The sequence below is a fragment of the Hydra viridissima genome, unplaced genomic scaffold, assembly GCF_058129835.1.
Source record: "Hydra viridissima isolate aposymbiotic clone 2 unplaced genomic scaffold, HvirCarnegie_v1 scaffold_12, whole genome shotgun sequence".
NCBI lineage: Eukaryota > Metazoa > Cnidaria > Hydrozoa > Anthoathecata > Hydridae > Hydra > Hydra viridissima.
In genome coordinates, this window is record NW_028324311.1 from 5,472,267 (window position 1) to 5,615,069 (window position 142,803).

General features: G+C 29.2%; 15 protein-coding genes, 1 long non-coding RNA gene and 1 pseudogene across 35 annotated transcripts in view; 11 read left to right on the plus strand and 6 right to left on the minus strand.

The window, feature by feature from the left end:
* Nucleotides 1-3,078, plus strand: part of LOC145193679 (uncharacterized) — a 6,525-nt gene extending 3,447 nt beyond the window's left edge. For 3 of the 5 annotated variants that reach the window (XM_080071161.2, XM_090068533.1, XM_090068534.1), the window contains exons 2-4: nt 702-767; nt 1,621-1,995; nt 2,164-3,078. In XM_080071161.2, the coding sequence (XP_079927287.2) occupies nt 705-767; nt 1,621-1,995; nt 2,164-2,520 (795 nt within the window). In that variant the 5' untranslated portion in view covers nt 702-704 and the 3' untranslated portion in view covers nt 2,521-3,078. Of the gene's footprint in view, nt 768-1,002; nt 1,334-1,620; nt 1,996-2,163 lie in introns of those variants that run through there. The other 2 variants (XM_080071162.2, XM_080071160.2) reach the window with 2 other exon arrangements.
* Nucleotides 3,079-8,485: 5,407 nt separating this feature from the next.
* LOC145193976 (conserved oligomeric Golgi complex subunit 4-like) lies at nt 8,486-26,275 on the plus strand. The gene is made up of 29 exons (XM_090068137.1): nt 8,486-8,600; nt 8,822-8,904; nt 9,489-9,603; nt 11,064-11,114; nt 11,360-11,410; nt 11,542-11,617; nt 12,904-13,021; nt 16,442-16,517; nt 16,741-16,795; nt 16,881-16,982; nt 17,185-17,222; nt 17,410-17,478; nt 17,779-17,834; nt 17,982-18,078; nt 20,203-20,239; nt 20,361-20,473; nt 20,697-20,782; nt 21,459-21,515; nt 21,602-21,673; nt 22,023-22,101; nt 22,312-22,374; nt 22,521-22,574; nt 22,923-22,976; nt 23,342-23,434; nt 23,615-23,698; nt 24,130-24,231; nt 24,329-24,457; nt 25,689-25,780; nt 25,939-26,275. Exons 1-29 carry the CDS (start codon nt 8,511-8,513, stop codon nt 25,979-25,981), a joined length of 2,235 nt encoding a protein of 744 aa, XP_089924263.1. The 5' UTR covers nt 8,486-8,510; the 3' UTR covers nt 25,982-26,275.
* On the minus strand, nt 26,180-30,297 carry LOC145193975 (transmembrane prolyl 4-hydroxylase-like). The gene is made up of 11 exons (XM_090068138.1): nt 29,884-30,297; nt 29,505-29,583; nt 28,698-28,835; nt 28,257-28,336; nt 28,085-28,146; nt 27,943-27,977; nt 27,672-27,837; nt 27,500-27,557; nt 27,239-27,372; nt 26,935-27,025; nt 26,180-26,751 (listed from the first exon to the last, which is right to left on the minus strand). The coding sequence occupies exons 1-11, from the start codon at nt 30,103-30,105 to the stop codon at nt 26,449-26,451; spliced, it is 1,368 nt and encodes a 455-aa protein (XP_089924264.1). The 5' UTR covers nt 30,106-30,297; the 3' UTR covers nt 26,180-26,448.
* A 6,003-nt stretch (nt 30,298-36,300) lies between these two features.
* LOC149880948 (triple QxxK/R motif-containing protein-like) lies at nt 36,301-39,645 on the minus strand. The gene is made up of 3 exons (XM_090069805.1): nt 39,457-39,645; nt 38,226-38,314; nt 36,301-36,736 (listed from the first exon to the last, which is right to left on the minus strand). Exons 1-3 carry the CDS (start codon nt 39,515-39,517, stop codon nt 36,656-36,658), a joined length of 231 nt encoding a protein of 76 aa, XP_089925931.1. The 5' UTR covers nt 39,518-39,645; the 3' UTR covers nt 36,301-36,655.
* Nucleotides 39,646-39,782: 137 nt separating this feature from the next.
* Nucleotides 39,783-42,995, minus strand: LOC149880949 (E3 SUMO-protein ligase ZBED1-like). 2 transcript variants are annotated; one of them, XM_090069696.1, is made up of 2 exons: nt 41,318-42,698; nt 39,783-41,203 (listed from the first exon to the last, which is right to left on the minus strand). In XM_090069696.1, exons 1-2 carry the CDS (start codon nt 42,100-42,102, stop codon nt 40,054-40,056), a joined length of 1,935 nt encoding a protein of 644 aa, XP_089925822.1. In that variant the 5' UTR covers nt 42,103-42,698; the 3' UTR covers nt 39,783-40,053. The 2 variants fall into 2 exon arrangements, with proteins under 2 accessions (XP_089925822.1, XP_089925823.1); XM_090069697.1 differs by adding an exon at nt 42,762-42,995 and having other exon boundaries at nt 41,077-42,102.
* A 3,662-nt stretch (nt 42,996-46,657) lies between these two features.
* On the plus strand, nt 46,658-56,573 carry LOC149880950 (uncharacterized). Of its 2 annotated transcripts, none has more exons than XR_016445681.1 (5): nt 46,658-46,866; nt 50,976-51,058; nt 52,430-52,493; nt 53,745-54,204; nt 54,747-55,189. XR_016445681.1 is itself a non-coding variant. In XM_090068965.1 (5 exons), exons 1-5 carry the CDS (start codon nt 46,743-46,745, stop codon nt 56,411-56,413), a joined length of 501 nt encoding a protein of 166 aa, XP_089925091.1. In that variant the 5' UTR covers nt 46,665-46,742; the 3' UTR covers nt 56,414-56,573. The 2 variants fall into 2 exon arrangements, 1 of the variants encoding a protein (XP_089925091.1); XM_090068965.1 differs by lacking the exon at nt 54,747-55,189 and adding an exon at nt 56,316-56,573 and having other exon boundaries at nt 46,665-46,866; nt 53,745-53,876.
* Nucleotides 56,574-57,146: 573 nt separating this feature from the next.
* On the plus strand, nt 57,147-61,389 carry LOC145194178 (hydroxylysine kinase-like). The gene is made up of 3 exons (XM_090068964.1): nt 57,147-57,378; nt 59,718-60,100; nt 60,530-61,389. Exons 1-3 carry the CDS (start codon nt 57,207-57,209, stop codon nt 61,127-61,129), a joined length of 1,155 nt encoding a protein of 384 aa, XP_089925090.1. The 5' UTR covers nt 57,147-57,206; the 3' UTR covers nt 61,130-61,389.
* A 6,679-nt stretch (nt 61,390-68,068) lies between these two features.
* LOC145194181 (beta-1,3-galactosyltransferase 5-like) lies at nt 68,069-69,648 on the minus strand. Its single transcript, XM_080071802.2, has 2 exons — nt 68,556-69,648; nt 68,069-68,440 (listed from the first exon to the last, which is right to left on the minus strand). The coding sequence occupies exons 1-2, from the start codon at nt 69,445-69,447 to the stop codon at nt 68,235-68,237; spliced, it is 1,098 nt and encodes a 365-aa protein (XP_079927928.2). The 5' UTR covers nt 69,448-69,648; the 3' UTR covers nt 68,069-68,234.
* Nucleotides 69,649-72,363: 2,715 nt separating this feature from the next.
* On the plus strand, nt 72,364-76,971 carry LOC149880951 (uncharacterized; annotated as a pseudogene). Its single transcript, XR_016445721.1, has 7 exons — nt 72,364-72,558; nt 73,703-73,822; nt 73,959-74,165; nt 75,456-75,667; nt 75,939-76,079; nt 76,212-76,325; nt 76,878-76,971. The product of XR_016445721.1 is annotated as an uncharacterized LOC149880951 (transcript).
* LOC149880952 (uncharacterized) lies at nt 74,205-75,386 on the plus strand. Its single transcript, XM_090069084.1, has 2 exons — nt 74,205-74,520; nt 74,636-75,386. The coding sequence occupies exons 1-2, from the start codon at nt 74,205-74,207 to the stop codon at nt 75,256-75,258; spliced, it is 939 nt and encodes a 312-aa protein (XP_089925210.1). The 3' UTR covers nt 75,259-75,386.
* Nucleotides 76,972-77,918: 947 nt separating the features above from the next.
* On the plus strand, nt 77,919-80,680 carry LOC149880953 (uncharacterized). Its single transcript, XM_090069074.1, has 3 exons — nt 77,919-78,872; nt 78,955-79,932; nt 80,091-80,680. The coding sequence occupies exons 1-3, from the start codon at nt 78,617-78,619 to the stop codon at nt 80,624-80,626; spliced, it is 1,770 nt and encodes a 589-aa protein (XP_089925200.1). The 5' UTR covers nt 77,919-78,616; the 3' UTR covers nt 80,627-80,680.
* Nucleotides 80,681-83,906: 3,226 nt separating this feature from the next.
* LOC149880954 (uncharacterized) lies at nt 83,907-85,770 on the plus strand. 3 transcript variants are annotated; one of them, XR_016446057.1, is made up of 3 exons: nt 83,907-84,014; nt 84,525-85,133; nt 85,473-85,769. It is a non-coding gene; the product is annotated as an uncharacterized LOC149880954 (long non-coding RNA). The 3 variants fall into 3 exon arrangements; XR_016446059.1 differs by having other exon boundaries at nt 84,001-84,019; nt 85,473-85,770; XR_016446058.1 differs by lacking the exon at nt 83,907-84,014 and having other exon boundaries at nt 84,091-84,708; nt 84,944-85,133; nt 85,473-85,755.
* Nucleotides 85,771-89,440: 3,670 nt separating this feature from the next.
* Nucleotides 89,441-91,432, minus strand: LOC145194457 (beta-1,3-galactosyltransferase 5-like). Of its 2 annotated transcripts, XM_090068940.1 has the most exons (3): nt 91,015-91,426; nt 90,233-90,919; nt 89,441-90,143 (listed from the first exon to the last, which is right to left on the minus strand). In XM_090068940.1, exons 2-3 carry the CDS (start codon nt 90,663-90,665, stop codon nt 89,914-89,916), a joined length of 663 nt encoding a protein of 220 aa, XP_089925066.1. In that variant the 5' UTR covers nt 90,666-90,919; nt 91,015-91,426; the 3' UTR covers nt 89,441-89,913. The 2 variants fall into 2 exon arrangements, with proteins under 2 accessions (XP_089925066.1, XP_079928236.2); XM_080072110.2 differs by having other exon boundaries at nt 90,233-91,432.
* A 6,471-nt stretch (nt 91,433-97,903) lies between these two features.
* On the plus strand, nt 97,904-100,121 carry LOC149880955 (uncharacterized). The gene has a single exon (XM_090068935.1). It carries the CDS (start codon nt 98,633-98,635, stop codon nt 100,028-100,030), a length of 1,398 nt encoding a protein of 465 aa, XP_089925061.1. The 5' UTR covers nt 97,904-98,632; the 3' UTR covers nt 100,031-100,121.
* Nucleotides 100,122-100,491: 370 nt separating this feature from the next.
* On the plus strand, nt 100,492-104,133 carry LOC149880956 (uncharacterized). 3 transcript variants are annotated; one of them, XM_090068937.1, is made up of 7 exons: nt 100,492-100,740; nt 100,918-101,037; nt 102,216-102,251; nt 102,449-102,856; nt 103,059-103,273; nt 103,396-103,561; nt 103,720-104,133. In XM_090068937.1, the coding sequence occupies exons 1-7, from the start codon at nt 100,554-100,556 to the stop codon at nt 104,025-104,027; spliced, it is 1,440 nt and encodes a 479-aa protein (XP_089925063.1). In that variant the 5' UTR covers nt 100,492-100,553; the 3' UTR covers nt 104,028-104,133. The 3 variants fall into 3 exon arrangements, with proteins under 3 accessions (XP_089925063.1, XP_089925065.1, XP_089925062.1); XM_090068936.1 differs by having other exon boundaries at nt 100,494-100,740; nt 102,449-102,883; nt 103,720-104,130; XM_090068939.1 differs by lacking the exon at nt 102,216-102,251 and having other exon boundaries at nt 100,493-100,740; nt 102,449-102,883; nt 103,720-104,132.
* A 5,632-nt stretch (nt 104,134-109,765) lies between these two features.
* LOC149880957 (uncharacterized) lies at nt 109,766-133,136 on the minus strand. Of its 6 annotated transcripts, none has more exons than XM_090069607.1 (15): nt 133,076-133,136; nt 132,740-132,966; nt 119,329-119,528; nt 119,037-119,101; nt 118,210-118,531; nt 117,969-118,091; nt 117,565-117,774; nt 116,684-117,199; nt 116,455-116,601; nt 116,025-116,153; nt 115,534-115,665; nt 114,853-115,456; nt 113,377-113,657; nt 110,382-110,587; nt 109,766-110,181 (listed from the first exon to the last, which is right to left on the minus strand). In XM_090069607.1, the coding sequence occupies exons 2-15, from the start codon at nt 132,918-132,920 to the stop codon at nt 109,983-109,985; spliced, it is 3,315 nt and encodes a 1,104-aa protein (XP_089925733.1). In that variant the 5' UTR covers nt 132,921-132,966; nt 133,076-133,136; the 3' UTR covers nt 109,766-109,982. The 6 variants fall into 6 exon arrangements, with proteins under 6 accessions (XP_089925733.1, XP_089925734.1, XP_089925735.1 ...); XM_090069608.1 differs by having other exon boundaries at nt 132,740-132,963; nt 133,076-133,105; XM_090069609.1 differs by lacking the exons at nt 119,329-119,528; nt 133,076-133,136 and having other exon boundaries at nt 109,767-110,181; nt 132,740-132,922.
* Nucleotides 133,137-136,397: 3,261 nt separating this feature from the next.
* LOC149880958 (uncharacterized) overlaps nt 136,398-142,803 on the plus strand; it is a 15,827-nt gene continuing 9,421 nt past the window's right edge. For 2 of the 3 annotated variants that reach the window (XM_090068608.1, XM_090068609.1), the window contains exons 1-8: nt 136,398-136,821; nt 137,191-137,390; nt 137,620-137,684; nt 140,432-140,753; nt 140,873-140,995; nt 141,190-141,399; nt 141,823-142,338; nt 142,431-142,577. In XM_090068608.1, the coding sequence (XP_089924734.1) occupies nt 136,641-136,821; nt 137,191-137,390; nt 137,620-137,684; nt 140,432-140,753; nt 140,873-140,995; nt 141,190-141,399; nt 141,823-142,338; nt 142,431-142,577 (1,764 nt within the window). In that variant the 5' untranslated portion in view covers nt 136,398-136,640. Of the gene's footprint in view, nt 136,822-137,190; nt 137,391-137,619; nt 137,685-140,431; nt 140,813-140,872; nt 140,996-141,189; nt 141,400-141,822; nt 142,339-142,430; nt 142,578-142,803 lie in introns of all 3 variants that reach the window. The other variant, XM_090068610.1, reaches the window with a different exon arrangement.

Consider the following 142,803-nt stretch of genomic DNA (forward strand, 5'->3'; position numbering starts at 1 on the left):
CGTACTTTTGTTCCCAACTAAGAATCACTTAGTCATCAATTTCAATATTAAATTTTGTGAAAATTTCAATTTTCAATTTTGTGAAAATTAGAGTTATAAATGCAACATCGTACCTCAGGTTACCTGATTGCATATGTGACTCATGAGGCTTAATGTTCAAATATCTATATGTTTTTTTTAAGGTACGAACGTCTTGTGTATGTTTGATATATATTTTCTGAGTAATTTGTCTCGTTATTGCTTAAAAAAAAATTTTTTTTTTTGCCAGTTTCATAATAATTTAATAGAATAATTGGAATAATTAGAATAGTAAAAAATAAAAGTGAAAATGCATAAAGTCGTTATCATATAAAGATATAATTATTATAAAATAAGTAAAGTTCAATTTTTTATTTTATTTCTCCCGTGAGAACAAAAATGTTTTAAACTTGTTGAAGAGTTGTTTCTAAAAACAGCCATGCAGTGGCAGATGGCTGGCAGCATGGTTTTATGAATACCTTTTCAAGGTATGAGTCTCAAGCGGTCTCATTAATTATTCATAGTCTATTGATGATCTAACTGTTAGCAAACAGGTTCGAAAACGAAGAAGGAAGATCAATCAAACTCATAGACATGTAATGTGAAGTCTACTATAGCTAATAGACCAAATTGTTATGTGTTTGTTTTATAGTAATTAATTGTTTTATATTTTTGGCTTGTAGGATATGAGGTTATTGCCACAGGCACTTGTAGTGGCCGTGGTAGTGGTGCTCTACACTGACCATGCAGTAAGTTAAACGTATATATTTTTTAATCAAACATAGGGTTTAACATTTAGTTTCTGTTTCGTTACATATTTTCAATGAACGATCCATTTTAAACTTTCAGTGTCAGTTGCTAACATAGTTTATAATTTTGCTTAATGGAACGCCATTTCCATATCAACCAAACAAACGTTTTGTTCGCACTGGTCCAACTCCAGCCTCTAAGTACTTTATAACTACACGCATTTATGCGTAAACTATTCAAGCGTGTTTATGCGCAAGTTCGAGAGAGAAAAAAATATTCGCAACTACATGCGCCCGGAGAAAAATTTCTATCAAAATAGTTCGGATTTTTTAAATCACTCTATAAAATATAAACAATGAACTTTTAGAGATAATGGCGAGATGACGTGAACTTGAAATAAAGTGGAGAGTTTTTGTTATTTTTTTGGAACGATAGAAAATATTTCGTGCGCTTAATTTTCCTTCGATGTACTATGCCGGATGCATTGCTATCTAATGGTAGATTTTATTGGAGCAGCCAAATGATTTTTTGCGCCTTAATACTTCTGCTTTTGAGTACTTATTCGGTAATAATATTGCGAGAATCTTTTTTTTCCAAACGAATATCCTTTATGCTGCACTACCACTTTGATCATAATGCAGAATACAGACTTATTTTTGTTATCATAAAACCAGTATTCACATAATGTAAATAAAAATATATATTGTAATTGCTCAACGATAGTTAATCGAAATAAGCGCTGTAATTAATCTGTTCTCTTATCATTAATCAAAATAATTGCCGTAATATGTCTTTGTTTCTTTTATTTTTTGGCTAAGTTTGTAATATTTGTTCTTGTATATTTTATTATAGCAATCTCTGCCCGTTTCTCCGGTACCACCGCTTCTTAATAAACTGTTAAAAGACCAAAATGTTACACTTGGGTTCATATTAAAGGGACTTCAAGGTCCACCTGGTAGAGATGGTTTACCAGGTGCCGCCGGTTTTCCAGGTCCCCCAGGTCCACCTGGATGGAAAGGTGACCCAGGTTTACCCGGACCTCCGGGAATAAACGGTTTTCTAGGGGGCCCAGGTCCTCAAGGTCCACCAGGAAATGACGGTCTCCCAGGACCACCAGGTCTTCCTGGTTCTCCAGGATGGCCAGGTGGTAGTGGTATGCCCGGTCTTCCAGGTCCACCCGGTTTACCCGGTCCAGCTGGTGGTTCAGGTCCTACACCAATTAGATATGTAAGTAAAGAAATTTTTAAAATCTTTCTCATGGCTATATTTCGATTTCTTTTTTTTTCTTTTTTTTTTCATTAGAATTTTCCATAAGCTTACCGCTTTTATTTAAAGAAAAAAGAAAACAAAGTAAAAGTAAATATCAAAGTTGTTGAATTTCATTAATGTTTTTAGAATGGAACTGTTAAATGCGAAGAAGATACAGCCTGGTTGAGATGCAATGAATATAAGCACATTTCCATTATGTCCGCATTTTGGGGAAGAAGAAACTTCGGTTTATGTACGGAACATACAGGTAACCTAGTGACGAACAAATATTGTCCAACGACTCCGTTATTCTTAACAAAAGTTAAAGATGCGTGCGAAGGAACCACCATGTGTGAAATTCGATGCACTAAATTCTTCTTTCACGACCAAACCTGTTTGGATGTTTACAAATATCTGGAGGTTTATTACAAATGTATCGAAGTCATCAACGGTCACGAAGTGGTCAACGAGGACAATCTACTAAATGCCAATTTTCTGGGCTAAAAATAGCATATAGCAACCCCCCGAAAGCACATTTTTTTAATAATCTAACACCACACAACGAAATATTGAGCCATTGTACACTAAAAGTGAACCAACTGAGATAAAAATGTTAAATGAATCGATTATTTTTTTATCGAAATTTAGCTCTATGAGATTATTCAGTTTACTAAGAGAGGATTTTATATCAAAGTATCAAATATATACTTCATGCAAACAATAAATATGTATATATGGACAAGGCAGCTCTTCAATTTTTTCATGCCTTATATCAACACGCCAACATTAAACTGTCAAGGTAACTTGTTACTATTGGACTTAACGAGTTTTTAACTTCACGTCTAAAAAGTTGATATGTCTTCACATGGTTGGCACGTTGAAATAGGCATTAGAATTCTAAGCCGTCTGTTCTATATCGATATTTATAATTCGTATTTGTAGTATATTGTTTGTGGTATAGTCTCGAATGCATTATTTTCGCTATGAAGAAATTTGTATCTATTTGAAAAAGAAATTTTGTTTTGTATGTATTTTAGCTAAAATGATTGTCCTTTATACAAACACATCTTATGAAATTCTTAAAAAGCAATATTCAAGAGTTAAAGCGATGTATTTGAAACTTGAACTACAATTTAAAAACTGTTACGGATCCCAATTCTCACCGCTGCCTCGTATATGCACCCCTAACTTTGACCGTATGTAAATGTACCTTGAATATTGTTAATACGTTAATGTCCCTATAAATAATCTCTCCTCTTTCATTTGAACACGTTTGTATTATTATTATTATCCGTGTAGTTATATGAACTAGTGAAAATATTTTTGCTGTATGTTTTAGCATTTGTAACTTCGTTTTTTGTAATATAAGTCTGCAATAAAAAAAGGCAGAGTTTTTCAATCGGGATATCACAATGACAATTATCTATATTTAGACAAATAGCTCTGACCGTTACCTAGACAACTCACTGTTAGACAGACTTATAGACTTGGAACAAGTTACACCTGTTACACCTGTTGCCTAACATATTGATATTTTATGAGTATTAATAAACAGCGCGTACAAATTTTTTTTTAAAGGCGCTCTCTAAATAGTGTTAGAAGATTACCGTGTGAGTTATTGTTACATGAATCCATAAAGTGTGACAATACCTATATTAAAAAATAAATCTAATGTGTTTATTGGTTTGGGCGTAAAGAAGTAAATGTTTCTTTAAGTCCGTACCATCCTTTCTAGACTTTTTAAGTTTTTACAAGAGCGATTTGGAAAGAAAAGTAAAGAAGCTATTTATTCACAAATCTCAATACTGCGAAATTTTTGGAGAGCTCGTTTGAGAAAATTAGAAATGCAACCATAGATGATTTGAGCATATCTTTTCATACGCACTACTCTTTTGACTACGAAAAGTAATCGAGCGTAACGCTTAATTGTGAAATTCGTAAGCAAGTTCGTGAATTCGCGGTACTTTGTCTTATTTTGTCTCAATTTATATTCTGCTGAAAATAAACCCAAAATAGTGATATTAGATAGTTTCGAAAAGTAATACACTATGGTTATGCATGATTTCAGCTTCGCTAATCTAAATTTATCGTAAATGCATGAAGTGAAGTAAATAACTGAAATAATTAAGATTTTGTTTCTGAAGATGGTAGAATGGATTGGGAGGGAAAATGGGAAGGGTGATAATATGATAAATCATTTTTAAGATTTTTAAAAAAAATATTAATTTTTACACATCCTGTAAAATATTTGGTGAAAAATTCATCTCAAGTTTACTTGATTACTAGCACACTTGAGTAAGATCAATAACGCTAATATTCTAGAATTATTAGATGTTTCTTCATATTGGTCCCGATAATTTAATTTACTAGCTGTGAGTTGTTCCTATAATTTGATGCAAAACTTAAAAAAAAAAGGTTAAATGCTTTTGTTATTTAGAATTAAATAGGAAATTATTTAGTAACTATTAATTATTTTTATATTATATTTTTATGTTAGCTATTTCGTTTTTAATTAAGAGCTTTACAAAACATAATTGTGAAAATAGAGCGTAGGTATGTGATGCAGAAGACTACTAGCCAACAGTAGTACTCTACTTCAGAAGATGATAGCTTGATTAGCATGATTTACTTGCAATCCGCAGTTTAGAGAAACTTAGTAAACAACGTTTTACAGTTTCATCAATATCTTAACAAGACAGTCTCATAAGTACTTAAGTTCATATAGCAAAAGTAGAATTTCACAAAAAATGATATAGTAACACTCATAAAACAGGCTTAAAAGAAATAAAATATAAGTAAAGTAATTCATAAAATCTATTCATATACTTACATGTACATATACCCATATAAAAAGTTAGAGGATATACATATACACAAAGAAAATGGTTACAGAGATTAAGAATGAATTTATTATAGTAGATTTTATTATAGTAGAATTTATTATAGTACAGAATTTAACATAGTAATTATTTAGGTAAAATCAATGGAGTGACTTAAAGAACAAATTTTTGGACCTAAGGATAAATATAATCTATCTTTAGGGTGTTTGGCAATAAAACTTGGAATTAATCCCATGTTTAGTTGTTTGTTTTAGTGGAGTGTTAAGTTGTTTATAAGTGGGTGATCTTAGGTTCTGTCCACTCATTATCCTATTTTTAAAAGTGTAGTTTTCTTGCAAGCAGCACAACATTACAATTTTAAAAATCTTACTTTTTACTCATTTAAAAAACTACAAAAATTTCGCGTTCAACTTATACTTTACAAATCACCTCAAATATCCTTATAAAAAAAACCGCTCATACTGTATTTATATTTTCTCAAGGAAACTGCGTCAGTCAAATCCGCCGAACAGAATTTCTCCTACGCAATTTAATTATACTCCTCCTCGATCCTCAGGGATCACAATCAAGAGCAACAACCTTCAGGGTATCTAAGGGGTATCCGTCGTTCTCGATTGCTCCTCCGCATGGGCACTTCGGTTTCGCGGACCTCGTCGCCAACTTGTGAGTTTTCAGAAACATTCATCGACAGCTCGGCCTTTTCGTCCAATCCTTTAAATCTTTCGGCATAGGCCTGCAGTTTACTCATCGGACTTGCTCCCTCTTTGTCGATAGCCTCCGATATGGAAATATTTAATCGCTCTAACACTCTCTTGACAGTTCGGTGGTTTCTTTCAATGGTGCCATTCCCCGTAGGACAATAAGCGGCTCTAAGCTTCAAACACACACACCCCCCCCCCCCAACTTTTCTAGTCTCTTCTAAATGCAGTATCATTGTACGTCAATATTTCTTCTGGTGCTCCCCTTTTGCAAAATATGGACTGCAACTGCCGAATTACTGCGATGCTTCCCTGCGAGTTTGGCAGCTGACGCCACAGTGCGAATATTGAAGGCCCACAGTCGATCAAGGTCAAGTAACTTTCCCCTCTGTAATGAGTGATATCCATGCTTAATCTTTTCCTATTTTCGTTGACTTCTAATTTACCGTGCGTCCACGTAACGGGTGCTGGATCTATCGATTGGCATGGTTCGCACTCCCAAATCACTTTTTGTACATCTTCTTTTGTTGCAGTCGGGAACTTCTTCCGAACGAAGTGCATCAACCCATACTTTACCTTCATCACCACGCACTTCCCATTCTCAACGAGCAGGGTCATTTTCTTCCACCCTCTTCAATTCTTCTTCCAGCACACAGCTCACCCCCATGTCATGGATCTCATCATCCCACCCATTTGTCAAAGAAACCACCTTTCTTGAGAAGAAAGGAATTATTCGTTTTGCTCTATGCTTAAGTGAAAGGATTTTAGAAAGTCAATTTTTGTGTTTTAAATAAATGTTTTTGACAACTTATTCTAAAGTTCAAGTATTTTGTAAGATTCTTGTTCGTTTTATTAGAAAGGTTTGTATGTTTCATCTTAAGTATTTACCATTTCTTTTATTTTTAGTACTTTAATAATATTTTTATTGCTCGAAGCCATTGAAGAAGACTGGCCCAATCTAGATTAATATATTTATTTAGTTTTTTTTGAGAGAGATTGTCATTAATTGAAGATTAGTATGATCAGCAAAATGATACCGTATTTGAATGTTTGATAGAAAGATTAAGATCGATATCGATAATAAAGAGAAGTGAACCTAACATGGATCCCTAAGGAATACCAATGCAAACGCTTTTAATATCTGACTAAGTGCCATATAAAGCTACATACTGTTGACGATTGAAAAGTTGAAGCTTTAAACTACTGCAAGGATATACGGGTACACCATAATAGTTCAGCTTTGATATGAGACTTGATGGTCTAAGATGTCAAAGGCTTTTTGTAAATCAATCAAAACTCCACTAACAATATTTCCATTATCAAGAGCGATATACGTAACATCAATATAAATAATATACATAACATCAATATATATAACATCAATAAAAAATATATATTACCGCTCCGAAAAAAATATTGTTTAGCCGAGGTGTAAAAAGTTCCATTATTTTTGTTTGTTTTCTTTTCAAGTTGACTCGAGCGGTTTCAGTTGCACTAAATGGTGCAAGGAGACGGCCGCAGTTGTTAAAATCTTAAACAACTTCAGCCTACAGTGGCTCTGGCATCGGGTTGACTGTAATATGATTTATATTACCCCTTGTATGTTTTTGTCAATTGAAATCTTTCATTCAGTAGAAACAAAGTTAAGTGCTCTTTCTTAAAGCATTGACAAGTAACATAATAAATAAGTAACAACATAAATAAGCAACAAATAATATAAGTGAAAAAAACCGAACGCTGCATTAATGATCAATAAATACATGTTTAAATATTAGGGCTTCTCTTGAGAATTCATCCCCTTTTTTTTTGTAAGGTAAATGGACAGAAAATTAGAGGAGGAGGGGGGGGGGCAGAACTAGGTCCGTCATAAATAAGGTTTCGAATATTTCCCTTATATATATGTACATATATATATATATATATATATATATATATATATATATATGGCGCTACTCGACTTTCTCCCCCCCCTAATTTTATGATTGATTCTGATAGAGAATTTTATGCTGATTAAGAATCGTATAAAAACATGGGTCTCAAAATCAATGGAAAGTGCTCTAATTCGAAGTCAAAGTTGTAAAAAATCCCACTAAAAACCCTAATATTCGCCATTTTGAAAATACTAAGTTAATGATCTTTTAGCTGACAAAAGCAAAACATTAATAGCATGGTTTTTACGTTAAGAAAGTCGTTAAAGTATGTTTATCTTGCGCAATTTTTTGTGGCAATGAAAATAGCCGTTTTTTGATTTATTAGAGAATAAACTATATTGCAAGTAATGTACTTTTGTAATAAATTTAAAAAAAAAATTCAACAGTTTTGTTTCCTAAAAGAAGAACTTATGAAACTTAGTACATAGTTGTTCTATCACATGTAAAATTTAAAAAATGTAACCTTCAAACCGTTTTTTTAATAAAAAAAACCAGCGTAGGATACAATAATAATTATTCATCAATTTTTCTACATTCTCACATTCTACGTTCAACCTTTATTTGAAATCTTCCATTAATTTCATTTCGTTATAACACTTTCGTTACAATACTTTAAAATAATAATGTTAATAAAAACCAGGTCTGTTTATTGCGCAATGTAACGGTAATTAATTTTCGTTAAAAATGAAAGTGTTTTGAAAAAAAATGGCGAATATTAGGGTTTTTAGTGGGATTTTTTACAACTTTGACTTCGAATTAGAGCACTTTCCATTGATTTTGAGACCCATGTTTTTATACGATTCTTAATCAGCATAAAATTCTCTATCAGAATCAATCATAAAATTAGGGGGGGGAGAAAGTCGAGTAGCGCCTATATATATATATATATATATATATATATATATATATATATATATATATATATATATATATATATATATATATATATATATATATATATATATATATATATATATATATATATATATATATATATATATATATATATATATATTATCTAAGAAATGAAAGATTTAAATTCAATTAACAATATTAACAATTTGCAAGATTATGAAAGTCTTAAAAAGGTTTATGATGAACTCCAATATCAAGAGGTTTGCTTTTTTCTTTTCAACAATAAACTGTAAGCTTAACATCTAGCTATTCCAGAATTCTTTGTTAAAATCACTGATTCCCATACATTTGCATCTGCCCTTTAATGTTTGAAACAAACTCTAAGTTTAAAGAACCATTACCAAAACACCTACTATTATTAAAAATCTTGTTTAAATCCCCAGTGTTATCATTATGAAATAATTCATCTTTTTCTTTCCAGAATGAAGTTGAGAAAGAATTAGAAGATATTATAAAGAAAAATGATCAACTTTTAACACAGTTGGAATCTGTGCCTAAACTTGTGTAAGCTTAATAAAGGTTTTATGTAAACATTTGAACTCTCACTGACAATTTTGGGATGTACAAATTTTTCAGTACAAAATTATAATGGTTTGAATCACTCTTTGGGATGTGATTTTGATTTTGAATTAAATCATTTTAGTGAAGAAATAAAAAATAATTATAAAAATTAAAAAGTAAAAAAAAAAAAAGAAATACAAAAGATATTGTAAATCAAAATTAAATCACTTTTTTTTTCACCTGCTCAATACATCATTAACACTTACTAAGTATTTATCCTTATTAGAGTAATTATCATGAAACATTTTATCGAGAAATTTTCAGAAGCATTGGTTGTGCTCAAGCTGTTAGCAAATGCATGTTTACCAGTTTTTTTAGATTATGTAGCATAGGTTAAATAATTTGTATAATTCTAAAAAGAGCAATGCATTTACAGTATTGGCACAGATTGAACTATGAGAAAATAGTTTATAGAAAAGTCAAAACAAACCTTAAAATAAAAAAAAAGAAGATAAAAACCTCTGTTTATCAGATATCTTTTGGTATTTTGATCTGTGCTAGTACACTTGCATTATGTCTTTTTTTAGTTCTACATTGGATATTTTAACTTTGGATGGAAATCAACTAAGCAACATCATCTCGAAAACATCTTTGTTGGCAGAAAATGTTAGTAGTAAAGTTAGGTTACTAGACTTTGCAAAGGTAATTTTTGCCTTTAAATTTTTCACATTCTTTAACAGAATTTTTTTACCCTAATATTAATTAAACAAGTTTACTAAAAGTAAGTAGAGCACTTGTATCTCTTGTGTGAAATGCAGAGGTACAAGTGCTTTGCATATATTAGTTGTTACCATATCTCTTAAATTATCTTGACAATTTTTTTTTAGATATATTAGAAGTAAAAATAGTAACAAGTAAACTGAACAATATTAATTGATAATAACTTTACTATATACAAAAACACATCACTTACTTGGAAGAATAATTTTTGCTAAATGTAATACTTTAGAGTTGTCTAATCGTTTCCTCAACAAGTTAAGATTGCAAAAGTTTATCAGGAAGTTGAACAAGTGCAAATTTTTAAACTTCAAACCAGCTTAAATGTATAGAAAAACTGTATTAAGAAAATGAAAAGAAATGTCCACCACACATTTTTACACCAGTACACGACCATATGTCTCTCCTCAACTATAAACTTAATACAATTATATCTTCTATTTTCTTGTTTTTACAAAATGTTTGAATGACCCAAAAATTAGTATCTTTTTTGCATGAAAAAAAAATTAGAAATAAATTATTTTGCATTAGTATTTTTCTAATAAAGTTTGATCCAGTGAATTTATGATTAGTTTTTAAATACAAAATTTTTTTTAAAAATGTTTTTTAATAGTTTCATCCCAAATCTAATAATGTACCAATTTTCAGTTTTCTATTGCACACTGAAAAGAAACCTGGGGCAAAACAATTTTCAAATAAAAGGGATTTTCATCAAGAGAAGCAGATTAATGACAAAATAAAAATATTCATGTTTGAACCACTTACAGTTAAAGCCTGAACTTTTGGGAAAAATTTATAGGAATCTTCCAGCATTTCAAAAATCAACAATCTTGTAAGTCCTGGCTTCTTCACATGGCTTTACCCTTCTTTGATTGTGCAATGTGCTTGCATAACCCAACAATCAGTTGTTTTTTTTACATTCAAATAAAAATTTGCTACTCCCAATTCCAAATTAAAAAGTAAATATTTACCCATTTTCCCAAATGCCATCATCCTGCTCCATGCTATTGAGTTCATTTTCTTTATGTATAATATTTATCTACGATAGGAATAAATCTTTATTAAAATGATATATTTATCAAGATATTATCTTCAGTTTATTTATCTAATTGATTAAGCATGCTAAGGCCAAAGCAGTATATTCAGTACTCTATTGCCACTAATGTTTAATTTGAAGATATTTTAATCTTTTATTAAAAAAGTGCTTTTGTACATAAATTTTCCCAAAACTGTAAATTAAAGTTGTTTAAAGTCCATGATATAGAATCTTTTTTGTTTATTGTTTGTTTTTGGATATTTTGTCAGCAGATAAATTCCTATGTTTAAGTTATTTACAAGTTAAGTTATATAAAAGTTAAGTCAGTATATGAGTTCCTATGTTTTAGGGTTGTGTTCAAGATGCAATTAAAAGAGTTGATGATATACTTGATTTAAAGGTAACTTCTTTTTGTGAGACAGACCAAATCAAAAAAGGAGACTAAGTCTTTTTTGTTCTCCTTTATTGATTTATTTCGTTTCATTCCTATTTCTACCTTATGAATTTCTGTCACTTTTTATTCTATTTTATTTTTAAAAAATGAGGTAATTTTTTTCTTAAATGACTTTTTTAGTTGAATGAATTTTTGAAAAAATAAGTCAAAAAAGAGAAAGTTTTCAAATTTTTTATTTTTTACTTGTTTAGTCATGTGTTGAAGGCGTTGAACGATCTTTCAAAAATGAAGAATATGAGCAGGTTTACATTTCATTAGAAATATCAATTAATATCTTTAATTATTATAAATATTTTGTTTTTATATTGTAAAATTACTAAAATATGTTTCGTAGTGGTTCTCATCCATTCCATTATATTTTTTTGTGTGTCAGGCTGCTGCATTTATTCACAGGTACTTAAGTTTGGATGAGCGAGCTCTTCGTGAAATACTGCCTGCTGACACAGAAGGTATGAATTTGTAAATTAACTTACAGACCTTTGTTTGAATGCATGGAGGCTTTTTCAGGGAAAAATTCCATTTTACTTACATTTTATGAAAATGTTTTTTTTTGATGGTCATGTTTGTTTAAAAAAAAAAATAATTCTGATTAATTGTTTTAAATAATGCCATCAATTAATTTTGTTGATTGCAGTGAATGGTGAAAACCATTTTACTCAAAAATGACTTCATTTATTTAATAAAAACTTATCCTAAGTTTCTCTTAAATAGATAAAGTTATTAAGTATTGAATAATTAGAACTAAAATATTATCATTAGCCTTTATTATATTTATTATGTTAGGGGAGACCAGGACTAGTTGGCTACAGGGGTAAGTTGACACACTGAGTTAAACTTTGGAATTTTCCACCAGAAATTTCCCAAATTCACATGGAATCTTCTCACTTGACTAATTAATCTTTCAGTGTAGTATCAGGGCTATAACCGCATGCTCATAGAAGTTATAGCAGTTTTTGTGTTTTTTTTACTAATTTTGTAACTATATTACTTTTTCAAAATAAAAAAGCAATAGCATTAGTTACAAGTAAACTCGAATAGATGTAGGTCACATGTGTTTCTCAATATTTCACATTTTTGGGGATTTATTAGACATTTTGTGAGCAAAAACCTTTTGGGGTTAGTTGGCACAATGACTGCGGGGCTAATTGGCAACATGTGCTAACTTACAACTTTTTGCATTAGCTGTAAATTTACTTAAGTTATATAGCACTACAGATCTACAGACATGCAAAATTATAAAAAAAAAAGTAGACAGGCCTGTAAACTCTAAAAATGTTACAAAAAATGCTGCTGATGCTATTTTTGTAGAAGAAAAGTCTATTCGATCAAACTTAAGGGCAATAAAAGTTAATGTCAAAAAATATTGTTGAATAAAAATTATCAAGAGTTTTCATAAAAAAGATGCACTTGAAATAGATGCTTAATGTTGCTAAACTTGTCTCTTTTTATATGGTTTGCCAACTTACCCAGAGAATATAGGCAACTTACCTTTTTCTTTTTTGGGGTCCCTTTTTGGGCCACCAATTATTTTTTTTAATGTTTGACACTTGAACATGCTTTCCAAATTCATATTCTTTTGAACTGCAATTTGATATCCTCAAAAAAGTTCTTCCAGTAATGCACAGAGCTCAAAAACTAAAACTGTAGACAACTAGCCCCAGTCTCCCTTATGTTTATTTTATTAAATTAAGTTTGATTTAAAATCTATTGTCTGCATAATACATTCAATTTTTAGAAAATGACTTAAGTGCTTCATTTTCCTACCTACACGAAGCAAAAGCATCTCTTCAGGAAGATGTCCGCAAAAAGTTTGAAGAGGCTGTTATAGCAAGAAGCAGGCAACAAGTTGAGAGGCTTGTAGTTTTTTTTTTTTTTTCCCAAATTTAAGGATTTACTTTTAAAAATGAATGCTTTTAATACTATTATAGGCACTTATGAGTTTTTCATTTAGAACATCAAAAAGCACTTAGTGGTATTTGACTCCATTCTCATCAAAACTATACATATATATATATATATATATATATATATATATATATATATATATATATATATATATATATATATATATATATATATATATATATATATATATATATACACTGTGTGACAAAAGTTATTGTACGCTAAGAAGAAAAAAAAAAATTCAATATAGACACAATTTTTCTGCTATATTTAATGAAAATTATTTATAATTTTTTTTTAATAGTATTTATTTTGTTAATTTATGAATTTTTTGGAATTTATATTGAAATAACATTAAAATTAGGCTCAAAATTTGAAAAAAGTACATTAAAGATTTTGGAGTTAAATAAATATTAGTGTACACTTGGCGTACACTAATATTTATTTAACTCCAAACCGTTATGTCCACCATTTTTCATACATTTTTGAAAATAAAGTAAACTATAAACACTTTAAGATTATTTTCAATTGTTTTAAATGAATTTTTTGGTTAAAAAAAAGTAAAATGAGCTCGAAACGGTTTAAGACCACTGTAGAAATTCGTAAGCTAATAATTAAGCATTGGAATGAAGGAAAATCGTTAAATTGTATTGCAAAAATTGTTGATTCTAAAAAATCCACAGTTTCTTCAATTATTAACAAGTTCAAAAAAACAGGAAAATTAGCTGATTTGCCCCGAAGTGGTCGTCCAAAAAAACTGAATAAGCGTGCTGAACGAAGCTTAGCTTCCACAATCAAGAAAAATTGTTTTGTAAGTGCCAAAACTTTAGCTTGCAAAATAGAAAACGATTTGGGGGTTAAAATTAGTCCAAAAACAGTCATTCGAAGTCTTAAAAGACAAGGAATAGTGAGTCGCGTTCCAAGAAAGGTTCCTTGTATTAGTGATAAAAATTGTAAGCTTCGATTAAACTATGCTAAAACGTACATTGATATGCCAGGCTCATTCTGGAATAAAGTCTTATGGACAGATGAGTCTAAATTTAATGTAAAAAGATCTGATGGTAGAATTTGTGTATGGCGTTCATAAAAAAATTGCTTAGAAAATGGAACTACAGTCCGAACATTTAAACACGGAAATAGATCAGTAATGGTTTGGGGATGTATGTCGGCAGCAGGTGTTGGTTGTAATCTTGCTGCTGTTGTAAAAGCTAAAGGACAAAATACACGATACTAAAATATAAGTTTAGTTCCCATAATATTTATCAAAGTGTACTATTTTGAAAGCGTAAGATAACTTTTGTCACCTTCTTTTTGTTACTTTTCTTGCTTTTTCATCAAGATATTAAAATAAAATTTTTTTCTTGTTCTGTTTTTTCAATTTTTGTTTAAATAATTATAAATCAAATAGTTTTTATTCAGTTTTTAACTTGTTCCTTGCATTTCTTTTATTCTAAATTAAGAGTTAGTAATTTTTTTAAAGTGTACGATAACTTTTGTCACACAGTGTATATATATATATATATATATATATATATATATATATATATATATATATATATATATATATGTATATATGTATTTGTATATGTATACATATATAAAAACTGAGAAGTGACAACTTTTTAGTACTTTTTAACTGATAGTTTTGTTTCTCATCAAAACTATATTTATATATACACTTAACCGCAAAAATAACGCAACACTTATAAATTCTACTTATTTTGTAAAACATTATGTGTTTCCTAGATTTATAAATTACAAAGATGATAATAATGTTTATTGTTACACCTTTTGTAGGTTTTGTTCCATTTCCCTTATTTAATTTCGAAATTATAGCAGCTTTCCATAAGTAGCATGTTTTGCTGTAATTAAACCTCACTTCTAAAAGAAAAGTATGTATTGTTTTTAAATTGTTTTAACAGTAGAATAGATAACTGTCATTTGAGCAACACATCTATTTGCAGTTCAGCATTCTAAATGAAATTTAAGTCTTGATGAATGTGTTGCAATTGTTACTTTGTCCAATGAAGGATTAACAAATCGCAAACTTGGTAGAAGATTTGAAGTGTCTCATACAACAGTCAGTAGTGTTCAACAAAGGTTTGTAGAAACAATGATCATGCTAGACGACTTGGCCTAGATGCTAGACACAGACCACGAGCTACCAATGACATGGAGTACTGATTTTTAATGTTTCAAAAATTGAGAGAACAGTTAACTACTGCACGAAGTCTCCAAATACAACTTGCTGAGGTACATGGAGCTGCTGATAGTCACGATACCATAAGAAGAAAACTTTGTGCTTTAAATTTATAAACACGGGCAGCAGCTACTGGTCCCAGATTGTCTTTAGACCACATATGAATTGGGAAATGCATGATTGGGGAAAGGTCTTATATACCAATGAGTCAAGGTTTTGCCTTGTAAGTTCTGATTGCTGCCCAAGAGTTTAAAGAAGACCAAATGAAAGATATTTTGCTTGAAACATTTGAGAAACCACTTTATATGGAGGTGGCTTGTTGATGGTATGGGATGGAATATTTTTAACAGCTCGCACAGAGTTTTTTATTGTTGATAGTGGATGTCTGACTTCTCAATGATACATAGCAGACATTTTAGAACCTTTTGTGGTCAAATATGATTTGATAAGTCAAAAATGTTTCAATTTAAGATGTATTAGTGTGCATTACAATAGTAATCATTTTACTTTATTTTGTTAAACGAAGATGTATATGTATATAAGTGTGTGTGCATTTATTTATATATGTGTATATATATATATATATATATGATGATGATGATGATGATGATGATGATGATGATGATGATGATGATGATGATGATGATGATGATGATGATGATGATGATGATGATGATGATGATGATGATGATGATGATGATGATGATGATGATGATGATGATGATGATGATGATGATGATGATGATGATGATGATGATGATGATGATGATGATGATGATGATGATGATGATGATGATGATGATGATGATGATGATGATGATGATGATGATGATGATGATGATGATGATGATGATGATGATGATGATGATGATGATGATGATGATGATGATGATGATGATGATGATGATGATGATGATGATGATGATGATGATGATGATGATGATGATGATGATGATGATGATGATGATGAGAAAAAAAACTATCAGTTAATAAATACTAAAAAGTTGTCACTTCCCAGTTTATTGGATATAATTGCTCTAATCAATAAACAATTAAGCAGTCATATCATCATAGTATTCTAACACCATTTAATATGATCTTTTGCTCAACTTTTACTCAAGGTTTACTTTGAATAGTTAAATCTAAAAAAACATAAATCTTCTCTTAGATTTTTCAAGTTGTTTCCATTGGTTGGATTGCAGGAGGAGGGGTTGTTAAAGTTTTCTAAATATCTTCGAGCTCAGGTACACTATTATTTTTTTAATTTAAGCTTTTTAGAATAATTTTACTTGGTATTAAGAAAGGTTTTTTTGTAAAGTTTAAAATTTAATTTTTAAGTTAATAATTCTGTAATTGTTAAATGCAGAAATACTACTTTTAAAGTTAAATTTCAAACTCTACATTTCAACTTAAAAGAAACAACTTTATATAAAATTATTATTCTCTGAAGACTGGTGTTGTGTTTAGATAGCTGAGCAATCTGAATTAAATCTTGACTCAGCACTTCGTGCTGATCCTAAAGGTAAAAAGTCTTTTTTTAGATCTGATGAATCATAAAGTTTTTTTCTCACTTCATGAGGAATGATTAATGCTGTCTTTCATTTTAGAGCGTTTGTCATCTGTTATTTTTGCTGGAACACTTACAAAATTATTTGAAAGTATTGCAAAAGTGGTTGATGATCAGCAGCCACTTGTTGACACATTTTATGGTAATAGATTATGAAATAATTGTTGAAAAAAAAACAATTTTTATATTGCTTTCTTGTAATTTTTTTTTGTGTTTAATTTTTCTCATTTTTTCAAAATGTTCAGGCTATCTTTTTTCTTAAGAGTTATATAAAAAACAAACTTAGAGAGTTAAAGTGTTTTTTTTGTTAAAAACTTTATTAAGAAATCTTTTATTATTTTTAGGCCCTGGTATGATGCTAACAGTTTTAAAAGAGTTACAGGCATTGATTTGTTTTTTAGTAAATAAATAAAAAATGAACTTAAGACACCGCAACAAAACTTCTTTATTACAAAAACTACTATTTTTATATTTCTTTTTTGTGTGTGACAAAAAATCTAATAATTAATGAAATAGATTTTATTGTGAAGTAAGTTGCTAGACAATGACATTTATGAATTATTTGGCAGGTGGAATGTGATATTCAAGCAAAATATATTTTTGAACAATTTTTCATATCAAGGGGTTTTCAAAAAGTGGTATGTAAAGTTGAATGCAAACTTTGTTATTTATAATTGTAATAGCATAGAAATTTCTTTTGGTACATCATTCTCATAAATATAAAATGTATCAGCAAAGCTTATACATCCAAGTGCAAAGGTTATACGTGTTAGTAATTTTTACTGTGATTAAAGCGATAATTTAACACAATGATTCTAATTATTAATAATTAATAATAATTAGTTTTATGTATGATGATTTTGTTGTAATAATTTTCCAAAGGATAATAGCAAATAATCTGCTATTTAAGTTTGTGATTTTCTCTTACATTTTCATAGTGTGAAAGTCTTGGTAAAAGTTCTGATAAACAAAAAGGATCTGAAAATAAAGACAGGTTTGTTAAAGATACCCATGGTTTTCAATGCTGATCCATGGTTTTTTACCCAAATTTAATTAATTTATTATAAACCTTTTTATGAATGCATTTATCAACTTTCTAATAAGATTGAAATCAATCTAAGTATTTTTTTTTTATTTGTAGAGTGGACCCAAAAGATTTGGACCTACTTTTAGGGGAAATAGTTCTTTTAAGTGCCAGAGCAGAAGTCTACCATGCATTCTTAAACACAAGAATCCAAGTAACAAAGTTTTATTTAAATCTTTATTTACTTTATTTAGTAGCTAAGATCAAAAATACTTTAAAAGCTTAAAAGAGCAGAACATATTTTATAATCTGTTTTAAGGAGTTTTTTTAAAAGAAAATATTTATAAATTGCAGTTGAAGCAGAATGTATTTCTGCATCTGGCCTTTTCTCCATAAAGCTCAAGTCGATTCTTTCTAAAAATTGATTAAATGGGGTTCAGTTAACAACTAAGTTGTGTATCCAGAGTCGTCATTATATGATAAAACTTATTTGATCAAGGTTATTTGCATCATGTTTGATGGCAATGTTGTCAATTATTACAATCTCAGAAACTGGTGCTTGGGATGAAGTTGAAACCTGAAAAACCCTTCTTGGGATATGATAATATACACCTCCAAGATTCTAAAAATGCAACAGCTGAAATTTGGTTGCAACATCAGAGAAAGAAGTTTTGATATTAAATTTTCACTTTTTTTAATTTGGTAATCTTGAATTAATTATCTTCAATTAATTCTATAATTCTTATAAATATTATAACTACAACGCTTAAAGAAATTTAGAATGAGGTATATACTAACAAAAAAGTATAGCTAATTAAACTTGAAAATTTTTTGAGGACAATTTTTAAAATTGTTTGCTATTAAAGTATACATAGATGATGAATGGCTTCATTTGCTTGCTCACTACACAGCCCCAATGACTTTAACATGTGATTCAAACTTATCATCAAGAGTGTTGCCCAAGCAGGACTCAACAACAAAGTTAAATTTTCATAACAAGTCATTGAGACCAATTGTTTTGAAAGAAACATTTTTCTCAGCATGCTGATGAAAAAAATCAACATTCTTAGGATTTTGTAACAGTCTGGTCCAGCAAAGTGATCACCATGGTATGGCTGCATGTAAATGTTTGAGGGCCAGCCGATGTGGAGTCACTTCACAATGTGGTTCACAACTCCGAGAGGAAGGAGAAATTCCAGTGGTGGAATCAAATCTAAAAGAAGGGATTTGGATCTGAAGTGTGAGAAGTGTCTGATCAAAAATAATTTTTTTTTCTCATTAAATTTATTTTAATGCAACAAAGCCAAGAGTTTGTTTAAGAGATTCAAAATGACAATTGTTAAAACTTTTAAAATTTATAAATTTTTTTTCTGAATGATTTTTTAATATTTTTTAGTTATGTGTTGTATAATTGGAGAAATATCAAATTACTGTCTGCAGTTTTAGAAAACAAAATATTTTTAAATATCTTTTTACCCTGTTTACATTTTTTAATATAAAATCAAAATTTTCTCAGATGCTTAAATTTTAACTTATACGACTTATGCCTCCATTGATCCAGCATTAATTCAACGTTCTGTTGTTCTTTTTATGGCATGACTGGCAGGTTTGACACTTAATTAAAAACACAATAATTTTATCGTTTGACGAGATAAGGCTGTAATAACACCCTTAGGAGAATCAAGAGTTCTTTTCTGCTACGTCCATTAAGTTACAGTACATTCAACAATACCAATTTTATTTAGATTTGAATTACACTTTAAATTTTAGCTATTGCATATTTGGAAACCCTAGAGGTGCATATTATCATACCCTATGAGGGTTTTGTTGAGTATTGACTTTATCCCAAGTCTCTGACACGAATGGCTATATTTTAACTTAAACAGGTTGTTATTCTGATTTAAAAAAGTCTCTAGAAAAAAATATTAATATTTTTTTGTTAATTTTTTGGTTTACTTCAAAAAGTAAAAGTTTAGGATTTGTAATTTGAAATTTTTTTCAATTCATAATCTACCTATGGTTTATCACAACTGCTAAAAAGAGTGTTTCTGTGGATACTAATTTATCCATCATGTAATAATGCACTATGTTGTCCACAAATACCTGGGAAAAATTTTTCTCCAAAATGTTTCAACCATTCCTTAGTGAAAATGTTTCAACCATTCCTTAGTGAAAATGTCAGAGTATTATAGAAAAAAAAGTTACAGCTTAAAATGTTTTAAATGTCCAATTTAAATAAAAATAAAACAAAAAAAAAAGAAAACCCCTGGGTTTTCTGACACTGCTTTCTATAGGTTGGTTAACTATTCAATTAAATATCAAAGATTGTTTGGTTTAGAATGATCTTGATGTAATGTACAATGGAAAACCTACTGGTATGTTTTAACTTATTTTTTAAACTTCTGCTGCTTTCTTTTTTTTTTAATCAAGTTGAATGAAATATCTTAATATGAATTCTCTCAAAATTTTTTATTATGATGTAGTATTTTAATTTAGATAATGAATTCTCTGAAATTTATTTAAAAAGCGGCTTGTGTCGCCATGTAGAAACATTGATGAGTGATTATATAGTTATGGAAAGCTATTTCATGAAACAGATGATGGTTAAGGTGAAGTGAATGAAATAAGTTGAATATTCTCTGATTTAAGTTCAAATTTTTTTAAATACCTGTTTCATTAAGTTTTATTTATTTTGTTGCATTTGTAGCTAAGTATAGAACCATATTGAGGATGCTACATTAATAATTTTATTCTGTAGTGTATTTTGAAAGGAATTCAATACTTTTTCACATTTATCTATCATATATTAACTATAACTTTTACTCATTTCAGGCAATCACAATGGATATGAGTGACAGAGATTCCATAACTTCAAGTGCTGTAGATGATATATTCTTTGTATTGCAAAAGTCTCTAAGGTTTATTATTTTAATCTTTGTTATTGGATTTCTTTTTTTGTTGATGCTATTTTAAAATATCATGGAAAAACTATTAGTCTATATATATATGTGTGTGTGTATGCATGTGTGTTTGTGTGTGTGTGTATAAACATTAGGTTTTCAAAAACAAAATTTCTAGAAAAAGAGGCCGAGTTGGTTAATAAGTTACAAATATAAGGAATGATTTTATTCATCAATGTATGCACCCATATTAGCTGTATACTTTTACCATTAAAATGACAATTTGTTCAGGCCAGTGGCTGTCTTCTTGATTTCAATATTTTGGTCAAAAGGTGTTTTGTGACCCTTAATATTGTAGACGGTGCTCATAGACATCCTAACAGTCTCCATAATACATCTAATTTTGACTCTGACAACAAGCAAGTCTGCTATTTGTTGTCTTTTAGTTTCCTGACTAAAAATGGTTGATGCTATCATTAAAACTACTTTTGAAACTAGTTTTTCAATCTTTCGCTCTAAAAAAGTTATATATGTATATATATATATATATATATATATATATATATATATATATATATATATATATATATATATATATATATATATATATATATATATATTGTTATTTAGTTTTTATTGTATAATATGGTCTTACAAATTGTATGAAAACTACATTTGATATTTTGGTTTATAGAAGAACTATCTCTGCAAAGAATATGAATATTGCTTGTGCAATAATTAACAATGCAAGGTAGTTTAAAATTTTTATCTACAAGGGAATCTGAATGAATACTTTTAATATTAAATATATCACTTATCTTTATGCTTTTTATATAGTGCTATACTAACCAGTGAGTATATGGATTTCCTTAAATCAAGAATGAAATCTGTTGGATTCCTTTCAAGCAGGTATGCCAAATACTTCTGTTTTTTCTTTGGAAAACATGGTTGTCTTGTTTTTATAGATAGTCTTTGCACAATAAATGTAAAACTAATGTAATTTACTAATTATATACTAATTAGCATTTCTGATATTTACAATGATTTTTAACTTTTAAAATCTATTTAGATGATTAAAGAGAAAGTACTTCCTTAACTTTAGAAAAAATGAGAAATTGCAATTTATATTTAAATTGTGTAGCATTTTAAAACATTAAAAAAAATTTAAAAAATCAAATTTTCCAATAATAAATCCCCTCAGTTACTTTGAAGTCATTTAAGTGGGGTTTAAGTAAAATAAAATAAATATATTTTTTAGTCTTGATATATCGGGTATGTTTCAAGGGAAGACTCAAACTAATAATACTGATTTGTTGACAACTAAGCGAGACTTCTTGGTATGAGACTTTATGATTGCTTTTTAAAGTCTATAGACTCGTGGTGTTTTCAAGCCAGTACTTTATAACTGATTTGAAAATGCCATGAATGTATAGAAATTAAGTTTATTGATTTTTTACTATATTTTCAATATTTTAATTTTTGTTGAATGAAATTTTGCAATTTTTTAAATGTGTTCAGTTATTGCCACAACTTTTCTATATTTTGAGGTTGTTCTTAACAATATTGACACGAGTTGTGAGTATTTGTCAAAACTTGTTGCAGACATCAGTGTGAGTATTTTTGAAGGGTGTTTTTATTTTTTTTATTTTGAATTTTCAAAAATTTTCAAACATTTTTTACATAAGTTTTATTTGAAAATTTTTTTAAATCCAAAAAAATGTATGTATAAAGTTTGCTCCATTTTTTCTACCTTCAGGAAGAGTTTGTTCAAAAAGTAAACAAGTTGGAAGTGGAACAATTGAAGCTTCAGGTTCATAATCTTTAGATCACACCAATCTTTATACAATCTGATTTCTTGTACAATCTGATTTAGCAATATTTGTATAATCTTTAGTTGCACTTTTTTGAGTTTATAAAAAGTGTTTGTTGAATTATGTGTGTTGAAAAATGTTTTTTGAACAAATCATTGATAATATTTTAACGCAAATTAGCACGTGATTAGAGCACGTGAATTTAGCACGTGATTATTTTTTACTATCAAAATGTTTAACTGTTATTGCTTTTTTTTTTCTTTCATTTTTCTGTTATAAGCATCAATAATTGCTCATTATGACATAGATACTATCATTCATATTCATAATATTTTTAAAATTTTTAGAGTTGTTTAAATGATTTAGCTTCTTGTTCCCAAGAATTCAAAAACATCCTTCAAGTAGGGTTTCTTAAATATTTTCGGTTGTCTGTTTATTTTAATTGTAATGTATTTGATAATATTTGATTGTTTATTTTCATTTTTTATTGTTTTTTATTGTTTATTGCTATTTGTTTGGTTTTTGGTTTTTTTATTCATGATGTTACTATTAGTTATAATTTTCCTAGTTTATTTGCTTTATTTGTTTATATTTTTTGATTAAAGTTTCTTTTTTGTCATTTATGATAACGTAATTTTTATACCGAAGAAATTTCATTTGACAGTCAGTAAAACTTAAAATTGTTCAATAAAAAAGGATTTTTTTTTCAAAGAAAACCAAAAAATATTTGCAATATAAATAAAGATTTTAAATACTTAAATTTTAGGCTGGTATGCTGCAACTATGTTCAAATGCTCTTCTACCCAAGATTTATTCTTTAATCGATGCTTATTTGAATGTTAAGCATGTTTTAACTGAGGTTAGTTGGTTAGGCTTAAGTATTTATATAATTTCAGAGATTAAATCATTTGTTTTGAATTAATTGAATACTGCCTTAACCAATAGAATTTAACGGCTAATTTCAATAAATTCTTACACAAGTATATTATTTCACTAGTTAAATAATCAAACAAATGACAGTTTGTGGTTTTTGCTTTAGGAAGACTTTTCTTACTACGAAGTAAATGATCCTTTTGTTCAGAATTTAATAGCAGCATTGGATAATAAACTCATTTCCCTAAAGGTATATAAGTTGTTGGTGTGCTTCGTCATTAAAGTAAATCTTGTACCTACACTGGATCTAAAATAATAATTAAAGAAATTGTCAATATGCATTTCTACTTAAAAACAAAAGTTTGTAGTTTTTAATTTTTAAATTCTTTAAAGAAGTTGAAAACTTGTCATGTGTAACATAGCTTTAAAAAACTTTTAGCAATGATAATGTATCTATAGCAATGCTTACCCCTCCCCTTCATTTAATGCTCCACAATATTTTTATATCTTTGTAGCATTTATCTTTATCAAAAAGTCTCCATACAAAATAAATGTTGTTTTTTATTTCTTATTATTCCTTTCATGAAAAGGCTTTTATGCAAGGAAAAATAAGAAATAAAAAAGAACATTTAACAAACTGTTTATCTGAGTTTGTTAATCAAAATTTACTTTTTTTTTTAGGATTGTTTGACAGCATCAAATTATGGTTTTGTGGTTGGCATGTTGTGCCATGAAATATCTACAAGATTGGAGAAAGTCATTATAAAGTGCAGTTTCAATAGGGTGATAAAAAAAACTTAATTTTACTTAAAAACATTTTTAGTATAAATATGTTATAATATTTTATCTCAATTTAAATAATTTTCTGTTTAATGTTTAGCTTGGAGGTTTGCAATTAGACAAAGATATCCGCTCATTAATTCAGTACTTGACAAATGCCAGCGAATGGACAATTCGTGATAAGTTTGCTCGAATTACACAAATTTCTACCATACTAAATCTTGATAAGGTATTATATAATAAGAAACAGAAAATTAAATACCTATAAAGTACTTTACAGCTGGAAAAGTATTTTATAGGTATTTAATTTTCATTTTAACAACATATTTTCACCTCGAAGTAGTTGGAAATAAGTTAGTTTGAGAGTAATATTTCCACAAGTTACAATGAGCGTTTTATTCAAGATTTAGGTAAATTTTGCCTAGCTACATTTTTTAAGTCCATTACCACCATTTTCAAGAGTTTTTCAACTTCATTTAAACCAGATCACTCGATGTTACCTTTTTTTTTTTTTTGTCAGACTTGCTCAGTAGCGCAAGTGTTGAAGAAATTGATGAAGATGTTGGACCAAAAAAAAAAGCAACCAGAGCTTACAAATTTTACACATTTGATCTTTTTAAAAAAGAAATACTTTTGCTTCTTTTTAAAAAAGAAATACTTTTGCTTCTTTTTAAAAAAGAAATACTTTTGCTCAAGAAATTGAGTTAGGGACAGTTACCAGACATATAATTAGAGGAACTTACTTACCTGCTTATAAGAAAATGAAGTTTTTCAAAAATGCTTGTTTATTTAAAACAGAATTTTCAGAAAAGAACTCCACTTAATTATGTATTAGTTAGAAATGCAAAAAAGTCAAATCTGTTTAACACCAAAGACAAATTTTTCTACACCAAATGAAATTGTAGATTGAGAGGCAGATAATGCTAAATTCTAGTTTGAAAATTTTATTTCCAAAATAATAAGTATTCATTGTAATCCACAATAAATTGAGCCACTAAAGTAGGAAACGAGATGCTTGCTGTAATACTATTTGGTTTGGATTTGTGCCCCTCACATCTTGCATTAAATGTATCACGTTATACCACAGAGTTTTAACATTCTTGAATTAACAAAGATTTACATGTAATCTTGTTTATGTACAACTACCCACTTAATATAAAAATACTATTTACACGCAGAATTTTTTTGGTTTAGTCAGTTCAGGTCACTCAAAATTGGTATCTGGAAGTACCAATTTTGAATGACCTTCCTGACTCATTTTTTAAATTACTCCAGCTTAAAATCTAGTCTTCAAAATGCTTATCTTAATCCAGCTTAGATCTAGTCTGCAAAATGCTTATCTTGTTATTGTAATTAATCCAGCTTAGATCTAGTCTGCAAAATACTTATCTTCTTTTTGTAATTAATCCTAACTTTGCGACTTTTGTATTGCTATTTTATGCTATTTATATCATTTTTAGGTAAATGAGTTATTAGATTATTGGGGGGAAAATTCAGGTCCGCTGACTTGGAGACTTACTCCCGGTGAAGTTCGTGCTGTTCTTGCTTTAAGGTAATAAACGTATTGTCTAAACATATTAGCCATATAATTATGAATCTTGTAACCAGATGTTAGTTTTAGAAAATTAATCGCTTGAGCATGCGCAGTGATTAATTTTCAAAATGAAATGGCAAACTGCGCATGCTCACGTGATAAATTTCTTTTTTCAGAAATGACTTTCGTAATGAAGATATTCAAAGATTAAAACTGTGATTGGACCGATTAAATATTCAAGGTGAACGAGTCATCAGTTACTTGGTTTTATTATCAAGTTTTTCAAGAATGAGTCGGTGAAAGTGATAACATTGAATGATTGCTTCTTTGAGGGAAGCGCCATAAAATGACGGAAACATTGTTTTTCAACCTCATCTGAAGGGATGTAAGTTAAAAAACGAAGAAAGGAAACCAATCTTTAAATTCCCATTTATTTATTGCAACACATAAATATGAAGTAAATTTGAAACTGAATATAAAATGTTATGAAATAATAACAACGAATATCTGTAATCAATTAGTTTTTTTTATTATTATTATTTTTTTATCAAACTTAAAAAAATATTCGAAGTCACTAAAATCTATCATTAATGTAAATACCTAGGTGAGCTATTTAAAATAGTGAACTATTTAAATTATTTGTGCAAAAAACAACGTAAAAAATGGCTAAAAAGCAGCTAATTACGTCATTCTTTACTGTGAGCGTTTGACATGGCATACTCCATAGAATACATGCTCAATTTGTCGACGGCATTTTTATACGGCGCGGTTATCCAAATATTCATTATCCATTTCTCTCCTTTTTTTACTTCGCACCCACCATGAAGACTGCGTTCTTCTAATGCACCTAGCCATCCTTTATAATCAACGTAGTGGTTGTACCATATTACTGCTGTTCCTCTCTGAGGTTTTATTACGAGATTAGCGTTATGGCAATGCTCCGAAAGATTGAATAAATCAATGGCTTCAGTGCCTCTCCTTCGAAATGACTAAGTAAAAATAATATATTCATCTTTAACAGACATTTTAAGTTTGTATTTTAATACTAAGAAATTCGAGTAGGTTTTTAATTGAAAATTTTCAAGTGTTATAAATATTTTTTTTCTCTTTGTGTATCTAAAAAATAATGATATTTTAATAGTTTAATATTTGAACTAAATGTTAAAACCTACCGAATCCGAGTAGGTTATGTTATCTGCGGCTGGGAATGCTGTCTCCCCTCCCTCCTCTGGATTGTTCAAGTAAATCATAACTGTGATGAACCTGAAACACGACACCATAAGAAATGGTTTCAATTTCATTAAACTAATTAAGTATAGAGAATAAATCAAATAAACAGAATAATTTAATACACAGAATAACTATAATCAAAAAAATTGTTCTGTTAGGTGTAAGTTTTTGTAATTCACAATTCTTTTTAACATAAGCTTTTTAAGTGCAAAATTTATTTCACTGCAGAGATGTTAATGAACCTACCTACAAAGTCTGCATTTATTAAACTGCATGACGGTTTTTGTATTTGTATGATGACAGCAAGGCTTATCAGTTGCCTTCTCAGTTTCGCTATCGTGATGAGCATGGTAATGACCAAGTGGTAGATAACGAACAACCTAACGAGGTATGCAAAAAACTAATTGAAACTTTTTCGAGCTTTTAAAAGAAAGAAAAGAGCAAGTTCATCACCTTTCGTGAACCTCGATTTAGTATAAATCAGTATAAGAAACTCCAATAGCAAACCTGTAAATGTTCGGACCCTAACAAAATTTTTTCGGGGATTTTCAGAAGCTCACCAAATCTAAAAAAGTATTTCATTTCTCAAAATAGACAAGAGAGTTAAAGTAAATTTTTCTCGTTACCGTAATATTTTTTCTTTTCAAATTTCAATATAACCAGTAAACCTGTGTATTACCTGTATCTGATCTTTGAAAGGACTTGATCATATTCCTTCGCCATAGGAAGCCAAACTTGATCGCTGAAGCGTTGTCTAAATTTAGGATGGTCACGCATTACTTGATTAAGATAATCTTCTACTCCGAGCGTATTCATCCCCTTGAATTCCTCCATTGTAACTTCACCTTGTTGTTGAAATTAGAAACTTCATATATACATACGCATATAGCACATATAGAGAGGTTAAAAAACATGCATAAAGTTTTGTAAAAATAATTATCATTACATACCATCTTCAAATTCTTTTAGTTGAAGGGTATCAATCCTAAAAATAACATACAAAATGAGATACAAAATGAGAAAGATAGCTTATTAGAAGGAAAATAATAGTTCCTAATTATTAATTAAAAAAAAGGACATTTATTCGCGTACATTGTTTTAACATCGGCTTCTTTGAAATATAAGAAATTGTAATTTCGACAGAACATGGCTACCTAAATAAAAATGATTTTTTTTTCCCTAATTAAGTTAAATGGTAATCAGTATTAAAAACAAAATTGGCGAAGTAATTACGCAAAGCAAATTCGACTTTTGCAAGAAATACCTCCTCCAAATCAATTTTTTGATCGTCGTTGAAATCCCAATTTTCAAACAGTGAAGCTGGTCCATTGCCTTTTCCCGCTTCTAAAATCGAATAAATTACACACTTTTTTTTAAAACCTAAAACATAGTTGAATGAGTAAAGTTTTTATCACTTTTGGTTCCAAATTTTATCAACTTTAAAATTGTTCAAAAAAATATTTTGTAATTTCCTTGTTTACATGAAAATAAGAATTAAGTAAAGTTCACTTTGGTTCTCGACATATTTAAGTATAGATTTTAATTGACACCTGTATCGAAAATAAAAAATAATCTGTTTGATTTAAGTTGGTTTAGATTAAGATGATTTACGTTTTAAAAAATGGTAAGTTTAGTAAATATAAACTTATAAACTTACAATATATATATATTAATGCTGGTGTAATTTATTGTAAAATGTATTCACCTTTGGACGGTTTAAACGTGTCTTCAGGTGTAAGGCCTCCACGAGCTTGACTGGTAAATAAACCACCGCTGTAGTTTGGGTTTTTCGCTTTTTCAAGGACGTGTTCAATCTCCTCGTCGCTCAGCGCGTTCGGTATTTCTAAAAAAAAAGAAATATAAAAATTTCTAATACTTGGAATCGTTACGTAAATATTTCGAATAATTACCAGTAAAACTTACATACAATAAAATATCGAGTCATTCGATATTTTTTTATATTTAACGCAATCATTCGATATTTTTTAGTATGTAACGCAATCATTCGATATCTTTTTGTATTTAACGCAATCATTCGATATTTTTTTATATTTAACGCAATCATTCGATATCTTTTTGTATGTAACGCAGTTACTTTAAATCTTATTGTGAATATTAATGAAATAAAATAAGTCTTTCAGTTTTCCTTTAATAATTTTTTATGATTTTTTAGTAGAAATAAAAACTATGGGCAAGACTTTTACTAATGTGACTTATATTTATGTGCAGGAAAGGTATGTGCAGAAAGGGTATGTGCAGAAAGGGTATGTGCAGAAAGGGTATGTGCAGAAAGGGTATGTGCAAAAAGGGTATGTGCAGGAAAGGTATGTGCAAAAAGGGTATGTGCAGAAAGGGTATGTGCAGAAAGGGTATGTGCAGAAAGGGTATGTGCAGAAAGGGTATGTGCAGAAAGGGTATGTGCAGAAAGGGTATGTGCAGAAAGGGTATGTGCAGAAAGGGTATGTGCAGAAAGGGTATGTGCAGAAAGGGTATGTGCAGTATCATTTTTTACCAAATAACAACGGTTTCAATGCTCTTGTGATCAGTTTCATTTCTTGCCCCCCGATGTTGTACACGTGTTCACTGCCGACCTAAACGTTGAAAAAAATTTTTTCTTTTTTACTAAAAAATGTTTTTTTATTTACCTTTTTTTTTTTAAAGATTTAAAAAGAAGAATTTTTTTACAAAAGAAAGAAAAAAAAAGGTAGTTTCATTTTTTTGAAAAATAAATTTAAAAACGCACAGTATTATGTAAAGTTCAAAATTTATTTGAAGACTTTTAAAGAAACAGGGCTGATTCAATCATAATAAGCAAAAAAATGGGGGTTGAAAACAAGTTTCTCATTTTATAACAATTGGTACAAACTATAATAATTTTAACAAATGAATACCTTTCCCGGATTCAATCTTGATAGAGTTTCGAAATGGGGGTAAGTGTTCTCTTTTTTCGGCGTCTTTTCTTCAAGAAAACAAGGCTCGTCCTCGTTCTCGCACTGCTCTTCATTTACTTTGTTTTTGCATGATCCTTTTTCATCACGATCGCAATAATCCTGATCGTTATTTCCATTACACAACAGGAAAAAGCTCAACAAAATGCCCAAGCTTATTCGCATCCCTTTAGACGACTATGGCTTAAATGATTTTAAAAAAAAAGTATTTAAAGTAATATGAAATAAGAGTTACAAAGTGTAAAAAACGAAATAAATTAATTGTAAATGAATTATAAATTTTCTGAGCAGTAACTCTAAAATTCCTTTAGAAGACAGAAGGCAGTTGATGGGTTGATTTAAGTAATAGACTCACTTGATGTTTCAGGTGATAAATCTTGGGTAAACCGATTGTTGATCTTTTAACCCAAACCGCACATTCGCTGAAAAAATTCACAAAAGAAAAGGTATACGCTTCAAAATTTAGTGCGTGCTTGTCTGCACGACTTTGATTTATCGCACAAAGATGGTTTAAAAAACGAAAAAGTCTAATGTCGCATCGTTGGTCAAATGCAACGAGTTGGCCAAATCGTTTATCAGCATAAAAAACACAATCGTGAAAGATGTTTTGATTAGCAGTTATATTTTTTAAAAAGTCAACTTAAATGATGCTTTATCTTCTTGCTGTTAACGATCTCCATTAAAGGTGGATTTTTAATTCCGATTTTTACGCATAAGGAAAAAAAGTTTCACACGAAATAGTTACTGAACTGCGTACAAGAAGCTTGATATATAACTATTTTTCGCTGAGCAAAAAATAGTTGTTGAAATGTTTCAAAATTTGTTTCTCAGTAATGAAGAGGAGGGGAGGGGGAGGGGAGCTCCAACTTAATTTTAGTTAATTCTTCCGATCACTTGACATTGATCACAATTTTTTCCAGCTGTTGGCCAAACAGAAAGTATTCTTCTATGGCATATTCTATAACTATTAATGGCTTTTTGAGATTCTTTTTAAAAAAATTTTAAGGCTAAAGAATATACAAGGAATTACCTGACAAATACTCAAAGAAAAAATTTGCCAATTCCTCTTCAAAGAATTTGGGCCCAGGTATTCAACACTTTTATTCTGGAAGACTTTTTTTTTATTTAAAAAAAAAAAATATTTGAGAAACTTTTTTTGCAAAAATTTGTATATTTAAATAATATAAAAAAAAAAATGTTAATAATAACATTATTCTTCTTTAATATTATTTCCATTTTTTTTTTTTTTTTAAAACATTACTTTTTTCCAAATTTTTTTTTTAAGATCATTTCCAGTATTTTTTAACATAATAATCTTTAAAAAAAAAAAAAAGCCAAATAACCATTTAAACTTAAAAAAAAATCAGTAATAGTAGGAATTCGTTCTTCGTAAAATGACTGTAAAATTCTGTCGGAATTTTTGTCGGAAAAGTTCACAATTTTACTGTTAAAGAATTTTTTGCATATCAAATGAGATTATCTATAATGTTAAAGAAACTTAACACAGTAATAGTGTTTTTATATATTTTATTCAAATCAAGACGTTTAGTTTATGCTTTTCTTTCGTGTAAAGTGTAAATTTGTTGCAAATTTAAAAAAAAAAGAGCCACAGAAGACTAAACGTCTGCGTATAGTTTCATTTCAGTATCGTTATCATTCCGATATGATATTGGAAAAAAAAAAGTCATCGGAATGATTACGACAAAATATCGGTAAAAAATTTTTAACCGGTATTGTAGTTAGTTTAAATCTCGGTATATACCGGAGCTCACGTCATTCCGATGACACTTTTTTTCCAATATCATATCGGAATGATAACGATACGGAAATGAAACGATACTCAGACGCTCACAGAAACGAGAGAAGATCTCAGCACCCAGCAACAATATCGTTCTTTTGACGTTTTTAAACGTCGTTCTTTTATATAATTTTTAACATCGCTCTCTTAAATCTGATAATTTCATTTGTAAGCTAAAATTCAAAATAGGAGAAAAAAAAAGAATTTGATTGTAAAAGTTATAACAATTTAGCATTAATTACCAATTTTATGAACAAGCTACCAGAAATTGTACTCACTGCTCAATTTTCTTTATTGATTGATTTTTTTTTTGGATGAGGAACATTCCAAATTTTCACATGTTTTGAAATAAGATTTTAAACTTTTGAAACATTTCAACAACTAATTTTCAACAACTACTTTTCGTTCTTGAGATGGTAGGTTCTTTTTCTAAATGGCAGGGCATCACTACGTGAAGTAGAGGTAGCTGTTTATAACAAGACTCTTGTGCTTCAACTTTAAGGTGGGAAACTTCTCTGAAACGATTCTGTAAAAAAAACTACGTCAAAAACAACGTCAAAAACTACATCAAAAGGGATATTTATTAGGATTTAATTAGAAGTTCATCACAAAAAAATGATGTACTCCTTTCTCTGATTAAAACTCGGAAAGAAAAAAATTTCAGTTGACAAAAATTTAAAAACAAATCCAAAAGATTTATAATATTCGATTGGTCAACACCCAAATTTTTTCTACGACACTTCAATGGTTAATTTTGCTAAACTATTTAGACGTAGTTTTAACTCATGGAATTGTGAAAAAAAATCATCTTCAAATTCCATGAGTTAGAGGTGTACTATAGGCGTTCAACAAGTTGCAGTGCCGAGTTTTTTTCTTTCCTATCGATGAATATATTTAGACAAGTCCATAGAATTGAATTTGCTCGTCATTTTTCAAATCAAATTTTAAATAGATTTAACTATATTTTAGTTAAAATTGGCTATAGTTCGTCTTATTATTTTTCCTATTTTCTCTTATCTTCACTCACACTTATATAAAGCCTTTTGCAAAATTCCATTTCTAGGAAAAAAAAAAATTTGATTGCTAATTTTTTTTTCAGGCCCTGTTTACACGATTACCAATACGACTTATCGACCTAAGTCATGGGCCCGCAGGGCGTCACTGAACATATTGTCGCTCAAATGCTTAGATGTAGCCTAAAATCTTACTGGGATGAGAGGAGCTTTGCACAAGACAGACTGGGAGAAGTGTTCACTTGCACAGTTGAAAATTTAGCTAAAGAGGCTAAATACGACCGTAGTAGGTTTACACGAAGCAAAGTAGGTTTTACACGACCGAATTTCAGAGAGTTTTTTTCACTGATTTTAACCTCAAAAAAAAAAAAAAAAAAAAAAAAGATCTAAGAGGATTCCTTGGAGTTCTTAAACACAAAAGAATTCAAAACATCAATTTCTCTTTTGTTTGATATTTACTCATAGTTTTCGTTAGAATTGTTACATATAATTTTTTTATACGAATTTATATCGGAGTTATTTTAACGTGAAGCAAGTTTGTAAGAATTTTATAGTCAATCATAGTTATGAAGTCCTTAGTTTTTAATAACACGAAGAAAAAACCTAACCACGCAAAAGCGCTTGGAAATAGTTAGAAACCCACGTAAATTGCGAACGAAAGATTATCACAAGTAAAATTAACATGCAGCATTGAAAATCTGAATGTTTAGGACGCATAAGAGAGAAAAACAAGGCTAAATTTTATAAAGGAACAATTCGTAAAAACCATTGAATAAGATTTTTACTGAAGGTTTTTGTTTAAGAAGAAACTTTCTCCGCTTTCTCCTTTTATTTAGGATTATTTTAAAGAATAGTCTTTTTTTTTTTTTAAATAATAATAACTTTTAAATTAGATATGAAACCGGCTGAAACAGTTGCTTTAAAGATGTTTCGTTTCAGCGATTGCTTTTAAAATTCTTACGTCTAAAATCCTATTTAAAGTGAATCACCTTCAGCAAGCCAGGTCGGCTTAAACATTTTATTCAATGGGTTGATTTTTATAGATGCACAGTGGAACAGTGTGCCAAAATACCAAAAATCCATTGTCAATCTTACATACTGAAAATTTGTCATAATGATCAACACATGTTCATTAGTAGATATATCTATTAAAATAAACAGTAAATATCAAATTTAATCATTTCATTTGGTTTTTGACACAGAAATTTGATGAGTGTTCAATAAGACTTTTTTTGATTATTTAGTAATTAACTTTCTTATGCTAACATTGCTTTAAGTTAACTTTACTGAGTACCATTTCAATTTAAAAGCTTTTATTAATACAGTATTTTTTTTTTAATATCTTAAAAACAGCTCAAGTGTAATTCTTAGATTTTATGTACTAGGAACAGTTTTTTGAAAATTTTTAAGCTAACACTGTTTTGCTAATGTGAACCTGCTGTTCAAAGTATGTAAATAAATATGCAACGTAGATTTTAAGTTTTTGCTTTAAATAAATTTATAACAAAGAATTTATGTTCGGTTAATAGTCGGTAATACGAGAATATTCATGTTCGGTTAATAGTCGGTAATACGAGAAGGATTTTTTAAATGAGTTGTTTACAGACGAATATTTCCGAACAACTTATTAACTACTAATCTTTTTTTTGAATTGTGTAAATATAAATATATTCATTATTTTTTGACAAATACCTGAGGAACAAATATTCTTTTTTTAAATCACGGACACTATCAAACAAAAAATATTGATAGATTCCATGATTTAAAAAAGGAAAAATCGTTTTCTCTTAATGCCATGTTCCGCTTTTAGATTACAACTTATGTTAGAGAAACTCTAACGGCTATTTGGTAGAACCCGAAACCTTCATCTTCTTTATATTGTCGAGCTTTAAAATTTAGATTTAAAAAAGAATCAACTAATTTAATACTTTAAAAGATTACTTTAAGACTTGTAATATTGTAGAGACTTGTGTTGAGTTATCTAATGACAAGTCCATTTCAGTCAAAATTGCCATTCAAGTTACTATGATAATTGGCAAAGCCAATACTGACTTATCAAATCTAACAAGTTGCCAATCAGAAGTTGGCAAGCAAGAGGAATCGCAGAGAAAGCTCTTAAACATCAAAAAAATATTATACAAAAAGCATTCCAACAAAAAATAAGACTTATTGTTGACCAAAAATGAGGATAATCAGGAATATTAAATCATGTAACACTGCTCATCGAGTTTTTCTAAATAAAGATGCATTCACATGAAATTACAGGAATAAATAAAAAATTAATTGTAATTTTGTACATAACTCTAATTTGTACACAATGTGGATTTGAAATTAGTATCAGCTATCAGTTTCATTTACTTTGTCTGGACACCACAAAGCTCTACTCCCACTTGTAAGATAAGTTGTAAAAAACCTGTTTCATCAGTTCAAAAAATTTTTTTTTTACGTAACGTTGAAACAGTTGTTGAATTTTTTTATTTGCAAGAACGAAGATAAAACCTATTTTTTATTTAAGGTATTTTTTTTATAGTTTTACTTTTTATATATATTTTACGGTTTACATAAGTATGCGTAAACCTGGCCATGCATCAACTATAACTGCAAAACAGAATATTTAATGCTGTGCATCTAATGGGATCAGCTCCGGCCAGACAAAATCATCACTGGGAACGTCACTAACAACAATTGATGCAGTTGAGCTGAGCGATGAGGCTAAAATGCCCCAATATGCCAAAAGACACGACAAAGTGATTTTTCAACATGATAACGCTTGGCCACATGTTTCAAAATTCATCAACGGCACTTTGAACGCGTTTCAATGGGATAGTGTCGGAATCCCACCGGTTATATTTACCAAATATTCCTCCTTACAACTACCACTTGATCCGATTAATATCTCATAGCCTGGCCGAGTACTCACTGCACTGCTTACGAAGAAGCCAAAATCGAGGTCGATTCTCGGATCGCCTCAAAAGACGAGAAATTATTTCAACGCGAAATCCATAAGCTGTCTGAAAGATGGTGAAAAGTCGTAGCAAATGTTGGACAATATTTTGAATAAAATATATTGTACTTATTTCTCCGAATAAAGTTTCAAATTTTCTAGAAAAACCCTTAAAACTTATTTGTACCCCTAATATAAAAACTTAGTTTTCATAGCACTACGAATTTCACGAAAACGTAAACATCTACGAAAACATTTTCATGATTAAAAAAAACTACGAAACATTTTCGTGATAAAAAAAAATCATTTATTCTTAGTTATGCACACCTTTAGTTTTTAAAAATAACAAATTTGCTTAACAACTTTAGCGTTGATGTTGTTAAACAAATACGTAGGTAACTGTTTTATAACATCGACCCCTTTATAAACGGTAAATGGCCATTTTCCAGTGAGCGCAGACTTCGAGACAAAAATTTTAGTTAGATTAAAACAAAGCAGATTAAAACAAAGCAACTTAAAACTGGCGAACTAGAAATCTGAGAGCCAACAAATCTACTTGGAAATCAAGTTCACATTTGATTCAATAACAAAAAACAAAACAAATAGAAAATTAGGGATTTTTTAAAATTTCTGTTTACAAGATTTACAAATCTGGTGAAAGATTCCCAGTGAAATTCATCTATTAAATTACCGACTTGCAGTATATTTCACACTTTTCAATATATCTAAAAACTTTTACAGTGGAGCTTTAAATACAAACCTGTAACACATTTATAAAAATTATACAAAGGATAATTTTGTGATATTTTTGTCAACACCCAAGCATCCAGATATAAAAATTTCCTAATTAAAAAGAGAGTACTCAACGCAGAAAGGAAACAAGTTTTTAACTTTTCAAAAAGCTTACAGTAAGTTAAAAAATTAATAATTGTGTATTGTAATAATAAATTTAAAAATAGATTATTTAGTGAATCCAAAATAAAAAAAGAAATACACTGCTGTTAACAAACCGACCAAGATACCTAAAGTCACAATTCCAGTCTAAAAAAAAAAAAGAAATGATTTAAGGTCTTAACTCTTAAATTCAAATCATTCAAAAATGTTCATTTTTCATGAGAACTTACTATTACTGAAATGGGTCATTACATAATATATATTGTAATGGTTTATTCCTTTATTAAAATGAGTTATCTCATAATATATGTGAAAAGTAATTTCATAATACCACGAGTGTTTGTTTTTACTCAACTTTGAAGAGGTTTTGTGATTACACCAAGCAATTTTCCAAAAAAAAAATATTTTCACCAAAAGATCTTGATAATTTCAAAGATATAAAAAATTAAACCAAACCCTTAAATTAATTTTGCTGAAAAAATAGCGAATATTAAAACTACAGAGGTTGTCACAACTCTTAATGCAGGAATGTTATTTTCTAAGATTGTTCAAAATCTCAAGGTCCCCAGAAGGACTGTTTACAATATTAAGAACAGGCTAGTGGTTTGTAGGACCACAAAAGAATGTGGCAGACCCTTTTCAGTTGCTAACTGTATCTTTGTCAAGGAGATCAAGAGGAGGATATGGACCAACCCAGCTAAGAAAATGAAAAGAATGGCTTGAGATCTAGAGGTAAATGATTTCTCTGTCAGAAAAACTGTGAAGGAAGCTGGTTCACTGTCTTTAGCTTAGACAAAAAAATTTATTCTCTCTGAAAAACTAAAAGCTACTTAAAAAAACTTGAAAAAAAAAACCTAACAAAAAAAACTTGAAAAATGTATGATTAGATCTATTCTTACAAAGGTATTGATTATCTTCTTCTTTGATGAAAAGTATTTCACAGTATATCCAGATACAAATTACCATCACAATTGATTTATCTCTTCTTTGAAGATATTGGATATCCCAGATAAGGTCAAGTATACACCTTAGACAAAGCATCACTTACAGATCATGATTTTTGGATTGGTCAGTTCCAAAGACAAGAAAATGCCACCAGTATTTCTACCTTCTGGGCTGAAAATGAATGCCCAAGACAACATTGAAAGAGTTCTGAAACTTTATGTTTTTCTTTGGGTTCAAGCCAATTATCCTGAACTTTCAAATTATGCTTTCATGAAAGATGGAGCTCTGTACCACCAGAAATTCTAGCTCAAAAATAATTAGCCACCTAACTCTCTTGACCTTAATCCTTTGGATTTCAGTATCTGGGCTAAAGTTCAAGCACAAGCTTGTAAACAACAAAACCTTGATGTAAACTAAACATTTATATGTAGAAATAAAAGTTTTTTCCTTTGTCATTATCTTTGAGCTCCAATGTTTTATCTCAGAAAAAAATTTTAAAATTTAAAAGATTTTAACACGCATCTGGTATATTGTTTTAGAAAAATGCAATTTTAATACACAAAGATAAATAACATCAGTAGTATTACAATATTAATGAGTGATAAAAAAAAAAAGTGATAAATAATAAATAGCTATATTGTTGAACAATTGTCTTCAAAACTTGTTAAAATTTTAACTGTGAGCTATTAACCTTTAATGGTGATTCCTGTCGTCTTGCTTCTGCTTTTGCTTTTATTGCTAAAACATTTTTTTTATTGCGACCTTTAAACTCTTGCTTACCTAAAATGAAAAATTTACTAGAGCTTTGTCTTATTTTTACGGCATTACAAAAATATTATACCAGATTTATTTTTGTTTGGATGTGTGTATTTTGTGTGTTATATAAATGCATGCTTCCTAAAGTGCATGCATACTTATGTGTGTGTATTGTATGAGTATGTATATATATACACCTCCAAGCTAAAGTTTTAGACAAATATGAAAAAATGGAAGGTGTTTGGAAAATTAGTCAAAAGTTTATTCAAATTCAAATGGACTCAAGAAATAAAAAAAAAAAAAAAAAAAAAAAAAAAAAATACAAAATACTGATGATGCTAAAATACTGATGTCTAAACATATTTCTCATGAAATAAAAATCCTCTTCAGATTTTATCTTTTTTTTTTTTAGCCTGGGCTTTTGAACTACTAAATTGTTTATGTTTCCAAATGAAATATTTTTAACTATTTATCAGAAAATTTTAGTGTTGTGAGTTATTTTTCTTGGCTATTTTATCAATAAACAGCTCTTCTCTTAATGTTGTAGGTTTTGGGTATCTTGAAAAAGCAACACCTTCTACTTGGGTTGTAATATTAAATTGTATAATGAAAACAAATTTTTAATAACATCAGCTTTGCTTTGAAGGCTACAATCATGTTTAATTTTAAGAAACTGTATTAACTCTCATTTTTTCATTCCTAAGTATCAATTAAACAATAGAAGTTTTAAGCATGAAACAAAAAAAATTAAATTAGTTTAATTTGTCAATTGGCAACAATTGAGTGAAAAAAACACCAATTAGTCACATTAACAATTATAAACACATTTATATACTTTATTATTTTCTTGGAAACAATAGAATTGTTACATTAGCATTTTCTTATATGTAGCCAGTTGTACAGGTGTGCCCAAATAGTTTTAAATTTGATAAAATACTACAATATTTGTAAATAAAAATATTTATGCATGGGTTTCTCAAGTGGTTTCTAACATTTGGCCGGCAATCATGTGTGTATATTTGAGTATATACTTACTTAAGTGTATTTATACTTACTTAAGTGTGTGTGTGTGTGCGTGTGTGTGTGTGTGTGTGTGTGCGTGTTTGTGTGTGTGATTGTGAACCCTTCTAATACAGGGTTTTCTAACAGTTCATTTATGAATATACCTAGTTGTTTCCTATATTTTTCAATATCTGTATGAGATTTGTTGATTTCTTTGCGCCCCATATCTACTTCACCAATAAATTAAATGAAAAAGAAATATATATTTTTTCATGTCAACAAAAGAATTTTACAAGTAGAAAACAACACGCATCAACACATTTTCGGCACTTACTTACGGGGCGCAAAAATGTAATAATATTGGAACATGGCGATATTTTATTTAGAGACCGCCGATTCGTTACTGTTTATCGGTTTGCGGATTGTGCACCGAATTATCTATGCTAAACGGTTCAAACTACTTACGGATTGATTTGATCCGAAAATAATTTATCGGAAAATAATTCGTTAAAATTTTTTCGGATTATTTTTTCGGATCGCAATCCGATTCGATACTTTCGGATCGGATTGCAATTCGAAAAATTTTTTTCGAATTGGAATCCGAACCGATATTATTTTTACGGATTTATACGGATTCAGAATAAAAAAAGCTTTCGAATTAAAATTCATTTTTATTTATTTATAATATTCAAATATACAATGAAACGAAATGATTTCCTTGTTAAGAAATAAAAAAAAGTCAAAATCACACTGAAAGTTAATCATTTTCCAAATTCATTTCCTGGCCACACAATGTCTTGAATTTTACTGAGTTGCTTAGTGTTTTCTTTCATATATACCAACATCTCAACCTTTGAGATTGAAAGATTGGTTCTTCTAGAGCTGTATATATTCCCTGCTGTTGAGAAAACTCTTTCAGATGTTGATGATGCAGCAGGTATACAGAGGTTTTTTCTGGCCAGCCTTGACATTATTGGGTAAATATACTGGTTTTGTTTCCAGAATTCCAGTACATTTGTATTTGCTGGAACTGGTTTTGAATTCAAATACCCCTCAATTTCAGTAGAAATGGCTTTCTTGGTGCTTGTTTCACCTCCAGGATTAATGTAACCTGCACCAAACACTTTCTTCCTCAGTTGTTCAGTGAAATCAAAGTCGTCATCATCTTCATCATCCAACATTGAAGGGGAAGGAGTGCTTTGGCTAGCCAAAATTTCTTTTTTTGACAGTTCTTCCATAGCTTTTTTTACTGCAGTTTTGACTACTTCAAATTTTTCCCCCTCATCCACAAAGCACATGCCCTTGCTGTTAGGATCTAAAAAATGAGCTATAGAGAATTCAATATTCATCAACTCCCCTTCGAATCTTTTGTTTAAATCTTCATTGAAGTAGTGAGCAAGCTCTGATGACACCTCGGTTTTTGGCTTGATCATCTCCCTTGCTAATCTTCCTCTGATGTTGTATAGGCAATTAATAACGGAACAGATGCTAACATTCTTTTCACTGCTGCATTTCTCAGAGAATTCTGAAAAGCCTCTCAGAAGCCGGATGACAGATTGAATAGATTCCACTTCATCATCTGTTGGTAAAAGATCTGTCAACTTACAACCTCCAGAAACAGTAGGGTTCGGATTCTTTAAAGAATGCATCGCCGGAAGAAGATCCACCACAGACTCCATTTGATGGAGGTCAGAGTTCCATCTTGTGGGGCATCTCTGTACTAACTTCGTTCTGGAGTTTTTTAAGGCTTTGGCAGCATTAACTAAAGTCATAGCTTTTTTAGAGGACTGGTTGAAGTGACCTACTAATTTTGTTATTTTGTGGTTGAGAATTGACCATTTTGGACATCTTTTATCATCGACAGCACCACTGACAACTAGATTTAGACGGTGGTCGACACACCAAATTGCACTTTGAACCCCAATTGATTTCCTAACACCTGCTTAGACATTAGCTGCACCGTCGACTGTTATCCAGGTTTTGACTCCAAAATCAAGTTCCAGTTTGTTGATAGATTTATTGAGCTTCTTGGCAATATTGTCGGCAGTATGTTGTTCGGGGAAGTAGGACATTTCTACCAAGAAGCGCTTTAATTGGAACTTTGAATCTATATAGTGGAGTGTAAGGCTCATGAAAGACAAATTGGTGTGATCAGTGGTCCACACGTCGGATGTAAAGGCCACTCCATCAAGATTTGACTTGTCTGAATTGAAAATGTTTTTTACTTGTTCCTTGATGAATTTAAAAAGGAGAGGAATGTATTTTGTAGATATATTCTTTGCTGTAATGGCTCTGAATTGACCGTTGGTTGCAGTTCTCATCATCCGGGTGAATGCGTCAGTTTCTACAATAGAAAATGGTTGAGTGTCCTCAATCACCCATTTAGTAATGTCAACAACAGTTCTTATTTGATTGATGTCAGTAACTTCCCATTCAGGTTTGGTAGCCTGTTTTCTGCCTTGCAGTGTCTGTGTGTTGGAAGTGCCACAAGTTCCACTTGGTCCAGGCTGTGGCGATACTGGTGTATCTTTTTGTGTCTGTGGACATCTCCTCTTTTTTCCTCTTTCTTGTGTTTGTTCAAAATCTGAGTCTTCAGAGGCAAGCTCATCAAAAATGTCTGGTATTGTTGATTTTTGCTTGTCTTTCCTTTCTAATTGTTTATATAAATTCAAGTGGACTCTTTTCAAATGGTTCCTTAAAGGACTTGTGGTGCTTTTATTGATTAAGTATATTTTGCCACAGGCCTTGCATTTTGCCTTGTTTTCCTCCACATTGTTGAAGAATTCCCAAATATTAGACAGCTTAGGCATCTGAAAAGAAAAAAAAAGTGAAATGAAAAAAAAAAAAAGAAACGAATCGGATTGAGTTTGCCATATCGGATCGGACGAATATTTCGGATTATTTATTGAATTTAAAATCCACAAAAACGGATCAGATTGTTAATAAGGATTACTTTTCGGATTAAAAATTCGAAAACACGGATCAAATCACATTTTCGATTTACTGACTTTTTATTGAAATATTTGCCTCAATATTTCCTTAATATTTGCCTTAATAAAACGTGATAGTTTTTGATGCATACAAACAGTTTCCGAAAAAGAACTAATTATTTATTAAGTTATTTGAAAATTTTCCTTAATATTCGTCTTAACAATAAATGATATTTTAGAGGCATGCATAAAGTTTTCAATAAAAGAACTAATTATTTGCCTTAATTATTGAAATGAGCGTAACAATTTTTCAAACTAGTTTTTATCTCTATTTCTATTTTTATTTCTGTTAATATTTAAGTAGAAGAAATATTACAATATAAATTTTATCGGACCAATCCACTAATTGAAGCAATCCGCAAAGCGAAATAATTCGCAAAGGAATTCGATCCACAAAAAAAAAAAAAAAAAAAAAACCGCAAAAATTCAGTTTGAAATATTCTTAACTTTTAAATCAAATTAATATAATAATGGCTTACCGTAATAAATGTAGGTGAAGAATAGTAGACTTGATCTGTTGAACGAATTGTTGTATGTTAAGATTTCCAAATAGAACTGATTGAAAATAAAAAAGAAATCCACTATTTATAGGACGCGCACATAATAAAAACGTAATTTTTTTGGACCACACCATTTAATGGTGACGCGAACGGAACGCGATTCGTATAATTCGCTAAACGAATTAAAGTTAAATTGATTTGTAAAAATTTTTCGGATTGATAATCCGAACAGCGAAGTGAATCCGCAAAAACAAAATTCGCTAGTGGTTCGTAAATTAGTTTTCGGATTATTAATCCGAAAAATTTTTACGAACTGACTATTTTAATCCGCAAAATAAGTCGGATTGGCTTTTTGCGGATTTTACGAACCGAATCGGCGGTGCCTAATTTTATTACAGGCCTTCCCGTCGCGAATCCGTATTTTTAACTGGGGGCGGACAATGTTACGGAAAATATAAAAAAATGGCTGAAAAAATAAGCGAGCTACATTATTTTCAGTTAATTTATTAAATTTAAAAGGAACTGTTCCAATGCACAAAATGTCTAATGCAGTGTTTATTAAATATCATAAAATTTTAATAAATAAAAAAAAAATAATGAAAAACAATATTTTTCAGAATCATGAATGAATTTTATTTAAAAACGAAATCACAAAAGAAAAATAAACAACCTTTTAAATAATGCGAAAAAAAAGCCATTAAAATAATCATCAAATATTAGAAATTGTTATAAAAAATGTACATAACAATATTTTTTAATGCTTTACAGATAATTTTAAAACCTTTAATGCAGGTTCCTTAGAGGACTTAGGTGAAATAAACAAATAATAATTTTTAAGAAATATGTTTGACAATATAACACCATGTTTCTTTAGCATTTTCAAGTTATAAATATCTGATATCATCATAAATATATTGCACAACGACTTTCTGCATGTCTTTTTTTTCTCAACTTCAAAAATAATGTAACAAAAAAAAAACCCACTGAACATAGCAATCCAGAGGTACCCTCAATCCTCCTCTGTCCATGGTTTTTGTGTAGTCTCCATACAACTGAAAATAAAATGCAGTGTCAGTCAACAATTCATTTTCACTGACATCATCTTTTCTTGTAACATAGCCTGCAATATAAAACAGAGCCATTTTTGTACTCAGTGGCAAAAATGCTTCTAGTTCAGGTAATTGATTAATTATATCATAAGATTCTTCACTTCTAAAATAGCCACATTTTTGACAAATGCTCAATATCAGTAGTGTAATCTGAAACATCAACTTTTAATTCCAATAACAGTTTAGCTTTTTCAATGTTTAATTTTTCAACAACAATTTAAACAGTTATAAAATATGTTCCGTCTGAACCTTGTCTAAACTTACTGAATGCTTTTTCATTATAATCTGTTGAGAACTCTCCTAACATAACATAAATGAAATTGTTTTTTAACAAATGTTTACACATCTCTACTAACCCATAACAAGTATGCCAAATTGAAGAACTTGTATCTCTAGTTAGGGATTTTATTCTACGCCCTTGTTTACCACTCATATCTCCAAAATCAAGTAAATATTACAAATTTATGTCTACTTCTTCCGAAATAACTCTTGAATAAGTTTTGAAAGCAGCTATAGTTTCATCACAAAACACTTTTAAACAGTGTGATACATTTTGTCTTTTAATGGGTTTTGAATGTATAGCTACAAAATTTAGTCTAGATAATTTAATTAGCTGATCTTTTTCAAAATCAAATAAACATTTAAGGTCACTCCATTTAGCAGTCATATTTTGATTTTTTTCAAAATGCAATTCCTTTTTTTTTCTGCTATCCAGTTATTTCTGATGGATTGATTTCTGAACATAGCATACTTGCTAAAACAAAAAAGCATCCAAAAAAGATCATCCACCTTTTGAACATTTAACCATGATACCCAAAACAGTATTTGCTAACAACTTAGGATTATTTTCAGCTTTTCCAAATAGAGAACCACCATGGTAGAGAAGAAGAGACTTTACATAAACCTCATCTACCAATATTATACAATTCCTCTGATTCTCTTCTATATTTGAAAATACAGTGCTGATAAAATTAATATCTGAAACATTCTTCGTCCTAGATGTAATTTTTGTCAGTGTTTTTACACTTGGAAGTTTAAAATCTTTTCTTAACTGATTGTGTAGACTTGGAGATGTTGAAAAATAAGAATACAATCTGATGATTGTTTCTATATTATAAATTTTTTTACCTACTTCTGATGCATTCATAGATGCAATATGATCTTGTAATATCAATCTTTGATGATCAACTTCAATGTTGTTCAGATAGAGAATTGTTTCTTCCACTTTTGACCAACAATTAAGAGTGGTAATATGGTCTTTAGATAATGAAGAAATAAAGCAATCAACACCAGCATGAAAACTTTCAAATTTAAAATTGCTAGAGATATGAACAGCAAACATAGGTATACAGTTAACATAAAAGGAATTTGATTGGATGTGCAAAACTTCATTTATAACAAAGATTGTTACAGGACAAACAAATTTATGATTTTTAATATCTTCACATAAAGAAATGAACGTAAAAAAATCACTTTTTAAATATTGTGACAACTCATCACACTTTTCATTTCTGATAGAAGACATCACTTTAGTAGTGGACCTTGGTTTTAAAGGTTGAGTTAGTATAACACTTGATGGAATAATAGGAAAAATTGAAGGAGTTTCGATTGGTCTATCTTTCCCATTGACACGAGCTTTTAAGAAAATTTTCTGGAAAATATCTTTAACAGACAACAGTATCTGGCTTATTTGGAAAATTACTTCTTGGAATTGAATTTATCCAACGATTTCGTTCTTCTTCGTTCGAGGGAAGCCTATAAACTCGTACTTTATTTTTAGTGTCATAGTTTCCTCTACATCTAGGAATACAGCACTCTTTAACCATTTTGTGACTATTAACTGCTCTCAAATCGAAATTTTAAAACTAAACTTTCCGTAACATTGTCCGCCCCCAGTCAAAAATACGGATTCGCGACGGGAAGGCCTGTAATAAGTATCGCCTTGTATTGGAACAAAATTGTGTCGTTTCTTTTCTTATTTAACCTGCGTCACTAAAGTATCTACGGAGAATCCGATCCTAGACAGTTTTTGGAACTAGCTTAAATGAATTTTTAACCATAAGAGACTTTTTTTTTCAGTACATTAAATACATTTTGATGAATTTTCAAGTTTAATGATAAAATTTTTCAAATTTCATAATTAAATTTTCATGTTCTTCTCAATAAGAATTTAAATATTTTGAAAACCTTATTTAAAACTTTGAAACAAATCTCATCTGATGCGTATCTAAAATGTTCAAATTGTATTGCAACATAACTATTCCTACCCGCAATAGCTATGTTGCAATACAATTTGAATATTTTGGATGCGCATTAGATGAAGTTTGATAAGCATGGTTTGAATAAAAATAATTCTAGTAGGAATAATTTTAATAAGAACAATTTTAGTAAAAATAATTTTTGGAAAAATAGTTTTAGTAAGAATAATTTTAGTATGAATAATTTTGATAAAAATGATTTTAATAAGAAAAATCAAAATTTTAAAATCAAATTCTAATTCCACCACTGGGAACTTAGAATTTGATTTTAAAATTTGATTATAAATTTTTGTGCTGAGTATGTGAAATATAGTGTTGTTTTTTTTTACAAAAATGTGAGCAAAACCTACAGAAGATTGAAAAATTATCGTTTAAAAAAAATTATCCATTTTCCATCAGTTTTAGTGATTTATTTAAACACAAGATATGAGTTTCCCTAATCTATTCCGATGTTGACGGGAAAGGGCTGAACAATAAGCCATATTGGAGTAAGTAGTGACAAAGAATATTTTAAACTTTTCCGAAAATAAATTCAGGAACCGGATTGAGCTGAAGGCTGAGCTGAAGGTAAGTGAACATTGCCGTAAAACAAAATGGCAGGAGTAATACGTACTAATGCCTGTCGTTACCTAAAGCTAATACAGTTACCTTTGGGGAAGTATTCATACCCCCGAACATTACCAAGCTCAAGAGCACTATCAAAAAGTTCTTTCCTATGTAAGTTCACGTTTGTAAAAGTAGTGTTTATTTTAGAGAAAATAAAATCTTTATTACAAAGAATTTTATCAACACAAAAAGTTTCAAGAGTGTGTTACATATTTAATTAAATAATTTTTAAAAAAACTATACTTATTGAAACGTTATTTTTAATAAAGCAGTTATTTTTTTTTTTTTATTAAGGATACTGAAGCTTAAACTTAAAAAAGTTTTAAAATATTTTAACTTTTTGAAATGTTAATGTTATTATGCAAATGTTAAAATGTTACTAAAGTAGAAAAATCTTAGAAATGTTAATAATACTTCCTATATATGTTAATTTGTTTAAAATTTTGCTGAATTTTGTTTGAGTGTTGCTATACAACAACTTTAAGTATTATAAACTTGGATTAACTTTACAAACCGAAAAATATAACATAAATATTCTTTAAAATGATAAGCATAATTCCTAAAGAGTTTTTTAAATTCTTAAATCTTTATATCAGTTTAATTATCTCTTAGAATAATTGTTTTAATTTATTTTCATATATGCTTTTGTTGAGCAATCTGATTAGATAACAAATTTGAGTAAAAAAAAAAAAGATGTTGCCAATAAAAAAAAGTTTTACTGCAAGCTTTTCAATAAAACCCTATTTTAATGCAATATATATCCTGATATATGAAGCGCTACCCTAATCCAATCCTAGTGAAAATATCTAATAATATATAGATTAATAATTTAAAAAATATATAACAAGGATATAGTTGTATATACTTTAGTTAATCTTTTAAGCAGTTTTGTCACAAAGAAAGGAACAGTTGTGAAAGTCCAGATTGGTTATCCATTTGTTCTAAGTCAAGTTGAAAAGGAAATACTTAATCTCAATTTCTCTATTATGTACTGTGGAAATTGTAATTGTAAATGTTTGCCTTCATACTTTATCTTTGAGAGGACCAACTGGATAATGGTAAAATTATTTCAAAGCTGGGTTGTTTTACTAATTTTTAATTTTTTATAATTCTATGACATAAATATGTATGAAAAAAGTCCTTTCTATGGTAGATAATGGTCAGGTATAATATTTCAGGTAGAGCTTAATATGGTGGAGGTTTTTACCATTAGGGGAATTGACATTCAAAGAATTATTTAATCATAAAATAGCTAATGCTGCTATACATTACTGTACTTGGAAATGGTGGACATCTTCTAATGTCATTAACATCTGTCATGGCTGATGTTTTACAAATATACAGCACTACCAGTTGCTAAGAACAATATAAAAAAGTTTGTTCTTTATGATAGTATGATAAAGATGCTCCAGTTTCCATGCAAACTTGAGTGGCCAATTTTTTTACTTTTGAAAATTAATTTATGCTTTAAAAGTTGAATATGTTCATGGCTGAATCATATTTGATCAAAAATTCTAATAAGATTTTGTTATAGCTTTGCCTGTAGTCAACTTCATTTGCATAATGGCCAATCAATAAATAACTGCCATTTAGATTATATCATGAGGAAGAACAGATATTGATTATTTCATATGGAAGAACAGATGGTATGATCCTCACAACTGATATTTGAGACAAAATCCTTGGAAAACTTGAAATTGGATAATATCTACAAATGTATCATCAGAAAGCTAAGACAAGATATTTTCCTTGCTAAAATTCAAGATGAAAATCAGGCACCAGCTAGTTTCACTAAACTAACAGAGTGTTCTGTTCAATGATTAAGTAATCTCGGATGTCTGATTTGTTACATCAAAGTAAGATGTATCCTCTGGAAAGGAATACCTCATCAGTTCCTGTATCATTAAAGTTTTTTCCTCATCATCTACATTTGAGTCAGCAAGTAACACAATAACAACATCTTTTACTAAGTACCATGTATTTCCAAGAAGAGAGTTCTTAAGAATTATACTTAACATTTGATTGTATTCTTCCACACTTTTAGCAACTTTAATAGCCTTAAGGTCATTAGGTCTTACCTGTAATATGTCTTAATAAACCAATATATGTTATAGCAACATAAAGTGCCACTTTGTTAATATTTTTCTCTGTCCTTTTTTGTAATTCAGTTGAAGCATAAATGAATATGTCCTGTCTGCTGTAACTGTACTGGTGTAAAGAAAATTCCAGTGCTTCAATGTCTAGATATAAATATCCTCACACAACTTTCTTTAGTCAGTCCTGTTATTAAAAATGGTGTTTTAAAAATGGACAATTGCGTTTCCTAAAAACTTTTTGGCTTTCTATGCAGTCTGATGCTTAAAGGAGCCAGTTTAAAAAATGTTTCAATTAAATCTGTTTAAAGAGGCAAAATCTTGATTGCGTGCTTTAAAATTGTCAGGTCAACATTTTATAAATCTTGCATAGATACTTTAGTCTTTCTGGTCAGTACTTGTACTTAATGACAGATATGTCTCTATGTGTTAATGACATAAAAGCCACATAATTTGCTTTACAACAATATATTTACTGATAAGTTTTGGTAGCTGTAGTGTAAACACAAACAACAAAGATGATTTCCTTTATTTCAAAATATTCCAGTGCATTCTTTATTTTTTATTTATTTGTTCTTTGAATAATAATGAGTGGTACATGTTCCTTTTTGGAGATGCTTTCCAGCCTTTTTTTCAATGATGTTCAAAACTATAACATTATATCAAACTAATGTTAAATATTTAAATCCAACAATGTTAAATAAATTAATCAATGTTTACATCAAAAAAATTATTACTTCTTTTATTCTTACTTTTTACAGTTGATCTGCATTCTCTATTTCTTGTTAAGCCTTTCAATCTTATTCCTTTTCATTTATCTTCTCATTAAGAAGTCATATTCAAAACCAACTCTGCTCCAGACATTTACTACTTCTTTGACAAGGAACTCCCTAGTTGTAACCCACACAGTTTATCCCAGGTATTTGACATGTAAGCTGGTTAGACTATGCCTGCTGAGGTCAGCAAATATACTTGTAATAGACTAGATGTTATTAGACTAATTTGACAGTTCAACATTTTTTAATTTAACATTTATGTAAAAATGTAACTCCATGCCCTAGGAATTCTGTAAAAAAATCTGTAAAAATGAGTTGAAATATAATGTATATAGAAATTTTGAACTTAAATATTAGTTGCTTTGAGGGAATGATAATCTTCATTTGTAGGTAATTACTACCTGAGAAGTTCTTTAATGGCCCTGTCTAAAAGATACAGTGGTCTCCTCAAGTTTTCTGACATAGTATTTCCTCATTTCAACACTTCTACACTAAATATTCAGGTTTCTCTTTTCTGCTTCCACTTTCCCCTATTTTTTATTTCCTCTAAAATCAAGTAAAAGTTACAATTAAGGATACTAATTATTATTAACCCTCTGAAAACCACATTATCATTAGATATATATCATATATCTAATAAATAATGTGAGTTAATTTATCTCTAATGATATATATATATATATATATATATATATATATATATATATATATATATATATATATATATATATATATATATTAGACTTTCTAATATATATCATTAGACTTTCCGAAACAGATTTTTTTGTGATGGGTCATGGGCAGCTCAGTAGATTGATTACAATACATTTAAGCATGCTTTTCTAAAATGACTAACACTAACATATGCTTTCTAATGATATACATATATATTTGCTACTATAGCTACTATGATATTAGTGCCAAATTTGTGTCTATGAAAGTCAAACAATTAATAAAGCCAATTGTCTTACGATATGTAATATACCTCAAACTTCTAACAAAACAATTTTTTATTCAACAAAATTGTTATTAAAAAGTTGAGTCTACATTATGTGAAAAATAATTAAATTATAATATTTGGTTATATATATATATATATAACCAAATATTATAATTTTAATTATTTTTCACATAAAATAGACTCAACTTGGTTATATATATATATATATATATATATATATATATATATATATATATATATATATATATATATATATATACACACACACACACACACACACACACACACACACACACACACACACACACACACACACACACACACACACACACACACACACACACACACACACACACACAGATATATATAAAATAAAATTTCATAATATAGACCAGCGATATTTCACAAAAGATCATGAGTGGATCGATGTGGATGGAAATATTGGTAAAGTAGGAATTACAGATTATGCCCAAGTATATTTTTTGCGCATTTCTTTTGCTAAGAATTGAACATTGCAACTTTTATTTGCCATTTTGTATGTATGTATGTATGTATGTATGTATGTATGTATGTATGTATGTATGTATTAAATTTTTCAAGTTTTTTTGTCATAACTTTTTGACTTTTCACTGAAAATAAATGAAATTTTCAACAATTGTTCCTATAATGTGTTACATACTAAAAATTACTCAAAAAATAATAGCTTGTATGGAAGGGAGAAATTCAAATTTTATTGAAAGCATAATTATGCAAAAGTTTATAAACAAATAAAAAAATTCAAGAAAAAGGTACTATTTCTAATTCTTCATTTTTTTCATCTAGTTTTTCATTGCAGCATATTAGTATTTTGTTGGATAGCCTCTACATTTTAAAATTGCTTAACAACAACAAGGTATAGAGTCAACTAAGTTGATCAGAACATCTATGGGGAAATTTTCTCATCAATCTGAAAGCACCTAGAATAAATCATTTTTATTAGTCTGTTTTTCGCCTTGCAATTGATGATTGAAATATTCCCAAAGATGTTCTATTGGATTTAAATCTGGGTTTTAATAAGGCAAGTCTGAAGTAGGAGTTTTTTTTCATAGAATTTGCATGGTGCTTTAGATTGTTTTCTTGCTTGAAAATCCAACCATGATACATTTTTTCCTTTCCATGTGGCAGCATAACATTCCTAATTACATCTAAATATACATTCTGATCCATTATGCCTTCAATGCGATGAAGTGGACCAAGAGAATCACAACTAAAAGATCCCCAAACCATTATATTGCCACCACCTTAACTGTTTGCATTTAATACTAAGGAGCAAGTGTCTTGCATATTTCAGATGTCTTATGTACTTGATACTATTGCTACCAAACATATAAAACTTTGATTTGTCACTGAATAAGACTTTTACCATTCTTTTGAAATCCAATGCAAATGATTTTTTGCAAATTTTATTTGGGCTGAGCAATTATTTAATAATTTTAATAGTTATCTTTAGCCTGCCTGAATAATGCTTGTTTTCAAGTGTCTTTTGGTCTATATATCTCTTAACTAGTATGCTAATTATTGATTTATTTTTAAAATTATAAATTTGCTTATAAGGAATCTACTTCTCTACAGCACGTGTTATTAAATTTTTCTTTTCTCTTGATGATTACTTTAATTTTACAATTATTTTTTAAATTCAATTTAAGTTAAATATATCCAGTAAATTAATTTTAATATAAATACATTTTTCTTAATGAAATTTTGATTTTCTTAATGGGGCACAGAATTGTTTATAAACTTTTGCACGGTTTTCAATAAAATTTGAAATGTGTAGTAACTATTTTTTCTTTGTTTTTTTTTTTTAGGAAAAACTTGGGGAATTAGTGTATATTGAGCTTCCTGAAGCTGGATCTGAAGTTAATGCTCAAGGTTTGATAATTTGTAGTTTCTTTCCTAAAGAGCGCATTATTAAAAAACACAGGCTCAATCCTTCAAATATGTTCAAAATATAAGTCAAAATATTCTTTTAAAAGTATTATTTCTAACCTCACTCATGTTGCTAGTAAACAAGGATTTGCTGCATATGTTTAGAAAATATGAGTAAATGCAAATCACGTCTGGTTTTAATATTCTGTTACAAATTGAAGCATATTGTTGAAACTGCTATCTGGCAATTAACCCTTTAAGTGCTCAGTTATTTTAAACTGAGTAAATTGAAAAGTGGGATTAAATTTATTTTGCTTACAAACATAAACAAAAAAATTAAATCCTACCCACTTTGCTAATTTGGCTTTTAAAGACTAAAGTTTGTATCATATTCTAGTAAGCCTATATATTTTTAAAAAGCTTAGTAATTAATTTGATGCTTTGTAAAGAATTTGATGAACTCTTAACAATTAAATAAAAATATATGTTAAAAAAAATTTGAAAAAATGCAAAAAATTTAATTCTTGAGAATCACAAGTTAATAGCATAAATAAAATAACCCCTGAAAATTGAAAATTTTTATAGAAACTGATATCCACATATACACAAAGGTTTTAAATGTAAAAAAGGTTCTAGTTTACTGTTCTCTGTGATATTCTGCTAAGCACTTGGTCCTACTTTACATCCAGTACACCCAGTTTTGACTTGTTTTTTTACCTGTTGGGAGCTTTATAAGGTCCATCAAATGGGTGACCAGTCACTGCCTGAGGAAGTTGTGTTTCACCCATTCTAGCAGCTTCCATTTCCTTTTGGGTGTGTTTGTGTTGCATAACTTTGGGTGGCACAAAATTAACTGTTGTGCTTTCTAAGGCAGACACAATAAAATTGTACCATGATAACTTTGGTCTGTCAGTGATGCTTATTTGGTAGATGATGTAGCTGTTCTGAAAATTTCTACCATAAAAAGAAAATTTGAAATAACGTTATATGTGCAAAAAATGTGTATAGTTCCAGGCTGATGAATTTTTTTGTTAATTGCTTCATAGCTTGTGGACAATATTCTATTACAAAATAAAGGTTAAGATTGATGTGTTAGAATGCCTTTATAATTTTTTTTTTAATTTATTTACTTGCAATTTTATTGTTTTTAACTAGTAATAAAGTCTTTTAGTGAAACATGTTTTGTTAAACTGTACAAATGAAGACTAGATAAGATCCTTTTTGGTTTTATTTGCTTGTTGCTTTATTTGATAGATTCAGTTGGAACAGTTGAGAGTGTGAAAGCTGCCTCTGACATTTTTTCACCAGTCAGTGGAACTATAAAAAAATCAAATGAAGAACTTGTAAATACTCCTGATTTAGTAAACAAATCTGCTGAAAGTAAAGGTAATAGATAATCATTCTGTTTATTGGGCTTTACATTTGTATATCTTTTGTTTTACTCCATTCTATTTATATTTTATTCATCAAATTTTAAAATTCATTATATTAAAGATTTTATATATGATGAGCAAAGAAATATCCAATTGTTTTTAACAGTTTTATTTGCAACTCTGTAAATTTTAGAGTTTAACAATTTTCTTTATTTTCTTTATTTTGATCAAAAGAAAAAAAAGAAAATGAATTGAATTATAACTTAGTTGGCAACTAAGTAATTTCAGTTTTAAGTCTTAAAAAGCATGCTTTATTTTTTCAACAACCAGTTAATCTTAATGTACTTTGGTTTTTTACATTTGATACAAGACATATTGAGGTACTTTAGAAGCAATTGGTGCATGAGTTCTTGTGTACATGTCAGCTGTGCATCAATTTTAAAATGGAGTGCAAAAATGAACATTTTTGGCACAAAAAAAGCGACTGAAGCTCACAAAGAAATATGTGTTTAAATATATGTTTTATAAAATATGTGTTTAAATTTGTTCTGGAGATTTTTCTCTCAAAGATGAGCAATGTCTTGGTTGGCTTTCTGAATTTGATGATGATGAAATCAAAGTTATGGTTTAAGATGATCACCAAGGAACCAAACAATCAGTTCTGAGGTTTACTGTCGATAACTAATGAATCTGGATGAATGTATCAAGGAAAAATGTCTGGAATTGGTAAATCGGAAAGGAATAGTATACTACCATGATAATGCAAGACTTCATACATCTTGATCTGGCACCATCTAATTACCATTTATTTTGAAGTTTGCAGAGTTTTTTGAATGGCAAATTTTTCACAAGTGATGATGACCTTAAATTACATGTGATTCAGTTTTTTGCTGATAAGGACCTGAAGTTTTACGAGCATGGAATCATGAAGTTGCAAGAAAGATGGCAAAATGTCATTGAACAAAATGGAAAATATATAATTGATTTAAGATTCTTTGTATTGAAATACATGAGTTTGTTTCATACTATAAAACCAAAATTACATAGTTGCCAACCTAATAAAAGATGAGGTCAACAAAAAAATTTAATTTTAACTTAGTAACTAGATATTCTATCCTTGTAACATAATTTAAAATTCACTTCAAAATTTGTTGAACAAAGTAAATCCTGTTGTACATTCTGATCAGACTTTTTTATGCTTGCGAAAAACCGCAGATAGAAATTGAGAACACTTATTGTTGGCACAATTTCTAGAAGAATTACCGAACCATTTCCAACCCAAAAAATAAAGATATATTAGTTGCATAAATGATTACCAAACAAAAATAATAACTTAACAGTTCAAGTATTTTTTCTTGAATGTTTTTAAAAAAAAAAGTAAAAGAAATAAAGTTTGATTTAAATTCAAAGAATCTTGTAGAATCCTTTTTCAAGATTTCAAAAACTTTTAAAATGTTTTACTAAAAGAAATCTTGATGTGGTACTTTTAAAAAAAGGTAATTCTTATAGAAACATTCTAGCAGGTACTGAAATTGCATTTCCAAACATCAGCTCAGGTTTTATTTGCTGAAACTATAATGTATCAAAATCACTAAAGTATTGATTCAGTAAGGAAAAATATTTTTGAGAATGCCAAAAAAGTATAGAATATTAGGTGATATTACAAACCATAAGAAATATAACTAAAGGCATGCGTCTTTAACAAATGAAGTGTAGTTTAATATTTATGTAAAAATGTAACTCCATGCCCTAAAAATGTTAACTGGAGTCAATCTTGAGACACAAATTTGATCAACTAATGTTCTCCATTCCATAACAAAAAAAAAAAAAAAAAAAAAGTGAATTTTAGAACTAAATAACAAAGGATTTCTTTAGTAAGTAAAAGCAGTTAACATAGTAGTATATTCATCAAAATAGTGTGTATATAGTTCACATGTTATCCCAATAGAACATTTGTGGTATATTTTGGATTTAAAAAAATGGTTACAGAGCATTCACAAAGATGAATGAAAGCAGCTTTAGAAAGAGTTTAAAGTGAAATCAACCATAGCAAAAATGATAATAATATTTTGGTAGGTTCAATGCCATCTTGTTTGATAGTAGTCATAAAAATTACTAAATTCAAGTATTTTTCTGTAAAAAATTCATTAGATAAATTAAAAGTTAGATTTAATGATAATTAATTTTTATTCTGCATGATATATTTTTTTGAAACTGAAACTTGCACAAATAAATTGAGAAAAAAATCTTGTTCATTAGTTTTGAATCTCATCTATTTTCATCCCAGTTACATTTTTTCTAACATCATTCTTATAAAATTATATCACATTTTGATAAGAAACTTTACAAATATAATTTTATCGATTTGTTTTACTGCTCGTTTTTTTCTCATTGTTTTCTCAATGTTTTCTCCAAATAATAGAAATGTTTTTGCAAAGTTGTTTTTTTGTAGGGTGGATATATACAATTGAGTTACGTGATAAAAGTGAATTAAATGAACTTTTATCAAAAGAAGGATATGATGAATTTTTAAAAGGCGAGGATTCATAAAATCAATAAGTACCCTCCTTTGTAAAGAACTCTGCATGATTTACAATGCTTAAAAGATGATGTGCTATAAAAATAGTAGATATGTAACTTTTTTTAAAATTGTCTCTTTTAAGCTATTGTATTTGTTTTTATTTGTGTTAAATTTTGTATATGTATTTGAGTTGCTTGACATTTTTGATTTACAGCGATTCTTAAATCAAAGAGTACCTTCTTTTTGACATTCACCATGTTAACCATGGCTTTTATAATAAATGTTTTCATGGTAAAAAAAATCTGAGTTTTAAAATAGTAATTTTTAAACATGTAAGTTTAATGTACTACTTCTTTTGTGTATTTGTTTTATAATATGTGACATATTCTCTTTGCTGAAAATAGTGTTGCATTTGTTTTTATGGATTTTTATTTACTGGTTATGTTTTTGTTATTGTTAGAGAAATTTATAGTTATATTGTTATCATAAATAGACCTTATTATCATCATTATAAATATTATTATCATTATTACATATATTACTATCATTATTACATAGAATATTTTTATGAATCAAGTTTAAATCTATGTATTAATTTTTAAAGTCTGTTCTGTTTGATTTTATAAATAAATATTTCTCTGTCTGTAAACAAATCTTCATTTAGATTAACTTATATTTAAAGAAGAAAAAAAAAGAACACTATTTTAAATGCAAAAATTGTTAAAATAGTTGAATGCATTTTTAATTTGTTAGATGAAATACTTAGTTTGCATTACATAATAATTGATATTTTAGACACAAAACTCAGTTAGATGCCTTAAGATGAGTATTAATCAACAAGTAGTAAAAAAAATAGATGATAACTTATGGAAAGTGCGTCCTTATGTTACAAATGAACAAGTAAAGAAGATTGCGTATGAATGTTACGGATTAAAAGTTGATGGGGAAGTTGAAGAAATTGTTTCCTATGAGGATAGAAATTTTTTGTTAAAAGGTAAGAAAAATACCAAAAAAATGAAAGTTTTCTTTTTTTTGTCATACTAGTTTCTATGGCAACTGGAGAAAATGTATTTAAATTTTTAAATTGTACACCCTCTCATTTGATGAGGTTAGATGAAATTGGTACTCAGTAAAAAGTTTAGTGCAATCTAGTTTCTAAGCCCCTGAGGCACTGATTTCTATGAATATTTTTATCTGATTTATTTGCAGAATCAGCTTTAGTCATTGAATTTCTGTATCAAATCATCATTTCAGAGAGCACCATAAAATATTTTTATCTGAGGATTTTATTTTGAAAATTATTCTGAAAAAAAAAAGTTAGTTAAAAATGACTGAAATCAATAAAAGTGCAACAAGCTTTTAACCAAACACAGCTTTCACATAAGGAAAACAAAAAAGAAAAGCGCAAAGCAAAGACCTGCAAAAAAATCCTTGATGTCAGGCCATACTTGAACTAACTTGACTGCCTACTGTCCTGTCAAATCTCCAGTTGCAGTTCTAAGCCAGAAACATCAATTGGTGGATAGTCACGATTGGTTCAATCAACATATGCCAATTTTTAGCCATCAAAGTGTACAGCAAGTGGAACTGTTGGTTGGGTGTCAAGTTTCACAATTGCTACAAGAGTTTTAGAAGTAGTATGAAACTTCCATCAGAGAAGGAAGCTTCATACTACTTCTAAAAGGTAACAGTAACAGGTTTCCATCTACCTACTGTAGCAAAGGCAGGTGTAATAATCAAAATTTTTTGTCAAGGCAGTTTTTCATTCTGTCTCTAGTGCTGCATTGAAAAGTGAGCTGTCAATGATCCAATGCTTGGGCACTGTGTTATACAGTTGGTTAAGAGTCAATTGTTGTGGATGTGAAATTAAAAATGAAAGCAAAATTTCTCAAAATTGTGCTGCTTCTGTGACACCACCTATTGTTTATAAGTACTAAAATAATGATTTCTGTAGCATCAGTGTCATACCTGGCAGTAATAATTTTTTGTTACAGTGCTCTAAAATTTCTAATAACAAATTATATTTGAAATAAACACAGTTAGTATTAGAATTTTAAACAAACTTAGGTTGCTTGTGGTTTTTTGAAAAAGGCTCCAAGATAACCACTGCCTCTTAGTAATTAAGCACTAAAGATTACACTTGTTCAAAAAAAGCTTTTTTACTTTTTCATTTATTGCAATTGAATCTTGTTGTGTTGCTTAGTCAGCTTTATTTTTTTTTAGCTTTTTTTTCATTCTGTATTTTTTTTTTTTTTAAAAATGTGACAGCTACAAAAAATTGATGAATCAATTTCAAAATGTTTTTTAGTTAAAGCATGCTGATTTGTAATAACTTCAAACTAATATGCACAACAATATAAGTACAATTTATTTTATTCACATAATGCAATTAGTAGGTTCAGTAAATACTTAAGCTAACAGTTTGTATCTGATAAAAAAAAAGGTAATAAAGGTAATAGGTCTATAGTAAGGAGAAAGTTGAAATGTGTCCATGCTGGTTTTCAATGTAGCTTATTTTAATATATATCACATTGGTAGATTCTTGAGGATGAAATTAGTCAATATTAGTTTGCTATACAAATTTTGTGCAAAATACTAGCTTACTATACAAAATCCATGAAAATAACTCTTGTAGTGACATGTAAATCTAAAGAAACCTCCTTATGATCTTCATCAGTTAAAGTTTGGTATTCCTAGTGATGCCTTAAATTCATAAAGAATGTTTTCATAAAGCTAATTCATTTACTCTAAAGTTTAAAACAAAATAATTACTTTATTTGGAAAAGTTTTACTGATAATTTTCCACTATTGTTGAGTTTGTTAAAAATATTCCAATATACCTTACAAATCAGTTGCTCTTTATTATCCAGGTAATAACTTTGCCTCCATAGTTCAAAAACAAATATACTTTATTACATTACTGATTTCTTTTGTTGTTTTAAAAAAGAGAGATAATGTGCTATTTACTCATCCAAAACTAATTACCATCACTTTACAAAAATTGTGAGTCTTTTTTAAATGAAAGTAAAGTTTGCAAAATGAGTGCAGTCAAAAATTTTGGGTTTACCAGTAGATATTCAATTACAATCCTGTATGTGTAAAAGTTTATAAATTTTGACAATCTGTTTTTATGAAGATCAATGCTGTAATTGTGTATATCAATAAAGTTTATTGACATGTTTCCATGTAACTATAATTCTACAAAAACAGATCTTATAACTTTAACTACAGGTTGAAACCAAGTAATATGCATGTGACAGTTTAAATGTTTTTGATTTATATAAAGTTGCTTCTAAAATTTTTTTTAAATTTCTGCAAACTTTTCTTTTTCAGGCCTGTTAAACAATGACAAAAAGTTCAACAAATTTATTTTAAAGATTTTCAATGGAGAATATACTCAGAGTAAACACATTTTTGAAAACAACAACTCGATCTTGTTAAACTCTTCCAAGAATTGGTCATTCCAAACACCCATACCTATGAAAATCTTAAAAAGTGAAGAAACAATGGGTGTGTGCAAGATTCCTTTGCAGCAGGGCTTTGTTCTTGAGGGTGGTTCTAAAGATGAACTTTTGAATGAAGGTTGTTATAAAGTTGCACATCTAGTTAGATTGGTTGTTTTTATTCCCGGTAAAGTTGTGAAAGTAAGAGAAATGAATGAAGATCTGTTGTTTAGCTTTGGCAGGATGGTAGCTGAGTTAACTATAGGTTTGCAGGTGTGTTTTTACCTTAATAAACTAATTATTTTATTGGTAAAACTTTCTTAGATAATATGCTTTGTGTGACTTACTGCTTTAATAATTCCAATTATCGATCATCTTGTTTGGTGATTTATCTTAAATACAAATAATAATGTAAAACGATGAATAGTTCTAATTATTAACGGATCACAAAATTGGTAAGCCATTACGAGCATATCGTGTTGTTCATCAATTAAAATTAGGTATCCTTTTGTGTTCGGCTCAGCTTCTTTAAGCTTGCGGTGTCTACTTAACATCAATGACATATGCTGATGAGCTCACCAATTAGGCATTTTGTGAACTTGCTCTTCAACAATTATTCTAAAAATTCTTTACGGATTTCAATTACTTTTATCATTTTTCCAATTATGTTTTTGATTTTTTATGTTTGTTTTTCAATTTAAGCAAAACACCCCAAGTTCGTGTGAAGATGTCATCAGTGGTAAAGACGTATGGGATACTATGAAGGCCCCGTATGTTCTTTCCGAATATATCGCTCTTATAAAAGATAAAGATTTAAAAAAATGTTGTGAGGATGTAATGCTCTTATTTAAAAATCGCGTAACTCCGTTTGTTCACGAACTACCCAAGCAGTGGATACATACTGATTTAAACGACCAAAATGTTTTACAAAGCGAAACACAAATGGTTGGAATTATCGACTTTGACGAATTACTTTATTCTTATCGAGTAGTAGATATTGCAACTGCGTTGATGTATTTTTCAATTGATGGTGGTGAAAAAAACTCTATGAGGATTGTTGCAGCCATTTTTAGAGGATACTCCTCTCTGATCACGCTAAGTAAATCAGAGCTCAATGTTATTTACACACTAATACTCACCAGATTTTGTGCATCAATCTGCATGAGCAATTACAATTACAATTTCATAGATCCAGGAAATGATTATCTTTTGCTCCATGCAGATAAAGGCAAACATTTATTAAAGCACTTCTATGCGATGGGAGAAAAGGAATTCATGCGACAACTAACTCACTCAAAATAATGGCTAAATGTTACGTAACCATCGTTACAATTTTTACATCGTTACTATTACAACGTAACCATCATTAGTATTTTTACAATCATTTTAACAAATCTTTAATATTTTTTAAAATTTTAAAACATTTTATACGCTTTTATTATATCAATAAAAATACAATTCACTTTTAATACTTTTTTAATTGTATATTCTAAATTTTTAGTAACAGCTATTTAACATATTTGTTGTAAATGTAAATATATATATACATATATATATAAACACTTGAGAGTGACGCGGTAATGTTTTTTTTTTAATATAAAGTACGATAATATATTAAAAGAAGAAATTACCGCGGTAATATTATCTTCATTCCAACACACTCACCCATACATACATGCATACATGCATGCATGTAAGCATTCATACACATACATACATACATACATACATACATACATACATACATACATACATACATACATACATACATACATACATACATACATACATACATACATACATACATACATACATACATACAACGCAGAGTTAATATATGTTACTGATAATAAATATGAAAACTGTTTAAATAAAAAATAATTCCAATGAAATTGTTATTCTTTTCTGCATGGAATAAAATTGACTTTGTATTAACAAACAGGTTTTTCTTTACCAGTTAAAAACTTTCGGTGTTTAAAAATCATTACCTTATATCTTTACTCTTCAGTCATACTTTCCTAGAAAATAATTTTTGAATACTTTTTTTTAAAATGTTTGAAAATTAGTCTTCTGTGTTTCAATTAATGGTCTTCGTTTTTTAATTGAGACCTGATTTTTTAAATTGAAACATGGTTTGTTGTGTACGAATTATTTCACTTTTTAATTGAAACATGGTTTGTGGTGAACGAATTATTTCACTTGCATTCGTTTCGTTTTATTTTCTTTTCGAACTATAATTGTTTATAGAAAGAATTGCTAATTAAAATTCTACTTTAAAGTTTATTTGATTCAGGAGTGTCTTTCGTAGTAAAAGTTTTTTAGCTGATCAGTTAATTGCAGTTATGCTGTATTTCTTCGTTTTCAAAATTGTTTGTGTACCTAATGCCCCCTTTGGCAGTTTCTCACCCGTCTGATACATCACATAATTGCTGATATGTGGTTGCCAGTGAGAAAATAAAGACAGATGATATTTCTTCTCCTGTTTTTTTTTTTTAAACATTAATGTGGTGTAATATATTTCGAGATGAAAACTTTTTATTCGTCTCAGTTTGGCAAGAGAAATATCTACTTTGATTTTTAGGCTAATATTCGTTGCTAACAGTACTTTTTTCAAACAATTTACCATAACTTCTGCACATGAATTTCAAGTTTGTGTTTTGTAGTAAAAGCTACAGAAGAGAAAAAATTTATTTAAACAATGGAACTATTTAAACAAAAGAAATCTGTAAACTACGTTTGCAGCTTGAGTTGCAGCAGTTATACAGTTTGTATAGCTTCAAACCAAGCGAAAGAAGTGCATTACTGTCGTCTTTTGTAGGCCGTAGGCGTAGGGGAAAACCTCAATGAATGGGACAGTTTTTGCAAAATGCTTTTTAAACGTAGATAAAATTGTTTAATATATATATTTAAATATGCTTGATGACCATCGACTCTTGCTCAATGATATAGTAAAACAAAAAAACTGGATTTGCATTTGGCTATTGGTAAAAAGAGAGTTTTATTGGAGCATGACATTTGTCCCATTCATTAAGTATGTCTCATTGAATGGGACAAACATTAAAGAATTTAAAATAAACGTATTTAATTCAATCATTTTTCAAATTAGTTTATTAATTGTAAATGTAGTTAAATATATAGATACATACATAAAGACCACACAAAAAATATTTTTAACTTTAAACATTTTAACTCTAATTAAATTTCAATCAAAGTAGAACTTTCTCATTTTAGAATATTATATTTAGTTATTTTTATTTAAGTAAAATATTGCAGTATAAAATTGTGTAAATAATACCCATTACCCATGAGGATAAAAGTAAGGGACTGCAGCATCCCTCTGCTGAGCTGTAAATAATACTTTATTAAATTCATTCAATAGGTAGTATTTTGGTCCATTCAATATGTGCATCACTTTATCCAAAAATGATTAGTCACACCAAAAACACCATTAATTGAGCTTGAATGTTTTACTCACTATAGTACTAGAGACTGCTATCTATTTAAGCATGGAATTTTATTTTCCGTAACTTCAAAAGTTGCTGCAAAATCAGAAAAAAAAAACATTTTTAAAAATTACTTTTTACATTCGAAAACACAATAACATCCATTGCCATTACGGTCATAGAGCAATAGGATGGATGAGTCGGTCAGTTGAGTTCTTGTTTCTACCACTCTTTGTTACAGGAATTTGAATATCCTTACATCGATGCTTGTATAAGAATCAGAGTTTGTCCCATTCAATAAGCGTCCCATTCATTAAGGTTCTCCCTTAACGTAAAACAATTGAATGGTTAGCAAAACTTGCCTCGTTATGTTGTAAATACTCCAACACTTAGTAAGTTATGTTACAAATACTCTAGTTATGTTGTAAAACTCTAGTACTAAAAAATCATGAAATTCTACAATCAAATTTTATTCTATTCTATCATTAAAATTCTCAGGTTTTATGTGAAGGGGGTAGCAATTGATAAATCGTAACTTTTTTAATGTTTACATTGCTTTCAATTTTTATTTCCGGAGCATGCGCATAATAACAGCTGTTTTGCTTAAAGTTAACGACCGTTGAGGATTAAAGATTCAAGTAAGAAAAAAATAAATAAACTTAATATATAATAAATTTAAACTTAATCTAATTCGTTAATTAAAGTTTTTCATTTTTCAATGAAAAAAAAAAAAAAAAAAATTACAGCATTTTTAGCGATTTCATCATAAAATATCTTCGTAAACATTTTTTGTGAAACTGAGCTTCACCAAGTTTCCCCATATTCACGAAGTTAAATACGGCTAATCGCAGTAAAATTCACAAAAAGTGAATTCGGCTAAATTTATATTCTTTTTATTACCAAATTGAGATTCAGCTCAAAAGAAAATTGCTATCAACAAAGGTATGCTGATTTGTCTTCTGAAAAAAAATGTTATAAACTCATTCGCAAAAGTTACCTCGCATTTTCAATAATACCCTATGCGACTGCAAATTGTGTAAAAGTTTCGGTGTTTTCAAAACAAACGCTCAGAAATAATTTTCACTTCCTCAATTTGTTATTGTTTTATGCTAAATTTTTGACACTAAAAACAAACGCAAAAAGATTGTCTAAAAGTACATATGAACTATTAAAAATCATTCAGCTATTAGTTTTCCATGAATGGCACCACGCTCAAAATGGTATTTGGACTAGTTTCTTCAGACAGCCTCAAAATACATCCGGTCACAAAATGCATTCATCGTTTAATGTCATTAAGTATCTGCATAATACTTAAAGCATTAACAGTTTTGCAATCTTCCAAGCTGATTATTTTCAAACAAGTGTGAAAAAGTACCTTAAAATTTCCGGCACGTTTGTATACTTGTAAATGAAATTTTAAGAAATTTTCTTATTCCCTTAAAATTTCTTTGGGAATTTTATTGGTTTTTGCATTTTATTCTCTTATTCATATACAAATAATTAATTTCAAAACTCATTTTTAAAACAGAACTAAATTTCTTTCTGTTTTACTTCAGAGGTTTTTGTTGCTACTTGTTTCCTTAGTTTTACTTCTACCATTGCACTTATTTTGTGTACAAAGTTCTAACTCAGACTGTTAATCTTTTATGCCATTTTGGCTTCTTTTATTGGATTGGAATCGTAGAGAGACTAATTTTGTTGAAAAATACGTAAAAGTCAAATTTTTGTATCCTCAATCGAGACCATTTGCGCAGCTACCTTTTACAAAAACATAATTTTCCTTTAACTTTAAGTGAGAATAACCGAAATAAAATATTAACAATCTATTTATTAATTTTCAAATAAAAAATGAAAAAGAGCTTATTTGTGGAAAAAACTTTGATTGTAAAAAGTAATTCTTTAAAAAAAAAGCATTTTAAATATATTTAAGATATTAACTATTCAAAATCAAAAAGTAAACTTTTATGTGAGCAATTATACCACTTCTTAACCTTTAGAGCGAAAAATTAATTATCCTTTGTTTCTTTTTTTTGTTTTTTTTATAGAAAAATGTAATGATAATCGGACGGTATTGTACAAAACTAAACGACACGCAATTTTTGCATTTTCTGAAAAACGCTTTGTAATTTAAAAAACTGTAGGACAGTTTTTTAAATTGCAAATGCTATTTTAAATTACAAATGCTTCACTCAACTTACTTTTTTTATCTTTAGAATAGTTTAATAGTTTTTATCTGGTATGTCATTGTAAAATGTAAAACTCATGAAAAGCAATATAATTGTATATACACGTTGACCGCTTTGTCAGCCACCGGTGGCCGACATCAAGGTATTCCAAATGGGCCGCGTCGGCTACCAGTGTCCGACACGACATAACTGACTTTAACTTATTATTCTGTTCGTCGGGCATGCCATCAATAATATTTTATCATTGGCGCCATGTCGATCACCAGTTGGCTGACATCAAAAAACACAAATCTACTCAAAAATATCTCAAAACGAATGAAGTAATTTTATTTCGACCCATTTACTAAATTAAAAACGTGAAAACAATATTTGGATATTTTACTAAAATCCTATTGGCAGTCAACGTGTTAATATCTCAAATTTGTGGTGTATTATAAATAATAACGTCCAGTGGTAAAGTATTTTCGCTTCTTTTCAAGTCAACATTTACTTGTATAGTATCAAAAAAGGGCTGGGTAAAATGTAACATCAAAATATAAAATCAAAAAATCCCATGTTTTTCATTTCTTTTCTAACAATTTAAGCAATTTTACTTGATTCCTCGACCTTAAACTCACTTAGATACCAACTTTCAGCTAATTGGAGAAGTTATTTATAAAGTTGTTGATAAAGTTACAAAATTAATTTTACGGAAGGAGGTGATTGAGACTGAAATGTTGTAACCTGTAATAAAAAATATTTACAGAACCTCTTAAAAAGGAAGTTCCAACTTTGGATTTTTTTTTAGTTGTAAAATTTCTCTCAGAGTTCTAAAAACTAAACAATTCTGAATTTACATGGTGACATGGCCTAACGTGAAACTACCATTTACTCATTTTTTAAGTATTTCAAGGCTTTTGTTTTTGCTGCAAAAAATCTAGTTTAGATAAAATCACATTTTATCTAAATAAGATTTCTTGTATGTTATTTGTATATTATTAGTATACCTTTTATATATTTTTCTTTATTTCTTTTTTTTTTTCTCTCTCTCTCTTTTTTTCTATCCTTTCTCTATAACTGTTCTCACGCTAAGCACTCTCTAGTCTCATTATTACAAACGTCTATCTCGAAATAATTTTTATGGCAATATCTGTCCTATAAGAAGTTGGAAAGTTTTATATATTTTACCTATAAGAAGTTGGAAAGTTTTACCAAGATAAATTTGCTCTTTATTCCGAGTTAAAACTGCAATAACTGCTTACTGTCATAATAAAACATAACTCTTCGTAATTTTCAAGAGTGTTGTCCGCCACCAAGATATTTTCGAACTTTATTAAACTTATGATTGGTACAAATCTTTTCTTAAACTTATGATTATCACAAATCTTTTCTTAAACTTATGATTGGCACAATTCTTTTCTTTCAGTTTTCTCGATTTTGTTAGTGAATCATTTTATCGTTACAAAATTAAATACCATATGATGCATAAGATGCCTTACGCAATAAAATTTCCGAACGATCAAGAAAAACCCTTGCAATCTTTTTTTTTTTTTTTTTTTTTAAATCTAATATATAAAGCTTAAAGTTTGCATGTTTGTGGGCGAGTTCTTTATAAAAATCCACAGTTTTGGTCTCATTTTTTCCAAAAAAGATTTTAGACCAGGTTTGGACAACCCTGGACTCCACATTCAGAGTGCTTATAGCCGATCACTCATTGCCCCCGGCGTGGAGATGATCAGGATCTTGAAAGTAACCTATCATAATTTGATAGTAATCTACTATTAACACGATATTTATTAATATTTATTAATATATATTATTTATTAAAATTTATTTATCAAATCAATACGATATTTATTAACATTAAAAGTTTTACTCAAAATAATTACAAGCTTCTCCAACATATTTACACACAACAACAATAAGTCGTAAATTTTGGCCGTCCTGAAGATTTTCTTCACAAATATAATAGTTCCGGGAGGATACCACAAGGTGAAGGTGGAATGTGGTAACTCGATGGGAATTATTCAAATGTGCTGAAACTTTGCACATAGTGATATCCCTTTCCTGACCATAGATATCCCTATGGTCATAATATTGGACATCCCTAACTCAGTGCACTAGTGCTGTAGGACCAAATATTTTTGAAAAGGAAGGAAACATTTAAACAAAAAACTTGCACATCTTCAAAACAAAATAAGGTAAAGATATTTTTATTAAGTAAACTACCATAGAACGTCCCATTTTACTATATGTAAAGATTTTTCAATTTTTTTAAAAGTTGAAAATTTTTTTCATTTTCCCACTAAAACTGTAGAGTTTCCTGCCAAACCACTTACAACCGATGAGTGGACTTATTTAAGACAGCCATTGACAGAATGCCTACTGACAATCACAAGCTCATAATCAGAGCAGAAAAAGTGCCTGTTGGCCAGTATACTGGCCGCTTCAATCCACCAACAAAAAAAATGAGAAAAGGAGATGATCCTCTTCAGAAAATCAATGAGTTTCACAAGTTTTACGTCCCTTTACTAACTAGAATCCCTGGAGCATTGAATATATATCAAGAAATAAGCTGGGTATTCCTGCTAGTTTCTTAATAAATCTCTACTTGCTTTAAAAAAAAAGACTTCTTTCGTAATATGATCATGATAAGATGATACGGATATTGATCATTATAATGTTAATAATAATAACAATCAGTTTATAATAAAATTTATCATGGTTTTGGGAATCATGAGCACGCGAAGTCCTGTTTTTGATAACAAAATTTATTTAAGCCGGGGTGTCCGTTGACTGTTATGATGTTAACGAAATGTTTTTAAAATACTTCTGATTCTCAAGCTGTGGATCATGTGGAAGTTTACCGTTGTCAATCATTGATTTCTTTAAAAGGAAACTGACGCACTCGGGTTCTTTTGAGGGATGAGAAACTTTAATATCTTTTCGATACTCGCACCAAGTGTTCCACATGTAGAACCCATTTATCATTGTTGCACCTATTCCTAAAACAGAAAAGTTTTTTCATATATAGTAAAAAAAATCTGTTTCACGTGTATAAGTTATCAAAATTTCACTCCCAGGGCTTTCTTCTACCCTGGGGGTTGAACTGATGTTTACCTGCTTTTAATGCCACCTCTCCAATATAAGCATCGTCAATGTTTATCGTTTTTTCCAAATCAAGTATTGGTATTATTTTGTAAACGCTTGAATTAGTAAAAATATATCCTCCTCCAGAACAGTAAGGATCATAAAAATCATTTTCGTGTTCTTCTTTTGTTAACTTGTATTGCCCGTTTCGGTTAACCGGTTGACCCACCATCTTTGCCCCAAAGTACCCATCAACAACAGTATTCTGATTAATAAAAGCTATTATGTTATCTAGATTCATAAATGTATCATCGTCACCTTTTAGAATGGCTTTAAACTTCATGTTATGTTTAGCCCATATTAATCCAATAATAACCTTTTTTGCTAACAAGTAGAAATCTTCAGGTATGTCTAATGAAATAATGTCTCTTGATTCCTTTGCTTCTTCAGCAATTTCTGTCATTGAGGTTGCTTCTTTCACTTTTCCCGTCAAAAAAACGATTTTGTATTTATCTGTAGTGGCCCACGTGCTAGAATTTCCCCATGACTTTCGTATTGCGTTCCTCCTTTCTCTGTGCGTCACATGTGAAGAAATCAAAATAAGGACTGTATAAATAACTCTATTGTCTTTTTCAGTTGCGTCAGAAGAGATGTGAGCTAAGGCTTCAGTTTCTTTGATAAGATTTTCCTTTGGTACTGCAACATCAAGAGCTAAAGTCCCAAAAAATTCCTCTTTTGTCAAATTTAAAGTACTCCTTAAATTTCTTTCGGTTGGTTCACTGCGATTGAATAAGGAAAATTCCTGACTAAAATATTTTTGATTCATCCTGGTACCATGATAATAAATCAGCGCTGTCGTTAGAATTATAACGAAAATGCCTATCTTCCTCGGTGTGAAAAACGTTCTCATTCTTAATTTCATCAACTCCTACGCATCTTTTTTCATCAATCTCTTTGCATTAATTTTTCTTCATTTGAAATATATTCAGTTTATATACATCTGATTCTAAGTACTTTACATTAACTGAAAATTAAATAAAAAATACTTCTTTTAAAGTTTTAAAAAACGTATAGAGCTTTTAAAATTACTATGAATTATGCTAATATTATCCCATTTTATCCCATCCACTTTTTTTTTTAATACAATATAAAGCAACCTTAAGCTTTAAACAAGTTCTCTGAGGGATTTTCTTTTGTTCTATATGCATTTAATAAAGCTTCTTAGATTAGAAAAACGAACCCTTCTATCAGCTTTAAATTAAAGTAAGCTTTGGCTAACATTGCTAAAAGGTTTTCCGTAGCGACGTTTGTTAATTGCTCTTCTCATGGAATATTTTTAATATTCGGAAAAAAATTTGAATTTTAAAAAAAGGTAACAATAAAAATTGTTCAGAAGCCAAACATTTTTAATCATGAAGAGTAAAAACAGAAAAGACAAAGAGATCTTTTGTAAATTAATTGATCGCACAGCTACTCTTGCATTAACTTTCATGACATAATCAATCACCAAGTAAAGTAAGGCTTGTCAAATGATGCAACTTACGCTATAGATTGTATAATGAGTATTGATGACCAATAGAAAACCACCACGCGTACCACGATGTGCACTATTAGCTAATATTACGTCACAAAACTGTATAAAAGTCATAAAACACTATGCAAATGTTGGGCGCCACACCATATTCTGTAGTTCAAATGAAACAAAACTTGATGAAATATCAAGTAGCCTTCAATACCTTTCGCAGTATAGCTATAGGACTTTATCGCTACATCCAGTACCTTTTAGAAAAATGAACCCTTCTATCAGCTTTAAATTTAAGTAAGCTTTGGCAGAAGAATTGCTAACAATCCCAAGATTACCATCGATCCTAAAAGCACCTGAATCATTCGTTGATGAATACAGTGAGGAAGAATCTCAGGAAGCATATAGTGATGAACCAATACCCTTACATGACCCTCATAACCATACGTTGGAATGCAAAAAAAGCTGCGTTTTGCGTTTGCGTTCCGAAATAAAAACTCACACGCAAACTCAAACGCATTTGAAGCAATTTATTGCGTTTAATTACGTAAACGTAAACGCAATTTACGCAAATAACTGCGTTTACGCACGCATTTAATACGCAACTTACTCATATAAAATGCGTTTAAAAACGTAACTCAAACGCAACTTACGCGTATAAATGCGTTTACAAACGGAACTCAAACGGAACGTACGCATATATATATATATTCCGTATCATAAAATTTACAGTAAGAAAGATCGTGTATATATAGCATATATATGTACGATATATACTAAAGTTACTTACTTTGACTCAGTCTTCTCCCCCTTCGTTCGTTGCACCTTACAGTTTAATTTTTTCATTTCATTTTTTTTAACAATTGTTTTTATTCTCTTCTTTTGCTTTCTTATTTTTTCAAGTTTAGGATAGGGTGGGGCAAGATGTCCATAAAGTCAACATTATTAATTTACCTAGGTCTCACAAATGCGCAAGGGACTTGACTTTAAGAACATCTTGCTCCACTAAAATATACAGAAAATTAGTTGTATTATTTGTGTGATTGTAATAAAGAAATATTTGTTTTGTGGGTAATTTATTCCACAATATTCCAAGTATAAAAACTTTAAAACTCAATCAGTAAAACTAGTTTATTTGAAATTAGCTGGTTTTGGATGAAGAAAAATGCCCTTTTATGTGGGGGGCAAAACGTCCTGTGATTATTTAGTGCTTAAAACTTTTAGGTAAGTTTATTTCTTTTGAAACAAAACATAAATAATTAAACTAAATATATACAGGGCGTTTTATATGTAAGAAAGATTGCTTAAAACGGGCAATTAACCACAAAAACACTATGTTATTGGTCAGCGCACGAGCACACTTTAAAAATTGCATAAAACAAAGGAAAATTCATTTTCCGCTCACAAATTGAACACAATAATACTCAGTTGTATACGGTACTATTATTTTAACCAAAACTATTTTTAGAAAAAAGTATAGCTTAATACCTTTAACTAGCATGCTCATTTCAATTATTATAAAAATCTGGCTATATTCACTCAATTTAAAAACATAATTCACTCATTTTAAAAGGAGCCATTATAATGAGAAATTAAATATCATTTTTAACAAATTTGATTAATAATTATTTTTTAAATTCGTTATAAAATGGCCTAAATACATGTAAAACACGTAATAATTTGTTTTAAGGGATATGTCTAATGGCATTTCCTTATAGCTTAAGGAAGTTCCTATAGGCATTTCCTTATGGTATGCAGCTTATACATAAAAGTATAAAAAAAAATAGTTTAGGAAACAAAACCAAGTTTTACTAAATCGTTTCATAAATATCTAATTTAATATGACACATCAATCTCGCAAGAGTAAAATCTATCATGAGGATATCATAAAGTCTAGTTCAAAAAAGCGACATGAAGAAGATATATTGCAATCACAACAGTTGCAATTGCAACCTTATTTATCTCAAAGTTCGTCTGCATCTAAATCTGGAGAAGCAATTTCAAAAAGAACAAGATCTGTAAATCCTACAAAAACGACGAAATCTACTATACAGACAACAAGTGCTGCGTTGACATCATTATCGGGAGAGTCTTCGAATAATACTTCAGTTTCCAATATTTCTATTCCTCCTACACTGTAAAAAATGTCACGCCAAGTTCTTAAATGTCCCATCAAAGTGTTCAAATTTCACGCCACTTTTTAATCTTAACAAAGAAATGCTCTAAGTCGCGCGATTCATTACAATTTACAAGCTATTATAAATGTCACGGAGAGTATAACTGTTTAAATGTCACGTCATACTAATAAATTTCGCGCCACGGGCTAAATGTCGCGTGACTAATAAAACATACAACTGTCCGCAGCGAAAAAAAAAGAAATATCACACCAATTAATTTTTCGTGGTAATTCTGTGACTAAAATGTCTAAAATAATTAAAATGTCATATTTATCAAAATTTATGCCAGTGGTTTTGGCAGTAGATGATAATTTGTTCACGCTTAAATCTAAAGGTAAATATTTCCTTGCAACGAGTTGTATTTTTTATTATATTACCATTAATACAATGTTTAAAAAACTAGCTAAAAATACACTCTACATAAATTGTCATAACTTATGTTATTAAAATGAGTTAATAATACATCTGATATAAGTATTTTCAATGATGCATTAAGAATACCTATTCTTAATTTATAATCGCTATTCTTAATACAATACTCAGTATTTAAAGCTCATTTTACCATGTTATATACTATGATAATGATTATCTTTACACAATTCCATTGTGTACATTGCTATTATTCGCAATTAGACTGCCAATCGATTATTTACAATTATTATTATTGTTTAAATTACTTTATCAGACTATTTGTGTCATATAGTGTCAGTGTTCTGACCTGGCCTCACTAGCTTTTACAGAAATAGAATTTTTAATAAGTCATGAGGGTTCAAATAACAAACAAATACGAAATTTTTTGTTGCACTAAAATGTTTACTCTTATTGCGCTAAAAGTAAATGGTTTATTGAAAAAAAATCTGAAAAGATGAATTTCTATATAAATTATTCTAGAGTTTGTTCTGATAAATTTATTTCAGGTTTAGTATTTTATTTTTATTTAAGATTATCTAAAACTAATCAGTAAACTTTACAGTTTACATAATTTTACATATACAATTGACAGAAATGAATTGATTGAAAACACAGCTGCATTTTAAATCAATCATTGGATCAATTGTTTTCTGTTAAACTTTTTTTACAGAAAAGGTTATTCACAAGTAGTTTACACTAATCAAGTCAAGACCCAATAATAATAGTTACAATGATAATACTTTTAGATATACATTGTTACTGTTGCAAACATGTTTTTTTAATTTTATAATATTAATATAATTTCAATATAATATTTTCAAAATGTGTGACAATAGTCACAAATGTGACAAAGTAAAATTGTAAAAGTTTGTAAAGTAAACTTATAAAATGTGCTTAAAGTACAATTTGTAAAATAATATCTATTAGATAATCTAATTACAATTTTTATACTAATATTGTATTCTATGCCTAACTATCTAATGTTGTGTAGTTTAACTTAGTTAATAGAATTGTCATAGTTTAACTAATGTATGCTTAAAATATACGAAAATAATATTTTGTTGTAGTGTCCTCAAAGATAAATCTATCTTCAGACCAATTTGATTTAATGTTTTCTGATATGGTCTTAGAAGATGAGATGTTAGTGGCTCTTCCTAATCCATGTGAAATTGTTGTCAAGGTTATTGGTAAAATTACACACATATATATAACCATGTTATTTTATTATATTTTTTTATATTCTTTGTTTTTCTTATAAGTTAAGTCAATATGTTCTTTTTTTGTCTTATATTTGATATATTAATTCTATTTCATCTTTTTCAGAATCAGACCTACTATTGCAAAGAAAACCATACGAACCTAGATTTATGGAAATGTTGAATTTAATCCCAGTTAATAGCCAAAAATGTTTGGGGGATGATCCTTGTACAAGTAGTTGCTCACCACAATCTTCTTTTTTTTTTTCATCCACAGAGTATGAATATCCAAGCTCCTGTACAGTCTTCACTCTCTCTAGAAATTGGAGTAAAGGTATGTTGCTGTGGTTTTAAGTCTGTAAATAATGCTCGTATGGATAGACATTTAGGTATGAGTTCACTTTGTAAAATTTTCTGTAAAGTTTGTAATGGATCTTTTAAATCATCAAGAGGAATTTTAAGGCACCTTTGCAAAAAAATAGAAAATACAGTTGTACCTTTTCAGACCATAAGGATAGACTCCAAGACAACATTAGCAGTTAAACTATGTGGTCAGTTCAGAGTGCCTTCAACAACAGTCAATAAAATATTTGGTATTTCTGCAAATATGTTACTTGATATTCGGAAGTTGATAAAGGAAGAGCATTTTCATACTTTTGACAAGTATTTTACACAAGTGGATATCCTTAGTAATAAGTATCGAAGAGAAAAATTGTTAAATGATTTGTTTGACATTTTGAAAATAAATGAAGTTTTATTTGGTGGTGGCAAAGGTTACTATTTTTCACTATTTGATATTATTAGTTTCCTTTTGCAAATTGATGAGTTTGAGAACTCTTATTGAAAAGCATAACAAATCATTTGCTTTACTGTGGCCAAATAGTCTGATACCAAAACACCATTTTTTACTTCATTTTGTTGGACAAATGCATCGATTTGGTCCACTAAAAAATCAATTTTGCATGACTTTTGAAGCAAAGCACAACAAAGTAAAAAGTGTACGTTGGTACAACTTTAAAAACATTGCCAAATCAGTTTGTCAACATCTTCGGTGGAACACAATTTCAAACTTCCTTGATGATAATGGTCAACTGATTCCTTATCCTTTTACGGCCAAAACTCAACATTTTAAAAAAAGAATTGTGATTGGTTCAATTGTATACCAAGTTGGTGATATTATTTCAACAGTTAATGATTCTTATCAACTTTACAAGATCACTGACCTTCAATCTAATTACGTAAAATTTTGTATCATGACAATTGACAGCTATATACCTCATAAACTTGCTTTTCATGTTAGAAGTACTAATATATTTAAATCAATTACTTTAGAAAATCTCCTAATTCTGTGGCCATTGACAAAATTTACTGTAGACGGCACAATATTAGTTGTGCCTAGGTCAAAACATTGTCTCAAACTTTCTTAGTTACAACGAATATTTTGTATATGAATATATTTTGTATATTAGTTGCTATTTTTACAAAGAAAAACTTGTGGCTTAGTTATTTTGTTCATTTATATATAAGCGTTTAAATGCATGTAGAATATATACTTGCTAAAATATCATCTAAGCATTAGAAATGTGTATTCTGTTTATATATTTATATATATTTTTATTATTAGTTACCTATCTTTTCAATGGAATGCAGCAGTTATTTAAACGGTTTGGTGCCTTGCCGTAAACACACTTTAAAAGATATTTGTAATGAATTGGCACATCACCTTGAGGGTGTCTTCCCGAGGGAACGCCTTCATTAAGAAAAAAATATTATCATCGTGTTACTATACTTTTGAAACAGTCATATCCAAACTGTACTTTTGGAGAAGAGGGTGCAGTAAGTTTGAGTTATACCACTTATATATTATTATCATATTTTAAAATTTTCATTAACACATCGGTGAAATAATTCACACAAAAATAAATTATAAAAACCAATAAATAGTTCACAGCATTAATTCTATTAGATGTTTAATTAAGCACAACATAGCTTATTACTCCAAATAAAGGTAAAATAATAATTTTTTTTTTAATGTTCAGGTGTATGTAACACATCCATTTGTTACACAAAGCTAGATAATATTCAAATAATAAATTTTGTTTTTCAGGGTGGAGTTGTAAAACGTGTGTCGAATGTAATTCGGAAGCGACGCGAGCGTCGTTTAAAAAGTTTGATAGATGTAAAAAATGCTAACAGAATGCTTAACGTTTCAGGAATAAATGATAGCTCATTTGATGAAGATATGCAGGTGATACCCATAAAACCTTTTTCAAAAGAAATGTTTTTTATCAATATTTTTTAAATTAAAATTTACCTAAAATATACAGTAAGAATTTAATAAGGTTTAATTTCTAAATAATCCAATTTTTTTGCATGTTAGTTTGCTTTGGTACAAAAAGTTCCTGATATTGATCACATACGTTGTTTAGTTAGGAATATGCACTGTTCTTTGCCATATTCAGAACACAAAGATCACCTGTTCCATCCAGAAATTGTAAGCAAATAATACTTATATTAATGACACATTGACTATAATATGGATATATGAATTGCTTTTTGTTAAAAGGGTGCAATTCGAAAAATTTATCAAAATCAATATGAACACATGAACCCATATATATATATATATATATATATATATATATATATATATATATATATATATATATATATATATATATATATATATATATATGCCGTCCCTCCCATCCCCTATGGGGGAGATCGGAGTTAGTCTGAACTTTCAATTGTGAATATGTGACCAAAGCACAAATATTTTTTTTATTAATATGATTTATTATAATATGTGTTTCATGAATAAAACTAGTATGAACCTTTAAAACTTGATTTATTATTTTCATTCAAATGGTTTACTTTTTTCTTTAAACTTTTGTTTTAAGGGCGATTTTTTATGAAACAGAAGATTTAACATTAAAATTTTTTTTCAGAAAATTTTATGAGTATGAAGAGTTTTTCATTTCTTTAATAAATTTGTGTTTTGTGCACTTTTAGCAAAATGTTCTTTATGTGGTTGCAACTTTTTTAGATCATGGACGAATTTGAAAGAATGAACATAGTTACCAAAGAAGCAGCATTAGATAGGCTATTGCAAGTTGTTCAAAAGTTGTATCCCGGTATAGATATTCCATCTGCCCTAATACAATTTCATAAGAACACTACCAGAAGAGGGGTGTTGTGTCCAATTGTTATTGCTAGTGTAAGTTTAACGAAAAGTTGTTTCTTTTTTTATTTTTAATTTGATATTGCTTTTTGTAATGTATGTTATTAAGGTAACTTAATTTTCTTTTTAAAAAATTTTTAGGCTGCAGAAAATGTTTCTTCTCCTGGGCCGCAACTTATTTTAGGAGAAAACGTTACAATTGTTGACAAAGGGAAAGTAATAGCAATGAGTCATCGGCATAATGATTCACTACATGTGCTTCAACTTATCGCGTACTATTATATCATGGACCTCTCGTACCCAAGATCGTTTGGAGGAGTTTTGGGACTGTTGCAGCATTATGTCTTGCAAATACCATTTGCTTGTACTAATAAGCTTTGGCTAAAAAAATGCAAAGTCTTGTGAAAAGTGTTGTGGTATCTTTAAATTTTGAAACTGTGCAACTCTTCAAATAAAAACATTAGGAAATTTCAAAATTAAATATTTATGTTTATATTTGATGATGGTTTCTTTTTTAAAAAATGAAATATAATTTCTATTACTTTTTTGGTCTTTTAATTCATTTTATTTATGTAAAGTGTGCCATTAATTCAATTTATTTATTATGTTGAGACATTAGTAAATTAAATTAGTCACGCGATTTTTAAAATTAAGTATGGCGTGACATTAAAATTTTTTATTTGTCACGGCGCATCTAAAACACTATCGGGTCGCATGTCACCAAGCCCGATTTAACGCGCCACATTTAATTTCTCTTAATGTGGCGCGTTAAATCGGGCTTGGTGACATGCGACCCAATAGTGTTTTAGATGTCCTGTGACAAATAAAAAATTTAAATGTCACGCCATACTTAATTGATAAAAGTCGCGTGACTACTTTAATTATAAATGTCACGCCAAACTTATTATCTAAAAGTCGTGTGACAGTTTAATTCCTTGATGTCGCGCGTTAAATCGGGCTTCGTGACATGGCAATTTTATTAGACAATTTGCCGTGACATTTTTTACAGTGTATTCAGCAAGAACCCGAGATTAAGGTTTCAGGGTTATAGTCTTGGCAAAATTATCTGAAGACTCGTGTAATTTGATAAAGAAAATGCAAGATTTTGGTCAAAGAAACATTTTTCCCAAAAAGAAGTTTATTGTAAATTTAACTGAACGGGTAATTAAATTACTTTTTCTTAGATTTAAAATGTTATTAAGAACAATGTAGCGTATGATTTTCATATATTTTAGGAGTATACTTCTTATCTTCATTTCACTACATCTGATACTCAAATAAATAAATCACAAAATGGTGTTGAGTTTTTCTGCATATTGTGTAATCAAAAGTTTACTGCTCGTATTGGTCGAACATCCAACATTAAGAAGCATTTAAAAAGAAAACATCATGACATTTTGGGTAAGTGGTTTGACTCATACGATACACTAAACAAATCAAATAAAAAGCGAAACGTGCTAGATGCCGATACTTTGAACGCTATCAAGTTCTTTATTACATCAAACTGCTCGATTAATGCATTTAATAATCCCTTTTTGAGGAAAATAGTCAAAGTTCCACTTCCTTGTGCAAAAAGTTTTAGAGAAAACTTGATACCAGAAACGATGGCAAAATTATCAAACATAATTAATGAAAAATTAGACGATGCCCTGTTTGTCACTTTATTTAGTGATATATGGACATCTCCTGAAATGTTGGACTTTATTGCAGTTGGTGCAACATTAACGAACAGTGATTTAAAAAAAGAAATCATCATTATTGGTATGGAACAGATGACGGGACGTCACAATGCAGAAAATATTAAATTAGGGGTTGAAAAGATTATAAATACCTTTACCTTCAATAAATCAAAAATAAATGGTAATTTTTTAAAAATTTTATAGCTTTAATTACTGTAAATACAATGAATTTATTGATTACTTAAGTTATATTTATTTAATAGCTATTACATGTGATGAAGGGAGCTCATTTGTCAGACTATTTAAGCAATTATTTGAAAAGTCTCAAGAAGATAGAGTTGAAGAGACGAAAGGAGGCGATAGTGCATTTGAAAATGATCAATTGCTGAACCAAGAGGTTGCCCTTTATATTGAAGAAGCAGATAATGAGCAGCTAAAAATATGTGAAGATGAAGTCCTAAGTATTGAAATTCAAACCTCTGATGAACTTCTTGAAGTGCTATTAACTGAATCAAGGAAGCTTACTTTTACAAATGTTATTCAGTTAGCCAAAACAGCTGAGGATGTAAACATCACTTATGACTTTAACGAAGATAACGAATACGATCTTCATAGTGCTGAACTAATTAAAGATCTTGAAATTGAATTGGGAACATCGAAACTACCGCGGTTTTCTTGCGCAGCTCATAAAACAAACATCGCTGTACGAATCGCTATTAAGAAACAAAAATATATGTGTCGTTTACTTGCGACGCTTTCAAAGTACGCAAGAAGCATCAATCAATCTATAAATAGCGTTCAATACCACATAAAAAATGAAGCTAAATTACAAACAAGCTGTGATGGAATTCGTTGGTCAGCTGCTTTCCTAATGTTACAGAGTTTTCAAAAGGCTTACAAAAGAAATGCATTTGATCCGGAAAATCAATGCCCAATCGAATTAGATAAGATTGAACTATACCTACAAATCCTTCTTCCCGCATACCAGTTCAACTTAATTGTACAAAAAAATCTTTCATCGATTGCTGATGTTTTGCCTGCATTGACTATTATGATTTCAAAATGGAGTAGAATGGAGTTACAAGGAAATGGAAAAGAATTTGCTAACTTGTTAATTTCTTCTTTTAAATTAAAGTTTGAGTACGAACTTAACTCAGGAATTTATCAAGTAGCATCACTGTTGAATATCTCAAAGCTTAAATTGTGGTTCTTTAGACCTGATTGTCAATTTATTGTTAAAGGTATTTAGTTATAAGGTTTTATTAATTAATTAAGACAAAGAAAAAGTTTTAAAATTTAGTTTAAAAAATAGTTCTTCAAAACCTAATTTATAAGTTTAACTACTTTTATATATTAATTTATTATATTAAAGTTTGTATCGCAACCTAAAATTATTTAGGAGCAGTGGAAAAGCTACACAAAGTTCTGAAATTCTTTACACCACGTAATATTTATCAAAGTGCTTTAGAATCGCAACCAGGATGTGAGCTTACACAAGCGAAAGAACGATTGAGTTCAAATGATCAGCAAACTGATTCGCTCAGCGGATTTATGCTAGATGATAACTATTGCCCAGAAGCTCGGCAGCCTAATTTACAACTCTATTTACTTGAAATCGAAAAAGAAAAACTTTACTTTTTTAAGCAAATTGAAGAGAAAGGACTTGCTGTATCTGTGTATCCTTCTTATGATTTTTGGTTCAAAAATTCTAAAATGCCGATTTTACGAAATCTAATTGCCACCTTACTAAATATTCCATCATCAGCAGCTTTTATAGAGAGATATTTTAGTACTTCTGGTTTTGTATGTGAAAAGAGACGAGGCAACATGACTGCTGATCTGATTATCAGTCGCTCATTGTTAAAAGTAAACTTAAAACTTCTTGAAAGTTTAAATGATTTTTCGGACGACGATGACTCAGATAGTGAAATGTAAACTTATCATATAAAGATAATATATTTTTTGAACTTGAAAAGCACAAAAATAAAATGAATATATAATGCAATAGTTTCATTAGTAACACAACGGTTTAAATAAAAAGTTATATAATATCTTTGAATTAAAAAGTAAAAAGTAATTACTTAACGATTCGCGTTTTCTTAAAAAGACACATTTTTTATATTGGATTAGGTAAGTCGCATTTGTGTCAAGTTTGCAAACCCATTTATTCGCGTAAGTTGCGTTTGAGTTCCGTTTGTAAACGCATTTATACGTGTAAGTTGCGTTTGAGTTACGTTTTTAAACGCATTTTATATGAGTAAGTTGCGTATTAAATGCGTGCGTAAACGCAGTTATTTGCGTAAATTGCGTTTACGTTTACGTAAGTAAACGCAATAAATTGCTTCAAATGCGTTTGAGTTTGCGTGTGAGTTTTTATTTCGGAACGCAAACGCAAAACGCAGTTTTTTTTGCGTTCCAATGTATGCTCATAACACAAATAAAATAACCTGATTTTGTTTGTGCTATGACGGTTAATAAATTCAAGACACGGCCATAAATTATGATTTTATTGCCACACTTTGAACTCATATGTTTTTTATTCGATCTGTCAAGAAATAAAAATAAAAAATTTACTCAAGCAGTGGAAGAGAAGCTTTCAGCAGCGTGCAAAAGTAACCGGACAAGCGCACAGCTTGAGATAACTTTTGAATGAAAAGTCCAATTTCTTTCAAATTTTCACTGGAATGTCAAAAAATTGATTACTATTCTAAAAAAAAAAAGAATTTTCACTAAATCTGAGCAATTTAATCATAAAAGTTCATTTTATTAAAATATGCGCGTGCCAAAGTATCCAGGCAGAATTAAAATAATAAAATTCCAATACTTTTGTTGGCTTTTTATTTAACGTTTAAAAACAGTAAATAAATCAAAGTATTTTTTAATTAAAAAGAAGATTGTTTTGAATAAATTTTAAAAATGACAAAGCAAAAATATACAAGTTTAGCTTTCAAAGAAGCGGTATTGCGTGCAATTGAACAACGCAGAACTACAAGAGACAGCGAATCAATTTGATATAGGAATATTAACCGTAGCGGATATATATAAAAAAATATAAGGAAAGAAATAATAATAGAATCTCTCTAAAGTCAGAAGTGCCTCGAATTGTATCTGAAAAGTAAGATAGAATTTTAATTTGTACAGTAAAAAATGATCCTCACAAAAATGCCGTCTTGTTAAATGCTGAAATGAAAGAATTTTATAATGTAAAAATGAAGTATTGACACAACCAAGCGTTGTTTGAAGTCTGCAAATTCATTTGGAAGACTTCCTGAAAAGAGACCTTTTATTTCTATAAAGGATCGAAAAGCACGCTTGAGATTTGCAAACCAACATTTGAATAGGTCAAGAGAACAATGGTCGAAAGTACATTTTAGTGATGAATCTAAGTTTATGTTATTTGGATCTGATGATATAAGATATGTTTGTTCAACAAAAGGCCATAGAAACGATCCTAAATACCAGACAAAAATAGGTACAGAGATAACTATAAGGATGTTATGCTAACACATACTAAAGATAAAATGCCTTGAGGATGGATATTTCAGCAGGACAATGATCCAAAGGACACTTCAACTCTTGATTAATGGAATGGTCTTCGCAAAGTCCTGACCTTAATCCTATTGAACATATATGGGAACACCTTAATCCACAAATTTTAGGTCGAAAACCAACAAGTAAACATGATTTATTTAAAATTCTGAAACAAGAATGGGACTATTCCAAAGTTATCTCAAGTTATGGGCTTTTCCGGGTACTTTTGCATGCAACTGTATTTTTCCGGGTACTTTTGCATGCAACTGTATTTTTCCGGGTACTTTTGCATGCAACTGTATTTTTCCGGGTACTTTTGCATGCAACTGTATTTTTCCGGGTACTTTTGCATGCAACTGTATTTTTCCGGGTACTTTTGCATGCAACTGTATTTTTCCGGGTACTTTTGCATGCAACTGTATTTTTCCGGGTACTTTTGCATGCAACTGTATTTTTCCGGGTACTTTTGCATGCAACTGTATTTTTCCGGGTACTTTTGCATGCAACTGTATGTATGTATTTAAAAAATTTGAGGTGATACATAATTCCGTTCATGGGAATCATATTTCTCATTAAAAAAACGTTACAAAAGAGTTGAGTTATAAAATACAATAAGAATTTCCATCTTTAAATTCAAAAACATTGATAGAATATTCACATCTGAAAACTTTCATTAGGATAAAAAAACATCATTATTCAAAACGAAGTAAAAAAGGAAATGAATCAAAATAACAAAAGAATTTAAAAAAATATATGATGTAATTGATCAATTTATTATTGGTTAATTATAACTAAATCATATATTTGATTATATAATTTTTAAGTGAGGTTTTTACATATTTTTACTTGCTTCATTATTTTGAACGACTAGGATATATTTTATATTGTATGTTCTTTATTTAGCAGTAACGCCGTATTCTTGATATAAAGTCGCCTGGGTCATTCTTTTTTCATAGCTAAATTTTGTGACTCACAGTAGCTAATCAGTGTCTCTAGGATCACTTTTTTAAAAATGATCCTAGAGACACTGCCCAGTAAACACGCTTTAGTTGGTCCAACTGACGGGCCAGTATTGGCTACAGTTGGCTAACTGTTGGCATTTCTTGCCAACCATTAACCGACTGTATACCGGCGTGTTTTTGAATCGTAAGTTTCCCGTAAGTTTGTAAATGTATATTATAAATATATTCACTTAGACCATGCGACTAATTATCAAAATTATTCAAATAGATTCATTCAATGATTAAAACTATTCAATAGAGTTAGTTTAGTTTGAAGCTTTTTATCATTTTTTTTTCTTTCAAACGCTTTTTCTACCCTTTAATTAAACTTTTAAACTCAAACTCTCGTACACCTCTTAATATAACCGTTACGCTGGTAAGTAGAAATATTTTACATTTATCCATTAGTGACACATTCAGATATAATTTTTGACATTGGTTGAGTTTTTAATTTATTTTTATGATGACACCATTGTTGCATTTGTATAAGACATTTTAGCTCTATTTTAACTATTATCAAAAGTTTAAATACAGCTAAAATGTATATGTGCGTGTATAGTAGTATGTTTATGTGTGTATTTCTGTATGTATATGTATGTATGTTTGTATGTATATATATATATATATATATATATATATATATATATATATATATATATATATATATATATATATATATATATATATATATATATATTCATATAATGCATATAATTATAGCATTTTATTAAAAGGGACTTTGACTTCTGAAAACTATGAGAAAACTGTTCAAAATTTTGGGGATCAGGAAAGTAAGGTTTTGGATAAACTATTTGTTTTTTTGTTTTTTTTTTTGTTTTACTACTTGTTATACATTGTATATGTGTTACGCATACATACATTGATTAAGATGCTGACATATTGACAAAGGAAAACTATTTATATTTTTTGTAAAAAAAATTAATTTGTGTTTTAATATAAGTCATAAATGGATGAAGGCTTTAAAAAAATACATATTTCATGTTACAAAAATACACATTTCTACTTTTTTATGCAGATAAAGGTTTTAAATAACGCTCTTTTCCATGGCCTTAATAACACAGCACAAAAATGTGCTAGAATACCATTTTTACAGCAATCAATTCACCTACAGGGATAAATAACATGAATGTTTAAAATTTTAACTCCAAATATTTGAGTTCCATAACACCTTTATCCATGTATGTCTTCAATTTAAAAACTAGATTGTGTTTTTGAAACCAGTTTTCCAATAAGATTCAAATGCAATCAAATATTATTTAATTATTTATGTATGTTTATAGAGAAGTTAGCAGCTTTGGAGTTAAGATTAACAGAACTGGAGCAAAAAAATAAGTTTTTAGAAGTTCAAAGTTTTTTGGATAATGAAGATATTGTTGTTCCCCTGGCCTTCCAATGGAAAGTAAGGAAGATTTGGAGAGGCTTAACCTTATGATACAGATGAAATCTGAGATGGCTCTCTATAAAGTTTGAAATTATTTTTTGTATTATAATGTTTCTAGCAGTCTTCAGGTTGCGTTTAAACTAGTAACTATTATTTTATAAGATCAAAGATAAGTTTTTTTATAAGTCTTATAATTGTAATTTATCAAAGGTAATTTAATAATACCTTAGTTATATTATACCGCATTACATTTTCATTTACCTTTGAAAAAATAGTTTAAATAAAAAAGTTGTAATATGTAGCATTATTTGTTTTTAGGTCGAATATCTGCGTTCTATTGGCAGTAAAGTTGAACGTCCAAAATACATATGATGTGTGTTGGGAGCCATGTTTTCCAAAAATTTTAGCGTTTTATGTAATCTAAACGGATCTTCAAGTAAGATGATAGCTACTGGAATGGGCAAGGTTAAGTTGCGATGTTATCATTTTGTGTTAAAGTGCTTACTATGTAAGTATTACTAGTTATGTAAATTTTTAGTCTATTAAAGTCAACTGTATTTTTATATTTATAAAAATATGTTTACAACACTAAGAAAGAATATAATATGTTAGTACTTATGACAATTACCAGTGTTGTCATTAGTTGTAAATTTGTAAGATATTATATTCTCCCTTGGTGACTTGAACTTATTATCATATGCACATATTTTTAAAACTGCTAACCAGTTAATGTAATTCTTGATTTGCAAAGTATACGTATAAGAGCTTAAAAATAACTTAAAAATAATTTATATTTAAACAAAAAATAAATTGAGTTTTTAAATTTATTTTCATTTTATTCTTTTAGCAGCAGTAAGAATTCAGTATCTTAATTCCAAGGATAAAGATATTTACCCGATGGTTTCAAGATGGTTTCAGGGCGCAAATGATCAAGGAGATGGGCGAATAAATAGACAGGCGAAAAGCAAGGTTATAAAAAATCAGTTGCAGTTAATCAATGAAAAGAATATTTAGTTATTATTTTCTTTTGAAAATTTATAAAAGCTTATTTTTCTTGATTTTATTTATAAATCTAATTTTTCTTAATTATTATTAATAATTATCTAATAAATCGCCACGTTTTTAAATATTAGCGTTTTACAATATTGTTTTTAATTAAAGTTGCCAATATTAGTTTCAAACCTTTAATAATATTAACTACAATAATAGAATATTTTTAGTTCTTTATTTGTAAATATTTTTCTTTAATGGTCTGGAAATAAAAGTGTAATGATAAAAAATTTGTTCTTTTTTTTGTATTCAACTAAGTTATCTATAAATAATACAATATTTTGTGTCGACAGTAGTACTGTTTGGTAAAGTCTGATATACAAACAATCACTATTAGATAGAAAATTAAATATGAAAAAGCAAAGTTATACTTTGTTATTAAGCAATATTCAAAACATGATTTATAACTTTTGCACTTTCAATTTAAGCGCAAAAGTGAATTTAAGAAATCGCGAAAAAAAATCATATAGTTGGGCCGGTAATGGTACCAACTGTTAGCCAACTGTTTTATTACTGTTGGGCCGTTAATGGCAAACAATTGTTTAAAAACAGTTGGCTAAGTGTTGGTAAAAGCGTTACGTTTTTTTCACGGTACCAACTAAATAGCCGACTGTTGGCCCAACTGTAGCTAATAGTTGGTTATTAGGATCGGGCCAACTACTTACCAACTGTTCGATGTTTACTGGGTGATTAGCTACAGATTAAAAAAATTTTTTTTTTGGTAATATTTACTATTCCCGCCAATCACTTAAAATAAACTTTGCCTAGAAATTTGCCTGTTTTTACCCATTTTTGGCTTATCGGCGGAAATAGTAAATATTATCCAATATTGTTCATTTTTAATTTAATATGCTTATGAAGGTCTATTTTATGGCATATTAACACTAAAATTATGAGAAATATCCCCAAGTAATAATTATGTCGCAGCAAAGTTGTAGCATGTAGCTTTTTATGTGGATGAAGATTTATCATTTTCACTTTTCTTCAGAGCAAGTAAATAAAATGAAATATATAATAGATTAAGATCTTTATTTCCTTAATTTCTTTCTAAAAAATCAATGATATACACAGAGAAGATTAGTTCTATAGAATAGAAACTTCAATTTCTTCATTAGTAGAGGATTTTAGAGTTGGATGCACAGAAGAAACGGATTCTTTGTATGATCCTGCGGTTCTGCAAACTGGTTTCTTTCAAATATTCTTGACCAGGAGGAGATGCTGCAGTTTGTCTTCACTCATGGTCTTCTCCAGATTCTGCTGGATAAACTTGACGGCCAGCTCAGAGCAATTATAAACAACATAAATCTAGTTCACAAACTCCTGGAACTTGATGTATCCTAGAAACTTATACCAAAACTGATGCGGTAGTCCATCCAAACCCACTGCTCCATGGTAAGGCCTAGAATGTTGAACAGAGTCCCACTCTCCTCCTTGATGAAGTTGGTTAATTAGGGAGGTTTCTCCTTCACCTTCAGGTAAAGATACTTTGGAGGCATCTCAGCCCTTACTTTATCTCTTCCAAAAGACTTTCTTTCTGTGACAAACAGAACCTTGGCCATCTCCTCCATCTGCGCAAAGTTATTACTGTCCTTAGAAGCCAAGATTATTACAACCAAGGAAGGGTCTAGATACCAAACGTGGTTTCTCCACGACTTCAGTACTGACTCAGCAGCAAATTCAATATGGGCATAGTGGCTTATTTGCCAATAACTGAACTAATCCGTAATAAAATTAACTAGAGTATTATTTTTACCTCAATCAAGCTTGCACAGTACAAATATATATACAATTCAACTTCATTATTTCTAATACTATATTTGTAAAACGAATATTGCATAATGCACAATGAAATCTTACCATTAATTATCTTTTTATTAAATTTTGTCTATTTTAACTTGACTGAAGCAGAGTCAGGAAACTCACAAGTTAAGATCCAGGAAATGTAGAAGATGGCAATGATGTCTTCCATTCTCTTGATCGCATTGATAAGATTATCACTAATCTCAATAACCTGTTGGATCTTGGAAAGAAGGAACTGAAACTTTAGGTAACAGAGGGCTTTCCCCATGGGATATGGCTCCAGGCTTGTGAAACTTGTACAGAGCAGTTCATATCCCCAATCTAGATACATTATGGCCAACTCTGCTAACTCAAAATAGTCCCCTATCTTCTCCAATATCTGAATAAAATAAAATATGTGCTTTTAAATCTTTAAAAAGAGTTGGCATATTGATTTAAATCTTACAAAATCTTTTTAAATTTACCTTATCATTTCTCAGAATATTCTTGTTCTTCAAGCTTTTGCAGACATCTAGCTTCTTGTTCTTCAAGCTTTTGCCTGTCTCTTTAGCCAGTCTCCACTAATTTCATTGTAATCAAACTTGAAAAAGGTGTCAACCTGATTTGCTCCAACTTCAGGCCACATTTCTGGTCCAACGGTTCTGTTACCAGCAACTATGGAATTGAAGTGGTATATGTGGACTTCTCCAACATGGTATTTACATGCCAACATAACCAATTGTTGGTCATGAAAGTGAGCCAACCTCGTACTACCCCCTCTGAGGCGTCCTGTATTTGAAGCTGTAGTGTCAAAATATATTCCACATTCCGCTCACCAATATCTTAAGAGGCCAACAACTTCGAATTGCTTCAAACTGAGCTTCACCAGTCTCATGAGTTAATCCTGGAACACCAAGAAGATGTGTCTCTCCCTCATGCTTTAGAAGAACACAGAGTCTATCTTTAGTTTCATCTGTTGAGCCTGTGTAATCCTTGATAATTTTTCCGTCAAAATGCATAATAATTGGGATATCAGCTTCCTTCACTTTCTTTTTTAGGTTAGCTGTGAGTGCAGCAGCGTCTACAAAGTCTTTATTAATGTGTTTATGGACTTATTTAGTACTCATTTATAACTAGTGTTGTTACAACTTTGAAATTATTCGACTATCGACTAAATCGATTAATATATTTTTCAAAGTCGGCGAAAACCGACTAATACATTTTTAAAATCGATTAAGTCGAAATATTTGGATAAAAATTTTATAGTAATCATATACTTTAACCCTTTCTAGACTCTCGGAACATATATGTACCACTAAATTACATAGCTGATCTAGACGCCTTTTGTGAGTAAAATTCGCTTGAAATGCATATATGTTTATTTGTTCTATAAAAAAACTGTGACTGAAAAATGTATCTCCACATCTTCCTGTCGAAGGAACACCAAGACTTAGATGTAAATGTGCGGAAAACCAAACACAAAAACGGACAAAAACAAATTGTCTGGAATATGACCTTCCATTATGTTCAAAATGTTTTTCAGCCTATCATACATAAAATATTTTGTAATATGTATGTACTTTCATTTTTTTAATGTTAATTAGTTATGTTATGCTCAAAATATACAATATTTATTGAGCAAAAATGCTCTATTATATAACAATAAAAAATTCAACTTTTTTCAAGAACAATAGTTGTATGGTAAAAATGGTGCACATATGAACCACTACAGAAGACTGCTGGTACGTATTTGTACCACCACCCCCGCCGACCCCTTGATGTTTTATTTGCACTTTTCTAATAGATTAGGTACAATTGACTAACAAAATTATAATAACACAAAAAAGACATACTCGTGCTTTTAAAAAAAAACGTCTCGAAAGGGTTAATGTTGCTAGACAATTTATTTTTTAGAAGGTATGAAACAAATAGTAGTTTAAGAGAGTAAATAAAAATCCTAGGTGGTATGTAATATAACACATGTTGTTATTATATCAAGAGTATTTTCTTTATTCAATATTAATTCATTCTATTAGATGAATTAAAATTATGTAACACCTCAAATTTTTATATACATGCATACATACATACATACATACATACATACATACATACATACATACATACATTTATACATACATACATACATACATACATACATACATACATACATACATACATACATACATACATACATACATACATACATACATACATACATACATTCATACATACATACATACATACATACATACATACATACATACATACATACATACATACATACATACATACATACATACATACATACATACATACATACATACATACATACATACATACGCACACACGTTACGAAGATTGCTATTAAATAGTCAAATCGTTTAATTCAGGCCTAAAAGAAGAAGAATTTTACTATTTTTAACACTTTATTTTCATAAGCTTTAACATAAATTTATTTAAGAGGAGGGTTTTTTTTGATTTTTAGTTAACAATGATATATTTTTGAAATACTTTTGATTCTCTAAATGGGGGTTACGAGGAAGTCTACCGTTGTCAACCATTGACTTCTTTAAAAGGAAATTAATGCACTCAGGATCTTTTGAGGGATGGGAAACTTTAATATTTTTTCGATACTCGCACCACGTGTTCCACATGTAGAAACCATGTATCATTGTTGCAGTAATACCTGTAAATTAAAATTGAAAACAAATTTTGTATATTCATTAGTTGTATTACGCAGCTCAAGTATTAAAAAACCTGAAGATAATCCTTTACCTGCTTTTAGTGCTATCTCTCCAATATGGGCATCATCTATTTTTAAGACTTTATTTAAATCAAGAATCGGTATAATTTTGTAAACGCTAGAATTCGTCAGAATAAACCCTCCTCCGGAGCAGTAAGGATCGTAGCGATCTTTCTGGTATTCTTCTTTTGTCAGCTTGTATCGACCTTCTCGGTAAACAAGTTGATTTGTCATTTTATATCCGAAATACCCATCCACTATCGTATTCTGATTAATAAAACCTATTATGTTATCTAGATTCATAAATGTATCATCGTCACCTTTTAGAATGGCTTTAAACTTCATGTTATGTTTAGCCCATATTAATCCAATAATGACTTTTTTTGCTAACAAGTAGAAATCTTCAGGTATGTCTAATGAAATAATGTCTCTTGATTCCTTTGCTTCTTCAGCAATTTCTATCATTGAGCTTGCTTCTTTCACTTTTCCCGTCAAAAAAACGATTTTGTATTTATCTTTAGTTGTCCACGTGCTAGAATTTCCCCATGACTTTCGTATTGCGTTCCTCCTTTCTCTATGCTTCACATGTGAAGAAATCAAAATAAGGACTGTATAAATAACTCTATTGTCTTTTTGAATCGTGTCAAAAGTGGTGTGAGCTAAGGCTTCAGATTCTTTGATAAGATTTTCCTTCAGGCTTTCAGCAACAAGATTTCTAGCTGTGTTAAATTCAATAATACAATAGATGATTCCAATTGTTATTAAAAGTGCAACTAAGTAGACAATCTTTTTCGGGCTAAATCTTAACAAATACCTTTTCATTTCTCCATCGTTTTCTTTCGTTGAGTTTTTTAAACTTTATTTAAAGTTTGGTTCAATCTTTTTTTTTTCTTCCTTCTCTGTAAAAAAAGTGCATTAGATTTCGGTTGGATTAATCAACAGTATTCTATATACTAGAGTTTATCCATAACTTTTTTAGCTATGACAATGAAAATTGAATTTCTTTGCCATTCTAATAAGCTAACTCTGAATATTTACTGCTAAAAATATTATATGAACTAAAAAGGAACAATGTTGTTGTCGTTTTTTTTTTTTTTTTTAATGCTGATGATTTTTTACGAGATCCAATCTGCTCGTGATAATTAACGAGTTATTCATGATATTATTAGTATTGCTCTTATCTGACTGGTTATAAAACCTTCTGGTTAATATCCAGACACATGCCGTGTTTTCATTTAGTCGGGTTTTTTTTTACAATTTTCTCTTTTATAAATTACAACTGCTTTATTTGAATTGAAAAATAAACAACACTTTTAATGTAAACACAACTTTAAACAAACAGAAACGAAAATTCCTAAAGTTTTTATTTATTTTAGGATTATAATTGGCAACCAATAGTATAAAGTGCTAAATCGGCAACCAATAGTATAGAAGCTTATCATGTTAATTGAAAAAAACTTTTAAAGTTTATAAACCATCAGCCCTGTCTACTAGATAATCACAAAAGTGTGCCATTCTTTTTCTTGTGGTCTTAGAAGATTAATTACAGCTGTAGTTTCTGTTTTAACGTCATAGAAGTATAGATCACAAGTTAAATTAACTCTTCCAGCTAAATGGGTTTGCTACTTAATTATTTCATTAAAAGCGAAAATTGTTGTTTAAAAATGGGTTTGCTACTTAATTATTTCATTAAAAGCGAAAATTGTTGTTTAAAAATGGGTTTGCTACTTAATTATTTCATTAAAAGCGAAAATTGTTGTTTAAAAATGGGTTTGCTACTTAATTATTTCGTTAAAAGCGAAAATTGTTGTTTACAAACTGAATATTGAAGAAGTAATGAAAATGAAAAATTTTCTGAAAAATATTTTTTCCGTCCAGATGACACTTGGTTTTTTGTTTCTCTGCCCTTTTGTTTATAAATCGATTGTTGTTCTTATAGTTTTAAATAAATATTGCTGGTCATAAAGTATTATGTGCTTACTTTCTCCATCGAGTATTACCATCAAATGGAAATGATGCAATGAGTATAAAGCCCACGATAGATTAAGTAAAAAGCCTACGCAACATATAAATTGACAGTAAGTTAATATAATTCTTGTCTCTTAAGAGAAACTAAAAACTAAAGAAATTCTTAACAAAGTTCCTTAAAAACCAAAAATAATAAAAATAATAGTAATAATAATAATAATAATAATAATAATAATAATAATAATAATAATAATAATAATAATAATAATAATAATAATAATAATAATAATAATAATGATAATAATAATAATAATAATAATAATAATAATAATAATAATAATAATAATAATAATAATAATAATAATAATAATAATAATAATAATAATAATAATAATGATAATAGTAATAATAATAATAATAATAATAATAATAATAATAATAATAATAATAATAATAATAATAATAATAATAATAATAATAGTAATAATAATAATAATAATAATAGTAATAATAATAATAATAATAATAATAATAATAATAATAATAATAATAATAATAATAATAATAATAATAATAATAGTAATAATAATAATAATAATAATAATAATAATAATAATAATAATAATAATAATAATAATAATAATAATAATAATAATAATAATGATAATAATAATAATAATAATAATAATAATAATAATAATAATAATAATAATAATAATAATAATAATAATAATAATAATAATAATAATAATAATAATAATAATGATAATAGTAATAATAATAATAATAATAATAATAATAATAATAATAATAATAATAATAATAATAATAATAATAGTAATAATAATAATAATAATTTTATAAGAGTTTAAAATTCATTAACATGTAATAAAAATTTTTAACATTGTTGAATAACTCTAGTTTGAACCTTTTATTAAAATAATTTAAAAATGTCTAAAATAATTTTAAAAAAAGTCAATTACTCAGTATATTCTCTATTGGTTGGCTTTTGAAATTGCTCAACATTAAAACATAGAAATATACTGAAAATCTCATGGGGATTGGAATAATTTTGGAAAAAAAGTTAAAAGTTTAAATTATTTCCTATGTAGTTCTTTCATTTATACAAAAACTCTAAAGTTGTTTTTCCCAATAAGGCAAGTTATCTGAAATTTTTGTTTATAAATATTATTCTTGTATATATATAAACAACTTTCCAATGAGAGCTAGGTGAGTGTTAGCAAAAGGAAACTGAATGTAATCAAAAGATTGTTATATTTGAAAAGTAAATTACATTGAAATTGGCATCCTGTGAATGGGTTTATGGTTTTATTTAAGTTTCAAAGTTTAGCTCAATAACTTTTCTTTTTTTTTTAATCCATTTCAAAATAGACGCATTTTACCTGAAACAACTGGCAATAGTTTTCCTCCAGCTTTACTGAGCAATATGGTACTATCATGGGATCCTTGTTTATTGAAAATGACGGGTCTGGTCAATTGTAATCTGGTCAACTATAACTGGATTATTTAAAACCAACCTGTGCAAATTCTTATCCAGGTTAAACCCCTAAGCATCGTTTTCAGTTAGTTATGTGGTTAAGGAATTTGTGCTTAATGATGAAAATTTAGTTTCTATTTATTTATCTTTTAATAGATTTTTATGAATAGTTTTTATGAGGATTTTAAAAAGAACTTCTCTATGAATGTTTAGTCAAACATTCATAGAGAAGTTCGATTTTTCTGAAAAGAGAATTGGACGATGCAGGCACTGAAACTGTTGGGTCATCTTGATCTGAAGCAGTTTGTCTTGAGCAGCTTTTGATGGTTACGAGAAAACTCGTCTTGGAACATTTTTGTTTTTGAAATTTAATTCTTTTTTCACAAATTGGAAAGCTCATTCATAAATGCTGTAAATTTCAATTAACAAATAGTGTAAATTCCCGATCGCATTTTTACAACGAGAGTGGCAGAAAAATAAATTGTTAACAATTCGTTTGTAAACAAATTGGATAACTTGATTTCCTAAAAGATAGACAGTAATTCAAATATTTTAGAATAAACTATTAAAAAAACATGCTTGGTGCAGGAGTTACTTAAATATAACACTAAGTTCAACTTTTACTAACAATTTTTTCCAAATTTTTTGTAAATGTCATTAGTGATATTTACAGAAAATTTGGAAAAAAAGCGTACCACTCGTACCCCTTATTTTACTTGGTTGTACAGCATAGAAAAAATTTTCATTGCAGTTTTAACTCTCTCGCTTTTATATTAGTATCTAAAACCAATCTTGATAAACTTATGTTATAAAGAAAAATAAATGACCATCTTAGAAATTTTTTTCTGGAAAACGGTGGTTATGTTAAAATTTACTCTGAAACCAAAAGCATTTACAATAATATGAATAATATTGTTTAAAATACTGTTTTGTTCTTATTTCAAACTTTCATTTCTGTGATGAAGCATTTGTTAAGTTCTTTATCATCTTTTTTATATATGTTGTACTTAATTAATCTCCAGTTTAATTTCTTAATTTGTTCAACTATACGCAGACCGAAGGTTGCGGAATCTGCAGAACTTTCATCACCAACAATATAATTAGTGAAGAGAAAATTATAAGGCCAGATATCAGAAAAGAATTTACCAAAGGGTTACAACTTGTTCAGAATAACTTATGTCGGACAATCAAAATTACTGAAAAGTAAATCACTCCATTTAGAGTATTTTGCCAATAAAACATTGATGTACTTCATCGTTTAACAGGACCGTCGAAAAAAATTTTAAGTAGTGGAATCAATTACCGTGGCTGTGATGGGTGGTGTGAAATACAAAAAGGAAGATGACTAAAAACACAAGTTTTCATTTATACAACCTCTGCCAAGGGGTAACACTAATTTCAAGTTAAATCAAGATTGTAAATACTTTGTATATACTGAGACAATTTTTGAATACAAAGTAGTTTTGAATGTCTTTATAGACAGATGTTGCTTTATAACAAATTTAAAACTTTTCTTATAAACTAATACCAGACTTTATTCCTGAATTGAACATGCAGTTTAAATGCGAACTTTTCAGACATTGCTTCAGACATTCCTGTATTTCCTAGTTTAAATTTCTCACCTGGACCGGGTCCCGTTTAGTCATTAATTTCACTTCCCTGTATCCTGACAACCATTCCAATGTAACACTGGTTTCCAAAGTGTGTCATAAATTGCCTAGACTTATTTGATCCTTTTTAGGAATATTTTTTTCGACGATTCTTCACACTTTTCCACAACAGTTCTTGAATTTTTTAATCATTCGTTCAAATTAAAATTTATCAGGAAAGCTTTTTCTAAGCTGTATGTCCTTCAGTTGTCTCTCAAATCAGAAATTTCTTGTAACTTCTTCAGATCTTTTTCCTTTTAATAGTATTTGAAAGTATTTGAAGTAGTAATTTTTCTTTTAGAAAGAATATTAAAGTAAAAAATCTTTTACAGTTTTTGTTGCTTTAAATTTTTTTTACAAATTAGTGAAAAACCAGTAGAGTAACATTGAAAACTTTGTAAATGGATCGTTGTTACCTTTTTTCTATGGTTCAGATGCTCGATGATGAATACCCTGCCAATGTATTCAAGAATTTCATAGTAATTTTTTTTCTCTTGAAATTCATCTCACAAAAGGTTAGTGGCTGCACCAGCCCCAACTGTTTTAAAAGTCTTTGGTTACTAAGCCTTGCAAATGAAATTATGGCTCTTATCTTAAATAAACCTATGAGAAAGTAAATTAAATTTTCAAAATAAACATGTTTAGCCTGACTGATGAAATTAGCATAAAAAAGAATTTTAATGTATCAATAGTAATGAAAAGATAAACTTAAATGTTATAGATATCAGTGACCAAGACCACCATTATGCGCTTTCACTCGTAGAAAGAGTTACTGCATTGCCCATTAAATACTTAAAATAATTTTTTAGCACTATTTGCGATTGAATATGGGCAATTATAAGTTAGATACTAATAATTTTTTGAGGCTTTGTTTATTATAGGGTTTTTAGGGGACTCAACATAAATGTGTTTGTTAAAAATTACCAATTACTCGAAACATTTTCAGGGAAAAAGAGCTATACTTATAGAGTATGAGGAATGTAATGACTTAACTTTCTTATTCGTGATATGCTATTCCTCTTTAATGCTTTTAAACTATTCGGCCTAATTCCGTACAACATTCTAACTTATCTCGAAATATTAATTGAGTACTAGTTACTAATTGAATTTGCTAATGCAAGATCAGCTGGTTATAGCAACCCCGAAATCAATGATAAATTGCCGCATACTACAAAATTGTTAAACGCATTTAATAAACCTTTATTTTTTCACCAATTAGACGTTATCGAGACTTTTCCACAAAGAATCACGATAATAAATAAAGTAAAATGTATTTATAAAGATGATCAGAATATAAAAAAAAAAAAAACAGTAAAATTAGACAAAAACATTTGTAAAACTTAGTTACTTCAACAACTCGAAAGTTGTTGTAGTAAAAATAGTCACATTATTGTTCTTGTTCATTCGTTTTACGGCAGCAACAATGTAAGATAAATTATCCATCCCAATAAACACAGATTGGTTTAGAATTGGTCAATATATAGTCAAAATTGGTCGAAAAATTGACTAAACGTTTAGCGACCAATTATTGACCTAAAATAGACGCTCGATTTTTGATCTACATTTCAAATTTTTTGACATATACGTTAATTAAACGTCGATCAAACGTTTAGAATTTCGACTTACATTAGTTCATATCTAAACGTTGGATCGACGTTCAATAAATGTATATACTAAAATGTCTAAATAATACACTTCAAACCTACATAGGTTTGAAATGAATCCTTTAAACTTTTTATTTAAACCTTTTATTTAACGGCGATCCATCGTTTAGATATTGACTAATGTAAGTCTATAAATTTTAATGACTTTTAGAAATTGAAATTGACTAAAATATGTGTCGCTCTGACGTCAAACGAAAACAATCGAGTCGGCAGTCCTGTTGAAAGAGGTGTATTGCGCAGAATAAAAAAAAATCCTCAAGGAATTTTTTAATACCTAAGAATGTGTTAAAAAAAAAATTATGAAGGCATACCAAAAATTAGCATATATTCTTTATATCAATGAACAAATATTTAGTAATGATTATCTAATACCTAATAAAATCATCGTTTCGGAAATTTTGTATAACAATTGATTTGCAATTAGCTGTTGCTAAGTTAAGTTAGGCGAGGAAGTGGTAAAGTTAGCAGTACATGGGATATAAAGATTATAATACGTGAATAAGTGGTTATTAAGGAATTAGGAAAAGTTGTATCATGAGAAAAAGTGGATATATTTTTTAATAATGCTAAAATTTAGCTTGTAGGTATGGTGTACACCATGCCTATAATGGACATGTGTGTATGTATGGACTTTCTTATAAGAAAGTCATATTCTTATAAGAAAGTCATAGTGTGTATGTATGGACTTTCTTATAAGAAAGTCATATCCACTTTTTCTCATGATACAAATTATTGTAAATATAGGTATTATTATTTATAAGTAAGAGTAATTTTTTATGTTATAGCATAACATTAAAAATTATTCATTTAACAATGTTTATAATATTTTACTTAAAAATCAGTTGAGTATTTGTAATATGAAAACTATTTGTAAATATATTACATATTAAATATATTGAATTTGTAATATACAATGTAATAAGATAAGTATGGGTATTAAGGCCCACCTTTGTCGAATGCGCGGTAAAGAAATGCTGATTTTTTTTTGCTGCCAGTGATAAAACCAGATAACTCTAATATTTTAATGTCGAAAAAAAGTTTCACAATTTATTTTTTCCCTAACTTTGGATTAGTGGGCCTTATTACCCGCCGGGCCTTAATACCCATACTTACCTTACAATTGATTATATGTATGTTTTAAAATAGATTTTGCATTTTATTGATAGAAAATGACTTCTGAGTACCAAAGAAAATATCGAAAGGTGATAAAGGAAATGGGGAGTTTTTTGAATGCTGATGAACCGGATGTTGAGATGTTACAATCTTTGTCTAGACATGATATTGACATATCTAATTTTGATAACTATAATGAGGATGATTTTGAAACTAATAACCTGAGTTTTGTTAATAGTAGCTCGGAAAGTGAAGGTGATCCAGAATCAGTTAATAGAAATGAAGAAAATTTGAGAAATGATTTGGCTGATTTGGCAGTTAGATGTAAAATGACGCATGTTCAAGTGAATGGAGTGCTAAGTGTCTTGCGGAAGTATGGTTTTGATCTTCCAAAGGACAGTCGTACTCTTTTAAAAAGTACAAGAACAATAGTTACATACAAAAAATGTGGTGGTGACTATTTGTATTTTGGGCTTGAAAAAATCATCACACAATCTTTAGAAAGAGATGACAGTAATGAAATTCTGAACTTGAAAGTAAATGTGGATGGCATACCTTTGTACATCTAGCTTACAATTTTGGCCAATATTATGTTCTATAAATCATTCTACTCCTATGATTGCTGCACTTTTTAGTGGAAATTCAAAACCAAACTCTGTAGATGATTTTTTGCAAGATTTTATTTATGAGGTTAATCACCTCCAAGAGAATGGATTTAGTTATGGTGAAAAAACCTATACCTTATTATTGCAGTCATTTGTGTGTGATGCACCTGGTAGGGCTTTTTTAAAAAATATTAAAGGCCATAACAGTTTGCATGGGTGTGAACGATGTTGTGCAGTTGGAATGTCAGTTAATAGACGTACAACATTTGTTAACCCAGGTTGTTTTAACGCAGAAAGACGCACTGACAAAGAATTCCTCAACTTGGCTTATATTAATAGTCACCAGCATGGTCCAACACCATTAGTACAAATAACAAATAACTGTTTAAGCATTTTTTCTCTGGACTATATGCATTTAGTTTGTTTGGGTGTGGTTAGACGAATGCTTCAATTTTTGAAAAAAGGAGATAGAGTAGTAAGATTATGTAGCCGTCAAATTTTAAATATATCTGAAAACCTACTTGAATTAAGAAAGTTCATCCCTAGTGAGTTTGCAAGGCGCCCACGGGCACTGATTGAATTGGATAGGTGGAAGGCTACAGAATTCCGCCAATTCTTGTTATATACAGGTCAAGTTACGTTAAAGAGCGTGTTAAAACCGGATTTGTACAAACATTTTTTAACATTGTCTGTTGCTGTGACTATTTTACTTTCACCTGATAAAGATAAACGAGTTGAATATCTTGAGTATGCACAAAAACTACTAGAACATTATGTTCTACACTGTCAAAAGTTGTATGGAGATAATTTTGTTGTATATAATGTTCATCATTTACTCCACCTTGCAGATGATGTACGTTTTTTTAATTTATCGCTTGATGAAATTAGTGCTTTTCCGTTTGAAAATTTTTTACAGACACTAAAAAAGTATGTTCGGGCGCCAAAAAACCCACTTGCTCAAGTTGCTAAGAGGATTGAAGAGTATGAAAATATTGAGCTTGTTCGAAAAGGTGTTATCAAATTAAAACAAAGAGATTGGAAACTATCAACACATCCTAGAGACTCAATTGTGTTTCTTAAAAATAACACTTATGCTCAAATTATAGAAGTTACAACAAATGGGTATTTATGCTGTCTTTTTGACTGTTCCTATCTACAGCCTTTTTTTATAGAACCATGCTCTTCAGCTATTGTAGATATCTACTATTCAGAAAACCGCCATAAACATACCCAAACAAAACTGGTGACTAATGAGGATATTGCCAAAAAGGGGCTTAAACTGCCATGTGGAGATGGATACGTCCTAATGCCGTTTCTGCATTGTAACGAGTAGTCGTACATTATAAATAAAATAAATTTTATTGATATTCTCATTAATTTCTTTATGCTGTATTATTATTTGGTAGTTTTTTTCAAATTTTAAAGTTTGGTTTGCTGTGTTTAAACATTTCGATAGTTTTAAGATAATAATTTTATAAGATAACATTTTGTTTTCCAGGTTAGATATAAATAAAGTTTAAAATTTAAAAAAGTTAGGTTTAGGTTAAAAGACGATTTAACGCAAAATTTATGCACACAATTATTAGATAAAAATTATTGGATAGTCCTAACCAAAAGTTACCAGATTAATTTGGCTAAACATATAGTGTGTATATATATATATATATATATATATATATATATATATATATATATATATATATATATATATATATATATATATATATACATATATATATATATATATATATATATATATATATATATATATATATATATATATATATATATATATATATATATATATATTACATTCCCATATAATATAAATAATAATATAACATTTATTTAGCATAATGTTATGGATACGAGCAGCTTGGAAGGAAAAATCTAGAGATGAAGAAGGGACTTTGCCAAACAATTGGGTAGAAGGAAAATTTGTTAGATGGCCTCCAAAAAACGTTAAGCATTTATATGAGCAGAGAGCTGAACCTCAACCCAACTGGTTCAAATTTGAATTAGTGAAAATAAAATTCTGTTCAGGTATAGTGTTTAGAAGAGACTAAAAAGTTTGTCTTCTTTGATGGTTTTTTTTTAAAAGACAAAATATAATCATTAAAATAAATTGTATATCTATAAATATCTCTATCTCTTCAATATTTTCTATAATATTAAATTTTACATTTGAATATATTTGTATTTTGAAAATTGCATTTTCAGATAGCTTTCAGGAATGTGAAAATTTTGAATACACAACATCAACAGACATTGATGAACCTCTTGTGGAGAAACGAATAAAAAAAAGAAAGCTACAGACAGACTATATAGAATATTCAGATGGTATGTTGTAATCGTTTAATAATTTAAAAAAAGGTGGCAATAATTTAGAATTATTATTATTTTTTTTTTTATTACATTTAAACATTTAATAAGACTTATATAATGATGATGAGAGTGGAGATATTGTGGTATACAAGTTCTTAAAGGGATCTAAGTACTAAGTACTCCTAACATTGTTTCAAATTAAAAAGCATAGGAAAAAAAAAGTATTTTTTTTTTATAAATTATACTAATACATAGATACTACAAATATTTGCCAAAATCACTGCCAAAAACTACGCTGTTTTAAAAATAGCTGTTTCATATTGAAACTAAATTTTTTATACTTAATAATGCTTGTGGTAAGTTTTAACAACTTCTGAATATCTAATAAAATTTTCGCTTATTGTTTTAATTTATAAGGTCGAGTGATTTAAAAATTTTTAATTTGGTAATAAGAATTTTAATTAACCAAGTTAGAAAAAAAATTAATAAAAGGTAATAGTTTAATTCATGCCCTGCCACCTTGTAGGATACTCTTTAGGCAAAGGCTAGGAGAAGCTAACTCTGACAAACACCCCCTGCCTTGGGGCTCTTGGTTGAGTAAAGGCTAGAGATGGTGTCTCAATAAAAATACTCATCTCGGGCAGACATTCAATGCACAAGAGTACTGTCTTGTAGAAGGTCTCCTAAGCAAAGACTTAAGGGTTAAATAGATTCTATCCGTTGACCAGCTTCACACACCTTCTTATCTATTAGGCTGGCATAGAGGTATTTACAATACATTGTTTCCAGTTTAGGATGTTGAATTGTGGATCTTCTTGACTCAAGGCATAGGTTTTGCTTGTGTTTCTGTTTGTATGACTAGGCAATTCATTCTATTATCTCCTAATGAGGGTGAAGCTCAGTGAACAGTGGTTGCTTGCAGTCTTGTTGCAAGTGAAGATGGTTAAAAAATAATCAAAACTTATAGAAATCTTAAAATTTAGTTCAATTTCTAAAAAGTATTTATTAAACCGAAAGAAAATTTTAAAAATTAAGTAAGTTAGTGGTCTAAAGTAGAAAAAAGAATGTTTTTTTGATATTTTCAATAAATATTATAAGTATTTTTGAAAACAAAATCATTAATATATGAACTTTTATTACATTGGCTAAAATTATATTCTTTAAAATGTTTAGTGTCATTTTTTATATTTTAGATAGTGATGACCACAATTATCCACAAGAGTCAAATGGTGCGTTTTTATATCTGATTATGAATTATGATTTTTGCTTTTACAATTTTAATACTTTAGTGATGTCAATCTATTTTTCATTCCCATTCAAGAAATAACAATTAGTTTTTTATTTTGTCAAAATTAAAATCCTTTAAAACAATTTACTCAAAAGATTATTTTAAGTAAATTATTTTATTTTTTTGTTGTTGTTTTAGAAGAGTTGTCCAAGTTCCCCACTCCTCCAAATGCGCCCAGCAAACTAAGTTTACGTTTACATTGCAGACAAATTAATACTTTATCTAAATCTACTAATTCAGTCCATCAAAGTTTCCTTGCTCATCCAAAACCTACATCAAGCATCAAATCTTCTCAATCACAACCAACATCAACAATAAATGACCTAGTATTACCCAAAAAAACTACCCAATCATGTTTGCTGTTAACAGCATCAAAGATACCAATCAGGTCAACACCAAAATCTACCCAGTCAAGTCTGCCACTAACAACATCGAACCAACTGATTAGGTCAACACCCAAGTCTGTCTACACGGTCAGATCACTAAAAACAGTAGCTAGTGATTCTCCTAACATCCAATCAAGAAATTGCACATCCAATGAACTAGGTAATAGCACCGATAAATTAAATGCAAGTAAGTATGCAAGTAAAATATTACTTTTAATTATGGATTAAAATAATGTTTTAATGTAATAAATAAAATTAAATAATATTTAGCTATATATTATAATGGTAATTATTTGCATAGATCAAATTTTTTTAACCTTTATTTTCAAGATGGTGTTTTTAATAGCTTAACTGAATTTCAGAATTCCAGAAGACAGTTCTCTTCAAACTGTCACAACTCACCATAGAAATCTCGGAAGTCAAAAAGCTCCTTGAGCGACAATCAATGCCAGCTGTTTTACTAGGTGCCAACAATTCAATGGATTCTTTTGAAATTAGTGATGGCCCCATTGACACAGTTGAACAATACGAGTCACTGGTTTCTCGTTGTGAAAGTCCTGCTGCAAGAACTCTTTTGGTAAGTTTTATAATTAACTGAACAGTGAAAATTTATAAACGTTTTATGATTGTCTAACAGTAACTATTTGTCGTTGCTATAATAAAAAAATTTTAATTTTAGTTTAATTTTTTTAATTTTAGTTACATTTGCTAAAGAAAATTGGTGGATCAGATTTGGGAAAGACCACTGCATATATTATGTCGCGACTTTTTACTAATTCTTTGATGTCAAAAATGAACATGGATGGTCGAGGAAATTTGGGGAAAATTCCGTTCAGAAGATCCACTATATGTAAAGTTGTTGTTGGTAATTCCGATGTTGATTTTTAAATACAAATTATTTTAAACCAGTTTTTTTGCTGTTACAAAAATAGACTATTGAAAGTCTATTTTTGTAACCCTGAAGGTACATTAATAATTGAATAATCGATTTTTTATTAACTTCATTAATTGTTTTTTTTTTAGATTCTCTAATGTACAGTTTTCCCAATATGTCAATAGCTCAAGCACATAGTTCAATAGCCGCATATTTAAAACAGGCCTCGTGGCGAGTAGGAGGGCCAAAAAAAGAAATCTTCGAGATTAAAGAAAATGTTATTAATGATTATCAAAATGTAGAAGAAGACGATCAGGAGACGAACAAGAATGATGATGTTTCCCAAGAACCGGCGCCGATGAACAAAGAACTGGCGCATGATGAACAAGAATCGGCGCTTGATGAACATGCGTTGGACGGTATATTAGAAAGATTTTTGAGAAACCAGAAAACATAGTGATCCAAATTACATTTTTATAAGTTTAATAATTTTATTAGTAATCTTTAACTTAATACTAATGTAAACTTATTATCTGCTAAATGAGATTAAATTTACAAAAAATATTTGTATAGGTGTTCTTGCAAAATAATATTGCTACTGCGAAGACATAATGGATACAGCGATTAAAATTTTTTAGAGTTAATGAAACAAATATAAATTAAGAATCCCCCATTCTCTGCTATTTGTGGGGTAAATCCAAACTATAGCGTTTTTTACAAGTTTTTAATGGGTATATATAGTATAAAAGTAGTAAATAACAAAAAGTTAAAAATAATATATAGTTATATAAGTATATAAAATATTTGTATATATTGGAAAAGTATATAAGGTATATATATATATATATATATATATATATATATATATATATATATATATATATATATATATATATATATATGTATGTATGTATGTATTTATTAGGAACGATTTACATACGTTTATTTGACTAAATCTAAGCGTTTAATATACGTCTAATTAGACTAAATCTAAACAATTTATATACGTTAATTGAACTAAATCTAAACAGTTTATATACGTATAATATACGCTTTATATACCTTTATTAACCCTATAATAGACGTCGAAAATACGTTGTAATCTCGACGTTTTATGGAGGTTTGATCTAAACGTTAATCTGGATTTCATTCTGAACGTATAATCGACCAAAACTAAACTTTTATCTAAACGTTGTTTCGACGTTTAATAAGCGTTTGTGTGTTTACTGGGATTTATCACCACTGCAGATCTAATACAGAGAAATGTTTTCAATACTTATTCGAATAATTGAATTTGAATTGAACAGCTAAAACTAAACTCCTCCCAGTTCTTCTGCTCCAATTTTTTTTGTAGCTGAAGAACTGAAACCTCTTTTATATACGGTTTTCTACTTTTTTCTTGAAGGACGTCATTTTTAACTGGAGCCCTCCAAAGCAAATTGCTTTAGAACTGCTTGTGAACTTTCACTTCAGAAATGAAAATATTTTCATCTAAGACAACACCAAGAAAACTAATTTCAGTGTTAGATTTAAATTTGTAACTGAGTAGACACCACTTGCTAATTTCAAGTCCAAAATTTGTCCTTTTTTGGTTAAAATTGCTGTGACTTTTTAGACCGGCAGAGAATCATTTGAATCTTAAAAAAGTTAATTGTAAACAAACAGAATTTATTTACAAAAAGAAATGAGAAAATATATTATGAACAAGTGGCTTTAAAAATGTATTGGTCTTATTAACTTGCGAGCAAAAAAGTATAAAGTTTAAAGAAAAACTGATAGGAGAGAAAGCCGAGAATCTAAAAAGGAGATTTTTCTCTAAAATTTGATCAAAAAGTGATCAGGGGCATTAGTACAAATCCTCTTACCTCCAGCTAGTGATCTAAATATCACACTAGGTGAAATTCTACCAGAGATAGTTAATTCAAATGATTTCTATAATATAGATAATGGACTTGATGTCAGTGAAGCTGAATAAAAAAATGAAAAAACTTAGAGAAGTAAAACTTACGTAAATTAAAAAAAATAAAAGTCCATTCGGAATACTGAAAAAAAAACACTTGAGTTTCCGAACCAAAAAATTCAAGAATCAAAATGAGATATGACAACAAAACATGTCAAGACATACAAGAAGCAAATGTTCCACGGAAGATCTTAACAGCAATTCAGCCAAGTCCAAAAACGCGGTCGAAAACTGGTACAAATAAAGCTTCAGGAAAATCAAAAGTGGAATTGCAATGGGTGATAAAACCTACTGCAATCTTGATTGTTCGTTGCTCCCAAGGCAAAGAATTTATCAATGTCGTAAAGAACAAAGTCTGACGTTTTGCTTAAAGCAATAAAAACAGAGAAATTTGACAAAAAAGTTATGGTTTGGCAACCCATCTGCTCTTGTGGCTTCAAAATACGGCCATTTTTTATGAGCTGAAACGGGAACTCCAAAGTTTACGATAAAGAATATCTAAAAAACTGACTTGTGCTAATGATCCGAAAACAAAATGATCGGCCCGTCTTCGGGCCTAACTTTACAATTACTCAAAAAGTATAATCGAATAGCATCAACAAAATCTTGTTAGTTTTATCCCAAAAAAGCATGAGTCAGCAAGAGTATACAGTGTCCTCACCTTATAAATTAAAGCGAGGAGGAAAAGAATCTGATCAAAATGTACGTGTTAACAAAGACAAACTTTCTCTATCCTATTTACAAAGATATAAAAGTATATACTCCTTGACAAAAATTTGATGTCTTATTTATTAATATTTGTGTATATTTACATATATATATTTTTAGCTGTCCAGTTATACAACAATTCGATGAATAAGGATATCTGGACCGGTAATCTAATGCGATACCTACATTCTCAAAAAAGTAGTGCTCTTAAAAGAATTAAAGCTACAAGAAAAATGCAGAATGCCACTTCAAAGATAAATTAATAGATGTTACCAGGTTCTTGAAGCAGAAATCAAAGAAATTTAGCCTAGATTGACCGATCAGGTGTTACTTGTGATAAAGAAGCTCAAGAGGGCAGAACTCAGAACTATATTCTCTGAGATCTGTTGGAACTAATAAAAGGAAAAAGAAGCTGACCTATTGTTGTTGTTAAACATGTTAGCATAAAAAATGTAGAAATATTTGATAAGCTCTATTAGCAAAGTTAACAATGAACCTAATAGGAAAAAGCTTATACGAAATACGAATACCAAGAATACTGAAGAAAATAAAAAAGTGGATCACAATAACAATTCTAGTTTAAGAACTTTTAGCAACATGGAAAATTAACCAGACAACCAATAAAAATAGAGCGAGAAATCTAGGGCCCATTTTAAGACATTTGTATGAAGAGAAGAAGCAGAATAAAAAGTATTTACTTATATAGGTGAACCTTTTTCTTGACAATATAAATGTAGAGAATCATACACAAGCAAAATCAATGGGAAAACTAGAAATATATGTAAATGATCTGAAATACAGGTAGCTTCTATGAAGGGAATGTTGTTAACATCAAAGAATTCCAAAAGATAAGTAAAATTATGGATTGGTTTAAGGTACTCAATATAGGCTTTCAATGAGTCTCTTTAAACAAGGTTTGTAATCCTTTAAAAAAAATTAATGAAGTAATTAGATTTATAAAAAGGAATTAAGTATTAAAGAATTGATTATTTTTATGATATAATATAGATGTGCCTACCTTCCTATTTTTAAAATAATCTTTAAGATTTAGTTGCGAAAAGTCCAGCTACAGAAAAAACGCGTTCAGACTTTACACAAGTAGGTATAAAAGATATTAAAAAGTCATGTGCTTTTTGCAAAAAGGAGCATTTGATTTTTTAATCTAAATAATTGTATGCGCAGAAAGTAAATCTTTTTAAAATCGGAATACTTACGAATAGCAGCCTGGCTTTTTCTCTCATAAAAAATGTTAACAAACAGAATTTCTTTTATTTTCATTGCCCATCATAGGAGCTTTTACATTTTCACATTGTTTGGTGTTTAAAAACAAATAATAGCTGTTCGAGATAAAAATTGAAAGACCTCAGTACAATAACCAGTAGACTGATTATTTCAATATACTCAAGATGGTTGAAGTTTGAACTATATATCAAGAAATACACAACACGAAAAATCATTGTTCATAGATGTAATTAACCAAATAACTACAAACATAATTGTTCATGCTGTTTGTAGCTAGCCGCTAGAAATTTGAAAAAATTAAAAAATCTTCTGAGTAACTTACTAACCTAATTACTTAAAATACGGAAGCATGCTTACGTAAAAAAAGAATAAAAAGATTTTTTATTTTGAAAAACTTTTATATGATGATTTTCGTTGGCTCCTGTCATTCAAAATACTCAAACCTCTACTGAAGAAACTTGATTTGAAATGTTCAACCAAAGTAAGATTATAAGACAAAAAAATACGGAAATTGTAAGCAGTTTTTCCTTCCCAGGATTTCAAAAATCCGAGGATTCAGCTGTTTTTTTTTTAAAAAAGGGCAGAATTCCACAGCGTAATTACGAATCTATTCTCCTTTATGAGAAGCAACTATAACAGAAGCATCATTTTCACTTAAGCTTGCCATCTTGTTTGCCCTTGTTCTTTTTTCTTAATCACAACATTAAAGTAAAAATTTATTTCTTTTTACCTTGGTTAACGAAAGACATTCTGAAGTCATTGAAAAATAAAAACATGCTTCATAAAAAGTATTAAAATATATATATATATAGAATGAAAAATTTACTTTTTTTGTTTAAACAATATTGTAGTAGTAATCTTCCTTAGTTTAGGAAAAAGAAGTATTATACAAATTTTTTTTAGCAACAATATTAATAACATAAAAACACTCGGAAAGTTATAAAAGAGTTGATAAATGTTATGCCAAATAAAAGTTACTCCCCAACAAATGCGAAACTAATCCTAAAGCAATCTTCAATCATTTTAATAACTTCTTCACTGCAATTGTCTCAAAGTTATCCAACGGAACTCTAAATTCTAGGTTCAACTTTCAAAAGTATCTGACCAATCCTAATAGCAACTCTTTTTACACGCAACCAATAACGAAAGAGGAAACTATCGGTTATATAAATTCCACTATCATAGAAGGTAAGTGTATTAGACCAAACAGCCTTCCAACAAAACTTCTCAAACTGGTGTCAGAAATTCTATGCAAACCACTAAGTATCATCTTAAATAACTCATTTAGCTAAGGAATATTTCCTGATGTCTTCAAGCTGGCCCGAGCTATTCCAGTCCACAAAAAAAGGATCTATGGTTGACTGCACCAACTATAGTCCGATATCTCTTCTTTCTAATTTAAAAAAAATCTTTGAAAAAGGTATGCATAATAAATTATACGATTTCCTAAATCAAAATAAATGCTTATATAAACACCAATTTAGTATTTGTAAAAAGCATTCTACAGCGAACGCTCTTATCGAAAATAGAGAAATTGCTCTTGGCAATGGAAGCTTTGCTTATATTTAAGTAAAGCTTCCATTGTCAAGAGCAATTGTTTTACAAAAAGCTTTTGACAACGCAGACCATTACATTCTCCTATCAAGGGTTAACTACTATGGTGTACACTGCATACCTTTGCAATCGTTTAAACCATAACAAGGTGTCATTTGAAGTAATTGTTTGTTACTTTAAATGGCACCTTCTCAGACATTTAAAGCGTTTGCATTGACATTCCTCAGGGATCTATGTAAGGTCCTTTTCTCTTCATTATCTATATCAATGATGTTAATCTTTTTATCAAACACTCAAAAAACGTATCATTCTGCAGACAATACTTATCTTCAATTAGTAATAAACTCTCTCAAAAAACTAAATAAATTTATTAATCAGAATATGTTCAGTCTTGTTCACTGGCTTTGAGCAAATACAATAAACAGAAATAATAATATTTGCCACGCAACATACTAACTTCTTTAAAAAAACCAACAAGAATCTTCCAAAATACTTGAAATTTAAAAAACTGAAAAAAAAATAAAGTGTTGACATAAATATATTTATTAGCGTGTTAAAAAAATTTTCTTGCATTGAATAAATGAATAAATAAAGACTGATAAGAATGAAAACTGCGTGACGCCCAGGGAGAAATCAAGTTAGTACCCCCTACCCTCGATTGGTCAAAATTCATGTTTTATAAAAGTAAAAGAAATAGATTGAATTTTTGAAACTGGCATCAATTTTCTATATTTAACTTCTTTAGATACTTAAATTATAGACTAAAGATAACTATGAAAAGGTGTACGTTTGGAGGTTCATTCGCTCCAGTCAACCAGAAAAAAACTATACATATATTGCATCGTTATCAATAAATTAATGAAGCTTATATTTGATTTATTTTATAAAGCACAATTATGGGAATGAAAAATTAATATTTTAATACAATTTATAATTCTTTGTGTACAATCATATTTTCCATTTTGAACTCAAACATTTTTCCAACTCCTCTTGCTCGTTTTTTGCATAGATTTTGTATTTGAGCAAATACTCTTCAACTCTTTTTTTAACTTCTCGAATTCCAGACAACTGAAAGTTATCTTTGTCAACATCACCAGGGACATTTTCAACGAGCCAGTCTGTAAAGAGAATGTCCTCTTTTCGGATCCTAGATAAAAGTTCACATGCTACAATGATAATTAGAGTAAATTAGAAATTACAACTTTTTCAAAAAATTGCACAAAAAATAAACCCATCACCAGCAAATTCAATATTTTCTGCAGAGGAAGGGTATTTTTTCATCCTCAACAAGACTAAAATATAGCGCTCCTAATAATATTAAAAGTTATTATTTAAATTTAAACGCACTTAATATTATTATTGGACTGCTCATAGTAACTGTTGAGCTTTTCACTATATTTTTGAGCCAGCCACTCGGCCATTCCTATCTTTCCAAGTTTGAAATCTTTTAACCATTCAGAATCTGTCTCTTTTTTCGGTTTGTTCCGGATTCTTCGAAGTCCCTCACTGATTTGATCAATCAACGGACCGCATTTGTTGATGCATAAAATAACCTAGACAGGTTGAGTAAATTTTACTAAGCAATGTTACTGTTTAACTCCAGATTCCTACAGATATTTTTACCCTTATCTAGAAACCATGTAAAAAATAACTATTCACAGTCACCTTTTAAAAGGTATTTAAACAAAGTTATAGCTTTAGTTATAAATATCATTATAATTATCATTATCATTAAGGACAAAACTGAATTAAGAAAAAAGCATCTGCTAAACTCATTGAATAAAAAGATATCAAAACCCAAAACAAGTTTTAAGTTGCATTTTTAGGACAAAACTTGCTTTAAATCTAATATTAGTTACAACCCTTCTGTAAAGAGCAACTAAAGATTGCATTTTTATGCAAAAACACCGTTTAAGGCTATGACAATGTGTGCCTCTTTGTTTAGTCTTAAAATATGTACAGCAACTATTGCTAGAACCATGTCAAGCCCAAACAAACATGTTAAGCCAAATTTTTATTTTAAAATATTAATTTAGAATTACAAATTTCAATAGTTTTTCAATTCCTTTTTTAGGATTAATTTTCATGTTAAATTTCAATTCATATTTTCAGAATTAAAGAGGATTTCAAAACGCGACAATGTAAGTTTATGTCATGTCCGAACGAAATAGAGCATATAATGTCAAGTGTTAAATGTATCCTGTGATAAAATAGCGATTTTAGTCTCGTAACAAAATAAACTGATGATGAAAAAGGAAGCCATAAACAATGCTAACCAAAATGAACGTCCAGTAATTCAATTGGTCATGACTATTAGTAATTCAATTGGTCATGACTATTATTTTGCAAGATTCAAGTATTTTCTGATGCCATCATGATTTCTATCATTATGCTTATTTATGTAGCCTCTATTGGCTTTGAATAAAAATTAGTGAATAATAAAAAAATAATTGATCTTTTAGGTCTGTAAAAATAGCTTTCCTGCATCCTTAGCTTTTTGTGTAAGTAACTAGTGTAGTATTATTAGAAAAATTTTTCATTGCGGTAAAAGTAATGAAAAATCTACAAAGATATTCTTTTTAATTGATACATTTTAAAAGGGGAGGAATGAATCAATTTTAACAACAGTTACAAACAGTATATGAAATTAAAATATCAAATAATGTTTGTATTTGAAAAACTTGAATCTAATACTGTTTAGAATTAGTTTAACACTCATGGATTTATTTCGAAAACATGAAAGTAATAGATGTTTAAACATTAATTTCCTTATTATTGTAAAAAGTTAATCAGGTTTAAGTAAATCCAGAGTATGAACGTGGTTGAGTTGAATGAGGTGAGTGCCTTATTCTTCCTTATTGCTTTGTGTAAACTTAGTTTAATAAAAGTTCTTAATTTTATATAAAAATAGGTAAATTTTTGTGAGTAAAATTCGCTTGAAATGCATATATTTTTATTTTGTTAGTCAATAGTACCTAATCTATTGGAAAAGTGCAAATAAATCATCAAAGGATTGGAGGGGGTGGTGGTACAAATATGTACCAGCAGTCTTCTGTAGTGGTTCATATGTGTATATTGTACTTGAATAACAATATACACATATGAACAATAAAATTGCCTATTCTATAAGTTACATAATAGTAAAAATTTCAAAGATATGCGAAGTTTTCTTTATGATGAACCGAACTTTCTAGAAGCCCAGAAAGTGTTATCTGAAAAAAAAACTTATTGTTTAAAACAGTTTATGCTTCTACATTTTTAAAGTATAGCGCTTGCATTTTTATCCCTTGCCTGAATTTTTGTGTTATTGAACGCTTTTAGACTTTTAGCGCTGCTGTGAACACCTTCTAAAAATTTTCAAATGGCGATTCAAAAAATATTAACTTTTTTTTTGCTGTTTTAACTACCCGTTTGTAAACTTTTAAGAGCTGTTGTAATATTACACTAAAACCACTTTCAAATATAAGCTAACAGTAAAAAATTGGTTGCAGAAAAGTATTTGTGGTGAAAACATAGATTTTCAATATGTATGTTATTGATCAACGAAAAAATTTTTATCAAATTATTGTAATTCTGGTTTTAAAAATTCAGTTGAGTGAACAACATTAATGGGAAGTAAAATAGAAGTTACGCTTGAGTTACCTTAGCTTTGGAAAAATTCAAGTATGATTAAAAGATGAACGTTCAGATTAAGTGATATCAAAAGACTAACTTTCAGATTAGATGATATTTCTATTAAACATAATTTGGGAAAGTTGTTAAATTCGTATTTTATTGCAAATTTTTACTGAAGTGAAAGGCAGACAAATGCCTCTATGAAGTATTGACATAGAATTTTTGCCTATCTTGTAAGAACGTAAGTAAACTGCGGTAAAAAGGAATGTGTATTAAAAATTTGCATCAAATAGTTGTTACAAGAAATGCCTCAATTTTTTGTTCTCGCCTCAGGCTTCACTTAAGCACAAACAGGTTAAAAAAGTGTTTGCGATGTACAATAAATGGTGAGGATCAACAATTTTTCAATGAGATTTAAAGTTAAATTCGGTTGTAAAACAAACATTGGAAATCAAATATTTTAATCTGAATAAAATTATAAAAACTTTGCATTAGGTGAGAAGTGTTAATTCCAAAAATAATATACATTTTATCAAACAAAACTCAAAATGAGTTTTCAAATTTAAAAACTATATTTTAATTTAAAACTTCTAACTAACATGTTAGTTGAGCATCATTTTCTAGTTATCCGTTAAAAAAAGTTTTTAAGCAACTTTTTTTAACATAGAAATTAAAAAATGGCACTATGTTTACGCATTAACTTTCAATTTAATGAAACGTTATTTACCTGAGTGCAATCTGATTCATGCATAGCTTTGAAGACTTTGGAAATCTCTTTACTAATAATCTGGTCGACATCTCCAGTGAAAGGAATGACGACCAAAATTAGGTTGTTCATGGCTCCACAAATTGAGAATGTCTTAGAGTGATAGTCCAAGCTGTTACTGCCAGGAAAGTCAACAACATAAACTTTTTCATTAAGCTGATAAGTGATTGGGACCTTGGTGTGAGTGAACAATCCACATTTACCGTCGATTGCCCATATCTTGTTTAGAAGAGTAGTTTTACCTATAAATTACTTGTAACTTTTTTACTCATAATCACTGTCTAATTGGCATGCGTGAGGGCCCAGAGGTAATTTAAAAACTTAAATGTTGTAAAAAGTAGTTATATTTTTATTTCAGATACACATTATTACTATATATCGCAAAACTTTGAGAATCGGTACAGATACATACAAAACTCCCTTTCCTCAATGAAAGTATCGATTCATAAATTTAATAATTTCCTATTACAACACGCATTTTTACAATCTAAACACTGTAATAAATTTTATCAATCTAAACACTGTAACAAATCATTTTCAATAGACATCAAGGCCATCTTGACAACAAAACTTTCATTGAGAAGTGTTGTTTCTTTTGTTTGCTGAATTGAAATGTTTTTTGGTATAAACTCTTGATTATTTTCCGTACTATTAGTTGTGTTCTTTTATAACTTTATAAAAAATGCAACACTCTAAATTGTTTCTTATGTCTGAGGAATACACTCAGACAAATAGTTTAAACCTCTTCCTAAGATCTTATTCACAAAACATAACCTTGTTAAAATAAACGGAAGCTTTTCATCAAACTTTTGATAGACTTTTATTCGTTTATGCTACTAAATTGAGTTTGACACGTATTAATGTTGATTCTAATTTTTTTTAAATAAGCACTCTTCCGCAAATATCAATACCACACTCTCTTGTAAGACTTTTTTAAGTTACTTACCAAAGACGTACCTAAGATCGTAAAATGATCCACAGACCGAAAATAAATTTTTGGAAAAAAAAGAGCTCCATTTGAAAATGTATCATATAAACAGGATTATAAACCTAAGGTCTTAAAAATTTTATTCAATTAACAAAACATTCAAATTTTGAAGACTTTTGATGATAAAGCGTAGGGGCTAGAGCACAAATAAAAAACCCAGATTTGTATCCTGCAATCAAAATTCTCATACATTGTGGTAGAGCGCTTCTGAAGCACGTTTGGTGAGAACTATAAAGCTGCTTCATTTTTCTTATGGTTAACACAACACTATTTGAGCTGAATATATAAATCGCAGACCTTTTGTATGCTTTGAGTGTGTTTTTGATTATACTTTTGATTATCTCCTTTATCCTAAACTTTTTACCTACCCATCTAAACCCAAGTTCTCAGTATATATTTATAACTGACATAGCATTCCTAGAACTATTTGAAATATTGAAAATAGTCACCTGCATCTTGAATTCCGACAACACCAATGTAGCATTGAGTGGCAAGGAGGTTCCTAATCTCGTGAATAGCTTCAATGCAATTAATCCTTTTTAAAACGGATTCTTGCGAAGATACTTTACATTCACTCAGAATTGTTCCTCTAAAGTTTTCCCACTTCTTTTCTTTGTCATACATGAGCAAAAGAGCTTTTTCTAGACTGTAAGTCTTTCCCTCCATTCTGTAGTCGGATATTTCTTGATACTTTATTGCATTTTTTTGTTGCTTCTCTGGCATCCAAGTTTTAAAGAGCTCATTTTCAATGAACCTGAGAAACGCATCGTAATTCTCCTTAATCACCTTTTTGTTAAAAATTTTTTTTGCTGCAAATCCAATTCCTGCCCAACCAAGAGCAGCTGCTGAAAAAATTCTTGGCTGGGATAAAGCTCCAATTGTTCCTAACATAACCAGCCCTGGTCCTGCCACGAATGCCATCAGAGTGCCACCAATAATTGCAGAAAGTTCTATTCCAATATTTATGGCAATAGATGGCTCCACTTCAAGTTGGACGGGCGAGTTCAAATATTCCGATACTTTATCGCAAAGAGCTTGAATCTTCTTGTATTTCTGTTGTGGGAAAATACTTTAAGAAAAAGAAATGCAATTCACTTTTTCTTGGTCAAAAGAATATTGATTAGCTTTACCTCTTCATTGCTGAGGATGAACTGATTTTGTCTTGGATCGTCAAACATTTTTATGAATTGTGCCTTTTCTTTTTCCGGTAGACAGAGGTTAGCAAGACTCTTTACTTTAGTTATGATTAACTGTTCTTGCGTCTATAAGAAAAACAGAGAAACGATTCGTAGTATGAAGTGGTACTAAATACTCTTATAACTCTTATTAAAACTTCTTATTTAAATGATTACTTAACATTTCATGCTTATCATACAGATGTATTTGTGTCACCCATTCTTGCTTTTTTGTAACCATTTTATATTGTTTCAAAAATTCTTTATCTCAATTAAATCCTGGGTCACATATGAATTCATTTTTAAAGGCTGAAATGTCTAAAACTCTTGTACTTCATTCAAAAAACGAGTTCCACTGTACTCTATGAGTATTTAACAGCTTTCTGTAAAGAAAAATATAAACATATCAATAATTGGCAGTCACATTTTATATATATTGAGATTACCTCAATACAATGGCCTTGTCTTATTATCTGCGTTAATCCCATTCCCCGTTGGATGGCCATTTTGATAACTCTTGAAAAAGAATCGTGATGAGACAGTTGATTAAGGCTTGGCATTACCAAGTTACGAAGCTGAAAAATCGAAAAGTAAAAATACTTTTATATTCTAACAATTTACATAAACTGAATATTTAAATATATGTGAAAAAATTTATGTAAAAGCTATCGTGCTACATAAAATGTTATTTTTAAGCATAATAATTTATTTTGTAATGAAAGTTATTTTTGTATCCCTAAAAATTATTACAACAGCTAATATACACTAACTGATTTTGTTAAAATCAGTCTTCCATTAAATAAATGATAAAGCCCACCAAAATAAAATTACTTATCAGCAACACGAAATAAAGTAGTAAAAACTCTTGAACTTTACTTTATCCTTCATTAGATAATGTTCACACTTCCCAAATACAGTTGTTAATTGAATTCGAGATCCACAGTCTCCCATACTTGGCATCATTTCAAAGTCCTCCTCCAGGATGACGGAGTCTATGTGTTCACTCATTACCATCTGTTTCATCTGAAGTATGAAACAAATCATTCGGTATTTGTAAGTAACTCAGTATAACATAAATAACAAATAAACTTATGACGTTTCTTACTTGAAACTTCTCTGGATTTTTTGCAAATGGAAAGCCGAAATCAAAGTTGCATTTGTCCAACACCACATGGAACAGGTTAGGACCGGTCAATCGGAGTTCTAGTCGTTCGCCTTTTTCTTCAGAGCAAACCTTAATCAACTCAGCATCCTGGATCTCGGGAGTGTAACTGTTTTTTACACTGACTTCTCTAGAAATTGTGTGTTGAACCAAATGTTCATCTTCAAAATGCTCTATGAGAATGACATTTGGAAACATTCCTGCTGGAGTTCCCCATGTAGACAAGCAATGTTCGTAGCGATCCAAACTGTGCTCAACCGCGCATGGAGTCTCTTCAGAGAAGCAGAGTTTATCAGAGAGATCCATATTTTTTTCGATTTCCTTGTCATGCATATATTCAACCGTAACGCACTTCTCTCTTGTCTCATTTAGAAACAGGAAATTTCCGATTGTAGCGTACTCGCTACTTGAGTTGGGAACCTTCGCTGACTTTTGATTTTGAACAGAGTATATAACATCCTAATGAAGGTTGATGTTAGATACAAAATTAATTATTTAATTAAGGTTTTTTTACAAAACGTATTAAGATTAAACAATAACACAATTAAAGTTAAAAAGGAAACAATATAAAAACTCTATAACAACATTTCCTTCAAATGCTTATCCCAACCAGAACGTGCTATTTCAATTTACATGTTTATAACTTACGTAGTATTTTAATTGATCACTAGGCAAGTCTTAATTTTTTAGCTGTTGATTTCCAGCTTATCTCATAATTTTATTCGCTTATTAGCCTTTTTCAACAATCCCTATTGTCTTTTTATGCAATTAAACATACAAAATACGCCCTATTATAATGTAAATAACCTTCTATAGATCCCTACCGTTACCATCTTTACAGTTTCCACAGCCAAAGTTAGTGGCTTAGATTGTGAAAAAAGACAACAAGCCCCTAACATTTGTTCAATGATGGGAGCAATTTTGCTGAGTTTATTCACGAATTCGGTTTTCTTAACGATTAACGCGTCTTTGTTCGAGGAAAAATATTCCGCTGCCTCTTTTGTTGTTCGGAATGTGTTGACCAATGTCTTAACCTAAAGTTTTATAAATCAACTTTGTAAATAAAAATATTGCAAAGTTCTTAAACATGAAGGTGAAGAAAAACATTCTCATTTATGCAATAACAATCAAATTCAATAATCGTATTAGCTCTTAATAGTCAAATCCTAAAAAAGTATGCTTTCAATATAGCCTGTTTTCCTATTTAGAACTTTTATAATGGACCTACCTGTGCGTTTAGTTGTGCAGCCATCGCTTCCAGACACATACTGTACGACAGCAACCTAGGAACTGGATCCAGGAAGTTAACTGAGTGATACAAGTGCTTAGAAATGCCTTTCTCATTGCAAAACTGAAATTTGAAAAAAACTACCCCTTTTCTCAAACTTGAAACTTATTTTCTCATTTTACCTTTTTTTAATATCATTTTTATCTGAAAAGTAATAGTACTAAATATCACTCATTTCAACCTTTTGGATATCTCCATCTCCAACCATTGGAGCTCCAAATGTGAAACACTTGATCGATCTTTGATCTCGATCTTCTTGGAAAACTTTTCGTTTTTCCTCTTCTAACAAAGCAAAGATAGCAACAATTGTTGCAACGGCTCCCCCCACTGAATGTCCGCAGAAAATGATGTTCGATTGTTTGTAAGTCTTTTCGTTCAAGATTTTCTGGAGAGGAAAAGTATTTGCGCGTGAAAGAAATCCGGCGTGAAACTTCCCTTTTATACCCCAACTCACACGGAACGCTTTCATGTTTTCTATCCAATCTTTAACGGATTTTGTACCCCTGGAAATTCAAAGTTTTAAAATTCAATAAGTAAAAAATGCCAGTAGAAACTGGAGTTTCTCACGAACGATTTTTGATGACCAGAGACCCAATATGTAAAAAAAAAAAACATTTGAATATCTTTATGAAGTTAATTATAAAAGATTTCATTTTTAATGATTTCATTATCAATCAACTTCGGGACCCAAAAATGTATTAAGAATTCCTTCAAAGGAGGTAATTGGAAATCTTTCATGGTAAAATAGCATTTAAATGTTTTCACAATACCCTTAATTAAAAAGATAACTTCTAAGATAAAACTCGCTTAAAATCAAACAAAAATTGATGAAAAGTCAAAACAATTCTATTACGCATGGAAAATATATACTCCCCTTCAATATGTCATTACCTCAAATGAACAGTACAAAACAGTTTGGGACGCAAATATCTATTAAACTCATTTCTATCTTTCTACATATCGAAATAAACACAACGAGCTTTTAACTTCAGATTAAAACAGATTTACCTAAATGATATGTACACGTCCTTACAGTCAACATCTTCGGCCAAGATGAAGGAACACTTATCATCCTAGTTTATAAAACATTCATTACTATTAAAGTTGAGATAGCAGCAAGTACACGTATAGCTTAATGCTTTCTATACATTACTTTAAAAGTAAATTTACATTTTACTGAGAAACTTTCCTCTGCTAAAACTGTCACTAATGTGTGATACATGAAATAAATCCTATTGTTGACCGAAGAAATAATACCAACTTAGTGTAAATGACTAAATAAAGTTGAAAATAAATACACCTGACTCTGAAACACGTTCTTCAGATTATGGTTTTGAATGTTTTTATTGAGAAAATCTAAACACTCTTCAATCCCCGTAAGGTACGCCGCTTTGCTAGCAACAACCGCATTTTGTAATCGATCTTTTATTGAACTTTCTTCCCATGCAGATTGCGGAACTTCACAATAATTTTTTTGAGATAGAATCCGGTAATACTCACCTATATAAAAATAATTGATCTTTTCTTGACTAAACTTATTAAAATGAGTTTGTGGCTGCAGCAAACTTAACACAGTAAAGAGCAATCAAAATGTCAAGTATGATTGCGTCAAAGTTAAGTTTTTTGTAGGCATAATTTCCCTGTGGTAAAAGCCGTTTTAAGAACCGAAATGGTGTCCAATCTAAATGTTGCAATCAATTTTTCAGGTTTTCATTACTTAGTTAAGAAATGCCTCTGAAAGTACATTGTGGCGGTATAGTATACTTACTATGTGGTGAAAATCAAAAAAAAAAAAAAGGCAGGAGCTGGCTCACCCCATTTACCAACCATAAAAAAAATACATTCCCATTGAATTAATTTAACCATTTCTTATGATTGCAATAGAGTTTTCGATCTTTTTTATTTCAACCATATAAGCAGCGGTAAACATATGAATGCAATTTAACCATTTAAAATAAGTGACTCGGCAATCGCAAAAGAGTAATCAAATTTTTATATTGTGAATAAACATTTTAGCGATTTTCATTGAGCAACCATCAACAAGTGGTAAACTTTTAAGCACTGTAAATACAAATAAGTTTGAAAAATTTTACACACAATTCAGATTTTTTACTAGAAGTAAAAAATCTGAACTGTATTTATGATATATTATTTCTATTTAATAATATATCATTACAACTATTATACTTGTCGTGCATGCGAGATCTCACAATTAATCGCGAGGTTTGAATTGTTTTGTTCTATCTCCCATTTTAAATCTTGGGAAAAAATGAGTTATTAATTTTAGTAATTAATGATTACTTTTGAAATATATCTTAATTTTAAAGTTTTTTTCTAAATAGTTTTAAATATAAATTATTTAAAGCATAAGCTATTATTTCTTTAAAAAGTTAAGCTCTAATTTTAAGTAAATCTTACTTTCAGAAATATATTACTGATCTATTTCTACAAGTAAATTTACAACTCCTTTTCCAGGTAATATGCCATACTTCATCATTCACTATAAGTTCAGCAACTCTACTAAAATTTTTATTATCATGTTTCATACCCATTCTTAATATTCTACCTGCGGTTAACATAGGATAAAAATTGACATAATCTTTTCCATTTTATTTATCATTGTCAGCAGATTCAAATGCTGCTCATTTAGCTGTTTACATACAACTCTACTATATATTGTTATTATAGGCTTACGTTTATCATTAATGATTTGCTAAACTTGATCTTGTCGAGTTTTTCCTAAAAAGCTTAAATTTTCCACTATTTTGGTAATAGCTTTAAGTTCATTAGGATCTTGAAAGTTTTGCTTATCATTGCTCTAGATAAAATTTTTCCTTTCACCAAATTTGTCAACTAGCATTACAATCATACTTCACTTAGGTCAAATCTCATGACTATTTTTCTCCTCTAAGATTTAACAAGCTACAATCTTGATCAACCAATATTATACCTATTCCATTGATTATGTATTGGAAGACTAAAAGAAAAACCAAGTTTGATGGGGTTTAAATAACTTTAAGATCCTTAAGTGATATCCATGTGAACTTGAATATTATTTACTTTTTGTATGTTGACAGAATTTTTAGATTCTTGAAAATCTTTAATGTATTTGATTTTGTTAAAACCCAAAACTGAAAAAAAAAATCTTGAATCTGTAAAATTCAATTCATAATAGTTATCCGACACGAGTACAGATTTCAACGTACTTTGATTTGCTGATATGGTAATTTAGCATTGATCATTAGAAGTATTGTAATGACCAATTATGGAATATAAATGACATGCCACGATGTTTCACCATTTGGAGAATATTTAAGTTAGTTATTTGTAGAATTAACGGTTGGAAATGAGTAGTATGTTTCCATGTTAATCAATGCATTCTTATATTTTTTATATTTTTCAAACTATAATTGAGGATTAAATTTATTTCTGAGTTGTTTCTTGTAATCAGACAATACTATTTGCATACTTTTTTATATTGTATTATTAACCAATTTAGTACTGGTACGTTTAATCTCCTCTAATATTTCAAACATTTTAAAATTTTCCATTCTTATATGACAAAAAATTTATTCCGTAAAACCAGATTGTGGAAAATAAAAGTTATTTAACTCGCATCTTCACTCTTCATTAATTACTCTACAAGGTTGATCTAGAACGACAAATCCAAGTAGTTTCCTTTAAGCCATTTTATTTAACTTTTCTACACTCAATGATTAGCATGTCGTGACTGATATGATCAGAGTATATATGGTTTATACATATTTCATCTTGAGGAAATAGACAAATAAAATTTTCTCACGTAGTGTTTGTCTTAGAAGTTTAAAATAATTTTGTGTAAGGTAGATGCAATCCACATTACTGTCTCCCACTAGTGTAATATGGCTCACACTTCTTCTGTTTCTCTAATAACACATCATCAAAAATGACAAGATTTTTATTTTCTATTGATAACTCTCTAGGATCTGGAACATCAAACCCTGACTCGAAAAAACTACATTCAATGTCCCATAGTTTCGATAATAATGATGCAACTTCTCATTGCATTATTATTACCAAAAAATCTTGATATTGTTTCCTTAACTTTTCTTCAAAGGCTTTTTTTACATTGCAATACTCTGGCTGAAAAAGACTTTTTCCAAAAACTATGAATATATTATAAAAAATCCATCCTGGATTAATGAGCAGATTAAGCAATAGTGTTGTCTTGCCACAACCAGATTTACCAACGAGTAGACCTCTAATACTTCTAAGGTGATGATGGATTATTTTTGACGATTGTTTAGAAAGTCATTTCATCAATATTTTTTGATGTTCATTTTTGTATACAGAAAATTACAACATTTAGATAAAATGAAAACAAAAGTTAATGAAATTGTGTTAGATAATAAACCATTATCTAACTTTGATCTAGAAACAGCCAGTGGTTTAAAGATTAAAAACTTTAGAAGTGTATAACTAAAAGATGAATTACTTAAAAAGCAAAGAAGAGTAGAATGTGGCATTTTTAGCCTAGACCCTAGTAAAAATAGTGAAACGCCTTAGTAGATGGGTATAAAAAGCAAAAAGTATTTCTTTGATAGTTATGTTTTGCCATCTACTACATAACTAAAAAAATACTATGCATTCAATATATTACAACATAGATCAAATACAAGGTGACGATCAAGCATTTTGTGGACATTTGTGACTCATTTTAAAAAAGGTGGGAGAAGGAATGTACAAGTTAAATATTATTGGAAGAAAGTTTAGCAACAGAATTTAATTTATACAAAAATTTTTGTGTAGAAAAGAATAAGAAATGCGAAAGCACTAAGCATCCAATAAAAGTATTAGTAAATGATTATCATCCAGGTAATTTTAATTAGATAATTAAATGTGTGACATGAAAAAATAAGTTTAAATAATTTAATAGAAATTTTAAAACCTTAATCATTAAAAAATATAAAATTACATGTTTAATTGAGATGATTAACTATATAACGATATCTACTAACAAATAAAAAGAGCTTATGTTGGAAGAAAAACATGATTTTTAAGATAAATTAAAAAGATTAAAAGATTCACAATAAATACATAAATACGGTTATAATGATTAAAAAAGAGGAAGATGGTGTTTTTAGGTTGGATGAGATTGATCTTTCTTTTGTAAATAATTTACTCTTTGGTGCCTAATAGAAAGGGGGTGGGGGGTGGAATAAGCGGGGGGGGGGGGGGTTTGGAAATATTACTAAAACTTAATAAGCAGGGGGGCTGGAATGAGCGGGGGGGGGGGGTTTGGAAAATTTCGAGTTTTTTTAAATACTTAAAGCAATAACTAAGTAATGTTGTATGAACGGGATGCAAGTTTAACTGCTTTTACGAATTCAGGGTCGTCACCTTTTGCATCGACCAAATCAGTATAAAAGAATCGGACAGACTTTGCAACATATCCAGTTGTCGGTTTTATTGGCACGTGTCGTTTTCTTTTTGCATCGTATTTCGTCTTTCCTTTGTTTTTTATCCCTTCGGCATCGTACTCTTCTTTGAACTTTTCCATAATTTTTCCAAGCTCCATTTTTGCTACGTTAAAATTCTTTTCGTAGTCGCCATTTCGTTCTTACACTCTGATATTACAACGTATACAAGTAAATAAGTACTGTAAATGATATGATGCGATGATAGAAAGAAGAAAATTTCTTTTTAATGAATAATGACGTAACGATAGAAAGAAGAAAATAGAACGTTCTTTTTTTTAAAACAAAGTTTTTTGAATGAATGATATTACGTAATGTAAGTAAGTAGTGAAAAAGAAAATTTTTTAAAAAAATGGTCTTGTCTTGGATGGAATTTTTTCTAAAATTTAATAGCCGGGGGTTGGGGGTTGGAATAAGAATGTCCTGGGTGGAAAATTTTTGAAAAAATAATTAGCGGGGGAGGGGAGGGACGTCTATTAGGCACCAAAGAGTAACAATACTGATAAAAACGCTGAATATCATTTATTTTATATGTGTGATTCGTATTAGCAACGTCAAGGATTAACAAAGATTGCTGAAGAACAAAAAGTTTAACAAAGATCAAATATGGAGCGCTAGCTCCAGTGCGGTCGGGCAGATCAAATGGATCTCACCCGGTCGATAAGGAGTCAGCAATTATCACATGTTTACATATGTAAAATATATTTTCAACAGGAATTGATTTTAGAGAATGATATTTTTATGTAAAAATTATAATATAGAAGCAGCAAAATTAATTGAAGAGAACATTTATGAACTGAAAAGTATCAGAGATGCATGTGTTGAGAAAATAATATTATCATGCATGATCCGATGGTATCACAGAATAATACCGATTATTGATTGTTTAATATTTCTATAATTGTTACTTCTTTTTCATTTACATTTGATTATATTAAAGAAGTATATTTTTTACTTAAATTTACAAGCTATTTATAGGAAAAATATAAAAGTCTAAAGGAAGATTATTTATGCTGATGTGGAAGCTATCATTAAATGGCTGTTACTGTGAAGACGTTCCTAAGTGTGGCACATTTGTATTTTTATGATAGCAAACACTCACAACAATTGGTTTTGAACAATCCAGCTATGAATGAGCTTATAAAAAATCTTAAATCATCATTTTCAAATCATGATTCTTTTGACTTGTATTGTAGATCTGTACAGCCTGATTTAGGTATTCAACGTACATACATTAATGTACGTAAGTGCATTCTGTAAGTCCAAAAATGAAATATGTAAATAAATCTATAAATTTGACTAATCATTTTGCAGTAACTTTAAATTATCATTATCTAAATAGAACAGAATTTATCGTTCAAAAAATGGATAAGTTGAAACATTTGGATGCTAATTACATTAAAAGAGAAATTTGCCAAATGTATTTAGAGTATTTTTTAACTAACAAAAATGATAGAAGGGATTTTGAAGATCAAGTTTTTAATTAAGGTAATTCGGATGTTAAACGTTGAGATCCAGAACATATTATATATACAATAGAATGCTGAAATGTAAATAGAAGAATATTTTTCATTTGTTTATGATTACTATAAAGATTTTCTAATAAATAAAATATTTAATAAATATGAGATTTAAATATTCTGTAAAAATATATTTTTTAACTTAAGAGTTTATAGATTATTCATCTAATAGTGTATGGAAACTTTACCTTATATAAATTTAACAACAAAATAATGCATTGGTGTGCTGAAGATGTTAAAATTCTCAATTACTCAATTCATATGAAGATCTCTCTTATTTAAACAATGTAATTGACGCTTGTTAATCGTGCCACGCACCCAGACTCTTTTAGTGCTAAGTTTTTTATTATAATATTTATTATATTATAATAAAATGAGATATACAAATGTAAATTTGAGAATCTCTGACGGACAAAAGTAAAAGATATATTACTATCAAATGAACTGAAACTGTAAGTATTCGTTTAAATTATGAAGAAAATAAGAGTCCAGATGAGAGAAAAGATCTAGTTGCCTTTACAGACACACAAATTAAAAAGATTGCAAAAGCATTTGAAAATGGTAAAAGGCTTACTATAAAAATGAGCAAAAGCTTGAAGGTGAGTTTTTAGGATAGTTGGCTGGACTTGGATATCTCTTTTACAAACAATTGCAAGAACTGTATTAAGGGCAATTTGAGTTGGTGCTCTATCTGGTCCTGCATTTGCTGGTACACAAAAACTAATTGGAAGTGGAATTTGTTGTGCTTGAGCGCAAAGAATAAAAAGGAACTAGATGTGATGAGTGAGGATGTTTTTGTAAGATTGATAGCTTACCTCTATTAGGTTTGATATTGTAATTGCACTTTGTGCAACTTTGAGCAAAGGTCAACAAATCTTTCGGATCCATCAAAAAGAAATGCTTTTTCACAAATTTATACATCATCAAGAAGTAAGAACATGACTGCAACTAAAAAGTGTATATTGGAAGCCCTATCAGACAATCGAAAAACCTGCTATAAAAAAGTTATCAGTTTCATGGGTGATTTATATTCAATAAAATATTATAACATGAGCTGAAAAAACGAAGGGCTTGTAATTATGTTTTGGTGTGTCCATGTCAAAAAGATTTTTGGTCATTTTTAAAAATATCTTTTAAAACGAAAATTAACTTTACAAAGCGAGACTTTACTTGAAAGTTTTTATGACATTTTTATTGCTATTAAGAGTTTTTCAGATACTAATGTTGTCATTGGAAAAGGTACAGCTATTTGTACGCTGTATTATTTTGAGTGAAGATCTGATAAAAAACTTTTCTTTCATTACTAAAAATCAAAATTAAAGAATCTAAGAAAATTTATCCCACACTTCCAATTGCCCTCAATTAGACATCTATGATGTTCATGTTGCTGGTTTTGAATATAGATTAGAAAAGATTAATGAAATACAGCGATTACAAAAATCTGAGCAATCCATTAGAGAAGCTATGTAAGAAATATCATAAAATCTCAAATAGAATTACCAATACTGACACAACACTTACAGCTATATCTATGGAATTAGGTATTGCTAGAGTTGGACTATTAAACACTATTATTGCAGCCCCAGTAGTAGTGGTTATTAAGGTAACAGCTTTAGGCTAGAGATTTCTAATCATTGTAGGTAAATTTGTTAACTAAACGGTTATTAAAAATGCTAAAAATCATCAAAAGATAAAAACTTTAGCAGAGACAAAGTTAAGTATTATTATTGATATTGTTTCAAAAGCACTTCGCGATAAATTTGTTTTGCAAAATTTTGCGAATTAAAAAAAAATAGAAAGATGAGGGAAGAGATAAGACAAAATGTACGTAATAGGATAAATGAAGATGAAGAAACATCACTCATTAATAAAGGTAGAGAAGAAGCTATTAGCACTGTAATCAACTTTTTGCGAAATAATAGTGACTGGAACAGATATATATATATCGAGTGTGCGAGAGAAAACCTAATAAAACAAAATGAATTTTCCGTTTGATTTAGCATGAATTTTTGTTTACATGTAACAGTAAAATGGTTTTCATTTAGTATGAACTTTTCTTTTCATGCAACAATAAAATGTGTTACATGAAACATGCTTATACATGTTTTACTTAATTATATTTAGTGAAAAGAATGTCTTTACTAAAAATTGACAACGGTGAAAAAAAAGATCAGTTAGTCACAATATCTCAAAGTGGAGCGAGTATGTTTATGAATGAAAGGTATGTTTATGAATGAAAAACTAGGACAACAGAATGCTCAAGACTTTTACACCACACAGTTTAAACCAATCATTAACCAACTAGTGCCAATAAAAGAAGGTATTACTGGTTTAGAAAAAACAACAGATGAGAAAAATAAAACTGATGAAAGCCATTATACAGCTGGGAGAGATTAGGACTTCCAATCTCTTGCTTTAATGAATAATTTACTTCAAACATATTTAGCACACCTAAAATGGACCTGATGTCAAAGGATGAACCCAAAGTTGAAAATAATTTAGTTGAACCATTAGCAGCAACATATTTAAAAAATTTGGCATCTAATGACGCTGACAAAACTTTTTGCTATTAGAGATAGTAATGATGAACTAATTACAGTTAACACTGAAATTGGTTTTTCCAATGATAGTATTATAGTAGGTGTTAAGGAGTATTAAGGCACTAATAGTCTTTAGGAAATATTTATGACGAAAAAACCAAATAAAAAAAGTATATACTGATAAAGATTATAAAAATTATTCTTAAATTATGAAAAGTACAAGTGTATTAAAAAGAAATAAACAAAAAGATTGTACAACTCCAAGAGGTACAACTCCAAGAGGTACAACTCCAAGAGATACAACTCTACCGAAAGTGAAGAAAAATCGACTTTAGTGATGATGGAATAGTACAATGAAAGAAAAAATGTGGAAATACTACTCAACTCATCTATAAATAAATGTTGCGACTGACCTAGTTAAAGCATATAATAATGCTATTCACTCTTCAATTTAAATGACTCCTGTTGAAGCTATCTTATAAGAAGAATATGGCGTGGAAAAATTTGTACCCAGAAATATTTAAGATAGCAGAACACCAAGACCAAAACCAAAGTTATCAGTTGGTGATAGATTAAGAATAAGCAAGAAAAAGTGTTATACAACAAGATGAACTGAAAAATTTTTTACAGCATCTGTGGTGCGTTATACACTGCTTCAGTTACATATAAGGTTAAGGATTTAAATGGTAAAGATATTGCTGAAACATTATATGAAGGAAAAATATAAAAGACGAAACAAGATGTACATAGGATTAAAAAGTAAAATCAAAACAAAGTCTTCAGTATAGTGGGTTGGTAATCTAGACTCATTCCATTTATGGATAGGTAAAAAAAGATTTACTCGACACTCCACGTTAAATACTGAAATGTTTTTTAGTAAAAATAATGTATCACCTTGTAATTATAATGCTTAAAAGTTTACCACTTGCTGATGGTTGCTTAATAGACATCGCTGTAAAGTTTATTCATAATATAAAAATTTGATAATCCCGTTGCAATTACCGAGTCACTTAGCGATTTAAAATGGTTAAATTTTATCCATATGTTAATAGCTGCTTGCATGGTTGAAATAAATGATTAAATTGAGTCTATGTGTTGCTTATATGGTCGATCGTTTGGTCATTTTTTTGTTGCAAAAGCTTGAATGGTGGAAAAAAATATTTCTGGAGATGGGTTTTTTTTATTGAACTGTTACAACTTTGAAACTATTTGACTGTCGACTAAATCAATTAATGTATTTTTCAAAGTTGACCAAAATCGACTAATACATTTTTAAAATCGACTAAGTCGACTAAAAGTCGATTTAGTCGAAATATTTTAATAAAAAATGTTATTTTAATCAAATACTTTAATGTTGCTTGAAAGGCTATTTTTAGATGCTATGAAACAAATAGAACTTTAAAAGATTAAACGAAAAAAACTAGGTGGTATTTAATACTTTTATAATACCATATAAAAATGATTTATAAGGCCACAGCAATCTTGGTTTCTAGTTTGGTTTCTAGTTTGGTTTCTAGTAGAGACAGTTATCAAGAATATATCTACGTTTCAAATTTTGGCATAAAACACTTTAGTTATGCAAAATATTAACAAAGAAAAAAATATTTTTATATATGGATTGCAGATGAAGATGTTTAGCCAATGTTTTTTTAACTTTCATTTCGTTTATCAACTTTAAATGAACAAGTTCTAAAGTTTTAAAAGTCCAACTTAGTCTTTATTCACTCTTTACATCCAATTTTGATATATCAGCTTTTCAAAATTTAGATTATAAAAGTTATAGAAAAATTCAATTTTTAAAAAAAAGTAATAAAAATAAACAAATAAGCAAAAACAATTAAACAAACAAATAAAATAAATAAATAAACAAAATAAATAAACAAAAATAAAACGGAAATTACAATCACCAAGTAAAGAAAAAAAAACACAGATGGGCATTTTATATTATTTTTCACCTCAATTAAAGAAAAAATTAACAAAAAATTTAATTAATAAAAAACAGTGGGGTAGACAGGTGGGGGCAGATGGGGTGGCTAAACATTTTTTTGGGTAGAAGATTTATAAAACGTCAAACTTCAAAACCTTAACTTAATACCATAACACATTACTTAACATTTTTTATTAAAAGCATCAACTAGTTACTACAATGAGAAAAAGAAACGCATGGCTCAATCTTTATGAGAAATTTATCTTTACAAGATAAACTACTTACAAAGATATCACTTTACTAAGTGGTTAGCATTATAATTATGTTAAGCATTGAAAAAATTAAGAAAAAAAAAGTGAAAAAATAGAAATGAGGATGTTAAGATGATAATCTGACTAAATCAACTTTTAGTCGATTAGTAGGAAACCCATAATCAATAAAATCAACTATTCGATTTCTCAAAGTCGACTAATTTCGACTTTCGATTAGTCGATTTTTAGTCGATTTAGTCGAAGTCGATAACAACACTAGTTTTTTATGGTTGTTACATGGCTTAAAAAAGGAGTGAGTCAACTCATGTCTTTTTCTACTATTAATGGTGTGAAAATCAACGTCATTACTAACCCAGCAAGCTCTCTATGTTTGGGCCATGCACGTTTATCATTTGATTATGATTGGTACTAGAGGCACGGTCGTACCGTTCATAATCCAACGGTTTACCATTGTTGTTTTATGATCTGCACCACAATGTAAATTTTTTTTGTTGACATAATCTATGTGTATTATTTACATCTTAATTTTAATTACATTTATTTAGAGTTATTTACAATTTATTAACAAAAGTATTGCAATAAAACAATAAGTAATAACAAATGTATATAATTTGTAATAATTATAACATGTACTTTTATGTAGTCTATTATAATATTATAACATTGCCTTATTGTATACTTCATATAACTTTTTACGTTACCTTATAACATTTATATACCTTATATTATAAACTATGATAGAAGGTAAATATTTAAAAAAACTAATACTTTTTTATCATTTAGCCTTTTTTATGCTTAATTCATGAGTATTCGAAGGAAAAATGAATGTTTATCCTGGACAAAAAGAAGAAAAATAACAATTGAAATAAAGTAAGCAATAAAATATGTAAATAATTGACTTCGAAGAATCTTTGAATAAAAGAGTTTGAACAAAACAAAAGTAAAGTGGGTTTAAATAATTTTCAAAACAATTCATTAAACTTGTTATTATTTTTTTATTCACTAAATTTGTCAAATGCTAGTATCGCGCAACAGTTCTATTACAGATGTAATTGAGAATAAAAATAATACCAGTTGCAATCAAAATTCCAAAGCAGAAGGCTCTTTTAAGAGCAAATTAAATTTAAAATCAAACGAAGAAAGCAGCTATTGTAGTTCTCATCTGGATGATAAAATGTTTTTTAATAAGAAGCCAACCATACATGATGATTTTTTTAGTCTCCCTAAGTGGCATTTTCAATTTAACATAGTTGATACTGCTGCTTTAAGTTTATTAAGTTGTCTTAAGTTATTCTATCCTGAGTTACCCTCAAGCATTTATGATCCTGTTGGTAAATAAATTTCTTATTTTATCGACAATATTTGAAATGATAATTTTTATTACCATTTTTACATCAAGCTAGTAAGCACACGACGTTGAAACAACGTTGAAATAACGTTGATCGTCGTTGATCAACATTATTTCAACGTTGTTTCAACGTAGTGTGCTTACTGGGAAAGATCATGCTATAAGTCAATTAAAGCTAGAGTGCCAATTACAAAATAGTATGTGCTAAAGCCACACTAGCATTAGATACTTCAGATTTAATACAGATGCCAAAACAAAAGAAAACAAGAGAAAGAGAAAGCATATCTTAGTCATTTTTTATTAACTTATATGTTATTTGTATTGTTATTTCATGGTTAATCCTTATTATACTAAATAATATCTTGCTATTTTTAAGGGCAATAGAAAGGCATGAAATTTCCCACGACAATGATGATATTGTTGATTTTTTTACTAATAGGTAATATTTTTGAAATTGAATACATAATTGAACATGAATAACCTCAAAACATAAAGAAAAAGCATTAGACTGGCTTTGTGTAAATTAAATTTTGTATTTGTTCAGTAAGTGCTCCAGAATTTAAAAAACTCATGCCAATAGTCAGTGATGTAGCTGTAAATTTAGTACATTAATTTACAACAATTTATAACAAGGGGAGCTCTCTATTTTATTTTTTATTTAACTGCTCCCAGAACTCCCTGTGACTTCACCACTGCCGATGGTTTATATATAACATGATTTTATGCATAGTTTACAGTATGCTTAACTAATACCTAGAAATCTTTCCTTTATGGAAAGCTTATCTCCTCTCTCTTTACTTCTTTTTAAGGGCTGTAAATTTGTTTAACTCGTGTGTTAATTAAGAGTGAGCTAGTCTTTAAAAAGTAAGTGTAGTATTTCAATATGCATTTATTTAGTGTTAAATTTGTGATGAATGTTTTAAATATCGTATGCAGTTTGATGCAGTTTGAAAGACGAAAAAGATTACTGTAAAATTTAATATAGAGAAGTCAATCTTTAGTTCATTAAAACACCAAATGGAAATGATGGTCGAGTTTTAATCCTAAGCTAATCTTAAACTTTTATATGTATACTTTAATGAACTTTTATTAAAATACAAACTATTTATTAACTTACAATGTGTTGCTAAATCCACATTATATTAAGAGTGTTGCTAAATCCACAATATATTTAGAGTGTTTAACCCATTCTAAAACCTATTTTAGATTTCTTTAAAAGAATCCCGTCAAAGTTATAATTTCTGGTTCGAAATTTTGCTTTCGTTTAACTTATTTGTCATTAAGAAAAATAATAATAGATGTGAAAAACAAAACATTCCTAAGGTAACCGATTAAATGAGCAACGGCCAAACACTGGATAAGCACTGTTCGAAAAACAGAAGGCATGCATGGACCATGAATTATACGGTAAGTAAGAACATGCTCGTTTGCCAATGGTGAGCCTCGCATGGCCCATGCATGGAGAGTTTGCTGGGAAGTTAACTTTACCATTATATGTTCGAAACGGATACCACGTATTTGAATTTAAGGCAAGAGAGAAAAAGATAAAAAGAGAGACTCAACTGTGTAGCAGGGGGACATAATATAGAAGTGTGTGTATTTGCTTATGCTTATGATGCTTAGGCTATCAGTTATGTAAAAAAGATACCTGCAATAAATTTTCCTTTTTTCTTGATGACGATATTTTTTTTACTCTTCTCATTCTTTAATGTAAGAGGAGTGAAGTTAAGTCCGAAAACTTGCTTCAAAACTTCCGGGTGGAGATCTTCAATGTCGAAGATCTCTTCTTGATCTTCATACACAATAAAAACTTCGTTGTTGTCACCCATGATGTCGGTCTTTTAAAAGTTTTGAAAATGTCTTTTTTTTAATCTTCTTAAAAATAAAATAGGAATTCTTATTTATGTCAAATTTTTTGAATTGTCTCAAAGTTTTTCTTAAAGTTCATTAGAATTGTTATTGTATAATCGTTAAAAAAATTTACCTTTGTCTAAATTTTTTAGTGAGAGAAATCTTTTATTAAATCATTTCAAAAGAATATTGAGTAAACTTTAAAGTTAACAATAAAAGTTAATAATTTAATCAAGAAGTTTTAAATTCTAAATACACGCCTAAAATATTCATGAGCAAGCACAATCAAATCTTCTTCTAATTTAGTATACAAGAAGTTTTCTCAGAAAAGGTTCAATTACAACATTATTTTTCTCAGAAAAAGTTAAATAGTAGGATAACTTTTTTTTAGTTGTATCAATGAAGCAAACTTGAAATTTGTAAAAAAAACTTGAAGCGTCTTTTTAACTTACTTGTAGTTCGCTACATATCTTAATAAAAAAAAAATACTTATTTATAATATTTAGTTTATAATATTGAGGAAACCCTGAAGTAAGAAGCCTATCTTTCTTTCAAAATCATTTAAATTCAGCAAACCAAATTTTTATATTTGCAGCAATAAAAAAATTAATGGTAAAGTTGTTAATTTCTGCCCAAATGTAATTTATTTTAGGCATTTGCTTTAGAGAAAAATATATTAAATAGCCACTAAAGAGAATATGGTCTCTTACGAAAATCAAGTATTCTGATTCAAAATCAAGGATCTAAAACTAGATATCAAATCAAAAAGCCAGGGTATGTCCTGTTTACAAACTCAGATTTAACACTATTAACAGTTTGTTTGGTTGTTACTTAAAGTTTTAAAAGATTATAACTTCAGCTTCGCTTTACTTAAAACTCTCAACTGAATTAAATAGCAATTAAATTTAAGAAAACTTTATTCACTTTGCCAAAATTAAATAGTGTTAAATCTTCCAAAGATAATGAGGTTTTTGTTGACGCGTTGTACAATGAAAAGTTAACAAATATCTTAAAACTTGTCTTTTTATGTACAAAGAAAAAAAGAAAAAAAGACATCGTAGTTTATATTTTACTTTGAAAAAAATCTTGGTTTCAGACCCATTTTTCTTTCCGCAATTCAATAACTTTGACCATCAAAAATTCATTCAACTTTTTTGTTTATCTATTCGGCTTTTGATCATAGCTGTGATCAAGATTTAATTTCTAAATTTAAGAAATATGTGGAATCAAAAAAAAAAAGTGTGCTTCACTTATCAAACTCTATATCTTAATTAAAATGTTCCTATGCTTCGAAGCAACTTACGGTTCAGTTTTAACGCTGTTTTAGTTGCTAGCATTTCTTATGTGTTTTTTTATTGTTTTTATTTTTTGGGGAGCAATACATTGCCCAATATGAATTTCCGAGGTTTGTAAAGGCTTCAAAGCAAAAAGTCAATAAAATTTAACTCGTAAACTAACAGCTCCTTTAATGTTAGCTTCAAATGCTTTCATTGCTCTTGTTTAAATATATAACATAATAAAGACACAAAGTTTCTTTCAGTTTTTTCTCTTTTGTCTAATAATAAGAAACAAACTTCTAATTTTAAAAAAGTGTATTTTTTCAACAGCTTTTACTTAATACTAGTTTTTTTTAATGGTCGACTTATTTCTTAAAGATCTTTATAGGTGTTATTTATGTAGATTAAGCTCAAGCTTTCCGCTTTAATTTAAAATCTGATTTACATCACCATTATATTTATATAAGCTTGTTGATCGTTTTGTTTGGGTATCTAAAATCCAACTTTATCAAATTTTGTCAAAATTTTATTTTGTATGTATTCAGAAGTAATTTTTCCAGATTATTTAAACAATGTGCAAAATTACTAGTGGTTACTTTAGGCAGTGTATAAAAACATTAAAAACTTTGTCACAGGTGCAAAGTAGTCTTAGTTTTTAAGTTAATGCTACTTCTAAGACAGTTATAATTGAAAACACAGAATCAGTTTTAGTAGTTCGGTTATTAAAAGATTTGAAACAATATTAAAAAGTAATGAATACAACTTTTAAAAACGCAAAACAAAAGGGAAAGTTAAAAAATGTAATTTTAAGTTCTTTACCCTTTCGAGACTGTTGGTTCATAAATGCACCACTAAATAACATAGCTGATCTAGACGCTCTCAGTGAATTAAATTTGCTTGAAATGCATATACTTTCATTTGCTGATGATTCTTTAGGAACGTGCAACAAAAATAGAAAATATTTTACCTAAACTTATTGAAAAGCTAAAAAGAAGAGAATATGTATTTCAGTGCAGTAAAGATGGACTGCTATTTGTAAAATAGTCAGACACAAAAGAAGCCCTTATTTTAAGTAATTGTCATAAAACACAATTACACTATTTAACGAAAACTTTGAGAGACGGCTCAAAGTATAGTGTTCTTTGCCCAGAGATGATTGCGTATTATCGCAAAATTATGGGAGGGGTGGATTTAGCGGACCAAATGAGAGGACTATATGAACTGGATCGTTAATCGAACAAATGGCGGAAAAAAGTATTTTATCGCTAACTTATGATGTCCTTTGTAAATGCTTGTATAACACATAACGACGTCACAAAGAACGAAATTCCTTTGATGCAATTTTTAGTTCCCCTGGCGGAGGGAATGATAAATGAGGGAAGAAAAACCACAGTTGTACAACGTTCATTGTGGAGAGGGAGACCATCTATGAAAAAAACTGCGACTGGAAAGTGCAATACCTTATAACTTATTTCATTACAAAACGAGACTAGACTAAACGACTTATTCAAACAGACGCGTGCAAAAAATAAATAAAACTAATAAACAAATAATCTTTAACAAATCAAACATTAGTCTTGCTTAAGTGTTAATGCTTAATTTAAATAGATCCATTCAAATTTGAATTCAGGATACATTAAAATAGTTTAACAAGACTAAAAACGAGCATGATTTTTGTATTAGTAATATTTGTTGTTTAGCAACACATTGATAAGCAGCTTTCGCAGAAGAAATCAAGTTTCAAATGATCCTAGAGAAGGAATAAAAAGTTTTAAAGCAGATAATAAATCCCTTTTTGATTTTTATTCTAAATATATTTTTATTCTAAATATTTTTGTTCTAAATATTTTTATTCTAAATATTTTTATTCTAAATATTACGCGAAACAAATCACAAGTAAACATTTGCTTTAATCAACTTCGCGTGTTGTTTTAAATTTGATTTATTTCAATATGAAAATAAAACACTTTTAACTTTAAAAATGCAGTTCAGCTGGTTTTGAATTTGGCGAATATCGTTTGATTGTAATTAAACTTTTAAATAACCAAAAAAGGTTTATAAAACTTTCTGTTTCTATAATTATGATACTTCATTTTAAATTAATAGTAAACGGTATTTTACTATTATTAACAAACAATATTCGATTTTTATGAAAAGAATTAATTAATAAACAATTTTTATTGAAGTAAAATCAATGTATTATAAATTGAGATGATTTGTGCAAGATATTTGATTAAAGGGCTCTTTCATTGGTAGAACTTTATTTTGATGAATTTTCATCCATTTGTCTATAGAATAAACGTGAACTTTACCTTCAGAAAAATATTGAAAGAATCAGAAGGAGTCAATATTAAAAAAGAAACTTTATTTAAGAAGATTAAAACGAGTTAACTTTTTCAAAACCATCGAACGACCAACATCATGGGTGACAATAACGAAGTCGTTATCGCGTATGAAAATCAAGAAGAAACTTTCGACGTCGATGATCTCGAACCGGAAGTGTTGAAAGAAGTTTTCGAACTTGACTTCACTCCCATAACATTAAAGCATGAGAAGAGTAAAAAAAATATCGTCATCAAGAAAAAAGAAAAGTTCATTGCAGGTACCGGATTTGGATTGATTTCTGTCTTGTTTAGTGAACAAGAATTATTCAGTTACTTCTTTTTGCATGACTGATAGACTATACATCACAAACGCAAGTAAATACATACACTTCTGTGTGATATGTCTCCCTGCTACTCGACTTTTTATTCTTTTTCTTTCTTTTTTTTTTTCTCCCGTGTAAAATCCCAAAACTTTATTTTCTTTTTTTAAAATGGCTTTTAATACGGGTAAATTATACCATTAAAAACCAAACTCATTTGAAATAGTTTCACATTTTGATCGCTTTTTACTGTGTGAAGCTCATTACAACTTAAAACTAATTTTTATGAAATTAGTAGTCACGAATAGGTTATTTTGCTTTATATAGGTGAATATTACCGGATTCTACCTCGAAATCATCATCGTGAGGTCCCGCAATCCGCCTGGGAAGAATATTCAATAAAGAACCGATTACAAAATGCGGTTGTTGCTAGCAAAGCGGCGTACCTGACGGGGGTTGAAGAGTGTTTAAATTTTCTCAATAAAAACATTCAAAACCATAGTTTGAAGCACGTGTTTCAGAGTCAGGTGTATTTATTTTCAACTTTATTTAGTACTTGGTATTATTTGTTTCGTCAACTTCAGGATTTATCATGGGATTTATTTCCTACTTCACAAATTAGTGATAGTTTTGGGGAAGGAAATAGTTTCCAAGTATAATTTAAAGATACTTTTAAAGTAATATATTGATAGCATTACGATACGCGTGTACAGCTGTTAACTCAATTTTAATGATAACGTATGCTTTAAAAACTAGGATGATAAGTGTTCCTTCATTGTGGCAGAGGATGTTGAGTGTAATGACGTGTACGTTTCATTCAGGTAAATCTATTTTCAACTGAGATTAAAAACTCATTGAGTTTGTTTTAATATGCACCGGATAGAAACAAGATCAATAGATATTTACGTCCCAAAATACTTTGTAACGTTCATTTGAGGAAATGACAATATTGAAGGAGAAAAATTAGTTATAGGAGTGGTTCCCAACCTTTTCTAACCCGTTCCCCAAATTATATATCATAAAATCTCCATGGACCCATTTTCTTTTAAAAATTATTACAAGGCGAATATTTTAGTAATGCAATTTTTATTCATTAGGACAATATTTTATTCAAGGTATTTTTTAATAGAATAGACTATCTATGACTTAAAAATATTTTGTATTAGTTAATATATGATACAAAAACAGGTCAATGTGAATTCTGGCACTGCTTGCCAGCAATTAACATCTGAAAATTCGGTTTAGTTTTTGATAGAGCACATCTAATATCTGCATTGATTTCAAGTCAATTTCTTTTTTTGGTTTTTATAGATGACATGGCTGAAAATCCTGCTTCGCACAAATATGATGTTGAAAAAGGAATAAGGGCTTTAAGTGCAATTGTTGAACACAATGAATATGAATTTCTCATTTTCAATCAGAAGTTATTTAATGGTGTTATTTTGAAGTGATCCTTAGCAGTGGTATCATTCTTTAACTCTATAAATTCTTCTTGTGCTTTCTCATTCACATTTTTCGCATCACATGAAATTGGTGATATAATTACTTCACTGCTCAAGAGGTTCACATCTGGAAAATAGTAACCAACTTCATTAATCAATTTATCTAGTATTTCTATCTTTATAACTTCAAGAAGCATGTTATTTCCAATCTTGCTATTTAAATTCTGAAACATTATTAGATTTGCATTAAAAATTCTGTCTTATACAGTTTGAGCTTTTCAATAAATGCCTGAATTTATCCAAGTGTGCAATGACATAAGCATTTTTGCCTTGAAGTTGCAAATTTACCTTGTTAAAATGACCCACAATGTCCACAAGATAAGCAGTTGTTATTTCAAAATCATCAAATTCAAAATATTCTACCAGTCCACTTTTCATTTGACATAAAAATTCTTTCACTTTGTTTCTAAGCTTGAAAAATCTTTCCAAAAAATTTCCAGCAGAAAGCCATCACACTGAAGTTAAAAACAATAACTTATTGTGGTCAGCATATTGATTAAATACACTAATTTGACTAATTGATTAAATACAAACTACCTGGCAATGTTTTGGTTGCCAAAGCCTGTCTATGAATAAAACAGTGTACACCAACTACATTTGGAGCAATCTCTTTTACCCTAGTCTGCAATCCAGAATTACAACCCATCATGGCAGGAGCTCTATGAGTAGTAATTTCTAACAAATATTTCCATTGTAATTGATTGTCATTGAAAAACTGTTTCATAATTTCCATAATATCAGCTGCTTTTGTTGTTGTTTCAAGGAAAAAAAAGAACAAAAATTCTTCTTTGAATTTATTATTGTGAATATACCTACAAAATACAATTAATTGTGCCATTGAACTTACATCTATAGACTCATATAACTGAATAGAAAAATATGGTGATTCTTTAATTTCTTTAATAACATTTTCTTTAACATTTGATGAAATGTCAGTTAGCCTTCGCTTGACTGTAGTATTTGATAAAGATATATTATCTCTCTTCTTTACAGCTTCTTCTCCAAATTATAATCTAACCATTACATTTGTACATGAAAGTATAACTTCTTCAGCCAATGTGTGAGCTTTTTTCTTCTGTGCTATTATATATGAAACCTTATAAGATGATTCTACTATATTCTGTTAAGTTAGGTGAATAATCTCAGTTTTATCCAACTTACATTTCTTCAGTGATTCAAATTTTCTTTTGAAAATATCAGAATCATTTGTTCGAAGATCAGGATGGCACTTATTCAAGTGAATAGCAAGCTTTGAGGGTTTTATAGAGTCATTTCCAAGTACTTAGTAACATATAACACACTGTGGTAGCAAATGGTTTCTTTCAGCATGTAGGTAAAATCATATTTCATATATTCATCTGAATATGACCTTTTTTTACTTTTAGACATCTAAAGAATTTAAAAAATAATATAAAATAATGTAACATATTAACTCGAGATTTGTATAATTCATTGGAGAGTAGTATTTTCTCGACTATTCAAAGAAAATAATAAAAATAACTTTCTTTCAAACTAAGTAGTTAGGAAAAATATATTTATCATAAAATAAGATAATTTTATGTAGCATTTAAAATTTAGGGATGTAAGAATAATATGTAATGTATTTATTGTTTCGTAGTGGTCCGCAAGTCGTAGACGGTTAACGTCGAATTGGCTTACACAGATTTTGTTCAACATGTTGTCTAGCATGAATTACATTTTAAATTTAAGATTTATTTGTTTCTATAAAACAGAGAAAAATATCAAAACTAAAATTCAATAACCCAAGTTTATTTTGAATTTACGTTTACCTTGTGGTCTGTTTCAAAAGTTCACATGGACCCCCAGGGGTCCATGGACCACCGGTTGGGAATCACTGATTTAACTCCTCTTAAGAAGTTTTTGATACAACTTTTAGCCCAAACGTTTTTTATAAGTAAACTAGAACCTTTTATAAGAAATTTCATAAATATATTCAAATGTTTTTTTTTTTAACATATGCACTCTCTTGGTGTGAAAAATGTTTAAAATTTCAGTTTCAATTAGCATTTTTTACATATTAACAATTAAACACTTTTAATTTCTAGGGGTACACAATCAGTCTATGATTGGAAAGAAAACATGAAAGCATTCCGTGTGAATTGTGGCATAACCGGGAAGTTTCATGCCGGATTTCTTTCGCGCGCAAATACTTTTCCTCTCCAGAAAATTTTGAACGAAAAGACTTATAAACAATCGAACATCATTTTCTGCGGACATTCAATGGGGGGAGCCGTCGCTACCATCGTTGCCATCTTTGCTTTGTTGGAAGAGGAAAAACGAAAAGGTTTCCAAAAAAATCAAGATCAAAGATCGGTCGAGTGTTTCACGTTTGGGGCTCCAATGGTTGGAGATGGAGATATCCGAAAGGTTGAAATGAGTGATATTTAGTGCCATTACTTTTCAGATAAAAATGATATTAAAAAAAGGTAAAATGAGAAAATAAGTTTCAAGTTTGAGAAACGGGGTATTTTTTTTTCAAATTTCAGTTTTGTAATGAGAAAGGCATTTCGAAGCACTTGTATCACTCAGTTAACTTCCTGGATCCCGTTCCTAGGTTGCTGTCGTACAGTATGTGTCTGGAAGCGATGGCTGCACAACTAAACGCACAGGTGGGTCCATTATAAGAGTTCTAAATAGGAAAACAGGCTGTATTGAAAGCATACTTTTTTAGGATTTGACTATTAACAGTTAATACGATTATTGAATTTGATTGTTATTGTATAAATCGGAACGTTTTTGTTCACAGTCATGCTTAGGCACTTTGCAATATCTTTATTTACAAAGTTGATTTATAAAACTTTAGGTTAAGACATTGGTCAACACATTCCGAACAACAAAAGAGGCAGCCGACTATTTTCTCTTGAACAAAGACGCGTTAATCGTTAAAAAAACCGAATTCATGAACAAACTCAGCAATATTGCTCCCATCATTGAACAAGTGTTAGAAACATGTTGTCTTTTTTCACAATCTACGACACTAACTTTGGCGGTTGGAGTTGTAAAGATAGCGAAGGTAAAGATTTATATAAAGACTGTTTTAAACTACCGTATATACTCGCGTATAAGTCGATCCAAAATCAATACAAAATCAATATTAAATGAAACATTTTTTAATCAAAAAATAAGAAATACGAAAAAAAAAATTTCTAGAAATAAATTTGTTTTTTTTCTGACCCGCATAAAAGTCGAATTGCTGTTTTAGAGTAAATATTTCGTCCAAAATTTCTCGACTTATACGCGAGTATATACGGTAGGTTATATTGTATATACGGTAGGTTATATTGTATATTGTCCGTTGCGCAAAGGAAACAAAAAAATTGCTTTAGCTGAATAAGGCTTAAATAAATAAATGCGTAAATAAACTTTGATAATAATTCAATTTCATTACTTTTGTTACTTTAGTATAAAAAAAAAATCTAATATCAACCTTTCTTAGGATGTTATCTACTCTGTTCAAAATCAAAAGTCAGCGACTGTTCCCAACTCAAGCAGTGTTTACGCTACGATAGGAAATTTCCTATTTTTAAATGAGACAAAAGAGAAGTGTGTTACGGCTGAATATATGCATATCAAGGAAATTGAAAAAAATATGGATCTCTCTGATAAACTCTGCTTCTCTGAAGAGACCCCATGCGCGGTTGAGCACAGTGTGGATCGCTACGAACATTGCCTGTCTACATGGGGAACTCCAGCAGGAATGTTTCCAAATGTCATTTTCAAAGAGCATATTGATCTAGAATGTGTGATTCAAAAATCAGTTCTCAGAAAAGTCATTGAAAAAAACAGGTACATTCCCGAGATCCAGGATGCTGAGTTAATAAAGGTTTACTCAGAAGAGAAAGATGATCGTCTTCAACTGCGATTGACTGGTCCTAACCTGTACCACGTGGTGTTGGACAAGTGCAACTTTGATTTCGGATTTCCGTTTGCGAAAAATCCAGAGAAGTTTCAAGTAAGAAAAGTCATAGGTTTATTTTTGATTTTTATTATACAGGTTTATAAAGAAATATTTCAATTTTACAAACCATTTGTACAATATTTCAGATGAAACAGATGGTAATGAGTGAACACATAGACTCAGTCATTCTGGAGGAGGACTTTGAAATGATGCCAAATATGGCGGACTGTGGATCTCGAATCCAGTTGACAACGGTGTTTGGGAAGTGTGAACATTTTCTGATGAAGGACAAAGTAAAGCTCAAGAGTTTTTTTCTTGCAAATTAAATTGGTATTGTTGATAAGTAATTTAATTTGGTGAGCATTTAAGGAAACTGAAAACTTTACTTTACCAAATCAGTTATTTGATATTAGTTGTTATAATGAATTGGTAGGGATAAAAAAGAAACTTGCTTTCTAAAAAACGTTATTATGCTTAAAACTCATTAGTTTTGAAGAAAGAAAGTTTTTAAGTAATTTA

Coding starts and splice junctions, on each gene's coding strand:
- LOC145193976 (XM_090068137.1), top strand. CDS start 8,511: ATGAAAGATTTAAATTCAATTAACAATATTAACAATTTGCAAGATTAT. Junction 8,601..8,821: donor ATGAACTCCAATATCAAGAG/GTTTGCTTTTTT, acceptor TTTTCTTTCCAG/AATGAAGTTGAGAAAGAATT. Junction 18,079..20,202: donor TCTTAAACACAAGAATCCAA/GTAACAAAGTTT, acceptor TGTTTGGTTTAG/AATGATCTTGATGTAATGTA.
- LOC145193975 (XM_090068138.1), bottom strand. CDS start 30,105: ATGCGAATAAGCTTGGGCATTTTGTTGAGCTTTTTCCTGTTGTGTAAT. Junction 28,337..28,697: donor CACGTTTAAACCGTCCAAAG/GTGAATACATTT, acceptor ATTCGATTTTAG/AAGCGGGAAAAGGCAATGGA. Junction 27,838..27,942: donor ACTAAAAGAATTTGAAGATG/GTATGTAATGAT, acceptor TTCAACAACAAG/GTGAAGTTACAATGGAGGAA.
- LOC149880948 (XM_090069805.1), bottom strand. CDS start 39,517: ATGGGGCGCAAAGAAATCAACAAATCTCATACAGATATTGAAAAATAT. Junction 38,315..39,456: donor AAAATATAGGAAACAACTAG/GTATATTCATAA, acceptor TTTTCATTTTAG/GTAAGCAAGAGTTTAAAGGT. Junction 36,737..38,225: donor GACAGGAATCACCATTAAAG/GTTAATAGCTCA, acceptor TTTTTTTTTTAG/ACTGGAATTGTGACTTTAGG.
- LOC149880949 (XM_090069696.1), bottom strand. CDS start 42,102: ATGCCTAAGCTGTCTAATATTTGGGAATTCTTCAACAATGTGGAGGAA. Junction 41,204..41,317: donor GCCGACAATATTGCCAAGAA/GCTCAATAAATC, acceptor TGGGGTTCAAAG/TGCAATTTGGTGTGTCGACC.
- LOC149880950 (XM_090068965.1), top strand. CDS start 46,743: ATGGCAGGAGTAATACGTACTAATGCCTGTCGTTACCTAAAGCTAATA. Junction 46,867..50,975: donor ATCAAAAAGTTCTTTCCTAT/GTAAGTTCACGT, acceptor TTCATAATATAG/ACCAGCGATATTTCACAAAA. Junction 52,494..53,744: donor ATCTGAAGTTAATGCTCAAG/GTTTGATAATTT, acceptor TTTATTTGATAG/ATTCAGTTGGAACAGTTGAG.
- LOC145194178 (XM_090068964.1), top strand. CDS start 57,207: ATGAGTATTAATCAACAAGTAGTAAAAAAAATAGATGATAACTTATGG. Junction 57,379..59,717: donor TAGAAATTTTTTGTTAAAAG/GTAAGAAAAATA, acceptor TTTCTTTTTCAG/GCCTGTTAAACAATGACAAA. Junction 60,101..60,529: donor AGTTAACTATAGGTTTGCAG/GTGTGTTTTTAC, acceptor TTTCAATTTAAG/CAAAACACCCCAAGTTCGTG.
- LOC145194181 (XM_080071802.2), bottom strand. CDS start 69,447: ATGAAATTAAGAATGAGAACGTTTTTCACACCGAGGAAGATAGGCATT. Junction 68,441..68,555: donor AGAGGTGGCATTAAAAGCAG/GTAAACATCAGT, acceptor TTTCTGTTTTAG/GAATAGGTGCAACAATGATA.
- LOC149880952 (XM_090069084.1), top strand. CDS start 74,205: ATGGATAGACATTTAGGTATGAGTTCACTTTGTAAAATTTTCTGTAAA. Junction 74,521..74,635: donor TACACAAGTGGATATCCTTA/GTAATAAGTATC, acceptor TGATATTATTAG/TTTCCTTTTGCAAATTGATG.
- LOC149880953 (XM_090069074.1), top strand. CDS start 78,617: ATGGCAAAATTATCAAACATAATTAATGAAAAATTAGACGATGCCCTG. Junction 78,873..78,954: donor CAATAAATCAAAAATAAATG/GTAATTTTTTAA, acceptor TTTATTTAATAG/CTATTACATGTGATGAAGGG. Junction 79,933..80,090: donor TTGTCAATTTATTGTTAAAG/GTATTTAGTTAT, acceptor AAAATTATTTAG/GAGCAGTGGAAAAGCTACAC.
- LOC145194457 (XM_080072110.2), bottom strand. CDS start 91,022: ATGAAAAGGTATTTGTTAAGATTTAGCCCGAAAAAGATTGTCTACTTA. Junction 90,144..90,232: donor AGAGATAGCACTAAAAGCAG/GTAAAGGATTAT, acceptor TTTAATTTACAG/GTATTACTGCAACAATGATA.
- LOC149880955 (XM_090068935.1), top strand. CDS start 98,633: ATGTGGATGGCATACCTTTGTACATCTAGCTTACAATTTTGGCCAATA.
- LOC149880956 (XM_090068936.1), top strand. CDS start 100,554: ATGTTATGGATACGAGCAGCTTGGAAGGAAAAATCTAGAGATGAAGAA. Junction 100,741..100,917: donor GAAAATAAAATTCTGTTCAG/GTATAGTGTTTA, acceptor TTGCATTTTCAG/ATAGCTTTCAGGAATGTGAA. Junction 101,038..102,215: donor CTATATAGAATATTCAGATG/GTATGTTGTAAT, acceptor TTTATATTTTAG/ATAGTGATGACCACAATTAT.
- LOC149880957 (XM_090069607.1), bottom strand. CDS start 132,920: ATGGGTGACAACAACGAAGTTTTTATTGTGTATGAAGATCAAGAAGAG. Junction 119,529..132,739: donor AAAAGGAAAATTTATTGCAG/GTATCTTTTTTA, acceptor ATTTTTATATAG/GTGAGTATTACCGGATTCTA. Junction 113,658..114,852: donor TGTCGGAATTCAAGATGCAG/GTGACTATTTTC, acceptor AGTAATTTATAG/GTAAAACTACTCTTCTAAAC.